Source organism: Scardinius erythrophthalmus (assembly GCF_964197995.2).
Source record: "Scardinius erythrophthalmus genome assembly, chromosome: 9".
Classification (NCBI taxonomy): Eukaryota; Metazoa; Chordata; class Actinopteri; order Cypriniformes; family Leuciscidae; genus Scardinius; species Scardinius erythrophthalmus.
Window position 1 is genome coordinate 30,253,799 of NC_138229.1, and position 118,253 is coordinate 30,372,051.

Sequence of the window (118,253 nt, forward strand, 5' to 3'; positions counted from 1 at the left end):
AAAACACGTTAAAGGTCCCGTTCTTCGTGATCCCATGTTTCAAACTTTAGTTATAGTGTGTAATGTTGTTTTTAGAGTATAAATAATATCTGTAAAATTATAAAGCTCAAAGTTCAATGCCAAGCGAGATATTTTATTTAACAGAAGTCGCCTACATCGAACGGCCCGTTTGGACTACATCCCTCTACTTCCTTCTTTAATGACGTCATTAAAACCGTTTTTTTGATGCTCCCTCAACTCTACCGAAATTCGTTTATGTACTTGCGCACTTCTTATAACTTACTGTGTTCACTCAGCTCTTACGGTGATTTTCTGAAGTAAAACTGACACTTCATCTTTTGTGTGATGTACAATAAACTTTATTAAACTCATCAGTATATGTTTGATCATCATTCAGACAGCAGACTTGTAGGCTATTAATAAATAATGGATACATACAAGCAGATGACAAATATGTTATAATAACCGTAATTAAACTACTAAACTATACCTGTTTCATCTCTATACAGCACTCTGACTCTGTAGGTATTATTGTCCGACCCGAAATGAACACCGTTACTGAGAGTTTCTGATATTATCATCATTCGGTGAGATGAAATTGTCTTGAGAGACTGTGCGCGAGCTCATGAAGTTCCGCCCCCCTGGGTCATCCAGCAGCAGCTCATTTGCATTTAAAGGGCACACACTAAAACAGCGCGTTTTTCTGAGCCCCAAAAAATGACAATTTAAACATGCTGTAAAAAATGATCTTACTGGGTATTTTGAGCTGAAACTTCACATACACACTCTGGGGACATCAGAGACTTATTTTACATCTTGTGAAAAGGGGCATAATACTGGACCTTTAAATTGAAAATCGCACACACACGCACACACACACACTTGAATATGTGGTCTACAGGGAAACAAGGACCATCATTGTACATATATTACTTTTTTTTCTTCATAATGTATTCATAAAGGTCCGTTTTATATTAGCCTATTGTTATTTTATATTTAATATAAATAAGCACACACGCACACACACACACATTTCCATTTAACACCTGGCCTAATTTAACTGAGAACCCTGTACAAAGCTTTTTTTCCCTCTTCATCTGAGAGATGATGACACAACTTTGTAACATCTTAAACCATCTTTGCTTGCTGGAAAGATGTTAAAGGATAGGACTGAGGAGGACGAGGTTAACTCTCAACCTGTGAGATAAACCACCAGCACACGTGCTCTCCAAGTGAATTATAACCTGACAGATCATAATCCACATATCATTGGTTGTGGTTGCTCTAAAATTTGTTCTCATGCAGCTATAATGAGAGCAGTGTATGAGCATTATGGAAGGAACACATTTCTGGACAGGACACTACTAAAATTTAGTTTGGGTATAAGCCTAAACTGTATAAACTTGTCCCTCAAATCTGATGGTTAATTGGAATGTTCAACAAAGATGATGATCCAGGAACATGTTGCACTTGGTGAAGTCACGTTCACTTATAAAATTATTTATACAAAAAATGCATGCAATAACCTGATAGTGTGATATTGGACATCTTTGGTCCATGTAGGCATCTTAATCTTGAAAAGCATCTTAAATGCTGAATGTCACAGTGCCAAGCAAGCAATGATTGGATTATTGGATTTTATACAGATATTAATTTGTTCTGTGCAGTGCAATGATTTGAAGATGCAATTCTCCCTCTTTCTTTAATATGACAGACCTAAAAGTAAAGGTCAGTCCTTTGTGTATATCTCATTAGAAGTATGCAAAGCAGTCATTTGTTGTGAATATAAAAAAAAATGGCTTCAAAATGGACAAAAAAAAAATCATGTTTGCCCCTTTTTCTTGCTCAGAATGGCTAAATGTGCCAATAATTCTGTCATTGATGATTGCCATGAATTTATGTCCCCAGCAATTGTCTCATATGTTTGTAGTTTTCCACCGTTTCAATGCCAGCTTTATACAAAGATTGGATACAAACAGACAAATAAAAATGTTTGCTGTATCCTTGGCAACAGCACTGGCGCTGGCTGTAAATGAGGCAATCAAATTAATGCTGGAACATAAAGCAGGGAGAAAGAGTAAAAACTGGAACACTCAGAGCCAGACACGATTATCCATTTTATACCAAATTTAGCATGCATGGAGTGAAACATTACACTTTTGGATGAGATTCTTCGTAACTGGTCTATCAAAACACATATTGACAGTTTAATTAGAATTGGAAGCAAAGCATGTTGGCTGTCTTGCACAGTTGTCCCTAATTACTAAGACCTTTGTGATTCAGTTGGGGAACTGTTTTGGCCAACAAAGAGTGAGCAGGAGGAATGTTTTTGGGAAAATATTCTGTAAAAAGAATTTAATTTAGAACAAAAGTATTTACATTTACATTCATGCATTTGGCGGATGCTTTTATCCAAAGCCACTTACAAGAGAGGAACAAAAGCAATTCATTAAGGAGGCAACAATATTCATAACATACAACGGCAAGTTTATTTGACGACAATATTGGGAAGCAAGCCAGAGAGGAGGGGAAGAATTACAGAAAAGGAAAGTGTGTGTGTGTGTGTGTGTGTGTGTGTGTGTGTGTGTGTGTGTGTGTGTGTGTGTTGGATTAAAGGGGGTGGTTAAGGACTTGTGGAAGAGGTGTGTCTTCATGCTTCTTGAAAGATGTGATGGTCTCAGCAGGTCGGATGGAGGTTGGCAGCTCATTTCAGAGGAACAGAGAGGGTGAAACTTTTGGAGAGTGACTTTTTGCCTCATTGTGAAGGAACGACAAGGCATCACTCACTCAGTGACTTGCTGGTGGGCGGGAGTGTACATTTGTAGGAGTGTATTGAGGTTGGGAGGTGCTTTTCCAGAGAAAGTTCTGAAAGCCAATGTCAAAACTTTACATTTGATTCTGGATGCATGGGAGCTAGAAGAGTGAGATCAGGGCTGACATATTTTTGGTTGATTGAAGACATGCTGTCGCATTCTGTATCATCTGCAGATGCTCAGGCCCTGTTTACACCTGGTGTTTAGATGCATTTTGATCGATCGGATCACAAGTGGATGACGCTAAATACAGGTGTAAACGGGGTCTAAAACGTTTTCAGTTTGCCCACTTTCTACCATGTCCAGAGGTAGTCGAAAACGCATTTGACCGGATTGCTTTCTTAGTGTAAACGCTCATGTGGTCGTATGTGTTCGAACAGCCACAAAAGACCATCTACTCTCCGCCTACTGACCTAATGCGTAAATATTATGGGAAGAGTGCTAGCCAGACGGGATTTAAACGTCGTCGGCTGAAGACCCAAGTTTGTTTTAAAGATGAAAAACGTACCAAGCTCAATGTTCACACACACACTCACCGTGTTCAGCTTTGAACTGTTTTTCAGTTTTTCCCTTCCCCCGGTTGTTCATATGTATCAGTTGCGTGAGCTTATTTGATCCATTTAATTGAAAGATCTGAAAAAGTCAACTTACCTGCACTCAGACCCTTCCCTCGAAGAAATCAGGACTGAAATGTTTGAAAGTGGACAAAAAAGACAGATTTAATCACCAGGTGTAAATGGGAATGTGTCTCCCTCGTCTACCTGTAATCCGATTGACCAAAATCTTAATACCAGGTGTAAACAGGGCCTTAGTTGTTCTGGCTGGAAGGCCTGCCAGTAGAGTGGTGCAGTAGTCCAGCCTTGAAATGACAAGAGCTTGGACAAGAATTTGCACCGCATCTGACTTGGACGGTCTGATTTTCCTGATGTTGTAAAATGTGAACCTGAATGACCAGGCTGGTGTTGAAATATGGGTGGAAAAGTTCAGTTGGTCATCAAACACAACCCCCATTTTCCTTTCTGTCCTGGTTGCCATAGACTCAAGCTGAACAGTGATGCTGTGGTCAACTGACAGGTTTGCAGAATTTCAATGTGAAGTGTGTAGATGACGCTCCTTCATTCAAACAGAGATCTGAAAGGCAGCCAGAGATACGAACTGAGTGAGTGGGATAATCAGGTTGAAATGACAGATAAAGCTACGTATAATCTGCATTTTAATATAGGAAAAGCCATATGGCTTTACGATCATGCCCAGTGAGGTTGTGTAGATGGAGAAAAGAAGAGGAACCAACACTGAACCTTGAGGCACCCCGGTGATTAGCTGATGCGACTCAGAAATCCCTCCTCTCCTGCCATGTGATTCCCAAGTCAGAAAGGGTGGACAGGAAGATCTGGTGGTTTACAATGTCAAAGGCAGCAGACTGGTCTAGAATAAGGAAAGAGGATTTGGAGTTTGCACTTGCCAGCTGCAGAGTTTCAGCAATGGTCACAGGGGAGGTGTCTGGAGTTTACACTTTTGAAGCCAGACTGGTTGTTGTCAAGTAGGTTGTTCTAAGAGCAAAAAGGCAAAGAGCTTATTGAACACAACTCTTTCAAGAGTTTTTGACAGAAAAGGAGTGGCTTACCAATGCTGCAAAATGAATGGCCTACCTTTCACACTTTCCCGTCAAATGATCGTGAGCATCATCTTCTCAGTTCTCGCACATGCGTCGTGGCGCTCTCGTGAACTCACGTCAGAGGCCCACACAGAAGAAAATTAATAGTTGAATAAAGTCTTTATTTTTGTTTTATTTTTGCAGACAAAAAGTATTCTCGTCCCTTGATAAACTTAAAGGGTTACTTCAGGATTTAGCATTAAGCTTTGTATTAGTAGAAAACCTGTAGTATTTTCGACTTTCCACCCTCATATCCCCCTGAGACAAGAGATTTATGTATTTTTTGTCTGGAAAAAAATCCTCCGATGATGCAAAAATCGTCATTTTGCGTCATCGGAGGATTTTCTGGCCAGAGACTAAAGACTACAGCCAGTAGATGGCGTTGTTCCGCATGTTTTCAGCCCGCCCATAGAGGGTGGGATCTCACTCACAGAATGTACACACAGTCAGCCGTCTTTCTTTGGAAGCTAAGCTAGCATGCTCTTGTTCTGTGGAGAAAGCTGAATAGTAGGAGAAAGCTGAGTAAGTAGGGGTTACCATCCTCCTTTTCCCGGACTTGTCCGGCGGGCGAGATCGTTCAAAATGTCCGGGATTCAGCTTTTGCGTTCTGCGGTCGCCATTCATTGTTTACATGCACACCTCTTGTTTCAATCTAACTGAATTCATTCCGATCGGTGAATCTGAATGTAGTGTTTACATGAACGCTAAACAAGTGATCGGTTGATGTGCGTTTTTTTTACCATTGCTAAGAAAATTCCCGCTCCTCCGTGAGCGATGCGAGACCCGGCGCGTCTCAGTAATGACGCCACCGGCCTCGCGCTGTTCTCCCGCGGCCGTCAGCCTCGTCCTGCTCGCCACAGTAAACATGATGAATGGCGACTGTAGAACGCAAAAGCCGAATCCCGGACATTTTGGGCGATCTCTAAATCCCTGGCAAACTCATCACGTAGGCTAACCTTGTTGTTTGTTTTCAACTGCGCTCCCTTACCGGTAGGCGTGGCCTCCTAAGGCAGCGAAGCAAGTGCATTCTGGGAGTTGTTGTCTTTCATCCACATAAGCCAAAAGTACATTTTCTGAGTTTTCTCAGTCTAGAAAGCTCCAAATTCAAAAATTTCTTCACATTTCTTCTACTTAAATGGCCTATTTTAAATACACATTCATCTTCCCAGAGGTGAAGTGTCTGTAGTTGAGCCACTGTAGTCACTTGGACTATTTTAACGATGTCTTTACTAACTTTTCTGGGCTGGCAGATATCGATTACCTAGCAGCCTATGAAGGAGTGAGACAGCTCTCAGATTTCATCAAAAATATATTAATTTGTGTTCCGAAGATGAACGAAAGTCTTACGGGGTTGGAACAACATGAGGGTGAGTAATTACTGACAGAATGTTTATTTTTGGGTGAACTAACCATTTAATTTACTTACTTTTCATGTTTTATTTAACAATACAAATGATATGTATGTTACACGCAGTAATATAACTCTGTTAACCCTGCAATAAAAATATATTCCTTGCATTGATCTGGCAGGCAGCCAAGGTATGAAGGAAGTGTGGAATGTGTGCGGATGGAGGTTAGTTGTGGGTAAGTGACTCTGAGAACTGGTTGCCACCTTATTAGTGGAATAGCTGGCAAAGTCACCAGCATCCAGTCAGGGAAGAGGTGGGAGGAGGAGGTGGTTGGGGACAGGATAGAGGGAAGATTGTTGTGAATAGTTTCCAGGTGCATGAGGTGTTACTGATTTTGTTTGGTAGTAAAAGACCTTAGCAAAAGAAACACGAAAGGAGAGAGAAGATAGGAGAAAATAATACTTGCTCAGGTTAGCTCTGAAAAATTCATGAGAAGCACGATCATTTGGAGTGTTATAATCCAAGCACGTCTCTGTCAGGCCCATGTGGCATTATGCTTTATTGCATAAACCCCAGATTTAATGCATCACCAAGCTGTGAAACTGCTCAATCCATCTAAATGTGACTTCAGTTTTGATCATGGAAAGGTCATCGGTCTTAGCGATGTCTGAGTCTGGCATTACAATAGCTTCTAGATGAATGGTTTCCTGAGCTGTGTGTTCCCAAGATTACAGTGTTGTGAAAGTTTAGCATATGCACCATTAACCTAAAATATTATTTCTGAGTAACGAATGGTATGAGGAGATGGCACACTTAAATAGCAGTATATTCATAACTCGCTGCGCTCCAGAAAAACCCTGTAGATACAGATTGCATTCCCAGCATGTCTCTATATATAAAAACAAAAGTCTGTAATTGCTGCAGCTGGGAGGCTTTTAGTACTAGGCCAACAGCAACAACAACTTATACTGGGATTTGATTTCCTCCAGAGGCTCAGATTGGACTCAAAACCACATTTCAGCACATTAGAACCAATTTTGTCAGTTTTTCAAATAATGTTTTGACCTAAGAATTCAATTGAGGTTTAAGATAATAATGATGACTTTAGGGATGGTGAGTTGGAAAAAAGCTCCACCCAAATATAGAATGACCACACAGAGGTAACACACACTTATTAGTCACAGATATGAACTCCAACAGGGACACCCAGTGGTACAAACGGGCATCATGCCTATTTAACCACTCCATCTCTCTCTGACTCATAAATTGAAACTACCATGTCCAAGAATATGTATTCTATAACTGATAATAATATAATCAAAAATGTAAAAAAAAGAAGAAATTAATAATTTTATTCCACAAGGATGCATTAAATGGATCAAAGTGATTTCTATTTCAAATAATTTTTTTTTTTTGAGAAATCAAAGAATACCAAAAAATGTACCAAGGTTTCCACAAAATATTAAAATAAGCACTACAACTGTTTTCATCAGATTATTAACTATTAACAATTGAGTTCCAATCCAGCATTTAAGACTGTTTTTTGAAGGATCATGTGACACTGAAGACTGGAGTATGATGCTGAAAATTCAGCTTTGCCATCACAGGAATAAATTACATTGTAAAATATATTAGAAAACAATATTTTAAACTGTAATGATATTTCACAATATTGCTGTTTTACTGTATTTTTGATCAAATAAATGCAGCCTTGGTGACACTTCTTTCAAAAACATTAAAGAATCTTTCTGTATTATGTACTGTACCAAGTGATATTTAATTGATTTAGTACTTATTGTCAAATGTTCTGAAGTTTTACAATTGCATTTTTTTGTAGCTGACCGAAATGCATGAACGTATTCCCTGAAAATATTTCCATTTGCCATTATAGTCATATGACTTTTGAAGGCAGCCACGCCTTCATTTTCAAAAGTCTCTGGCTTAATCTGAAATCGCCCCTAAACCCTCAATCCCTATTCCCTAGTCCACTAATACAGTTCACTTGAAGGAGTGAATGAAAACGAGTAAGCGAATTCGGACAGCCGAACATCGGCTGTACACCTGATATTACAGTGCAATGTGGGATTGAATGAGTGCACTCGGTAACGTCCACTATGGTTTCGGACACCACTACAAATGGCTGTCCCCTCAAATAATGCCCTATTTGAAGGTATGGGGGTGATTTCGGATTCAGCACCGGTTTGGTCCATTTACACTGAAACGCAACCGCGGAGTTTTCAAACTAAAACGGGGTCTGCAGCGTTTCCAAAAGTCTCCGTTTTCGAGGGCCGAAAACTCCGGAGTAGCGTGAACGCCAGGCGTAACCGTAGCAAGAGTTATGCGTTTTAAATCGAAAACATAATAGTGTAAACACGGCCTTAGAATTATCAGATGCCACTTGATTTTAATATTTTATTCACCAATGAAATGTAATTAATACATTTTTAAGTGTGATGTTTTGGGGCCACAGTAAATGTGCTAAATCAATTGACATGTCCGTGTTTTGAAATGTATAGTATGTTGTGATGATGAGATAGGCCGTTCTAAAGACCTTTCAACCCTTCTGAACACTTGTCCATGGTGCTATAATAATCCAACACATGGGAGAAAATACTACCTGGAACATTCTTGGGAAAGGGCAGGGAGATTTCTCAGAGGGCTAAATAGACACATGAACAGAGGAAAATGAAACAAACACTTTGTCGGCAACGGGTGTAAATGTCCACCATGAAGGATCTGCTCAACACTCTGTAAAACACCCAAGGGTGCGTGACTGGTCTGATTGTCAAATAAAAGATTGGGGATTTCTAAGTTTGATGTAATCTAGAATATAATGTGGATGTAGTACTTTCCCCCAAAAAGAACTAGTCAGCCTCAGCAGAGAATACAGAGATGAAGTTGAGTCAAAGATAGCATCATTTTGAGAAATGGGCTCTTTGCATAAAAAAGGGGGGAAAAAATTACTATGAAAAGATTTTACTCCATTCCATTTGTGACAAAGTGTGAAAAGTGTTAAATGGATTTCAGAATTTAAAAGAGACCATCAAAAAGTCCAATTATCGTCTCTATGCGCATTCACATGGACAAACTGCACAGAGATAAAAGTGTGTGTCTTGCACTTACAGCAGTTCTGGCTTCATCTCATCAGTTTACCCTTGGGACAAAATGATCTATCTGTTATCTTTCAGATATGTAGAGAATTTTACTCAGCAAAGAAACCCCGCTGTCTCTCAGAGGTTAAAATAAAACTAAGTTTGACATGTGTGATCCTTTGCGTCTAATATTTCTTAGTTTCATCTTAATCTTCAGCATAATGTGTGTTTGACGCATAAAAAAGTTGTACATAAGAGAAGCCTCAAACTAGAGTTTGTTCAATTGTCACTGTGGTTGGTTATATTTAATGCATTGTTATATGGTTGCTAGGGTGTTCTGAAGAGTTGTTGCATTGCTTTTATTATCCGTCAGGTAAAATTTGGATGTCTGTCAGAAAAGGAATACTGCATGATTTCATATTCATGTCGCACAAATGGTGAAGGACGAGTTACACAGTGAAGTTTAATAATAATGGAAACATACTAAACATAGCAGTGCGTGAACACAGATGCATCTGGTTGCCTTCTGAAATGTCATGTGCAATTCAAGTGCAAGTACGCATTGCATTCTAACCTGATTTTGAGGGAAAACGTAACTGTTACAAGGTGGTGATTTTGTTTGAATTTGTATGATGTGAATTCTTACAAAGACTTTTTTTAATAAAAAAAAAAGAAGCATACATTTTTTGAAGTACCCCTTACCCCACCCATCGCTGGGGTGTAAGCAGATCCTATGAAAACATACAAATAAGATCGTACAAATTCATACCAATTCGCCTAAACATAAAATAGTTACAAATTGCCATGATATTGTATTGGAATTGGCGCAAAGGCCCGTTCGCAATAAGAATGATTAGTATAGCGTCCGCACCATCAGATGATAATATTCCATTTGTAATAAGCGATTTTTGAAAGTGATTCCAACGTTTGTCTGTGTCGTTATCGTTAAAGTGGCGGTGTGGACTACCCTATCTCATAGAATTGGAATGATTATCAAAACTTTATAGTTATAGTATAGTTATAGTTCAGTTGCTAAACGCCTCTTGAGATCAGGGGAGTGAGGTTTGCACTATTTTTTTACAGTCTATGGTTTGCACGCACAACTCCTACTGGCCTACGACAGTTACACTTGCACGAAATAGCTGCTGAGCTTGATGGTCAGAACTGCATTGCCGTGAGAGGGACCCTGTTCAAATGAAAATGCAACAGGAACAGCTCCTCAGCGTGCACAGAATCATTGGGTTTTATGGTGTAAAAATGCTTTGTTTCTGCCCTCAGATTTAGGGGAAGAAATCACTAATCTCTATGAGTAATCGTATTAGTGATGCTTGATTTAGTAAACACCATAAATCATGCAAGCTCAATGACAGTGGTTTAACGAAAAGTGGCACATGGTTATTTCTGTTCAGTTCTTCACCTCCATGCTGGAAAGGGGCAAGGTCAGGGTGTCGGGCCGGCTAGGAAGGACTCATTCCACACATCATTTGGCAGGAAATTGCTGCCCTACACAGTTTCACACTGGCACACAGCCCACAAAGCCACAAATCTGCCAGCAGCATTATCGGGTATTTTAAAAACCCTTACAGGTCTCGAGAGGAGCAAGAGAAGGCTGACGGTTATTGACTCAACATGCTTTCTTGAAATTTCATTGCTCTACTTTGGATCTATCAATACAGGTATGTAGAGACCTTGGCCTTGCAAGATATATAAACGGAAAGCTTTAAATATATTGATTGATTAGTAAGATAGAGCATGCTGGGTTTGAATGCTTCTCTGCCTTCTGATAAGTGCTCAGAGGATAGCAGAGCAAATGGAGGGAAAATGTTTCAGGAATACAATCACTCATGTGCCTTCCTTGATTCAAGATGTCTTGGAGTTAAAATCAACTGCTCTACAAAGCCATGTCAAGTGAGACATGAAATAATACAATAGAAAGCCAATAAGTTGCTGTCCGTTGACGTGAATGAAAAGCATATTTTATTTGTGAATTCCCAAGAATAAAGGTCTTTGTGTGCATTGATTTTGAAATCCATTTATCAAATGGAGACAACAATTTAGACGGTTTTAATCAACCAAAAACCTTTATCGATTAGATGTGAAAGAAAAGGCATATTTATCCTCAACAGGAACTTGTAAAACTATTTGTACGTCCCTCATTGCTGAGTGCATTCAATCATCTCATTACTTAAAAATCATGTGACATTGGACAAAAGGATAGAGACTTGTTCCAGGAATAAAGATTTGGGCTATTTTCCAAACCCAGGGTCAGTGAATCAATAATGTATTTACTCTGCTTTATGTTTGGCATCGTTCTGCATTTAGCAAAAGCATGGTGTGCTTAAGAAACAGTTGGCATTGTCGAAACAGCATATGTGAGTGTGTACTTGTAATAATAATGCAATTCTCTTCATGCCCTGATGCTCTTAGTAATGGCAAGGCAATTTTGAAAGTGGGGCTCTATCAACCGTCAACACCATTTCTGACCCCTTAATGACCCACTCCTCATAGCTGTATATTACAGCACTCAAGCTTTGTTTGAATAGGCTACCTCCAAATATGTTTCGGGAGCATTATCGAGCATTCTAATCATGTGCACTTATCTTGTGATAGCGTTATTATTTTGAGCTGAGTTCTTTAGAAAATTAACAATTTTCTATTGTCCGATTTTGGTGAGCCTGTGTGAATTGCAGCCTCAGTTTCGTGTTCTCTGCTGACAGGAGTGTCACCGGGGTGTCTTCTGCTGCTGTAGCTCGTCTGATTCAAGGTTTGACGTGTTTATACATTCAGAGACGCTCTTGTACAAGTGTTTATTTGAGTTTCTGTTGCCTTTCTATCAGCTGAACCAGTCTGGTCATTCACCTCTGACCTCTGGCATCAACAAGGCATTTTCTCCCACAGAACTGCCGCTCACTGGATATTTTCTCTCTTTCACACCATTCTCTGTAAACCCTATGGTTGTGTGTGAAAATTCCAGTAGATCAGCAGTTTCTGAAATACTCAGTTCGACACAAACAACCCTACCACGTTCAAAGTCACTGAAATCACCTTTCTACCCATATTCTGATGCTCAGTTTAAACTTTGAACAGCAGGTTCTTGTCCAAGGCTGTGTTCAAAATCACTGTTCCCTAGATTACTTCACTAATATAGTTCACTTGAGGGAGTGAATGAAAACGAACACTGAGTTGGCCGAAGGGCTGCCGCTTTTTGCTTGCTGTTTAATAATTATTTTAAACTTAGCAACTTGGCAGCTCCAGTAGTAATATGAAAATATTTATCTTGAACTCTGTCATAGAAACTAGCATGTATAAACCTTAATTAAACAATTTAATAATCAATTAAAAAGTCATTTATACCTGTATGATATTACGCTGTAGCCACATTGGACCAGCGGTTTGGAAAATGGATGGATGGATGATTCAGCTGCGGGCGTCATCTTCTGGTCAAATATGGGAATTCATTCAGCGTGTGACTCTCACAGTGCATTATGGGTATTATCTAGCTGTTGAGCATACATAGGTTGTACACTCATTATTGCAGTGCTCCCGCTATGATTTCTGACACCACTACAAATGGCTGTCCCCTCAAATAGTGCCCTATTTAAGGGGGCTATTTCAGACACAGCCAATGTCTAGCGCATTGAGTTGCTGCCATGTGATTGGCTGATGAGATATTTGCTTTAATGAGCAGTTGAACACGTGTACCTAATAAAGTGGCCAGTGAGTGTATATGCTGTATGAATTATGTTTTTTTTTTTAAACAGTATTCAACTTAGCCTACTTTACAAACTTTATATATACAAGTACGGTCTCTGAATATTAATCTACATAACATTTCAATTTAAGTTAATGAATTTCATTAATATTTGATGCAATGTTTCTGATTACAATTTGATAAAAATGTTTATAGGCAATTCATTCAATAAGTAAATGTGTTATTTAAAAACACTTACTGCAGTTTTATGAATTTCTTTGAATTTCAGTCCATACTCCAATATAAATTTGCATCCTGTCAATTCACTTCCATTCTTGAATTTAAAAGGCAGGATGACATACTAGATGCTCAGCCTCTGGGTAGGTTTCAGTTTTCTGAAAAAGTCAGTGTTGAAGGGGATCAGAAAAATATCTATATACAAAGCCTTTTGTTTTCAAACTAGATTTTAATGGATGTAGACTAACTGAAACAAACCAAACACCAGATATTGCAAACTGGCATTGCTCTTACCATCCTCAAGATTCCTTAGCCATCAGATTTGTTCATAAACTGCACTTACAGTTATGGAGTTATGGACCATCATTCCTTGCTCATTTATGTATCACTGAAGTGCTCTGTCAGTGAATAGTTAATATATTCTTTACATAGTAAAAGCTGTGTAAAATCAATACTTCTGGCTTCTGTACACAAAATATGTCAAACTATGGTCAGATAGTTTTATAAGAGAACTGAAATGGAAATTTTATAATCTCAAACCATTTTCAAGATGGATATTTTTTAGGCTTTGTGACATAAGAGCATGTGGCAGGTGTTCAGTGTGACAGAATGTAAAATGTTGTGTAAAATGATCCAAGGATTTCTTTGGGACTTTGCATAACTCAGATCTTCCAGATCTCACTGACAGGCATCAGACAAGATGTTCTTTGTGAAGGGGGTCAAAACAACACAAGCCACTCAACAAAGGTGTACATCTGTTTACCACTTGCTCTACCTGATAGGCTACAATTAATGTAATTTTGGTAATTGTTATTCGTGTCATCATGTGTGGCCAATCAGCACCCAGGACTGGAACTATATGTTTGATCAATTATAATATTTCACTGTTTGGACGTCTTTTCCCAGTGTAATTCATAAGAGATTGTGGGGATATGAGCTAAAGGATAAAAAAAGGACAGAAACAGCGCTGAAGGCCGGGGAGGATAAGGCCATTCTGCTGGGTTTAGTGTTCAGCTCAGTCATGATGTACTTTGTGATCTGTATCACCATGGTGCGCACGCATGCAGACAGGTTGTGTTACATAACGACTGCTTCAATAATATTTAGCCCTGAACTATGTGTGACCCTGGATCACAAAACCAGTCACAAGTCACACGGTATATTTGTGGCAATAGCCAACAATACATTGTGTGGGTCAAAATGATTGATTTTTCTTTTATGCCAAAAATCATTAGGATATTAAGTAAACATCATGTTCCATGAAGATATTTTGTAAATTTCCTACCGTAAATATATAAAACATTTATTTTTGTGAGTGAATGCAGCACAATTGCGAACATAAATGGGTAACTTTAAAGGCGATTTTCTCAGTGTTTCGATTTTTTTTGCACCCTCAGATTCCAGATTGTCAAATAGTTGTATCTCGGCCAAATATGTTACTATCCTAACAAACCATACATCAATGGAAAGCTTATTTATTCAGCTTTCAGATGGTGTATAAATCTCAATTAAAAAAAAAAAATTGTGGTCCAGGGTCACATATTTCAATTATGTTTTTGGAAACTTTAAGTGTGACTTAGAAGAGTTATCTTTCTTTTAAAAGTTTTCTTTCTGTTGTAAAATGCAGTGTATTGACAGATGAGACCACCTGTATTGTGCTTAACTCCAGTCTTACGTAGGATGTCAATTGTTCATACAACTGTGGCTCTGACTGCTGGAGAAGCTCTGAGTTCCCCTGTCTACATGTCTACGTCAGCCTGAACGCCACCGGACATATCGGGCTGCTCTTTTAGCTACAATGAGGAGATGCTGGACGTCAGTTCTGAGGTGAATCTTTCAACTGTGGTTTCTCCTAAACAGCAATGGTGAAAGAATTCATTCAAAGGTGAAAGAATTTTGCATGTTAGGTGTGCTGACATTGGATTGGCTGCATCCCAAATCACATACGCACTTGAGTAGGTACTTATGTTGAATAAATAATTACTTCACAACCGCTAAAAAAGCACATTATATTTAGTATGAATGCGTGTAGTATGAATGTAATCTGGACGCACTACATTAACCATGTTATCATTATCATGTGACCTACCCAGTGCCGCTGCTAGCCATTTTGGTGCCCTAAGCATAATTCCTTTATGTCACAGCTACCGAGCATTTCAGGGTGTTCCATCCTGCAGTAACGTTATTCGATTTTTTTTTCCGGTGTGATAAAGTGAACTGGAAAAAATGCCCCACACCGAATGGACCAAATGGACAGCTGTCCACAGAGTAAATCAAGTTTTCAAGTCAAGTTTATTTATATAGCGCTTTTCACAACACAGGTTGTATCAAAGCAGCTTCACAGTAATAAATTAGAACAATACATCAATGTTTGTTTCTAGTGGAACGTCTACGTTCGGTAATGCTGATCAATAGTATCGTTGATTGATTAATTCAATTAAATATCCCCAAATATCCCCAACTGAGCAAGCCAAAGGCAACAGTGGCAAGGAACCGAAAAACTCCATCAGGTGACCTAAATGATTATTTTAAACATGACGCGTGTATAGATCTACCCATATTATACCACATATTCACATTTCATGTGTTGCGTGATATCTCTGCACCCAAGTAGCAGTGCTTCGCCTGTGCTTCCCCCTAATATAGTCCCAAGTCAATATCTGCCTAGGACATCGCCTAGTGTTAATCTGCATCGCTATTTGTACTCGTTTAGAATAAGCAGGCCACAAGAAGTAATTAGGTGGTTTTTTAGTTTTTTTTATCACTTTTACTCAGGACATGCTAGCTGGCAACAAAGGATTCCATTCATTAAGCTAAGCTAAGCTAGCGTCGACCCTGTCAAACTAAAACAATGCATGCACTGAGACAAAAATGCATTTGCCCACCTATCTAAATGTAAGAAAGAAGGTGAATAAGCCCTATTTCAAAAAACGGTGGAGTGTTCCTTTAAGTTCCTGTTGTCCTTTGTTTAGTTTCCCGCCACTTATTAGTTACTATGGAGATTCATTAATCATCAGGTGTTTGACAGTTCCCATTTGCTTTCTATTTAAGTTGCAGTCTTTTCAGTGTTCATTTGTCTGTTCACTTCACGTTAATGCATTGGTTGAGTTTATTTGCCTGTATTATTTGGATTTACCTTCTGAGTGTGTGATTAAATACTTTTAGCCTGATCTTCCTATTCATTGTCTGTTTGCTGCAACCCACCTTGACAGGCTTATGCTGAATTTTTCAGCAGGAAATGTCTTACTGACCAGAAACATTTAAATGGTATTAAAATATATCCAAAATTGCACATTTAAAGTAAATAATTTTCTTTATATACAAAACTGAAAAATAACATTAATAAATAATTCGTGGCTTTGTTTTCACTGTTTAAAGTAGATTTTTATTTTATTTTTCCACAGTGTTTTTATGTGCCAAAATGCCAGAAGGACCTCAGCGTCCTGCGTGTTATGGTCCAGAATATTTCAGAACATCTGAAGACTCACCAGCAGGTAACATGTTACCACGACTCCAGCGAGCATCAGGCCAGTATCCTTCTGAACCATCCGCATGGCAGAAGTGCAGTTTTCCACTCTCTCTTCTGGCCCTCCTGCATGTGTTCTGGAGGAACCCTCATCATACTCATGGTCAAGCTCACTCAATACCTTTCCATACTGTGTGAACAAATTGGCAAAGCACCAAAGTGGAAGGGGCACAGTCATTGACAGACTTGTGAAGTGCATGGATGAGCTTTAATTTCTCTTTCAAATGCTTTTTGGTCTCCTGCTGTTGACTGGATTGACTGGAAATTGATATGTTAGTCTTCCATGGCTAAGCTATATTGTAACCATCTGAAGCGCAATTCCAGATGGAGCTAGTGCTGTTCACATTTACATTTACATTTACATTTAGTCATTTAGCAGACGGATTTATCCAAAGCGACTTACAAATTAGGACTAAATTAAGCGAGTCATCATGAGGAGGCAAAAACAACGCAAGAAGTGCTCGAGATACAAAGTTCAGGCATTATTCAGAGTAGCATAAGCCCGATAAGTGAGATTTTAAAGGGAAAGTTTTTTATTTTATTATTTTTTTTTTTTATATGAGGTTAAGTGCTCACGGAAGAGATGGGTTTTGAATCTTTTGAGTCTTTGAGTCTTTTGAATGTTGTCAGGGATTCTGAATTCCGGATGAGGGTGGGGAGCGCGTTCCACCAGCATGGAACTGCGAATGAGAATGTTCTGGAAAGTGATTTTGTGGCTCTCTGTAATGCAACCACGAGACGTCGTTCAGATAAGGACTTTTTAAAATGTATATTTATATAAATATTATTCAGTGTTTTCATAAAAGCCAAATTTGTATGCATTTTTTTTCGTTACTAAAAATATAGCCTACAGTTACTAGGCTATTATTTAACATATTTAAATACACAATAATCTGTACCACAATAAATAAACCACAGCAAATAAATAAAGGCAAAAGTCTTAACATTAGCATTTAAATCCGGCTCACCCGCCTCTCTTTGTCGCTCTAGGCTACCTTGCCTGTAGCCTACCACAACACCATAGACTGTAAAATGGCACTACACTCGCTATCTTTGGAGCGTGTGTCCCCCTTCCTTTCACATAATAGTATTATCCCAGTCGTGAGCCAGCAACACCATGCATCGCTGTGGGACTGCTCGTGGAGTATATGAGGGCATGGAGGAAAGCCCCGCCCAAATTCCCGCAGCTGAGAGTGAACTGCAGCTGGCCTCTGCATTGTTTAAGGAAATGGAAGAGGATGTTTCCCTGGTTTTCAATCATCCTGCTTGTCCCACCCAGCTCTAAGTGTCCTGTGTCTCCGCTGGCTCCTCCCAGCTTGAAGTCTCTTGTGTCTCCATAATTCCCACCCAGCCTCCCTCTCCCGCCTCCTCTTCCAAAGGCAGCAAGTTCGTCGCCCCCTCCTCCGCTGGTTCCCGTCTGCTCCTCAGTTCCTCCATTGTTAACTCCAATATGCTGTGTGGATGACCCTTGAATCTTCCGGTCCCTGGCTCCACCTAGGCTCTTCCCTCCCTTGGCTCCACCTTGGACCATCGTCCTTACGGCTCCACTGTACTCTCTCGTCCCTCCGGCTTAGCCTTGGTCAGATGTCGCTCTGCCTTTGCCACGGACTTACGGGCCTTCAGCTACATCAGCTTTGTCCCTCCACCCCTTCAGTTCCATCGGACTCTGCCTTTCCTCCGGCTATGACGACTCCTGCTCCTGGCTCCTCCCTCTCGTTTGTCTGTTCATAGTTTATTTCCTTCTTTCTGTTCAGTGTTTAGTCTCGTTTGCGTTTCATGTGGTTGTTATACAATTTTCATGCATTTTCCTAGTGGCATCTTGATTAAATACTATTTGATTGTACTCCATTTGTTGTGCGTTCATTACTACAGTCACATACTGTGACAAGGACAAGGAAAATACTATTTTCTAGTTTATAAACTGGAAAGTAAATGTATATTTTCCATTATATAAAAACATACTTTACACAGAAACTGACCACCAACTGCAACTTTCAGATGCCATCTTTATTTGACTTTAATGAACAATCACAATGTATAAAATCTTTGGCCATATTTAGGGCATAAGGCACTTATATTATTTCATAAGACTGAATGATGAATTAAGTTATTATAACTACTAATTTGACCTTTACAGAAGAGGCACATTATAGTATTTTCTAGCTAACTTGGTCATGCTGCTCCACGTTGCCCCTAGGCCTGCATCTTAAGAGCCGGTAGATCCTTCCCCCTGTCAGTTTACCCTGCTTGCCGAGTAGCTCCTCTCTACTGATCTCAGTGCAGAGGAAAGCAAGATGCTGGTTGAGTTTCACCAGCCCCACCAGGAGGATTCCACCAAACAACATGAGGCTGGGCCACAGCAGGTAATAGAAGGCCATTTTAATGGAGTATTTACTCCTCAAGATGGCGTCATCTGGGTATATAGCACTGAGATAGCATGTCATGTATTTCCCTTGTGTACTTAACGCTTGTTTGATGTTACTGGCCTCAGCCTCTTGTTCTGTCTTGTTTCGTTGGCATTTCGGAGTGTAGAAGCACTGAGGGAAAAGATAATGGCAAACTGAAATAGATATTTCAGATATTTACACTACATGGTCAGTCACTCTCTGTTTTGATTGCTATGTTTTAAAACATATTTTTATCCATAAATTGGAACTGTATACATTATTTTAAAATAACTGATATTAATAATCATTTTAATTTGGAAAGTCTTACCGTTCCATTGCTTTTCTCCATCATTTCCTGTTCAAAAAAGTAATAAAAGAATAAATTTAAAAGAATAGAATATAACAATATTTGTGGTAAAATACAGTATTTTGACTCATTGAAATGTCAAAAATCACACTATTAAAATGTCTTAATTAAAATAAATTGTTGACATAAAAATCACCATACATTTTAATGTCAGTAGTGTTACCACAAAATAAAAACACAGAATTTTATGAAATACATTTGTGTATTACTTCACTAGTCACAATGAATCGAGAAAAAAAATTTTTTTTTTTGAAAGGTTATGTTATTTTAAGCTGGTTGGCATTTAAAAATAAGATGCTCAATATCAACAATAAGATGTTTTAATCAACCCTAACCCTAACTATAGAAGTTAATAAATTGTTCAAATATTATTGTTGTTGTTATTATTATTAAGTATTATTATTAAGTATTTATTGTGACCTTGAAGATATGTAGGATTGATTTTTTTAAATTGATTTAGATTTTTTTTTTAAATGCCAATGCCACCGTAATTGTATAAGAAGAGTTCAGTTTAGACAAACATTTAAAAAAAAATTTTTTTAGCTTTGTGTGAGCAACAGACTGAAATATAAGTTATTGTCAAATCTCTTTTTCAGTTGCACAAATTTGTGAAGATACCGAATCCCAATTGGTTCTTGTGTGTCATCATTTTAATATGCATACAGTAATTGCAAATGAGATTTGAGAGGTACAGTAGAGGAGAAGGGTTTTCAGCAAATAATAGTTTTAAAAAACGTATCTGCTTGTACCTTAATGGTGCTTTCTCCTTGGAGCTTGGCATTAAAATCACGGTCCATAAAACCAGAGGAATGAAAATAATATAGAATTTGGAATGACAGGATGATTAAATCCTCCACTCAGTTAAATAACACTGACTGCTGTACCTTTGGCCTGGATTTCACAGCCTCTTCATCATAGTAAAGTCGAAGTGTTTTTTCAGGGGACGAAATGTTTACCCAAACACGCAGGCATTTAAAGCTGACATTACCACGGCAGTCCATCACTTCATCCAGCAAATAAATCTGGTCTAATGAGCAGTTGGCAGAATTTTTCCAGTTGCTGTTGGAAAGATAAACGTAAATTATTAAGTGAACGCTTACAATGTAAATACTTAATAAGGTACTATATAAAAATTGTTGTAAAAACCTGTTAATTGGTTTACAGGAAGTTCCATTATTATATACAGGGAAAAGCTGTAATTGATTTAACTTTACATTTCATGTTATGTTACAGTAAAACACTGTTAAATTGGCTGTTTTTGGAAAAAACAAACAAATCTTATAATTTACAATGAAAAGCCGTAAACTGACATTCCCAGAATTCCTGTGTGATACTTCACATTTGATGTTTTTTTTTTTTTTAATAAATATGTTCATGCTTAGTGTTTTGTTATCATTTGTGTGCATTAGGGTTTTATGTTACATCGTATGTTGTGAAATTAATGTTTGTATTATTTTAGTGTTGTGTGTTACCATGGTTGTATTTTGTATTGTGTGTTTGGCGTTTTGCGCCTTCTATATATTAGTATTTACCTCAGCTTGAGGAAAAGCTGCTTGTGATGAACTTTGGTCCATAGGTTTTGTTTATTGCCCTCCCCAACTATCATTGGGTCTTGAAGTAGGGTATCGCTCTGCTTTGGATAAGTGCTCTGCTATTCGCTAACTATAGCAGGATTTGAGTAGAGTTATGCTAAATGGGGTATGAGCTGCGATCCCCCAATGACATTGAGGTTTTTAAGTAGGGCCTGAGCTCCCCTGCGACTCATTTTGGGGTTAAAGCCATTGTACTGGGCACATTGCATTATGCTCTGCTTTCTTTTCCCTCCCTTTTTATGGGAAAAAAAGGGATACAGGCTTCCCCTCGGAAGAGTGGCAGCTCTAAGGAGCCTGGTTTGCTCTTTGTGATAGGCTTTGTGATACCCCTTAGGTAGAGCAGGGCAGAATGGTACCATAATTTGTTACCTCCCTCCCCAAATATTGTTGGGTCGTAAAGAAAGGATATCGCTCCCCTTTGGATGGGTGCTCAACCAAGTTTGCTTATTGGCGGTACTCCTTGTTATCTGTCACTTGATATAGGTCGAGTGCCTTTATTTAAGGCAGGCTTCAGCCGTTTTCCCCCAGTTAAACTGGGGTCTTGAAGAAGTTCCCTTGAGGTTCCCCGGGGTTTGAGAGTTTGAGTGATAAGAGTGTCGGGCACACGTTACCATGCCCTGCTCTCATTCTCCCTCCTTTCCTGAGTAGGAGTAAGGATTAGGCTCCCCCTTGAAAGGGCAGCAATAGGGCAGGTTGTAACCTGAAGGGCTAATTTCTAAGATTTTAGCACTTTGGAGGCTCCTTTTCTTGATCTGCTCTTAAGAAAGGCTCCCTCTGTTTTGTTGACATCCCTCTCCAATGGTTGGAGTATGATGTGGGAATATCGCTCCCCTTTGGAATAGTACTCTACAAGGCCTAGTGCCAAACGAGATATACGAGGCACTAATAGTAGGGGATCTTAGGAAGAGGACCTTTACTCAAGGTAGGGTATGAGCTGCTCTCACTCAGATACATTGGGGTTTTTAAGCAAGGCCTAGCTCCCCTGTGGCTTCCTTGGGGTCTAGAGTCTGGGTACTTAAAATTATTTGGCACACTGCTTATGCCTTGCTTTAATTTCCCTCCTTCCCTGAGTAGGAATGAGGATAAGGCTCCATCTTGGAGGGGCATGCTCCCTTTCTTGAGCCGCTCTTATCATGGCCTGTAGGGAATCGTGATTTTTTTTTTTTTAAAGCCCCTCAGTTCTGTTTATCCCCCCCCCCCCCCAACAACGTTTAGGTCTTGGAGTAGGCCTTCCCTGTTGCTGGGTCTCTTGCAAAGCCTCTGGGGGGCAAACTACGACCGGCAGTGAGAGTGAGAGTGTGAGAGTGAGAGTGAGTGAAAGTTTGGCGTGGAAGTTTAGAGCCCTCGTGTTTCTGTTTTTCTTTCTTATTTATTCAGGTAAATTTCTTACGGGTCCACTCCGTTTTTTTTTTTTAGCCGTTTTTATAGGGATGTTTATGTATGCGCTTATTCACAATGGACATTATAACCTTTTCTGCCCTCTGGACGCTCTTTTATGGATTAATTATCTCCGACTAGCCATGGAAGGCTACAGGACACCAGAACCACACTGCTGCAACTGAACTGTGGGATAACGTGCGTGACAGACATCACGCCACAACTGCCTGATTTTATCCTAAAAGACCCAGAGTGGAAAACAGCGGCAACGAAGAGGAAGCGAGGTAAGCGGGGAGGCGTCAGGCAACATTTCCAAAAACAGCGGCTTTCTCGTATTCCTCTACCTTCCATGATCCTCGGGAACGTCCAGTCCCTGAGGAACAAAATGGATGAGCTCCAGGGAAACGTCAGCTTTCTGAAGGACTTCAGGGATTGTTGTGTCCTGGCTTTCACAGAGACCTGGATGTCGGAGAATGATCAGGACACCGACTTGTCAATTGATGGATTCAGGGCACCTTAACAAGTCGACCGAGAGGGAGAGGTAACGGGGAAATCTCAAGGTGCTGGGGTATGTTTATATTTCAACAAATGACACTGCATTTCTGTGACTGTAAGAGAACGTATCTGTACACCAGATGTCGAACTTTTATCAGTATCGCTACAATCTTTCTACCAACCCCGTGAATTTCCACAACTTTTTATAACAACAGTCTACATTCACCCAAGGGCGAACGCTGCGTCGGCATCTAACACCATCTTTGAAGCCGTGCAGAAAATGCAATCACTCTAGCCCAGGGCGCCAAACTTCATACTGGGTGATTTTAACCATGTATGTCTCAAGAAAACACTGACAAACTTTTACCAGTATGTCTCCTGTCCTACCAGACGGGATAAAACCCTGGACCTCTGCTATGGATCTATAAAGGACGCGTACAAATCACTGCCATTACCACCGCTGGGTTCAGCGGACCATAACTGTGTGCATATGTTGCCAACATACAAAAAACTGTCCTAAAAAGACAGAAAGCTCAAACTAGAGTAATTAAAGACTGGACTGATGAACCTGTACTATGCTTGCAAGACTGCTTTGATTGTACAGACTGGGAAATGTTTAAACAGTCTTGTGGGGATGACCTAAATGAGTGGTCTGATGTGACATGCTCATATATTGCTTTTTGTAGAGACATGATTGTTCCATGCAAACAGGTGAAAATCTATCCCAACAACAAACCATGGATAACTAAAACTGTTAAGGATAGCTTACAGAAAAAAAATCATGCTTTAAGGGGGGTGACATTGCTGACATTGCTTTTTTACTATCTAAAAGTAGGAATTCTCAAAGCAAAACGAGACTATAAATATAAACTGGAGAACAAGATGGCAACAAACAACCTTGGATCAGCCTGGGACAGTATGAAAACCATAGCAGGCCTCCAGAATCTAAAGAGCAGCAGCCCAGTCACCCTGGATGGAACGCACCTTTTGTTGAATGGTGTGAGGTAGTGATGTTACGTTCGTGAACGAATCGTTCTTTTTGAACGAATCTTTTAGGTGAACGAATCGTTCTCGTTCACATAATCCATTGACTCATATTTCTCGTTCACTGAAATTCCTCCCTCCACCGCCGCGCGGCGCTATTGCAGCGCATGCGCAGCTCAGTGAAGCGGATAGCTCTGTGTTTTCAACCTGTCAAGAATGACTAAACCTCAAGCCAATAGCGTTCGAGTATGAGATGTGACGGAGCATGTGATTTGTTGGATGTAGTGAACGAATACGCCCTTCACTGACTGTGACCGAGTTGCTTTTGTTTTGAGTCTGAACGAGAGAGAGATCTTCTCGTGAACGAACTGGTAGGCTACATGTCGTTCGTGAACGAAAAGAACCAGTTGTTTGAACGATAATGGTGGCGAACCGATAGAGCTGGGTTTGTGTAGTCAGCATATTTGCATCAAAGAAGGAAATTAACACTTTACCAATCATGAAAACGGTTTAATAACGCAAGCATGGTTAAATATAACAAAGACAAATTAACATTGTCATTTTGTACTTGACGGTTCACTTGATTTAAATTTACACTTCTCTTTACCTGCTTTTCTTTTCTTTTGTTTGTGTGTTTTAGACTTAGTTTTGTGGTATTTTGCACTTTGAAAAATTTACTTTACTACTTGTGTTCATTTTGTATGATCAAAAATGAATTAATTACGTTTTATTCATGTCATATGCACTTCTCTAAAAACTAAAACAAACCAAAAAATATGACAGTATTGGTTAGGTCTCATTTGCGTAACGTCAGCAAATAACATTTCAGTTAGGGCTGTGAAGGGGCATGTAATTGGTTGGATCTAATGAACGAATACGCCCGTCACTGACCGAGATCGCTCTGTTTCAAGTCTGAACGAGAGAGAGATCTCGTTCGTGAACGAATTGATCAAACTGGTACTTTCGTTCGTGAATGAGAGTACTGGGTAGATCGGTCATTTAGCATGTGATTCAATCTCATTCAAAGCGCAGTTATAGGAGTGCGTATAATTGTTTATCATATTTAACATACTTAACATAACTCAACGTTTAATATAATCCCAGATTTATGAATGTGTATGTCTGACCAAACAATTAAAATGTTAATTATGCAAGAAAACGTCTCGGTTACGTATGTAACCCTCGTTCCCTGAGTAGGGAACGGAGACGTTACGTCGGATGACGACGAATGGGGTTTCGCTTAGAAATCCTATCATCTTCGAGTATTGAAACACGAGCCAATGGCAATGAAATGCCATGGGTCTGCGGAATTTGCATAGCGTAACTCCGCCCCATGCAGGGGGTATATAAGGAAGTGCGCGAGCAACATGCAGACTATGTCTTCGCTGAGGAGCCGAGACTGAACTCAGGCGTTCCAGCGGTACAGCGGAAGTGGCAGGGAGACGTAACGTCTCCGTTCCCTACTCAGGGAACGAGGGTTACATACGTAACCGAGACGTTCCCTTTCGTTGTCACTCCGAGTTACGTCGGATGACGACGAATGGGGTTCCCAGTGTAATCACGCCACCTCTCGACTGTCTTCCAGTGCCCTGCGTAAGTCTGAGCTCCCTGTCGTGAGACTAGCACGGACGAAGGACTCCTACTTAACACAGGAATACCAAGGTACACTGGGAAGCATATCCAGTAGAAATATGCAATCATGCCCAGCCCGAAGGGGGGGACTTAAGAATACACATATGACCCGAAGGAACTGCATAAGGAGAATCACTGGGGTGTCCAGCCGCAGGTGGAATATTTCAACCCCAGGGGTGGCAAGGTGGCTTGCCAAGGGAAAGACACATGCTCAAGGAGGCTTACAGTGGAATACACATGTGGGGGTCGCCCGGAGGGGAACCATGCACATGGAGGCACCTAGCCAACGCGAAAGCTGCCGGTGGCATAACTCTGGCGTTGACGTCGTCAGTGCTGGAGGAGACTCAGGGCTTATTAGGCTCACCTGAGGAAATATCGCACGTATCCCGTCCGTGGAGAGGAATGGCGAGCAAGCGAAGACACCTGAGCAGAATCTAGTACCGGCTAGTTGAGGCGAGTACATGAGAAGAAACTGGCTCCACTCGGAGATTGTAGAATCTCGCGAATGTGTTAGGTGTCGCCCAGCCTGCAGCTCTGCAGATGTCTGTTAGCGAGGCGCCATGCGCTAGAGCCCAAGAGGATGCCACACTCCGGGTGGAGTGGGCCGTCACACCAAGGGGGCATGGTTGACCTTGCTGCTGGTAAGCCAAGCAATGGCGTCCACTATCCAGTGAGACAACCTTTGCTTGGAGAGAGCCTTTCCCTTCAGCTTCCCACCATAACAGACAAAGAGCTGGTCTGAGGTCCTGAAACACTGCGTTCTGTCTACGTAAGCACAGAGGGCGCGTACTGGACAGAGCAGTGCCAAGGCTGGGTCTGCCTCCTCCAAAGGCAGCGCTTGCAGGTTCACCACCTGATCTCGAAAAGGTGTGGTGGGAACCTTGGGCACACATCCAGGCCGGGGTCTCAGGATCACGTGAGAGTTAGCCGGCCCGAATTCCAGGCACGCTTCGTCAACCGAAAATGCCTGCAGGTCCCCTACCCTCTTGATGGAGGCCAATGCAACCAGGAGCGCTGTCTTCTTCATTGACAGGAACTTAAGCTCCACTGATTGCAGAGGCTCAAAGGGAGCACTCTGCAGGGCAGTTAAAACCACTGAGAGGTCCCAAGAGGGTACGAGGGGAGGACGAGGAGGATTCAATCTCCTCTCTCCCCTCAGGAACCTGACGACCAGGTCGTGCTTCCTCAAGGACTTACCATCAACTGCGTCGTGATGAGCGGCAATGGCGGCAACATACACTTTCAGGGTGGGGGGAGACAGCCTTCGCTCCACCCTTCTTGCAGGAAGGAAAGCACGACACTGATGGGGCATTTCGTGGGTTCAAGATTTTTAGAAGAACACCAGTTGACGAAGAGGTTCCACTTCAACGCATAGACATGTCTCGCGATGCTCTAGCGGAAGTGATGGTAGCCACCACCGCTGGTGGTAGGGTACTCAAACCTACCTCGTCCCGTCCAGGAGCCACACGTGGAGGTTCCACAGATCGGAACGAGGGTGCCATAAGGTGCCCCGTCCCTGAGAAAGCAGGTCCTTCCTCAGGGGAATAGGCCAGGGAGGTGCTGTCGCGAGGAGTACTAGTTCTGGGAACCAGGTGCGGTTGTGCCAGTATGGGGCAACCAAAATTACCTGCTCCTCGTCCTCCCTGATCTTGCGCAAGGTCTGCGCAAGAAGGCTCACTGGGGGAAACGCATACTTGCGGAGGCCCCGCGGCCAGCTGTGCGCCAGTGCATCCGTGCCGAGCGTGCCCTCGGTCAGGGAATAAAACAGGTCGCAGTGGGACGAGTCGTGGGAGGCAAACAGGTCTACCTGTGCGTCCCCGAACTGATCCCAAAACAGCTGAACCGTCTGGGGATGGAGTCGCCATTTTCCAGCGAGAGGCCGAAGCCGAGACAGCTCGTCGGCCGCCTGGTTCAGGTCTCCCGGGATATAAATGGCTCGAAGCGACCTCAGAGGCTTCTGACTCCATATGAGGAGGTGGCGGGCGAGTTGCGACATACAGCGGGAGCGTAGACCACCTTGACGGTTGATGTACGCTACTGTGGCGGTATTGTCTGATCGGACTAGTACGTGTTGACCCCTGAGCAACGCCCGAAAGCGGTGCAGGGCAAGGCGTACAGCCAGCAACTCGAGGCAATTGACATGCCAAAGGCGCTGGGGTCCTGTCCAGGAGCCCGCGGCAGCATGTCCATTGCACATGGCACCCCAACCCGTGGCGGAGGCATCTGTTGATACAACAACATACCTGGAAGCTCGTTCTAAGGGAACTCTGGCCCGTAGAAAATTGAGGTTCGACCACGGGGAGAAGGTCTGATGGCAGGTCGGAGTCACTGGGACTCGGAGCCTGCCGTGTTGCCATGCCCACCTCGGGACTCGATCGCGAAGCCAAAGCTGAAGCGGTCTCATATGAAGCAAACCGAGCGGCGTTACTGCGGCTGTGGATGCCATATGCCCCAGGAGCCTCTGAAAAAGTTTCAGTGGGACCGCACTCTTGCCCTCGAACTGACGAAGACAAGTCAGCAGTGACTGCGCGCGCTCGCTCGTAAGCTGCGCACACATGGCGACCGAGTCGATTTCCATACCGAGAAAAGAGATCCTCTGCACTGGCAGAGTTTGCTCTTCTCCCAGTTGACCCGAAGGCCCAGACGAGCTAGGTGCCGGAGCACAAGGTCCCTGTGTTCGCAAACCTGGTCTCGAGAGTGAGCTAGGATCAGCCAGTCGTCGAGATAGTTCAGGATGCGAACCCCGTGTTCCCGGAGGGGAACAAGGGCTGCCTCGACGACCTTCGTAAAGACGCGAGGAGACAGGGCTAGCCCGAAAGGGAGAACCGCGTACTGGTATGCCCGCCCCTCGAAAGCAAACCGAAGAAACGGTCTGTGTCGAGGTAAAATGTAGACATGGAAGTAGGCGTCCTTCAGGTCGATCGCTGCAAACCAATCCTGCGGCCGCACGCATTCGAAAATGCGTTTGGCCGTGAGCAACTTGAACGGCGTCCTCTTTTTTGAAGGGAGCGGTTCAAGACGCGCAGGTCCAGGATTGGTCGTAACCCACCGGATTCTTCGGTACAATAAAGTAGGGGCTGTAAAACCCAGACTTCATTTCGGCTGGAGGGACAGTCTCGATCGCACCCTTCGCCAGTAGGGTAGCGACCTCCGCTCTCATGACAGGGGCATTGCCACCGGCCATAGTGAGTGGATTCCCCTGAGGCGGGGAGGAGACCACGCGAACTGAATCACGTAGCCGAGCCTGATGGTTCTCCGACCCGGCGGGACAGTCCGGAAAGCTCTAGCCAGGCCTCCAGAAACTGCGCCAGCGGGGTTATTCGAACCACAGACGTACCGTCGGGGGTGCAGCGAGGCGGAATGACCGGCCAAGGCGTGGGTGGCATAGCGGCCCGGTGCGGGGGCACGGCCATAAACCGCGTCCTGCCAGAGGAGGCCAGGGGAGGACCAGCGTCCCACGGGGGCGTGCTCTGGCAGGGGTCTGGCGACAGAGGGGGATGAGAGGAGCGTGGCCCGTGGGCGGCGCGTGCTGTCATCCACAGCCTCTTGGGGCTCAGAGAAAGAGCATTAGTTCTTTTGTAGAGATCTTCACCCAGCCCTCAAGCGGTGGAAGGAGTGGTCCTGCTACCAGCTCCTGAAGAACTGAGCCCTAACTCCAAGCTGCCTGTCTCAGGTTTTGTGCTGCTCAGCCAGGTGTTAGCCGGCTAAGGGGCAGAGACAGGCGGTGCCAGCCTCCAGCGACCCCCTTGTGCTCAGGCCAGTGAAGGCTCGAGGGGAGGAGCCGCAAGGAGGCGGCGTCGGCGGGAAGCAGACTAAGCAGACCACACCGACAGATGACCGTCAGTGCAGAAGCCTCAGTCTGCTTGTGGATTGATCGAAGACTGTTGGGCGCAGTCCTCAACCACCCCGCCGACCAGGCAGCCCGCCTCAAGGTGCTGCTTAGGCTGGCGTGGCAGTCTAAGGGGCGGAGACGGGCAGCGCCGCCCTCCTGCGGCTTCCTCCTGCTCAGGTCCGTTTGCAGGCCAGAGGGGAGCAGCCGCATGGATGGGGGCTTGGCGGGAAGCAGACTGAGGAGGCCGCACGGATGGATGACCATCGGTGCCGGACCCGAGTCTGCTTCAGGTGGTCGAAGCCACACCGCCAAAGAGCTCAGCCTGGGACATGGGGGAGCTGAGAAAATGAATTCTCAGACCCTGCCACATCAACCTGGCTAAGCCCATGTCTGGACCACATAGTGGACATCACCTGACCCAGGATCACGCAGGTACCGATGTCGCCCGAGAGCGAGGTCAGTAGTGTGCGTGGCGGAACAACCAGGCCGGGCATGGGAGGCATAGCGTCCCAGCATAGGGGCGTGGTTAGAATTTCCGCGTTCTGCCAGGGTTGGCCAGGGAAGGACTAGCGTTCCACTGCGGCCGGTTCGACAGAACTCCCGGGACAGCACTGCATCGAAGGCGCAGGCGACACACAGCACTGCATGACCGTGCCACTATAGTGACAGGGAACATACAGACCATGATCGCCGTGCGATCGAAAGCAGCGAAGGCGGAGGACACCCGCGGGCCGCGAAAGTCACGTGGAGTTTCGCGCAGCGCAGGTGTCCTGATGCACGTCCGGGAGAAGCTTACAGCGCTCGGGGGAGGGCGGGGCCACTCCAGCCGATGCTTTCAGCTGCCCGGGAAAGCATGGCTGACAGCTCTGGATCGGTCCCGGCAACGATGGCACTCCCGTGGGAGGCAACGCAGTCGAAACTTAATTTCCAGAGGAATCAAGCCCGCCTTGTGATGCTGTGAGTGCATGGTCTGCGATGTGGAGGGGGGTGTGGCCCGAGGAATTGACTCGTCGGTTGTTGTGCCACACCAAACCCTCAGATCACCCTGGCCACCAGCCAAAGTATCCCTTCTCGAGGAAGAGATAAATTGGGGTGTGGCAGAGGGGACTCTACTCACATGGAGATCATTGAGTCTTGATCTATAAACATCGCGATGGTCATGTTCCCGCAATGAAAACATGACTCATCAACGAGCGCTGCCAAGCGTGATTAAGCCCAACACGCAAAACAGCGCTCGCGACCGTTAGGCAGATGACTGACGCACACACATCCAGAAAATACACGGGCGAACCGTCTTGAAAAAGACGTGCCGCGTGCAGCTCTTTTAGAGAGTGGAAAAGCTCAGCAGAGTGCTGAAGCACCCAGGGAGAAACACACTCACTGTCGGCAGATTACTGCACAAATCAGCAGCAGGAAATGCGATCTCGCTGGAAGCGCCGTCACACCAACACACTGAAGAGCCGCTCGTCTCGAAGAGATTTGAGATGACACTCAAAAGGCTTGTGGAGTGAAGTACTGAACTTGGCTCCGAAGCGAAAACATAGTCTGCATGTTGCTCGCGCACTTCCTTATATACCCCCTGCATGGGGCGGAGTTACGCTATGCAAATTCCGCAGACCCATGGCATTTCATTGCCATTGGCTCGTGTTTTAATACTCGAAGATGATAGGATTTCTAAGCGAAACCCCATTCGTCGTCATCCGACGTAACTCGGAGTGACAACGAAAGGGAACCTTGGTTTGGTCATCTGAACCTCTTATTTAGACTTATTTTATTAATTTAGTAAATAAGGCACAAATTTTAACAAAGCCAAATCAGTTTTTTTTTAACAAGTAAATACGTTCGTAAAAACATATCAGAAAATACACTCTTTTTTGCCACCTGCTGCAGTATTTATGAAGAAATTGTCACTGAACGAATCAGTGAACGAGTCTGAACGAATCATTTTGGTGAACGAACTGAAAATGAACGAGTCTCTGGAAAGAATCAAAATTTCCACCACTAGTGTGAGGCATTTCACCTTCAACTAAATGTAGCCAAAACAAAGGACATGCTCATTGATTTTAGAAAAAAAAATCCAAACACAAGAAATTACATCAATCAAAGGTCAGACTGTTCAATGTGTGCAATCATATAAATACCTATAGACGATAATAGACTCAAAACTCACATTTGAAACTAACTGTGAAGTTGTGTGTAAAAAAGGACATCAGCGCCTTTTCTGTTGGAGGAAATTGACTTGCTTTCACATTGACAAATCCATCATGACCACGCTCTTTTACCACGCTTTTATTGAATCAGTTTTATCATTTGCACTAGCAGCATGGTTTGGGAACCTCTCTTTGAAAAATACAAAACTCACTCAACCAAATAGCAAAGTGGTCTAGCAGCCACAGCTCAATGTGGAGACCTTGTACACAAAACAGTTACATCGCAAAACTGGTTTAATCTTAAATGACAGTTCCCATCCACTGCACACAGAGTTTCAGCTTCTACTCTCTGGACGTAGGTTTATAATGCCTATGTGTAGAACAAATAGACACAAAAACAGTTTTGTCCCTGCAGCCATTACACAGAGGTATAAGTCATAGCTGTACTTTGCACAGGTGTTTATTTATTTTATTATTGCTTTTATGTATGTATTAATTTATTCTGGATAATTTTTAATTTTTATTTTATTTTTTTATTTAAATTACATTTTTGTCATTTCCTAATTTTTACTGTCTTAAGTTGAATGATGTGTGATATGTGCCCCTTTGTTTTTACATTTTACATTTTAAAAAAAACACCCTACCGTGATTGGTTGTAGCGAGAACGTGCTACGATTGGTCAGCTCAATGTGGCCGTTATCTGATTGGCTTGAGTAAACGGTGGGTGGAGTCTACTTATTTGTGGATTTTTCTGCACACTGATGCTAGAAGTAATTCAAAATCCACAGATGCGAGAGGGGATTTACAAATGCACAAGTAGAGATTCACAAATGTGTGCAGCGATTTACAAATGCACAGAAAGCGGTTCACAAATATTTGCCAGGCAGTGTTGTGTTTGTGACGTAAAACACATTTGTAAATATATATTTTTTATTTGCAAATCTCATTTTATTTATTTGTGAGTCTACATTTTTGTGAATCTCTTTACATTTGTTTGTGAATCTCAATCTATTTATTTGGAATAATGCAACAATTTTAACCACAGAGTGGACTTTGAACTCTGTAACCTTGCAGATCTTTGTTATGCTCAAACAGCAACATTACACTAACTAAAGTTGAAAAAGTGAAAAAGCACAATAGGGTCCTTTAAGAAAAGAAAGAAACTGGAGGACTTTCTAGGCAGCTCATTATTTTTTGACAAATCATTGTAGTGATTATTAGCAAAAGCTGTTTTAATCGCAAAGTTCATCAACAAGAACATTACAACATGAAAAGTATCCTTTCTAATAAGGCATACAAGCAGTCTACCTGAAGACCTGCTACTAACCTATGGAGACATGGTTTCACCATCACGATTCCCACCAGAAAGTACATGAGGATTGAGAAGGTCATCATGGTGAAGCCCAAGAGGATGGCTTTGTCTTCTCCCACACTGGAGTCTGGGATTTGAGCTCTGGCTTTCTCATTGCATCTCAGCTCCCTTTCTTTCCTCCAGTTCCCTCCAGTTCCCTGAAGTTGGCCTTGCTGGTGGAAGGCATCCCTGAGAAACAATTAAAGGTAAAATTCACCCAGAAATTATTTGCCCAGTTTTATTACATAACAAACCTATAGGGTGTTATTTTTTTCTATGGAATACAAAGGGAGAATTTCTGAGGAATCTTCAGAATTTCATGACAATTCATCTACGTAAAATAACAAAGAAAATAACAGCATGTGGATTTGGAATGACATGTTCCATTTCCATTTTTGGGTGAACTATTTCTTTAAATCATTTTATGCAGATTTACTATAACATGCACAAGGCCTGAGGGCCAGATTAGCATGAGAGTGCAATTCCAAAAAATCGCAGATGGGAGTGGAAAGTTCTGCTTGTGAGCTACTGACGAGAACTGAATAGATAGGTGTAGGAATGACGTCAGAACCTGGAAGTCTAATAGGTTTTTCCAATGGGGTTTCATAATGGGGTGGGGGCGGGGGGGTTCTTATGTTTTCAAAAATGAACATAACTCCCTCGCTTCAAAATTTGCAGTTTTGCTATGGATGTGTAATTTACAAACAAAACGTCAAAGTATTATCAAGTTATGTTTACCACAGGCTTTATTTTACGAGATCTTTATTTTAAATCGAAAAAAATATTCATATCAGTCTGCATATTCAAATAAAGGAAAAGCCACCATTTACTCATTTCATTTCATTTCATTTCCAAACAATTAAGAACCCCACTGAGTTTCATTGTATGGGGTTAAAAACACAAATATCTTTGAAGAAAGTCACCCTTGTGAAAAAGTATAGGACACCATAAGCATACTTCTAAAAAGACCATCATTATGGAAATCATGTACTTTAAAAGAATATATGTAACTGAATATAGGCCTACTTAAGTTACTTACAGTGAATTTAATGTTTTAGGATACTTAATTGCATGTTATTTACAATTAAATTAACATGTATTATAATTTAAATTTATATTAAATGCAATTAGTTGAATTTAAGAGTGCTTTTGACCCACTTTAGAAGGACTTAGGCACATTTTTATATGTAATTTCATAATTCTATGTACTGAAAAGCATTTATGGTAAACTTAAATATACTTTAATAATTTAATTTCTATTGAAACTATAATTTATTTGCAATTGTTATATATTTGTAATTACACATTTGTAATGATTAATTAGCTAATTAGTATTTAAAACACATTAACTTTAAATATTATATCAAATAACACACTACAGTAAAATTATAATCAAGTCCTGTGCTTTAGTATGTTAGTCAACGCATACAAATCTGTGTACTTCTTTAAAGCACAACAAAAGATTATTAAAAAAAGATGGAAAAAAGTAAAGTGGCGTTTTTATTTCATCAATATTATCAGCAAGTACAGTTTAAAAAAATATATAAACTTTAAGATTTGAAGTACACTAAAAGTGCACATTCAATACAATTAAGCACACTTCTTTTTTACAAGGGCATAACTAATTCAAAACTGAGCAAATACGTTACAGGAACAACATGAGGGTGAGTAAATATTCTTTATATTATTAAATATAAATATAAGAATATAAATATTCTTAAGTTCATTTCGAGTGAACTATTAGATTTTAGTGACTTTCTACTTCATTTGATAATTTTCAATACAATAAGTGGTGGAGACAAAAATAGTTTTTGAGGTTTATACTATGTTACATTTCCAACTCAAGGACTTGTTGCTGCTATTTGGAATAACTTCCAAATGTAATATAATATTGATATAATAATAATAATAATAATCTCATACTAGTTTCAACTGGACAATTATCTGTAATGAAACGTGGATCTGATCTCCATACAGTACGTACCGCATGTGTCGTCGCCTCGCGCCCTGGAGAGTGATGTTAACAGGAACACTGAAAGACCCTCGGGGGGAATGATTCAGCAGCATTTCTATAATCAAGTAACCCTTAACTGGGTTACAGCACTAAATTAACACAACACCGACCCCACTTTGACAAGGTCAATGTACCACACATCTGGACACAGAACCACCGTGCTGCCTAGCCGTCAGACATGTAGTGCACAATAGAGTGCACTTAAGGGATTGTTTTCTTCTCATCCTGATGAGATCAGTGGAATATATTTCCTCTGCCTGAACAGGGATGCCACAGAGGGTTTCTATGGGAACCCCTACAGCCAGACCATAATTATGTCCTATGGGATTGTAAGCACTCATGACAGTTGTTTTTTTTCCTATTTTTATAAATGACCTGGACACAACTAGAAGTAAATGAACAAACCTAAATAAACTGCATAGAATAAAAAAATAAAAACATTATGTAAAGTGTCCAGATGCCAGGCCTGTCAGCAGAAACCCACGTAATTATGTTTACTTTACTGAAACACATGGTGTAAGTTCCAAATGATGTCTTACCTCAAAAGATGAGTTCGTCTGTTCATGATACGTAGCTATTAAACTAGACTGATTCATGACACCAAATGACAAAACTCACAACTTTTAGCTTCATGAGCACAACAGTGCATCAATAATTAATGCGTTTTTAATCCAAAATAACATTCATTTTTAATGAACGACTTATTGTATATACAAATGTATTCAATTTATCAAAACAGCATTGCGCACCTGGTCATCATCTGCTGAGTATGTAGGCTACTGTTGCTTTAATAAGATATTTTAGAGATGATGACCTGAGAAGATGACACATTTTTTTTCGTATTTACCGCTGCTTTGTAGCTGAATTGAACTCATAATTGATAAACTTTACTGAACCGAACTGAACTGAATCAACACTGAACTTGTCAGGGAGAGACACGGATTCAGTTGCAGGGAACACAAAAGTTTATTTTGGGACACCGTTTTCAACTAAACATAAAAGATTTGAAGTGCAAGTTCTTGAAAATGATACCGTCATCTTCTCTGTGTAAGCAACAAAAATGAAGAATTGTGAAAACGTTGACATTCTGTCTATAGGCGCATAGTGCTTCTTTACAAAGTGACATCGCCACCTACTGGCCTGGAATGAATAATACAGCTTTTTAGTCATTTTCGCAGAACGTTTTGACAACGTTGTCGTCTGTAAAAAAACACGAAGGAAAAACTTTTCCGTATTTCCATAACTTATCTTTTTCGAGCTGATTTACAGCGGAATTGAATTCTGTTTAGCATTAATCATTATTTTTCTGTTTATCACTATCTGTATCAAACTATTTGTATTGTATAAAGCACTATATAAAAAGGTGAATTGACTTGTTTTTAGGGGTCCTTGGCATCAAAAAGTAATCTTAAGGTGGCTGCTATGAGTTTGCTTTAGATGTTCTGATGATCTTCCAGTGTTGTTAAGCGTTTGATGGCTGTTCTGGGTTCTCCTGTGGTTGGCACATAACGAAAGTACTTTCAGAGGCCTTTGTGAAACATATTAGTGTCTATTTACACAGTAAAAAATGTTGGGTTATTTGTGTAACCCAACCGTTGGGTTACACACATTGGGTCAATATGTTCGGTTATTTTCCAAAACTATTGGGTCATTTTTAAAATCGTTGGGTAATTTCTAGAAATAACCCGACTGTTGGGTTAAATAGCCTTATGCATTGGGTTAAAATAACCCACAGTTGGGAAGGTGCTATACCAATCCACAGTTGGGTTATTAGTTGGGTTATTTTTAACCCAACATTTTTAAGTGAGTAGCATTAACAAAATACAATAAAAAATAAACCTGTAAGGGACAAACAGCCTACATGGGTCAGAAAAATACAAATAAAAATGTTATATTGGTTTAAATATTTATTAAATATATAAAACTGCAGTTGAAATACAAAAAGATACAAAGGTAACATTGTATAATGTTTCTAAGAGGTCATCACATTAGCATACATACAAAAGAGTATTTATTACAGAAATAAGATACTTCAGAATTTACACTACTGTTCAAAAGTTTGGGGTCAGTAAGATTTCTATTCATTTCTTCATGTTTCTTTCTATTCATCAAAGAATACTGAAAAAAAAAATGATCATAGCTTATGCAGCACAACAGTTTTCAACAATTTAATCCCACCGGTCACAATAGTGACAGTAAAAAAATGTTTCATTTCTAAAGCCTGTTTTATACTTCTGCGTCGAACTTCCGCCGTAGCTACGTCGTAGGCTGTGTGTAGCGCGCGTACCCTTCGGCGTACCCTGACGTGCACCTCTCCAAAAATGTAACAACGCGTCAATTCTACGCGGACACAAGCGCGGTGATTGGTCTGCCAGAACCCCTCCCTCGGGGTTTCACATGCTCCCTAGGTGCGCGTCAACGCGGACAACGACACAGAAGTATAAATTAAAACCAACACGTTGCCTACGGCGAATAGGCTCCGGCGTAGGTCCGACGCAGAAGTATAATGAGGCCTTAAGGCTATAAAAATGTTACTAAATGATCTATCAATGCATTTCCAGCAGATATTGAAATAATAAAGGGTCTCAATGAAATATGTGCAGTGTCGCATGTTTACTGTAAATTGTCACATGACCAGAGCTGTTTACTTCCTGTTTGCGCCAAGAGAAGAGAACAGGAAACAGGAACAGGAACAGGACAAGCAAGAAAGCTCCCAAAGAAATATGTTAGTAAAGTATATTAACATAAAGATAGGACATAGATTTTTGGTACACATCATGTTTAAGTATTGATATATGCATTTGCAATTACTTAACCTTTTTAATGTGGTCATAGAACTCACAAACATGTCAACGGCAACAATAGTGACCGGTGGGATAACCCATTGTATCTACATGCTAATACACATAGGCTAACTGTTCTACCTTATATTAAAAACTATAATTACCATATACCTTGAATATTTATATTTATATGTACACGGCCAAACAACCAATACCATAGTACTTTTTTGTTACTATTAAAAAAACAGTAATGTTTATTGATGCGAGCATAAATATACACTCCTGGGCAAAAAAAGAAAAGAAAGAAAAAGGGACAAGCCAAAAATGCCTAATTATTTAATGGTGTTTTAATGATCTTAACCATTTTAATCACAAATCACTAATCAGGAAATTAGCAAGAGTTGCACAAATACTGTAGATAAAGTAACGGAGTGCTGATGGAACAGCCTTCTCCAACTTGCAGACAGCTTTTTACAGGAAGAAGAGTCTTTGTTGTTCCAGTTCCACACTATGTTAATGGCTTCAAACAGTTCACGAGTAGCTGAAAAAATGTGTCCCGGTTCATTTGAGTTTAATGTGAGAACAAACATTCACTTCAGGGTTCAAATCTAGACTCTGACCAGGCTAAACATGAGCCTGATGGACTCGTTCTCAAGCCACTTCTTGGTTGTCTTTGGACTTTGGGCAGGAGCATTGTCAGTTACACTTTATTTCAAGGTGACGTAATAATATTACTTGTAATTCACCTTAAAATAAAGTGTTGCATTGTCTTTTTGAAAAATAACATCATCATTCCTCTTTAGATAAAAACATTTCATTTGTGGGAAGCAAGCCATTCTGCATTATTCTCTCGTACTCCAAAGCATTAAATGAGCTTTCCCAGTGAAGCAGCTCATCAATGCTCATCTGAAAACACTGCCCACACACTGACACTCTTCCTCCATGCTTCATTGTGGCAGAGATGCTTTTATTATAATATTTCTCAGCAGATTTCAGAAGACGCCGCTCTGGAGCATCACCGTGTTTCATTGTGATTCATCACTCAAACTTCCCATATTCTGCCAAATTCCAAATGCTAACTCTGAGACAGCAATTGCTTATTAAGTAGTGCATTAAGTTTAGCTAATTTCCTGACCAATAGTTAGTAGGGGTGTAACAATATATTGTGCATAACCTGCATACACAAAAATGCAGCAATATATATCGTGGATAGTTAACAATATATAACAATATGTATTGTGTATAGTTCACCCAAAATAAAAATTACTGTGTGAGAAAAAATCAAGTATTCAGAGTTTTAATGTCAGTACTACATTAAACTACTATATATGATGTTGTATATAATTTATAATAATGCAGTTGGGGTATTACTGTATTATTGTATGTGTGGGTCTTGATAATGCCAAATGTTAGCCTGGGAAAACCCAGACAACTTCTGGCAAATTTAGATTTGCTCTGAAAGTAGTCTGGCAAAGAGCTCATTCAAGCCCATTTCTAATCTGGCGAAATCGCGGCACCAATCAGAAACGTTGAGGTGGGCTTTACACGATGACGATCGCTCTGATTGGTTTTAGGTCTATCCAGTTGCGCCCAGAGGCATTTGAGCGACGTCTGTTGGTGAAGCGCAACTTTTATGCATTATTATTCAAATTGCAAACACATGAGGACAGTCTCCATGAAAGACCCACGGGCAGATGAACTGCTACTACATTTCTCTCCGAAACGGTAGGAAATTAAATAAGATTTAATAGAGGATTTTAAATGTGACAAGATGATTGACAGGGCAGTTTACGTGACAGGACGCACGCCACAGATCCGTCCGATAAAGATGACGAAGTAGTATATGTCCCAAAGCTAGCCTACTTTTTTGCTACACATTCAAAAGTAAAAACCTTTTCTTCACAAAAAGAGTACGTACTTTTATGATGTAGTGTAACTTAGGCGAATTGGGACGCAGCATAAGGCTTTACACGATGACGATCGCTCTGAATGGTTTTAGGTCTATCCAGTTGCGCCCAGAGGCATTTGAGCGGCGTCCGTTGGTGACACCCCTTTGGAAATGAGTTATTAATGAAGCTTTGCCAGACCATAACTCAGTTACTACTGAGAATGGTCTGGTTTTAACCAGGCTAGCCAAATGTCTGATGTTACTAGTGGCCTAAAAAGTGGCCTATTAAATATATCTAGTCAGTGACAGAGTGCAAGCATATTCGTCTAATATAATTCTGTATTTTCAGCTTCAGAATCATGAATATTTTTGTTCTGGCGTCACCATTGTCCTGTGCATTGGGTTTCCAGGACCAAGTTCAAGCCATTCATTTACACCCACAATGTAATATCAAATTTAGCATTTTAATCAACAGTGCATTTCTTGATAACCTTTATCTTGTAGTATCGCAATAATATCGTATCGTGAGTTCAGTATCGTGATATGTATCGAATCGTGACATGAGGGTATCGTTACACCCCATAGTGTTTAGCCATTTCGGGCCCCCTCTTTCTTTCTTTCTTTCTTTCTTTCTTTCTTTCTTTCTTTCTTTCTTTCTTTCTTTCTTTCTTTCTTTCTTTCTTTCTTTCTTTCTTTCTTCCCAGGAGTGTAGATAGTCAGGACTGAACTGAATTTCTGTTATAAAGAAGTGAAGATACAGCTTTAAGGGAGTAGAATTACAGTCCACTTCACCTGAACACGATAAATAATGGATACAAGCTCACAGGTAATGCTAGATCTCTGGTGCTTGTACAGAGACTGTTGGAAGAGCCTGACCCCTGTTAATCTACAATGCTGCATCAATGAAGAAATTATAGGGCATTTATCGTTACCTCGTGACGGGGACCTGATGATCATATTCAAGGAAAGGATCCTCTGAACATCAAACAGCGTGTTTGCTAAAATCATTAAAAAAAAATCCCTAGCTCTTCCTAAACTCGCCAGCAACTCATGGTTTATACTTTGTCTTTTGCTGATTGATACATTTGCTATGATCTACAAAAAAAAGAGAAATAGCCTTCAGTAAGACGAGCGGTTACATAACAGAGTCAGTAATGGAGAACACCATCCTTCTCATTACAACAATTGGACCATGAGGAAGAGGAATGATCAAGTGCTGTGAAAATAACCTACAGAAACACTATAATGGATTACAGACAAAAAAGAAAACTCTCTTTTCTCACTATTGGATTGATATTTCTTTTGAGTGGTGTAGAATATGGTAAGTGGCCAAGAATTATTTTCCTTTCCTTTCCTTTCCTTTCCTTTCCTTTCCTTTCCTTTCCTTTCCTTTCCTTTCCTTTCCTTTCCTTTCCTTTCCTTTCCTTTCCTTTCCTTTCCTTTCCTTTCCTTTCCTTTCCTTTCCTTTCCTTTCTGCAGCAAATAACTTGTTTGAATCAATAGTGCAAGAAAGCATTAAACTATTAATGTGTAATTGGTGAATGTATTGATTGTCTTTTGCACATCAACGGCATAAACTGTCTTCTCTCTCTCTTTCAGCTGTCATTCTGCCCACTATATGGCGATATCTGCAGATATTAGAGGCACCACCTTATTTTCTTGGCTTGGGTCTATCCGCGTTCAGCTTCAGTGGGCTGGTTTCAGGTCCAGTGTTTGGTCACTGGTCAGACAAGACCAGAACTACAAAGACCATCATTCTCTTCTCCAATGTGTTTGAAATTGTGGGTCAGTATACCTAAGAATGGAGATGGTTTTAAAATACATCAAATAACCCTTGTTCTTGTGCAGTTATGATCTCCTCATGATGTTGTTTGACTTGCTCATTGCAACACATTTGTCTTACAGGAAACTTCATGTATTTCATGGGATATTCAAAATGGCTCCTGCTGTCCAGCCGTCTTGTCGCAGGTGAGGATAGTTCGAAGCTGCACTGTTCTATCAGTCACACTAAACGCTGTTTGTGAGATTCTGTTCTCCTGTGGTGTAAACCATCAACAATAATGAGATTTTAAGACATCCAACAGATACTAACAGAGAGACTGTTCTTTTTGATTGATGACTCTCATTAGATTGTAATTTCTGCAATGCATAATTGAATAATCCTGACTGGAGTTTTTTATACAAGTTTATTATATATATATATAGGCAGGTGGAGCTGGGGGAGGTAGAGGGTCTATTTAAATGCTGACCAAGCCAATCTGATTGTGCCGTGTACTAAATGACGTGATGCTTATAAACGGACTTTAGTTACAGCACACAGTATTTAGAGTAACTTTTTCAGAGTATCTATTTGCAAGTGTAAAATGCCCTGTCCTGTTGGCAAAGGCTATTTACACTAACCCTGCCCACCAATGTCTGGTTGGGCCACACAAGATTAGTGTCTACAGTGAGGTATGGCACGGAGAAGTCGCTTTTGACACATTTGACACATATCAGATCGGAAAGGCATTTATTTTCAATAAAAATGAAGAAAATATTTGAAAAGTGGAAATAAAATGCATAACGAGTGTTTAATAATGAAGTATTTATTATCTTCCCAATAAGGCGGCATCCATTTAATAATTTTAACAAATACAGTAATTTACACTATTGCATCCTGTTAATGTACTGAGGTGCAAGTATCTGCCACTATTTATAAGTATAAATATCTTCTAACAACTATTTGCACTTATTGCAAAGAACTGCTACTTTTAAATAGGCTAGGGTAAATAGAATATATATCGCTATTTTCATTTAGTGTAAATAATTGCTATTTACACTTAGTCTTAATAACATTTATTGCCATTTGCACTTAGTGTAAATCCGCTGCCTAATGTTTTTTCCCATAATGGAGTCCTGGATTACACTGCATCCTTCCATCAGGTATTGGAGCAGGAGCTGGTTCCTCCATTTTTGGGTTCCTGACACGCACTACCCTCCCCGATGAGCGAGCTAGAGTCTTTGCTGCTGTCATGGCATGTCGTCAGGCTGGACTTCTGATTGGTGAGTCAGTGTTCCACCATGCAATAAGTGGCTATAATATATATACACAATGCATTTTTACTTTCAGGTCCTGCATTCAATATCTTTCTAAGGTTGTGTGATTTCAAATTGGGTCCATTCATTGTAAATAAGTACACCTCACCTGGGGTAAGTATGTTTTGGCTCATTTCCAATAAATTTACATTCTAACACACACACACACACACACACACACACACACACACACACACACACACACACACACACACACACACACACACACACACACACACACACACACACACACACACACACACACACACAATGTAATGTGAATGTAGTAACCCTGCACATTTCAGATGTCTTCTTAATGAAACACACATGATTCCACTCTTCAGGTCATCAGTAGAAGATCCAAGGCCTGAAATGGTTGCATCAGATCAAAAGAGAGAGAAAGTGTAGTGCTAGGGGGCTCAATAGGAACAAGGCTGGGAAACACACATCCTGTCAGAGGATCTCATAAAATAAGAGCATGTCCGGCGGATGTTTCACTTCACTTGGAGTAAAGAAAATGAAGCACTTTTTAAGCATGATTAATATTTTTTTCTTTTTGACATTATTTTCATGACAAGTTTCCTCCTACATTTGTATTACTGTGGTGATGCTAAAAATCTCATTCTCATTTATACGCGGCAACACTTCACAATACGATTTCATTAGTTAACGTTAGTTAACTATCTTACTTCAACATTTTTATTTGCCATTTTTAAGTTATTTTCAATAAGTTGACTTCTTTAGTTCAAGCTGCCTTGTGCTCTTTCGACCCAGCTCTTCATGTGTGGGATGTGGCTGCTTATGCAGTTTGCAGTGATGTTCCTTTACTGGGACATCCCACCACTGGACTCCTTCCCTGAGCAGCACACGCCCCTCAGAGAGGTCAGAGGTGAAGAAGATGAGCCCCTCATGAGTCTGGAAGATGAAGATTGGGCTTCAGCAGTGGACTCGAATGGCCCGGTCAATCCAGAACAGACCGAGACCCAGCTCTCATCCGAAGTCCCACCATCTCCTCCTGATTCGCCACCTCCAGATTCCTCTGACCCCTTTGAAAACTTCAGTGCCAATCGAGGTAAAGCCCAGAGTTTAATGTCAAATTAAAGTGCTTTTTTAGCAGTGCAGTTTAAGTTGGTGTGGCATTGATTCCTTCTTTGTTGCATCTGAGGTGCTAATCTGAGAGTAGCGGTCTGAAAACGGCTTATCGATCTCTTCATTCTGTCTTTGCACTATGATTGCAGTGCGTGTGTGTGCGTGGTAGATATCTCCATTTTATTCAATCTTGTCTTGGCAGCCTGAGATCTATAACTCTCTCTCTCTCTCTCTCTCTCTGTGTAGAGTTTCTGAGGGAGGAGGTGGTGGTTCTCCTCACTGCTCAGTTCATCACTCTCTTCAATCAGACAGCACTCGAGGTAAAAGTCATCATTTTCAGGGTTGGCACCAGCGTAGGTCCTGGTCCACTTGTACACTAAAATACACTACACAACTTTTTCAAATCTGAACCGATTTTAAAACACTATAGGCTTCATATACTTGCCGACGTGGTTACAATGGAAATGGTTACAGAGGAAAAACATCACACACGACTGAGGATCACACACTACCAGACTTTCAAGTCGGTCCGAACATGACAAACTCATGACTTGGTTAGGAGACAGTGGACAAATGGAATCAATATGTGTATAAAATCGGGTCAAAATATCAAACATGTTTAACATTCTCAAAATAGTGGACAGATTCATAGTCGGAATATAAAAAAATCTGAGTCTGTGCCCATAATACACTATAATTTTCTTAAATTCCGCCAACTCAAATCTGCAAACTGGCTGGCTCTTGAGAACTAGCCTCAACTCGTCCAGACTGTAAGTAAATCAAGGCAAAAGTAGTGTGTGCCAGCCTTCAGTAATTATGTTGGCTTATCAAAGCCAACCTACTGATCTGGTATTTAAGCAGCTTTTTTTTCTTAAGACCAACATTTTTAAAATTAACAGCATAAAGCTTCCAATTTATGACCAGCAAACTCAGACCAGAGCCTTTAGACTACGGAAGCATTAGCAAGGCCTATACCTAGGACGTGTTAGCAATGTACATGCTAAAACATACTAGCAACATACTAACAACATCTTAAAATGTGTTAGCGATGTGCTAGCAACATGCTAAAACATGTAAGCATGCTAAAACATGCTTGCAAGGTGTCAAAACATGCTAGCAATGTGCTAAAGTGTGTTGGGAAAATGCTAGCAACACATGAACAAAATGTTAAAACCATAGATATGTAGGTAGACGCCACATTCAACGGCTGCTAATAAGGGATCTATGTATCTATGGTTAAAACTAGCAAGCAACATACTAAAACGTGTTAGCAGCATGCAAACATCATACTAGAATACAGTTCTCGCTAAATGTAATTTTTTTTTAGATATGCTAGAAATGTGCTAGCAATGGTAAAACAATCCTATCACTGTGTTAAAATTTGCAACATGCTAAAACATGTTAGCAATGTGGTAAAATATGGTAACAGCAATGTGGTAAAATATGGTAACAGCAATGTGGTAAAATATGGTAACAGCAACGTGGTAAAAAAGTTATCAAAATGCTATCAACATAAAATGTTAAAACTTGCTTGTGCTAAAAAAGAAAACAAAAAATTAGGCTCTCGCAGTGTAACTGAATGGGGTCAATATTTGAATGGGGAGTTTTTAAAAGCTGAAATGTGAAGCTTATAACTTCATAAAAACATAGGCCCTACTGTATCATTTAACACATTATTATGGTGCTATTTTGGAAGTTGCAATCAAAATGTGTTTTAAATGGGCACTGTGCTTCTGAAAACCAGTCACCAGACCCCCCACACTGTCCTAAATTCATCTGAGCCACTAAATAATGTCAGCCCAATTATGATTGATTAAGGCTCACAGTGTAGGACCAACTAAATCTAATTTAATGCAATCTAATCTAATCTTTGATTTAATATAATCAGGTATTTGAAATTGACACAGATTTACATTCCCGGTTGCCTGACCTAGATACATGACAAACTAATAAATAGAGTTTAGGATGTTCCTTTTCATTAGATTCCCCCCCCTCAGATATATCATGCCTAGGTTTGTTTTTTCACATTAAATCAAATTTCTCTATGAAAAAGCACGTGCTGGATGCATTATAATTTTTACATTTACTTAACATTGCCTGAAGAACATGCAAGACTTGCTATTAGTTCTGAGTTGCTTTAAATGAATAGTTCACCCAAAAATTAAAATTAGCCCATGATTTAATCACCCTCAAGTCATCCTAGGTGTATATGACATTCTTCTTTCAGACAAATACAATCTGAATTATATTAAAAAATATCCTGGCTTTTCCAAGCTTTATAACGGCAGTGAATGGCTGTTTCTGTTTTGAAGAAAAGTCCATAAAAGTGCAATAGGATAGCGCTACAACCAACCAGAGCAATGAAGAAGGCTAGTTGGTATATTAAACTTTTGCAGTATCCGGTCGGCCGATTCGAAAGACCGCTGTTCGCCAGCAGCAGCCGTCATTCTTTGTTTTCAAGTAGCAGGGAACCGTCACAACTCTGCCGTCATTATGTTAAGCCCGCCCCTCCTACTCTATACACGATGTGATTGGCCTGACCTGAGTTTGGTTTTTCCAGCTCGAAAGTCAACGAAGAGTTGCTAGACCACCCTGGCTGCAAAATAAATTTTGCTGCCGCTAGGGTGCGTCTAGATTTCTAAGCTATAAAAGTTCATCTATCCATCCTAAAAATACTCCACACGGCTCCGGGGGTTAATAAAGCCCTTCTGAAGCGAAAAAAACAACAGCATTTGTGTAAGAAAAATATCCATATTTAAAACTTTATAAAGTAAAATAACTAGCTTCCGGCCAAACGAACAAATGGATTCCATTTAAGTGTAAAGCGCAACTAACGCGAGTTATGTGACGTACTGCTGATATTTACGCTACGCCATGACGCACCGCGATACTTCTGACATCACAAGTTGCATAAGTAGCGCTTTAGACGCAAGTAGACTGCGTATGTTCGTTTGGCCGGAAGTTAGAATTTAACTTTGTAACATGTTAAATATGAATATTTTTTCTTACACAAACCATTATAAACTTGGCAGAGCTAGGACATTTTTTTTCAACATAATTCTGATTGTATTCGTCTGAAAGAAGAATGTTATATACACCTAGGATGACTTGATGGTGAGTAAATCATGGGCTAATTTTCATTTTTGGGTGAACAGCCCCCCTAAGCGTGTTGCTATGTGGTTGCTAGGGTGTTGTGAGTGGTTGATGTCCTGCTCTCGTCCCCAGACCATGGTGACCCCCCTGACGCAGAAGTACTTTGGCTTGGGTGAGCTGGGGAACAGTGTGATGTACAGCCTGTGTGGGCTGGAGGTAATTGCGGGTTTCTTCCTGGTGCGCTGGCTGAGCCGTGTGCTGGAGGACCGGGTGGTGCTGGCTGTGGGGCTGCTCATCTGCAGCGGGGCTTGTGTCTGGTGCCTCATCTTCCTGGCCAATCCACAGGGTGTGTGTGTGTGTGTGTGTGCCTGGCAGACATCCAGAGAAACTGGCATGCACCTGGGCATGGACAGACACAATATGCCAGCTCAGTTTGGTGCCAGCTCGATGATATGCATTATTAGTTTCGAACTGTTTTGAATCTATCTATCTATCTATCTATCTATCTATCTATCTATCTATCTATCTATCTATCTATCTATCTATCTGTCTGTCTGTCTGTCTGTCTGTCTGTCTGTCTGTCTGTCTGTCTGTCTGTCTGTCTGTCTGTCTGTCTGTCTGTCGGTCGGTCGGTCGGTCGGTCGGTCGGTCGGTCGGTCGGTCGGTCGGTCCGTCCGTCCGTCCGTCCGTCCGTCCGTCCGTCCATCCATCCATAACAGTTTGTTTTCTCTCTATTTACCTGTGTGTCTGTTTTCCTCTATCTATCTATCCTGTCTATCATTTGTCAGTCTATCCATCCATCCATCCATCCATCCATCCATCCATCCATCCATCCATCCATCCATCCATCCATCCATCCATAACAGTTTGTTTTCTCTCTATCTATTTACCTGTGTGTCTGTCTTCCTCTGTCTATCTATCCTGTCTATCATTTGTCAGTCCATCCATCCATCCATCCATCCATCCATCCATCCATCCATCTGTCTGTCTATTTCGGTCTTCGATATTCTCTCTTTCATTCTCGATGAATATGTCTTTTGATCAGGTGGGTTTGTGTTCGAGTTGATTGAGTTTATCATCGGAGTGTTCCTGCAGTTACTGGGACTTCCTTTCGTTGCCGTGTCTCAGGTGTCCCTCTTTTCTAAGGTTACAGCTGAGAAAACACAAGGTGAGAAACAAAGAGAATACAATAAGAGACATAAGAAAAAGATAAATGAGATCTTGAGTAAACATGCAACACTCATGTTTGTAGGTGTCACATTTTGTCACTGTTAATGACTGTGTGTTGTGTGTGTGTGTGTGTGTGTGTGTGTGTGCAGGCTTTAGTCAGGGTGTGCGACGTTCAGTCGGGGGTCTTGCCACCATCCTCGGTCCCCTGTGGGCAGGGGGTCTAATAGGAAATCTCTATGTGATGCTGGGTATGATGATGCTTCTACTGACCCTCATCATGGTGCGTACACAGACTCATTATGACTGATTCTGTAACATTATCAGATATTTCTCTCAGTATGTCATAACACACATCATTTACCAGCTCAATTAAGTTTACATTTATTGCTTTGTGCAAACAGTGTCTATTACAGATCCAGTCAACTGAAAAAAATAAATAAAAAATAAATCTCTATTGAATGGAGATTGTAGGTTCATGTTGGCCTTTTCCTTTCAGAGAGGTGATTTGGAACATTTCATTAGATAGAGAATGCCTTAAAGTGAAACTGTATTTCGCAATCTCAAGTTACATTAATAAATAATAATATATGTTGGTATGTTCAGAAAAGTAACATGATTGACAGTTATTTATTCATCTTGTGCTAACACTTTATTTAATTTAATGTTGAAACTTCCATTAATGCCCATTTTTAATTAGTATTGTTTACTATAATAAAAATCATGGTAACAGGGTTGGAAATCTAGGATTGTCCCCTTCTGACAAAGCTAAACAAATATAAGAAAAAGTGATTAAAAAGGAAAAATGATATTAATTTGACTTATCCTTGTCATGAGTTTATTTGCAGATTTTTAATAGTGCATTGTTTAAAATCTGCAAATAAACTCATGACAAGGATAAGCCCAGTTAATATCATTTTTCCTTTTTTAATGAGGTTATGAGGGTAAACACAATCTGTTGTTTTTAAAAAAAATATGTAAACTAAAGAAGAACATAATTCATAAAATCAAGATATTCCCTGTTCATATATTAAGGAAATATTAAAAAAAGATGAATTATGTGAAAAATGTCTATTATAACACATAACAATGTCTGGTGTCTTTCAACAAACAAAAGTTGGTGTCTGATCTTCAATGTGAAGTCATGGTTTATTCAAATGTTAATGAGGGACAAATATTGCACCTTTTGTTTCGGCTCCAATTTTGTTAGACCTTTAACAGTGAGTCTAACGTTCGGTGTCTTATCCTGGTCAGATCATGATGGCGTTGTCCTACGAGAAGCTGGTGGAGCCGCCCAGGGTGGAGAATGCTCAGGACTCAGAGAACGGAGGATAGACACCACCTTTCGCTTTACGGGATACAGGTGAGACGGTGGACTTACCGTGTTCACTGGGGAAGTGTGTAATTTTAGTTTCAGCAACATGACAAAATGAAATTGAAAAAATAATTGGTTGAAAAAAAACACAGATAATATACAGTATATATATACACGTATATGTATATATATATACATATATATATATATATATATATATATATATATATGTATATACATATATATATACACACACACACACACACACACACACAAATATATATACATACATACATACATACATATATACTGTATATATATGTGTGTGTGTATGTAAATTGACGTTTCACATTTCATGACAATACACAAATATTGACATTACACATTTTATTTTTAAAGAGAAAAAAACTCAGTGTTCATTTGCTTTTTCACTCTGTACAATCTGGATGACATATTGTGTCAGGCTGAAATTCCACTCATAACTTTGATTTTGTCTGCACTAACTGAGTTAAACTGATACAGACTCCAGCCATGCAGCTCTAAACTGCAATATAGACACATCTCAGAACTGAAAACGAAAAGTACAAAAGTGGGCCACTGAATAACAAACATGCTATAATCCGCTTGCGACAAGCAACGTTATAACACAAAATCACACTCTCTGCTGTATGACAAAAAGCTGTCATTGGTAAATGAATCTATCTGTGTGATTTTCATATTTCAGCACAGAGCAAGAGCCCCTCTCTCTGTGGTCTGTCTGCCAAAGTTTAGCGCTCGTGTGGGCCTGTACAGAGCAGATGCTGAAACAGTGGGAGATAAGAGGCCCTGCCAGGGCTAGCAGACCGAGAACAGCAAGAAGGGCACACACACGGACACACACACACACACACACACACACACACACACACACACACACACACACACACACACACACACACACACACACACACACACACACACACGCGCGCACACACACAATTTGGTTTTATGCTGCAGATTTTTATATTCTGTATTTTATATAATTTAGTCCTCATCCATTCTGTTTCATTTTGCATAGTGTATTTAGTTACTGACTCTTTTAATGTACATGTCTTGTATGATTTGAGGATCTCCTGATTTGCTGATGTGGAGGAGTATGGACATTTGAAGTGAATGAACACATGATGGCGCTGTTGTCCCTTAAAGAGATAGACATTGGACAGACAGTACTGCAAGACTCTCGATGCATGATAATGTGTGTGTGTGTGTGTGTGTGTGTGTGTGTGTGTGTGTGTGTGTGTGTGTGTGTGTGTGTGTGTGTGTGTGTGTGTGTGTGAGAGAGAGAGCAGGATGATAAAGGGAAAAAAAACAAAACAAAAGTTTCTCAAAAACAAATGATTTATGTAGTTATTCTGCACAGATCATTGGTCATTTCTTAGGATATTTACTCATCTTAAGAGGGAAATGGAATATTTATGTGTCCTCTGGTGCATATGATCTGCTACATTGTTTTGAAATATTATTACTGTAAACTCATTAAAATCTGTGTTAATCAAGTACTGAAGCTTCCAATGAATGAATCTAACACAGCATTATTGTGCTATTCTGTCATTCAATAGTCCTGCTTTTGCTGTGGTGTCCTTATGTATCCTGTTTTTCTATACATATTATAAATATACATTATCGCTGATATTTTATTTATGTACTGTAAATATTTCATTACGATTTTGGATTGTGGCTATGACGGACTTTTTTTTACAGAGTTCAGAAATGTATTTCATCTGTAATTTAGCGGGGTGAAAAAAAGTCTCCCTTAATGGACATTATTTATTATAGCTATCATTGTACTTTGTGTTGTAATACAGAGGCATTAATCTAGTAAACAAGTCAATGCTGAGGGTGTTCTTATTATTTAAAGTGTAAATTTAAAAGGATAGTTTTCCCCCAAATGAAAATTCTGTCATCATTCAATCACCCTCATGCCGTTCCAAACCTGTACGCATTTCTTTCGTCTGCGAAACACACAAAAAATATCTATTTTTGAAGAATGTTGGTAACCAAACTGTTTCGATTCTTGTCAATATAAGTCAATGGGAACCAAAATGGTTTGGTTACCAACATTCTTCAAATAGATATTTTTTTTGCATGCAGGTTTGGAATGACACGAAGTTGAGTGAATGATGACAGAATTTTCATTTTTGGGTTTACTACTCCTGTAATAGTGCATTTTTCTGCAATAACATGTGCCATATACCAGACCCGGCAAGATGAGAAGACAGTCCATTCCAATCAATGTATTGCAGAGCATCAGAGAATTAGCATTTAACCGTTCACCCCTCAATCCAGATGATCTCATAATCCTGAAGCAGCTCTGTGGGAAAGAAGATTATAATCCCAATCCCTCATACGCGTTCACATCTGTAGCAGTGATAAGCAGGAAGACACAGAGCAATTGTGACACTGTCATCAATCTGTCAGACATCATTCTGATAGCCGCCCAGCTCTGTTGGGAAAATGAATCTCCTGATAGCTTTACCGTTTGTAAATTGTTTATTAGCGACTGTCCTTCACAATACCGGTCACGCCATCTAGAAAGCATCATATTTTTATGTTAATGAGACACATTCCTAGGACATCAGAACATAATGACATAAATGACAGAGGAAAAACAAGCGCTGTTTTTTAGTAAATTAATGCCAGCTTTTATCCTGCGGGATGTTCGGCATCAGAATAATGGGTTGCCCAGTGGGTTGGCATTTGCGTTCAAGAGGCTTACGTGCCCATCTCAGCACAGCTTCTCCCTCTTCAGTTGAAAATGTCATTCGGATCCAGCAGGTTGTGGCCATGGCAACTTCAGAGAATAACATTTCTCAAATCCTATTTGACAAAATATGTGTCAGACGTCATAAGCGGCTCGGGATTAAACATGTCGGCCAAACGTGTTTAGCGTAACGCGGAGGGTAACCCTAAAGAGTTCAGGCCAGAGCTACAACAGAATTGGAGACTGGAGAGAAGAGTTGCTGTCAAAACCTAAAAGACAAGAGAAAAGAAACATTCATAATATATTGTGAATGTTATATAGCATTGAGTGCAAACCTGTTTGTGGAGGAGGAGGAAAATCAGGTTTAAGGTAAATTATATTAAGTAATTAGTTTATGATTGGTTTATGAGGCACATTTGGAGCAATTATCAGAAATGAAATCACATTTATGCAGCGGGTGGTGGAGCAATTAGCCGTGTGCTAGCGCTGCGCTACGGTACATAAATGCAATGGCAAACACTCATAAACCCCCTTCCAATCCAAGACTAGCCTCCCCTCTCATATCAAAATAATTTATTGTTCGCTCTTACACTGTTGGACGCAACCTTCGTTTTTGCGTCTCAAAAGCACAAAAATATGAATGCTAATCATGCTAGTTGTGCATGAAAAAGTGAGAAAAAACAACAACAGACAAACATTATAGCAGTTTTAGCTTTGACCAGATTTGGCTAGCTTGAGAACCAGCATGAAATTAACACCAGTGTTTCACAGTCATGTTCTGTTTGTTTTCATTTTCCCTAGATCTCGTTCTTTGTTTGTTACCACGGCTTCTCATTGATTTTCGCACCTGTTTCTTGTTCTGTTGATTATCATCCCTGCGCTGTCCCTCAGTTCTCTTTGTTCTTTGTCATCAATGTTATGTTAAAGTGTAGTGTTCAGAGTTTTCCCTGCATTGATTACACAGTATTACACAGAGATTCATGAGGTGGCACTTTCCATTGTAAGAAGTTTTTCACTTGAAACTCTGACAAATTCTGCTAAATCATGTCCAATAAAATGAGGTGCTTACCTTAAGAAAATGTCCACTTCCATTTTATATGAAAGTTTAAAGTCCCCCTGTAGTGAAAATCAAGGTTTTAATATTGTTTATATGTGGTGCTTTAAGACAAACCATATGTAAATTCATAAGTCAACACCATTGCTGAGTATTTTCTCCTTAAAACTGCAGTGAACCAAAGACAGCCTCAAACACAGTCTCAAAAACACGGTTTGAAATCACTGTGTTTCTGACGTCACAAACTACCTTTATATATAAAATGGAATGATATATATTTTTCTTCCTGTGACCTTGTAGTATAAAGTCACTTCCTGGGTGCTTTAAACAGGACATCAAGTAATACCTTATTAAATATTATATTATCTGCAAGTACAATTTTATAAAATACATACTTTTATGATTTGAGGTATACTACAAGTGCGCATTCAATACAATGAAGGGCACTTCTTTTTCACACCTTACACCTCCAAGGCCTTAAACTTCATACTTATATTTGAAAGATGATTTTTACTGATCATTTAAAATAGAGAGCTGTCTTTGCTGTTCTAGGGTATTTTGAAAGCATCCTCAATTTACATGTCCAGCTTCCAGAAGTTATACATGTCACTGTAAAATAATAGTGATTTCCCTCCTTAACAAACACCACTAATAAATGTGTTTGCACGAGGAATATAATGTACGTCCTTATGTGCGCTCTCTTGTCCCTTCTGATGGATGAGTCAGCTGGAGCGAAAACCGAGATTTTTTTGTCTAAATTGTCATCAACATTGTTTTTCTTACAGATTAGCCATGATTGGTTTCCGTGGGAAGTCAGATGGACGTTGTGCTTTTGCTTTTCACAGTGAGCCTCTTGATTGCATTAGAAGTGCACATGGAAGTTATTACAAATTGATAAGGACTTCATGGGAGGTCAACAAGAGATCGATGACTAATTGTGTTATGGCGTCTTTTTGAAGGGCACAGAACCCGCACAAACACTCAGAGGATGGCTTGAAAAATCAAAATCTCCTTCATGAGATCCTAAACCACATTACCTGTGCTCACATGTGAGAAAAATACCTTTCATTATAGCTCACCGATAACAGTAGGGCAAAGCTATGCACCGTCAGTTGAAAAACGCTACCAAAAAAATCAACCTTGAAGTGATGCAGCCTCCTCCATTTGTCTTCATTCTGTTTGGCAGGTAATCTATTAGTTTTAATAATCCCCGCTGCCATATCTCGAGCCAAGCAGCCATGTTGCCGGGGCTTGTGCCCAGGACTTCATCCACCCTAGATAAGTCATTATGACAATATGAGCCAGTCATCCAGTAAGACGGTTCCCTTCATCGAATGTTAGCACGAAAATAAATCCAGTGGGATGATATTAAAGAGCCTTTAGACTGACCAACAGACCATCCTTGTGATGAAATGTTGCCAAGCGCACATTTTACACTATATTCAAAAGACATCAATGATATTGCAATGAAGGTGCAAAGCATTTTTTAACAGAATATGCCTTGATTTACCACAAAAAAAATATAATATTGACTCATCTCTTGTTTCATTTTAAAAAGAAGTACGGATCAAGGTTACGGCGAGGCAATAGGGCGACTGCAGCCAATTTGTGTGGAATTTAAAGGCAGAAAAGGGAGACTTCCATTCTTCTGTTAATATTGTGCTGTAAAACTGTCATAAGTCATATTTTTGATAGTAATTTATGGCATCTTGTTTTCAAAATGAATATTATTTCACAGAAAAGGTTTTTCCACAATAAAATCATGTCAACACACATTTGTTTACATCTCTTGGCTATACTATTGAAACAGTGAGTATTTTAATGTTTATTAATTGGACCATTACATTTATATATTTAGTACATGTATGTAGAATTAGTGTATGTAAAATTCACATCCATTTGAATCATACAGTTTTCACACAAATTAATAAACGCACATACATAAATGAAACAGGTAAGATACAGGTATTTCTGTTCTCAAAAAAAAACATAGTTTATTAACTATTTACATCTATTTAATTTTAAAATGCATCTATTCAAATTGTTTGGAAACATACATCTGTTTATTGCAAAAACAATTACATTAATTTTAAGTAGGCCTATTTGAAAGTATGGTTAAACATCAAGCTATGGAACAAGCAATATTCGCTATTTAAAATGCATGAGATTGAAAGAAATCTGATTTATTGATTATAAATATATAAGCCTGGTTATTGTTTAGGCCTACACATTCAGTTCATTATGCATCACATTAAGCTTATCTGTTTGTTTATGTTAAAACTGTATAGTTCAAATGGACGGAAATTTTATATGAAATTCGAATACATCTTAAAGAGATAGTTCACCCAAAAATAAAAATGTTGTCATCATTTACTCACCAAACCTGTACGAGTTTCTTTCTTCTGTTGAACGCAAAAGAAGATATTTTGAAGAATGTTGGTAACCAGACAGTTGACGCCAGCCGTTGACTTACATGCTGTTTTTTTTTTTTTTCTACTATGGAAGTCAATGGCTTCTGTAAACTAGTTATGTTCTTTAAAGCATCTTCTTTTCTAAAATATCTTCTTCCTTCTTATTTAATTTATCTTTTTTTTTAAGAAAAGGATGGTAATCAACATCAAAAATACTGTCGATTGATCTTAACTCGTACTGAACCCAGAATTTTCCTTTTAAACCAATCCTGGGCATTTGCAAGAGTCCAACTTTGCATAATTCCCCCTCTGCCTTCATCTTAATGAATACTTCACATGACAAATCCACTTGTTACTTTTAGTTAATGGCTGCGCTGACACCTTCACTAATCACCCCGGCCCCATACAGATAGCAGCACAGCATTAAATATTTCACCGCTGTGTATCAATGTATTATTAAAAAGTCATTTATATTTCATGCTGCAGGTCACAGTGAGGTGTGCAAGCAATAGCTGCACTCTCACAAATTCACACCTACCACCAGGAGACTCGGTCAAAGCAATCCTGTCGCCTCTAAATGGACATATACAGACCCTGTACGTGCAAACCGCAGACATGAAATCAAATGGATTATGCAAGTGGTTGAACGTTCAGCTCTGTGATCCTGCGGTGGGGGATTATAATGCAGTTGATATGTATATCACCCACCATGGATTAATGGATTAGTCCTGTTCTGCCCGTAACAACACCATCAACAAGTCTGACGATTCAAGGTCGTGGGATTGGATGATGACCGATGAATTTCTGTGCTGTTTTAGACTTAAACTTGTAGTTTTTTTAGCTTCATGTTTGTTTTTCTCTTTCTTTCAATATATGTCTACAAGGGGACATTGTAGACGCCCACTGACGGTTGGTTGGTGAGGTCCAGGTTCCCAACGCAGACTCTGGAGTGTGTAATCCTGTCTAACATGCATGCAAATCCTATCTTTTGCCTTACACAATAGCCAGTCTGTGTGCTACTCGGCAATAACAAAGATAGCAGTTAGCGAGCGGCTACATCTCAGCCCGATGGGGGTAAACTTAAAAAATGTACATAATCTGCTTTTGTCAGCCATCCAGAGGCTGTTTAAAACAAAGGCTCCATTCGTCCAATTCCACCCGAATAAATCAATCGAACAAATGTATCAATGATTCCTGATGATATTTCTCAATAACAACAATCGGGTTCCAGAAGTAAAAATTCCATTAATTTCCTCCACAGGGAAACCGATTTTTAACATTTAAAGATGGTCACCATGATTTTGCAAGTTAGACATGTTCCTGGATCAACATATTTTGTTGATCCTGGAACAACATTACTGTCCCCTAAACCTATCCCTACCATAGCTTATCCCTAAAATCAGAGGAAAATGATGGTGAATAACACTGATGTAGAAGCACCTAACCCCTTACACATCACATAAACTGTAAACTTGTCCATTAAATCTAAATGGTTGTTTGGAATGTTGTTCCAGGATCAACAAAGATGTTGATCCAAGAAAACATGTTGTACTTAAATCACGTTCACCTTTAAAGATAGACCTGTTGTGAACTCTGAGGTTAGTAATCGATGGTGTAGGCTTCCGTTGAAGCCTTCTGTTTGCATTATTTCAGCCTTATTTTTTATTCCCGATAGAAACCAGGGCTGATTTCAGAACCACATACTAGCATATTACTCTTATTATAATATAGGCTGCATCCGAAATCACATACCCTTGAGTAGGTACTTATTTTGAATAAGTAGTTACTTCATGACCGCTAAAAACACACGTTCTATAAAGTGTGAATGTGTGTATGAATGTAATCCGGGTGTACTACATTCGCCATGTCGTCATTATCATGTGATCTACCAGTGTCAGTTATGTCACTTCACAAATCCTGTCCCGTGGCCTCATGGGATAGTAAAGTGTCAATCGTATGCACACTTCAGAATCTCGTCGGAAGTAGTAGGTCATCCGGGGTCTTTCTGCCTACTCTTTTATGAGTACTGTGAATTCGGACATACTTCTTTTGTCACATACTGTTTTTTGCTGTCTATATAGTAAAAAGAGTTGCTGCCTCAAAATTTTAAGTACAATCAACTTGGATGTTCAAGTCATTTCAACTTAAATTACATAAACTGACTAAAAATGATTTGAGTCTTGTATAACTTAAAAGTTGAAAACTGTATACATTTTTTTTGATGAGTTAAAGCAATGTAAAAAACATACGTTGTTATAACTTATTGATCAATATAATTTTTTACATTGTATGCGATTTCGGATGCAGCCCATATCTTTCTATGGCAGAAATAATAAAAGCAGTATTTGCGAATTCAGCACAGGTTTCGCTTACGGCGCTGAGACCGGGCGGGGTTGGATTCTACATGTCTAAGCCGATGCACGTCTGGTTTTGTGTTCGACTTATTAGACGCACACCTCGCTGATCCTCTTTCCACACAAGCGTGTGTGTGTGCGTTTGCGAGCGCAGGTCATTTTCTGAGGAATCTCTCGCTCAGTGGGAGACACAATGGCTCAGCTGGGGGGCTTCAGTCCAATTTGCCATTGTGTATCACCATTTCTCCCTTAACACAAACATGGCGGCCCTCCAGCTGTCCCCTTGGCACTAACACTGAACCTGAAGAGCAGGCGGCTTATTTGTCCCAGCCACACTGCGCATCACCAATAAAGACATCTATTTGTTTCGGATCCACAAAGATTTTAAGCCTCACCATCCTTTTCTTTCTTCAGCCGAGTGTGTCTTTTTAAATATGCAAGTGTGGAAATTGCATTTCTTTGGGGTTGGCGTCTCTGAGACGCTCACACACCTTGAAAATCAGATTTGATGAAAATCTTTCATATCCGTTTTTTGAAAGCCTTTTATTTTGTTCAAAGTGGGCCTGTATTTTTTTTTTTTGCAGTAGATGTTCCAGGTATTGTTGAGAAATCTCATTTACGAATTGCCGGGATTTTGCACTCATTGCCTTAGCTGGGAAAATCTGTGTACATTTGAAGGGTCCAGGCCACATCATTTAAGAATCATTGCATTCTGATATTAATATCTGGAAAATTTCTCAGCTTATTCCAAAATGAACTCGCAATAATCCAAATCTCATGCATGCATCCAGCAAGGGTTTTTTTGGCGCAAGAACTGTAGAATGTTCTTTTGCTGGGCTGCAGATCATCTGATATCACTTACAGTATGTTAAGGATATTTCCCATTGAATTCAGCCCAACTGGAATACAGTGTTGGAGAAACCGGCCAGTGGAAGGTCACTGTTGTTCAGGGCTTTGTCCCTAATTGAATCTGCTGTCCCTGTAATGGTAACTTCATTTCCAAAGACTTGTATGATTTTTTTTTTTCATGTGAAAGGCCAGCTTTTGTGCGCCCTGCCACCACGCATAATACCGTGACAGAGACAGCGGACGAAAAATAAGCAATGAATTCAGACTCTCTGAATTGGATTAAAGTCCCCATGGTGCTGAACACTAGTCCTCAGCTGATCTGGAATATAATGTGAGACGCGCTGTTTTCTTTGGAAACCGGCAAATGCAATGTTTTCCTCACTTGAGTCTAAAGCACGTAGGTGAACTTGCCGTTAATGAGCCTCTTCATAAACAGCCTTTTTATGAAGGAGCTTGAAACTATTTGAAATACATCAGTATTTGACTAATACTGAATTGCTTAAAGGGACAGTTCACCTGCACATGAAAAATTAGTCATCACTTGCTCACCCTTAAGTTGTTCCAAACCTGTATGAGTTTCTTTCTTCTGTTGAATACAAAAGAAGATACTTTGAAGAATGCTACAGTTGACGGTAGCCATTAGTAGGAAAAAATACGATGGCTGCCGTCAACTGTTTGGTTACCAGCATTCTTTAAAAGATCTTCTTTTGCGTTCAACAGGAGAAAGAAACTCATACAGGTTTGGAACAACACAAATTCGAATTTTTGGGTGAACTATCCCTTAAAACCATAGAAAAATTCAAGTGGTAATCATGCATAAATGAATTTAGCCAATATTCTTTGTAGGAAGGAAAGTGAATAGTTGCGGACATGGTGATGGAAATATGAGATTGGTGGAATTCAATTTTGCGTTCACTCGCGAAAAGTTTTGCATTTGCTCGCAGAAAGCTCAAAAGTTTTAAAATTGTATACATTTAAATATAGTCAAATTAATGTCAGAATAATGTATTCATTTTTGGTTTCAGCAGCACTCGATCTGCATGAACTCCACAAGTTTGTAAGTGTGGTCGCATTTACCATAGTGTGGCACATTTTCACAGGCAAATCAAGTTGTTTCACTAGGAATCTGAGTAACTGTTAATTCTGCATAAGGGCAAAAGATTTCCCCATGTTGATTTTTTTTTTCCGAATTTTGCAGCATTGACCAACAGAAAGCTGCTTGGTTTGAAAGCGACTTCTGTTTGAGCTGTGCTTTATACTTCGCTACACTAGACGATAGACAATGACCTTTTTGCCCGTAAAATGTTGCTGTACCTCAAGTAATCAACAAGCTACGAATAAGCATTTTCAAAAACAACTGCCTTCCAGAGGTCTCTAGTTAAATTCTTAAGGCCATATAGCTTCTGCATTATGTTTTTAAGCAGTTCTAGATACTGCTGACATGTTCAGCGGGCGCATGAGTGACAGTTGTGCTCCTCAGCAGTCCTCCAGCAGATTCATCTGGCCCATACAAATGTTAACTTTACAATGAGATGCACCCATTCATTCTTTCCCTCCCCCCATCCAAGTCCACTCTTTTCTCCACTCCCCCCCCCATTCCCCTTGTCGAAGCTCTTCCTTTGTTGACACCCACCGCGTATCAATGGCGCCTTTGTGCGCAAGAGAGTTTTCACTTTAGCAAATCTGATTAAAGGGACCTCAGTCTTGTCTACATGCCAGCGCTTTGATGACAGTGTCACTGCAGGAGCAAAAGAAAATTCCAGCTAACCTCCGTGTCACCATTAATCATATAATCAATCCAATTTAGCCCTGCTGCAGTGTCACTTTCACAGTCTGTTTTTGCTAACTGTAAGTAAGAGGGCCTCCTATCTTGGGAAAAAAACTCTTCAAGGGCACGTTTCTATGAATTCAAGGGGCTACAACTCCACAGTTGGTCCAAGGTAGGTTGCTCTAAATGGTGTGTGATATAATGCGATAGTACTGACGTTTTTAAGGACGTCAAAGTCACCCCCGAGGGCCTGCCGACTTCACGCTGTCCCGTGTGATTTGTTTAAAGGAATATTCTGGGTTAAATACAATTCAACCTCCAGAAGCAGCATCCGTGATATGCTGCCAATTACCGTATAATATAACTTTGACTCGTCTCTTTAAAAAACAAATAAAAATCTTGTTTAAAGTAATGCACTTACAATACATATCTATGTCTGGAGGGTTTAAAAGCAGAAATGTGAAGCTAGTATTTTTACTTCAAGCACTTTACAGTAAAATTGCTTAGTATTTGATCTATAACTCATTTTCATGCGCTGAGTAATTTTCTTGGTGGATAAACATAAGATTATGATTACCAAGGAATGCACGAATTTAGCACAACAACAGGCACATTACTAAATATTAGTTTTGGTAATAAATTGTTTTATTGATTAACTTTAAGTGAGTGTTAACTGATGGCAATAGGGGAAATGAGAATGTGCATTTTATACAACATCAATCTTGAAATCTGTAGTTTGGAAACACTTGCTGACTGTGCAGTGATATTTCAATGCAAGTGCATTTCAGGAAACATGATTTATGTTTGCTTTTCAAACATTTTTTTCTTCTTTTGAAATGATCACCTGTGACATTAACCTGAAATATTCCTTTAAGTGAGCTCTAGGAGACAGACGCACAAACATTTATATCTTCCAGTGTCATAAATTTTTCCTCTGGTGGCGTCTGAGGCTTACCACAAAAACCGCTACAATAGTTGCCACTAAATCCAGCATTTCAAGCATCATGTGTCTTCCCCCATCTTATACACCCACTGATTCTTCTATTTAGACATTTCTCCTTGGCTGTGGTCAGAATAGCTTCTATTTCTGCAGTATGCAGTACGTACAGTATACTGTACACGGTGTGCAATTTTTCTGTGAGTAACCCAGTTGCCTTTGTCAAAATGTGCAGTATGCAAAGGAGCACATTGCATTCTGTATCCCACAATTCAATGCCTTTCAGCATTTGATGGTGTAACTACACGATTATGCAAGCAAAAAGCCTGTTTCTTTATTCACGGCCATTCAAAAGTAGCTCTATGGAGAAAATGAATGGGATTTTTACTATTGCGCTCTATGAGGTCATGTGAAAACATATATGGGTGATTCTATAATTGCAGGTACATTTTTTCTAATGGTTATATTTTTTATTATTTTAATAATTTGGTTCACAAGATATTACTGGTCATAACAATATAATATGTTCTCTAAAAAACTTATAAAGTCTTATATAGCTGAAAATCATGATTTCTTGTTGTCTGAATTAGTGTATTTTTTTCCATTATGTATCATTGTGTAACCAAAATATTTTATTTTACTTTTGTTTTGGTAATATTTCATTTATTTTATTTATAAAAGCCCTAAATAGTAATTTTCCTAATTCTACAACATAATTCATTAAAAAAAAATCTTGCGTCAGTTCTGTTACCGTACTTACCGTACTTACCGTACCATACTTTGCCTTTAAATTGGTAGAATTATCTCACAACTATGCAAGATACAGGAAATGATGTGACTTTCCCTCACTGATTAGATCTGAAGCACTGAAAGGTATGTGTGCTCTCTCTCTGAGAATTAATTTTAATCTAAAAAGTTATTTTGTAAAACGCCAAAATTGTTACCACAATAGCAAAAGGAAAACAGAATTTATCACTGATCACACAGTGAGTTGTTTAAAAATCTTTTAATCATGATTTCATAAGTGTCATGTGCTCTTAGCAGTTATGCTAGCAAGTGGAGTTTTTTGGCTAAAAAGTGTAAAAATTGTCAACTCTGTTACCGTCAAACTCCGTTACCAAGAGTAACAATGTTGAAAGTATGTAACAGACCGTAACAGAGTTGACAAACTGTAATAAAAAGAATATATTTTTTTCATTAAAAAAAGGAAGTAACTTGTGTTTGGCAATCACTGAGTATTAAAATTTAATATGTTTTCAATAAGATACTAGCAAGAATTTCTGTTAGTGAACAGTTTTTTACAGTTTTGAAATGCAAAATGTATCTCCAATTATAGAATCAGTTATATCTACTGATCCATAATGCACAGTATTTCACATACTATTATGGTTTCTGAAAACAGCAGCTACTAAAGAGTATATCCTGTGCTGATATTCAATTCCGATCATATCCCCCTTTTTCTTCGCTCTCTCTCCTTTGTTCTCTGCGACACACACACAGTTGAAGTAATTGGGTGTTATAGCCAGACGCAGCTTGTGGACAATAGGAATTCATTTGCAGTCAGTTTATTTGTCGCAATCACGCACCTGGTCCTCGAAAGCAAGAGTTCATGTCTGAATACGTGTACTCAACCTTGTGTGATCAGCCGCCTGAACAGACGCTCTTCGTCTGCCAAAAACTAATCTCGGGGCACATCTGTCCCATCGCTTTGAAGACGGCGTTGGCAGTTTTAGGGTAGTAGAAAGCACAGCTGCTGTTTGGGTGGTCATCCCTGATGGGATTGAAGTACACTTCCTCTTCACGCCTTAAAAGCAAACAAACAAACAGATAGACAGACAGGTACTCTAGATTAGCTGGTCCAATTAAGACAAATAAGGCCAAGTGCTAAACTGTATAGTTGCCATGATGTTCCTTAAAGGCTACAATTCACATAGGCTAGTTGGTTGTGATTAGTTTAAGAAAAAGATTAGGTAATATGTGCAATGACATATCTGGAGATTCAAGTTCCCTCGTTTTCTGTCATTTTTAAAGGTTAACTGCGTCTATAATTGTGTTTAATCTACATAATGGCGCTTGCTTCCATGTCACAGCGGTAGACACTTTAATTGACTTTAATGTACTAAGAAGCATGTCAGAGCCGTCATCATTGCATCAACTGAAATATTTTAATTTGTGACTTCCCGCATGAACGCACGTCACATCCCTGAGAGGTCGAGCGGCATTATACAGACTCGCTAAAAGCATGTAAATCCATCTCAGAGAGATCAGACGGTGTGTCCACACTCAAAACTGATGTTATGCAAAAGTTCATTTGTCTTATGAAAACCGTGACTCAGCAGTTTCTGGGACCGTTCCATGAATCCCATTTTAAATCGGGCTATTAAAAATGCAGTATTGCGCACAACGGCCTCAAATGGAAGACAAGTTGAAAGGAACAGAGGGTCAATACGCTCCAAAACTGATCTGTCATCCTCTCCCGCTCCTGAAGTCCACCTCCTTATTCCTGTTGCCATAGCAACCGTTCGGCAAGGACAGGGGCATTGTAAAACACGGCCCTTGGAGAACAATCAATCATCGCATTCCTCTTGCATGCTTCTTAATTGCTTTTTGGATCATCCTCAAAAACATTTAACCCTGGGTTAGGGTCTACTCTACTAATTTGCGCCACTGATTCATTTTAACGCCGTATTTCCTGTATAGCAGAGCCCTCTAAAATGTCCAACCTTCCTGATTATATTTTTAGTGGAATTTCACAGCAATTTTATAATGACCCGATTTACATTAAGTCTATGAATCTAGAGAGCACCATGGCATAATGCTGGAAGGGGTTTGAGCCTCATCCGAGTCGCGATGCAAGCCATGCATGTTTTCTCTCCTCAATCAGTCTTTTTTTGGGTGTGCTGGTGCTTCAAAACAAGTAATTTCCAGGAATTCCTTGAAGTATTGCTGTTGTTGCAAATACAGCACAGCCCGATATTTCTAACCATGCATACTATGTGCGTACTCACACATGCGCCTTGAATTTTTTTGACTAAGTTGTTTGTCCACAAAGTGTCAACACTAGCCTGGGCCGTTGTTTCACAGTCGAAAAAGAAACGGAACAACAAAATCCAGGAGAAATCCACATTGACAAGCATCCAATAGACATCTGCAGTGACAGGTTCCTGTGTGAGAGGATTAAGAGATGTAAATAACTAAGATATTTTTTTCCAATAACTTCTGGAGAGAAATAACGCAGACACTGGACAAGGATAAAACTGTCTAGTTTGCATGTGTTGATCACATGTGTTCACACTAGATATTTAGAGTTTGGATTTTCGAACAAGGTCTTTCAACTGTTCGAAAAACTGAATTATAGTTTTTGTATAAGGCCACAGAGAGCACTACCGACAGGAAGTCTCATGGAGTCCAATGGAGAACAAGACGTGATTAAAAAAAATAGACATTATGGTCACTAATTAAGAGATAAATCGACACTATAATTAATTGTTTCCTTATTTAATGTAGTTAGAATATGGCTACAGTGTAGTTACAAGGAGTAAAAAGTACTGATTAAAAAAAGTTATTTGACCAAATATTTATTCACATGCTTATCATTAGAATATGTCTTCAGTGAAATCAAAAAAAGACAATCCCAGAATGCATTGCAACAAACTCTGCGAAAAATCCAGTATAAATAAATGTGTGTATTTCAATAAATACTGAAAAGTATCATTTAAAAGTAATGTTATTCACCGTTTTACAATATTGTATTTTCTGCTTATGAGGGAATCACAACATTAGCTTAGCAATATGCTAATGTCAAAATCTATTAAAAATCACTAACCGAGCGCTGTTTGTGTGGCTGTCTATGTAAGGTGTTCTAAATGAGTCACTTACGAGGTTCAGTGGCATTTAGGATACTGTCTATAAGGGCAGCTCACAATGTTTTGGAACAGAGCCTATATGGCAGCATCCATAAATCAAGGTATACTGTATTATAGACCATTCTTGCAACTGCCGGAAAACAAACTAAGGCAGGAGCGGATGCTATTTATACCTCCGCTGAAGGCGAGGATAGGAGCACAAATGGAAGGTGGGGGAGGGACAAGGGTCATTGGCATGACTTCATCGAAAGGGAGTATCTGGTCCATCTCTGTCTGGATGACTCAGGTGGCAAATGTCACTTCGCAGCTTGGATGGAGAGAATAAGGCACAAGCGAAATGAGGAGGAAAAATGCAGCCGGCGGAGGAGGAAAACTCAAAGGAATGTGGCATGGATTTTCTCAGGATTTTCCACGAGGGCCACTTTACTTTCTTAAAGTCGATACAAATTGAGCAGGGTGGTCTTTTCGGCTGGTCTCTGAGACCTGGTGTGCCTATTAGGCCACCGAAAAGAACCCACTGTGCTTTCCACAGGCCTATATCCTTACTGTATGTTGACGTCAGGGATAATGTATGAGCTTCCAGCTGGTTCTTTATTCCTGCTTCTCTTTGCTTCTCTCCTCTGATTTACAATCTGGCTTTTGCTGGCAGGAACACCATTGGGGGGTCCCGAACCTCCCCAATCCTATCGGCAAACAGAGGGACTCTAATCTGTGCTTTGTGCTTTCCAAAAATTCAACTCAGCTTTAGTGCGGTAAGAAAGTCTTTATCTAGCCCCTGAAAGCCCCTCTGCTAGCACTTTAAAGTTCACACTGAGGGATGTCGCCCTTCTAAGGTGAAAGTCACTCAGTCATTCAGCCGGACAGTGAAAGGCTGCAGCGCTTCACTAGGTGTTTAAGTCAAAGTGCCCTATAAATATAAATGACAGGCATTAAATGTGCCTTTAAAGCCTGGTCTCAGGTCAGCACCCCCTGTGCCCCGAAGACTCAAACAATGCAGGTTTAGGTGCGCTTGACGTTCAAAGTAATAGTCTGAGAAGTGTTTGACGAAAGGTTGAGGCATGCACAGGCTGTGCTTCAAAGAGAAGGTTACTGTAATGCTGTGATGTGAAGGTGTAATGGAACGCTTCAAGTCAACATGAATCAAAATGGACCCTATTTACATTCTTCACACACATTCATGATCTTATTGTGTGATTCTTCAGTGCACGCAATTCTAATAAAAAAAATCTTTGTCTTTGTAATCTTTCATCAAACAACAGCTGATGTCATCAAGGCTGTGTGGGCAGGGTAATTAATGATAACCAATAGCCAAATAGAATACTGTTCCTTCATTAATGAATAACTACACAGGAACAAATGAGTAATGCACTATTAACATTCTAGTAACTACTATTAACTAACAAGTTAAAACTCTGACTAACGAATTAGTAAGTAATAGCGCTCAGTTGAATGAGGTAGTTCACTATTAGCTAATCAGTAACTACTATTTTTCATTCCTCACTGAAGACTACTAAAAACTACTATATACAGGTTCATTATTAATATTAATAATGTATGATATAAGGTAATGGTATCCATTAGTAATGAATCAAGTGTTACTACATCTTTTTAAAGGAACTGCTAATAATTTGGATCAGTATTATAAAGTGAAGATCATGGAAACACACCAGTAATGACTAAAGTGTTGCCAAATCCATTGGAAGAAATTACTATATAAAATCGTACAAAAATCTCAAAAGCTTACAATGACTTCAGTCAATATTAGGTAGGTATCATGGTTTTCACTTTAGAGTACTGATCCAAATAATTAGTAGTTCCTTTAGAAGGATGTAGTAACATTTGAGTCATTACTAGGTTACCGTTACCTTTTATTATAAATTATGCATTATTCATGTTAATTATAGTAGTTCTCAGTGAGGTATGAAAAATAGTAGTTACTGATTAGCTAATAGTGAACTACCACATTCAACTGAGTGCTATTACTTACTAATTTGTTAATTAGAGTTTATTGTTAGTTAATAGTAGTTACTAGAATGTGTTACTCATTTGTTCCTGTGTAGTTTTTCATTAATGAAGGAACAGTATTCTGAAGTGTTACCAGCTATTTTTGCCTAGTGTTATGTTACCTTAGATAGAACTGTTAAACAAAGACAGAAAACGAATGAAGACTAGGAACGGGAATGGGAATGGGAACTAGAGTCTTAGCTGCTGGCGTTTCCAGTGCTTTCAAAAATAAACAATGTCAAAATTCCAAACCTTTTTGGCTAATGCCAATCATTTAAAATTGCCAAATGTTGGCTGATATATCGGGCGACCACTTAACTTGACTTTCAGGTTCCACATCCCAAAGAAAATGCTTCTTCAAACACTCCCATTTAGTGTCTCCAATTCACCTGTCCTGCATGCCTTTGAATTGTAGGAGATACCCCACACAGAAAGGCCTACTGGCTCAACCGGGACTCTAATCAGAGACTCAGTGCCACCTAAAATTGACTATAATCTCACATTCAGGTCTGATTGTATATAAGTTTCCATTTTTACAATCCAATAAATGTCAGCATGGATATATAATCTAGTCCCTCCCTACATTGCAAATGCTATTTCATGTTGTCTTAAATATTTTCAGCTCTGTCTAGAGGCTTGTTGGGCAGCTATAAACATGCCATTCAAATTCAGTTTCATTGCCATCACTAGGTTGTCATTTTTGTTACCCACATAAATTGATGCAATACTTCCGTGTTCATTCTTAGTTTTATCAAGGGACACTGTATTCACCTTTACATGGGTGGCAGATAACAACCATGTAATTCTTGTGTGTGGTTATTAAATAAACAAGTACAAACCAACAGCGCGTTCATATCTACACCTCCGCCTGTTCCGACACCTCTTGTCATGTAGACGCTGGATAAACACTTGTGAAGGAGCATGAATGTCAGTAGATGGTGTGATGGTGTCACAGTGTTGCTCCCGCGTGTATGTGGGAGGAAATCAATGGGGCAAAACGGTCTCTAAGCAAGATCATCTAATCCATGAAAAGAGATGTGATGCTACAGAAAATTACACAGCGCCACTGAAGCAGTGCACAGAATTGTAATTTGCAGTATTTGCTAGGGTAAAAAACATCACTGTTATTATTGCACATACATTTATTTTATAGGCATATTCTAACCCCCTAACCCAAAGTATTAAACTTTGTTGTGTACTTCATTCCACACTATAAGTGGAAAATACATGAGTGATACCTCAAATCATGTAGATTATTTAGAAGAGGTGTGCTGAGAAAATACATTTTCTAAGCGATTCTAAATAATTTTCGCCTGGCAGATGATATAATGTCTGAAAAAATCTTTTAGACCTAAATTGAAGAAGAGACCCAAGCCATATTCAGAGACTAGAATATCATAGAGGCCACCTAGCAACCATCCAGACAAGCCTAGCAACCAATTCTCAATAGTATATCAACGACTCAAAACACCTTAGCAACTGCACAGCAGTGCTTTAGCATCATGGCAGCTTGTTTTGCACAGAAAGCACCACTCCCATTTTCTTCAGAAAATTGAAAAATCAAGTTGTCACCGGTGTAAAACCCACGTAAATTGAAAGAGGTCAGCACATCCTCCTACATCTGTAGTGAGACCGCACTGCGAGCTGTTTTCCGTCCGGTATACGCCGAATCTGCCATGTCCATCTAATTGGAATTTCGAGCCTGAGCCGACAGTCAAGAAGCACGTCTTGACAGCTTCCACTTACACACGCGCCAAGAGAACGTTAGTTATACGTTCGATGCAACTTCTGCAGCATGCAGTGATGTGTCTCTGACAACCCCCCGAGTCTTCAGCGCAGTTACACTCCACCATTCACTCTCTTTTGCTATCTTTCTCTCAAACAACACAGATGCTAACACACTCTCAGCCCGTCTGTCTGAATCTTCCTTTCCCCCGCACAAACTTGCACGCTTGCTCTGTTCTGAAACTATGGTGGCAGCATTCTAAGGCATCATGGATATGCCCCTAATATGAAGACTGTTCCAAACCTTAATTCCAGTCTTAATTATGCTGCATCATTAGATTTCTATTTTTGGCCAAATTCTAAAGCAGCATCACATTCTTAACAGATAAAGTATTCCCAGAATGCACTTCAGCAAGGGTAGTGATTAATAAATCCAAATTGAAATAAGAAAATGCAGATTATAAATAAACTTGTTTCAGCAAATACGAAAAGTAGCCTATTTATTAAAAGAGAATTAGTTCCCACAATTTGTTAATTTGTGGCCATGTTTTATAATTTTTTTGCACAGGTTTTAATTAAATAATGGCCACAGTTTACTAATTCGTTCTCTCGTTTAAGTTAACTGAGGCTACATCTAAAGTAATCAGGATACATTTGAAAATAACGTTTTTGTTTCAAAGCACTCTCCATCCACAATAACGTCAGAAAGCATTTAAATCATCTTACTGCACATAGGCCTACGTAAAATGTAATAAAAAACTGTGTTTTCAAATATATCCAGATTAATCTCCCAAGGGTAGCATATACAGAGTGAACAGCAAAGGTCCTAGTACTGAGCCTTGCAGTACTCCATACTGAACTTGTGATCGATATGACATCTCTTCATTTACAGCTACAAGCTGATAACGGTCAGATAAGAATAATTTGAACAATGCTAATGCAATTCCTCTAATACATACATAATTTTCGAGTCTATTAAAAAAAAATGTTGTGGTTGATAGTGTCAAAAGCAGTACAAAGATGATCGGATAGTAAGAGCAAATAATTTGTAACTCTAATGAGAGCAGTCTCAGTACTATGATACGATCTAAATCCTGACTGGAAATCCCCACAGAGACCATTTCTTTCTAAAAAAGGAACATAGTTGTGAGGATTAACAGATTAATGCAAACGTAACCTAAATGAAATGAACAAAATTTAAGCGAGGAATTAAAGTAACGAAAAAAAGAAAGCGAATTAGTACAACTGGCTACAATTTTCCTAAAACGAGGGAACAAATGAACAAGTTGTGGTAATGAATTTCTGTATTATTATGCTTATTAGCTTAGCAACATGCTAACATGAAACCATTAAAACCAATGGCAAGTCGAGTCCTGCTGCCTAGAGTGTTCTGTAACAGTCACTTATGGGGTTCCATGTCCGTGAGGATGCTTAGCTTAGCAACATGCTAACATGAACCATTGAAATAAATGGCGTGTATCCCATTCAAAATGCTGTTTGTAGAGCATACATGTAGAGTTGCTACCTACAAGCATTTTGTAAGGGTTACATGTGAGGTTATGACTTTCAGAGTGTTTAGCTTAACAACATGCTAACATGTAACCATTGAAATCAGGGGCAAATCGAGCTCTACTACTGTGTGGAATACTGTTTGTTTAAATTTTGTTGTTGTTTTCTGCAAAGATCACTCATGAGCTTCCATGACCGTCAGGAAGACGATTAAGGTAGCTGCTTATGTAGGCAGTAGACATTGAGGCGGCTCACTAGTTTTTGGAACAAAGCTACTGTATTTCCACCGCCCACACTAACACTCTCCCTTCCTCTTTCACAGATACACACAAATAAACACAAACACACAACCTCCCACACACAAAACCCTCCACCATCTTAATGAGAGTTCACGCATTGTGATTATAACTGCACTTTTGGCCCAAACAATTCCTCTCTCTTGATGAGGCAGCAGCAAAGGCAGATACGCGGATCTCAACCTTTGGGCGAATAACTCCGCCAGTAAAAGAGCCTGATGTGCAACCAATTCTGCTGCCAAGCTGTTCTCTCCGATCTGCAGGCTTGCACAGAGCGGCCGGCGTAATTGGAAAGATCAAACGTGCTTTTGTGCATCGTGGGGAATGCGGAGCTTTGCCGCGGAGGGAGATCTGACTTGGGAAATCAGGGAGATACACAAGAGATAGAGAAGCTCTGATCATGCTGACAAACTGCCTTCCAAGTCTGCTCGTAAAGAAATAAGTGCTGGCGATTCGGGGGGATTATACTTTATCAGGCGAACTTGTGGATAATTGGATGTTGGACATCAATTCGCACATGGAATGGCATTATGTTGGCAGTGTTAAGGAATCTTCAATGAAATTAGACTGTCAAAATAAAACTTACTCATAATTAAAAGTAGCTAAACTACAGTCAAGCTACTATTGAAAAAGTATCAAAAAGTAGACTATTAGAGTAGATAAAGTAGACTAAGTATGATAACATATCAATTTAAACATAATAATAAACAATATAAATTACATAGGCCTATAAGAAATCCTGCTCAAATTCTGAATACCAATTGACCCTTCGCAGGGAGCTTGATTGACAGGTGATCTGACCAATTATACTTCGCCATCCGCCATTTTGTCCGACAAAGCAGTCAGGAGAGTTAGTAGATTAACATGGGAGGATTTGAACTTGAAAAACGGAGTGTACTGACGCCTTTCCGTGGTTAAAACAACATTCCTTCTTATGTTTGTTAATGTTTATTTGAGGCTATAAATTAACTAGAAGGAAGAGATGATAGGTTCACGAGCAGCTTTAACTGATGCTCTACAGCGATCTGTCACGACACATTAAAGAGCCACAAAACGGTATTTATTGTTTAAATTTCTTTTAAAAAATGACCAAATTTTAAAGGTGAGACTTTGTTTAATATGTTTAATATCAAACGTAACCGAAAAGTAACCTGGTCTGTCCTGTCTGTCAGCGTGTTGTCTGTCTCCTCTCTGCTCTGCGATGTATTTTTCACAGCGTGAGAACATGGTGCGGCGTGAGAAGGTGTAGCTTGTCGGACATAGCGACAGTAACTAAGGGGGGCGGGTCTTTGCGAACGGTCAATTGCAATATTAATGAAACCCTACTAATAATATATTATATTAACAGTTATTAACAATATTAATAATACACAAATAAATAAATACATAAATTAAAGGTAGGGTAGACAATTTGTTTAATAAACACGCTTTATTATACTGGTTGAAACTCTCTTCACACCCTGATAGCAATCAATAATAGAAGTGGTCTAAATTTTAAAACATGTACATAGATCTTCTGTGGAAGTCTCAGGACCAAAAAATGTTCGTCCAATCATTGCATTCAGTCCGAATTCAGTTACCGTAATTACGAGATGGCAACCCACAATGTTCTTCCTGGAGCTGTTCTGTGTCAAGACTATCAATGCCGAAATGAATCTGCAGAAGTCAGGTGGTACAACTAGAGCTCTGCAATTTGTTTACGTTCGTTATTATTGTAATGGTATGTGCTTTGATACATGAGTTAATTTAACTCCTTCTTTCGCCTCGTAATGCTTTGCAGAATCATGTTTTTAAGGAGTAGCTTTGGAGAGGCTCTGAAGGGAGGGTGGGATCTTATGCTTTCGAAGCTAGCTTGCTATTGCTTGCCTGTCCAAAATTGCCTACCCTACCTTTAATTAATAATAATAAAATTGATGGATAGTAAAATAATTCATTATATTGCTAAAATCCTCTGTGCAGGGAGTCATTCAACTGGATAAATTTAAATGAACCGCCTGAACAAACTGATTCACTAAAGTGAACTTGACTTCCTATGCTTCGTATGAGAGAGGTGATATTTTAAGGGAAATTGTCATTTGATTATTGTCAATTAATGCATGTGCAATAGAGTGTGAAACAAAACCCAGCAATGTAGCATTTTGTTGCACTAAACAATGAATTTAGTAGATTGGAACATTTCATGTAGGTGTCATGGGTCTCATAAATTAGCCGTTATAATCATGTTGATGACTCTTCAGTTCTTATGAGGCATTTATTTACACAGTTATGCATATTTTAACAGACTGAATTAAAATAAATGGAATATTCATCAAACAACAGCTCTCAAGTTGACCTGTTGTCATCTCCCCTCTCAGATAGGTTTGAGTTTTGAATATGGCATGCATGTAAAGCTGTAGAGCTCGACCGGCTCACTCAAGCACACATGAGCATACTGTACACCCACCCACCCACACACACACACACACAAACACACATACATACGGATCACAATTCCCCTTCTCTCACCAGCAGAGGAAACGGGAATTCACAGTCCGAAGTTCTCCACGTAGAGCAATTTCTCAAGAGCGTGTCATGGAAGACAAAATACAACGGAGGTAAATAAAACACCTGTCTTGACAATCCACTTCTTTAAAGTCAGGACTTAAGGACTTTCCATTCTTTGAACATTTCCTCGTCTCTTTCTGAAAGTTACAGTTTGAGTCCATCCTGCCCAGTTTGAAACTTTCATGTGTTCCACTCTCTTTTCCTTTCTTCAATATGAAGAAAAGATCAGAAGAAACAAGTCTTTGAGGGAAACAGAGCGGCAAAATACCCTCAAGCCAACACTGAACAGTCCCGGCTTACATTTAATACATATTTTAAACATTATTACAGTTAGCTTATAATTCTCAAGTCTGTCTCATCGTTTGTGGCCTCGGCAAATGAGAGGAAGAATGGAAGGGATTTGAGTTAAGGAAGAGAGTGATCTTTTTTTTTTTTTTTGCCATTAGAGAAACACATGCACACATGCAAACTGAACCTGAGAAGTAGAAATGTCGCCAATTTAATCCATGTAATGAAAAGTCTGTGTAAACACGAGAAAGTCATGACAAAAGGGAGGGAAAGAACAAAGACGATTGCCTGAGGCGCCATCATACAGAATTCCAATTAACATGTGCTGTGTTTTCCCAGCACTCTCCAGGTGCTCCATACACAGGCTGATACACTTTTCCATTGGACACGCTGTAGTTTTCCACAGGCTCCTTGGGAGAGGTGCGACACTGTCCCAAATTGTATACAGGTTTTCCATTGGCTCTTCAAGCAATAGTCGGTTCCAGTAATTTTCCATGGGCTTTATGGATTGTCCCAGTCAGGTTTGCTCTTCAAATGGGATTTTGATGCTAGCCTGGAGGCTCAGCAGGTGTTTTTTTTTAATCAGTCAAACCCTTATGGGAAGAGTTTGGCTCATTTGTTGTTTCATGTCTTGTGCATCTTCTATACTCTTCCTTTGGTGGCCCGGCAGGGTCCCGCCAATTCGACAGAGATCACTATAGAGAGGGAAAAACAAAGCAAAGATCAGCTAACGCAAGAAAAATTGACAGCATTGAAGGATCTATCTATCTATCTTTGTTAAAAAAAAAGATACATATTTCATTTTAAATACTTTACAATCAAATTCAAATTTCAATTCTGTCAATTTAGGAATTGAATTGGAATTTCCATTCTCAACTTAATTCCAGATGGAGTGGAAAGAGCTACATAAAGATTCTTCAAAATGTCCAGTTCCAGCTAAAAGAATTGCTGCGGTTGCTTGATTTGAAGGTGTCCTTGTCAAAGTGTAATTACACAAATAAGTACTGGGTTATATTGTTGTAATTACTATATGGTTCATGGTCATTTCAATTGCTTGTATGTATGCCTAATTTAACGTTATTAGAATAGTAAGTATATGTAACGCACCAAGTACTATAAAATAAAGCGTTAACATGACACTATGTAGGTTTGGATGACAGTATTTTCATTTTAGGGTAAAGCATTCCTTAAACTTCCAATAAAAGAACACCAAAATGCGTATGCTCTCATTCAAACGAGGATAGTAATCACACACAGAGACACACAGCTGTCTCTGGAGATTGGATCATGACATGTCAACAGCCCGGCCAGCGCTGCTCGTGCATACAGATGCAAACATAAATGAACCATACACAGGCCATCAGCATGCGGCGTCACGTGGAGGCACACGCACACACACTCGACCGCTGGACACGAGGCTCCACTGCCGGCACATTAAAAAGCTCATTAGCCGACTAATTAAAGTCATTGCTCTCTTTTAGCATCTCCTCCATCTCCCTTATTAAGCTCTGTTCGCCACCTCCGCTAGCCTAGTCTGAACTGAACCAGCTTCCCCAGTGAGCAGACACAGCAGCCAGCGAAGAGGAAAGGGCACTGCACTGTGTGTAAGTCAGCCGTTACTCCGTTCCCAAAACAGTGCGGTTCACAGCGATTTAGGCTAAAGCAGCGCATTCACAAACGCAAGTCAAATGAGCGTGCTTATTTTGACTAAGACTCAGCAGTGTTATAGATTGCATTTATTTGCTGGATAATTTATGTGGTTGAAACTGCTTATCGTGAAGAGTTGGGTGGGGGGTGGGGGGGGGGTGGGGGGTGGGGGGGGGAGCCCTATACGGTAAATAATGATTTGCATTGTGAGGCGCGGGGAGGGGTTAGCTTATGGGGATAGCTATTGCTGCACATATTCAGTTTAAAAATTCAGCTTCTGCTTTACCCGCAGGGAAGAGAGATCTCTTTTTAATATCTCAATTATTTCTCCTAGACTGCAATGAGCTGGAATGGAAAGCAAAGTCTCCTGCTTCTCAGATGTATCTCGCTAGTAATCTCACATCTTCTCACGTAGAGATCTCAGTAATGGCACAAATGTGCTTTCATTGACTATGATCAATCAAACGCCAGAGATCGCAATATGAACGAACATTTCCCATTACCCTCACTGTATGTTACCGTTTCTATTCGGTTTCTGCAAGTAAAAAAATAAAAAGGTAATTGTGACTATATCTCACAATTGCAACTTTATTTAGACTAACTGTCATTCTATCATCATGACAACTCTCTAAAGAGTTTATCATGGTTATGGATATGACAATGTTAATGTATTTGGGTCTTGGTGGAATAGATCTTCTACATTGCTGCTGCTGCAGAGCAAGTACAGAGACTTGCTACTGCCAATACACACACAAACATGCTGCTGTGGCACAAATAGCATTTATGAAATTACCAGTAGCAGATCTATACAGGTGGAGCTGGGGGAGGTGGAGGGTTTCAGAGGAACTTTGAAAGCGCGGTTTAAACTTCTACAGCAAACACGCATCAACTATTTAAACGTTGAGCAGCAAGCTCATTGGCTGCAGATGCAACAGGAACCAATCAGCTTGTGCCATGTAGTTAATGACGTAAAATTCACAAGGCTGCGTTCCCATCAATTAGAGTTTAATTTTTAAACCTCAAAATGTGAATTTGTTATGCCATTGTTATGACTATTTCTTGAAATTTCAATTATAGATTGTGCAAAGTGACTGTCAAACAATTCCGACTTGGAATTGGCATTTTACAACTCACAATGTGACTTCGTCTCACAGATTGTCTTTTATTTCTTGTAATTTCAACTTTATATTACGCAAACTGTCTCACAACTGCAACTTGCGCATGACTCACAATGTGATTGTCTTGCAATTGGCTTAATTGTGACTTTACATCTCACAATGTGACTATATATATTACAATTGCAAAAAAAAAAAAAATCCTTTAGTGACTACACCTCATACTTTAAAAAAAAATATTTTAACCTTCATTTTTTATAGTTACATTTTTTAGTTACTTGTTTTTTAAAAATGTTTTATACCATTCAGAAACAAGCTACCGCACAAAACTTCACTATGTATCTTGAGACATGAAAAATTAGCAATGCATTCTTCTCTAATAATTTTTTTAAATAACTGAATCACAATGTGGGGTAAAATTCCGTGCTATCAATAATATTCTGACAATCTGACGAGTTATTAGCAGTAACGATGCACTCTTTCCCATACGCTCTGCCAATTGTGATTTCACAAACTACATTTCAGCAGAAAGATCCGTCTTTTTCCTGTAAGTCAAAGCCAGAATTGACCCGTGTCCAATCTGGCTGTTTTCTGCTCACCCTGAGTGTGTACTGGTAAGCACTTTGAGGCTTGCGGCGTTGCGGAGGAGCTTGTCAAGTGTGCTGACGATCTGTCCGAAGCGTGGCCTCATGTTCCGCTCCTTCACCCAGCACTCCAGCATGAGCTGGTGCAGCACTGCAGGGCAGTCCATGGGAGGAGGCAGCCTGTAGTCCTGCTCCACTGCGTTCATTACCTACAGCATCAACAGACAGAGCAGTTACAGTGTCCTTCTGCATGAGGACAAACTCCGCAGTATATATGCAGAGTTTTATTAGGCATACAGCATGCGACTGGAATGTTACAACAGTTAAACCATAATAAAGACTAATAGGGTTTAAAAAAACCTTCATAAGATCATCTCAGAATTGTGCTTGAGGGATAGACAAAACAACAAAAGCTATTGCACAGAATAGAGACAGTAAACAGTATAATAAAAAACATGTATTTTAACAATATTATTATTATGAAAGGATGGACCTCATGAAACCGGTCAGGAAAATGTCTGGGTCATATTTCACCACAAAAACAAAATGCTCATTAAAAAATGAAATACAATTAACTTTTATTATATTTATACAAACCATTCCCATTAACGTAATGCAAAAAAAATGTCGTTCTTATCTTATTCAAAATGTGAACTGTATTTAGTATAGTTATAGTATATTTTGTCCTACCTTTTATTTGTGCTGATTTACATAAAACATTACTGTTACAGTATTTATTTTACTGTATTACAGTAATAAATATTGTAACACAACTTGATTTTTACATTTAAATCAGCTTGAATATGAGAATCGCCATTGAGAATAATGGAGAATCCAAAAAAAACTTAAACGCATAAACCCCTCTTAATTACTTACCTCGGCCAAAGGTATGTGCTTTTCAATAAATAAATAAAAAATAATAAATAATAATAATAATAATAACAATAACATATACATATATATTAGTGCTGGGCAACGATTTATCACGATTAATCCCATCCAAAATAAAAGTTTGTGTTTACATAATATTTGTGTGTGTACTGTGTATAACTATTTTGTATATATAAATACACACATATGCATGTATATATTTAAGAAATATCTGCATATATATATATATATACACAGTATATATACATAATTTATATTATATATTATAAATACAAATATTTTATATATAAATAACACACTTTTCTTAAATATATACATGCATATGTGTGTATTTCTATATACAAAATAATTATACACAGTAAACACACATATTATTATGTAAACAAACAAATAAACAAACTTTTATTTTGGAAGTGATTAATCACGATTAATTGTTGCCCAGCACTAATACACACACACACACACACACATATATATATATATATATATATATATATATATATATATATATATATATATATATATATATATATATATATATATATATATATATATATATATATATATAATTTGACTTTAAACATGAGATAAATTACATTAAAAAGTTGACATACATCTTGATTGCTCATGTCCCAGTACGGCCGCTCCCCGAAGGACATGACCTCCCACATCACAATGCCGTAGCTCCACACATCACTGGCAGAGGTGAACTTCCTAAAGGCGATCGCCTCGGGAGCGGTCCAGCGGATTGGGATTTTCCCCCCCTACATGATAACACACACATGCACACAGAGAAGCCATTAAATCCAAACACAGACTTTAAAAGCAATGACATGGCTGGAGTCTTCAGCTGCCTAATTAGAGCGAAGACTCGGCCCAAACTCACAGCTTTCTCCCCACAGGGCACCATTGCTGGGTTCATTAATCTAAGATGAAAACCAGTAAAAATAAGATGGCAGCGTTCTAAATTTAAACACAACGGTTTGATCTGTCCATGAAATAGACAACGTGAACAGGGAAGCTAATCAATACACTAATCCAAGCCAATTACGAGCTAAACTAGCATGCTAGCACTAGATCTTCACTTCTACTAATACAAGCATGCCCAGAAATGACACAAATGTTTACTCAACATTTGTAGCCAAAAGATTCTAAAAATAAACTGAAAGGAATTTTAAGGGATTCTAGACATTCAATTCCCTTATCTGTCGCCTATCATGTCGGACACATTGAACAAGCCGTACTGTACTGACTACCTCCATATGTTTCAAACAGACAGAGATAGAGACAGGCTTCTTCCACATATCAAGCATGCCATCTGTACTCCCGATTCTGATGGTCAAGGCTGTTCTTATCAATTGTTAATGCACACTGTATCTGTGAAGCGCAGATATCGCTTACATTTCTGTCTGGCACCTGGATAAAATGTTCTCTGAAGTCCCTCAAAGCTAACAGACATGGACTAAAATCCACAACAATTATTTTATAGGGTCTTTTAGGTTAATATGCTAACAAAAAATACCAAATAACATGGTTTTTGGACGTTTATAAAGAGCATAAACACCACAGCATATGTAAGCAATCACAGAATCCGACAGAAACCCAAAAGTAAGCAGGTTATTAAATACGGTAATCGTTCAGTATCATGTGTACCGTGGTATTGAAAATTTATACCATGATGATAACCCAAATGCATAGCATCGTCATCTATGCTAACATAAGGTCATCGTGATTTTACAAGTACGGTAAAACATGTTCCTGGATCAACATATTTTGTTGATCCTGGAACAACATTCCTGTCTGAAAATGTAGTCCTAACCCTAACCATAAGTTTTCCCTAAAACCAGAGGGAAAAATATGTGAATAACACTTATGTACAGTATAAGCACCTAACCCTGGTTGTAAGTCTGAAATTGACTGTAAACTTAAAGTCCCTAAAATCTGATTGGTTGATTGGAATGTTGTTCCAGAATGTTGTAAAAAATCATATGATCAATAAGTCATGACAACATATGTTTTTACATTGCTTTAACTCATCAAAATAAGTTAAGCAATTGTCTACTTTATTTTATAAGTTATACAAGATTCGACAAATTTAAGTCAATTTAATGTAATTTAAGTTGAAATTACTTAATCATCCAAGCAACTTCTTTCACAGTCAGGCAAATGTTTTACTTGGTGAAATCTCGTTCACAGCTAAAAGATTTTATACTATCATCTAGCAGTTTGTACTGACATATGAAGGAAAAGGACCCTATTGATATCTCTATGTTATGAAGAATTTTTAATGTCCCCTTTTTTTCTTAATCATTTACTTATGTAAATTATAAGTACCAGTTATGTGCTCTTTGTTTAAATGAAATGAAATACAATTATATAATTACTTAATTTATTATCAATAAAGGCAAGAGCTCTTTCCTTTAGCCATGTACTGACTACTAATTTGTACAGACAATACACTTTAAGATAAGCTACAATAACGGCTTAGTGGGGATTGGAGGATTTGTTGGAACAAGGATATTTCATTATTGCATTTATATTAGTACATAAAAAGAGCAGACCTTATCTGAACTCACCAATGAGCTGGTGTAGGTGGGGTCCGATGAGTTATCATCTAAAAAGCGAGAGAGGCCAAAATCGGACACTTTGCACACCAGGTTGCTGTTGACGAGCACATTGCGAGCAGCCAGGTCACGATGGACGTAGTTCATGTCGGACAGATACTTCATGCCAGCCGCGATCCCCCTCAACATGCCAACCAGCTGCGTTACGGTAAACCTGCCGTCGTTCAGCTGAGCGGGAAACAGTGCAATAAAAGAGGGAGAGTGACATTAACAGATGTAAACATGAAACCACCCCGGTTCTACTCGTTCTAATCAGCCTGACTTTGACAGTGTCGTCGGACTAATACACTTGCGGCATCGGGATGCCAATGCTATGAAGACAGAAATCCACAATAGCTAATCCTAATGGAACAATTTCCTTAGCAAAAGTGCTGAATACTTAAAAGCATAACTCAATTACAGACTTCACATAGAATATCAAAACCACATGTTTTCATTTTCATATTCTGAATAGAGAAAAACTGAAATGCTCTGGTGGGTCGCAGTCTGTTCTAGACAGCAGAGATAAAACTGTGGGTAACACTTTCATTTAGATTCCAATTCTCACTAGTTGCTTATTAGCTTCCATATTACTAGGGTATTGGCTGTTTATTAGTACTTAAAGCACATATTAATGCCTTATTCTGCATGTTCATATTCTACATCCCTTATTCCTACCCAATAACAGGATTAACTAACTATTACTAACTATTAATAAGCAGTAATTAGGAGTTTGTTGAGGCAAAAATCATAGTTAATAGTTAATTAATAGTGAGAACACACTGCCTGGCCAAAAACAAACAAAACAAAAAATCTATGATTGGATAATTATTGCAGTTATTATGTTTCTAGCATGTTATATGTTTGGCAACAGATCTTATAAGCCTAATTGAAGTGTGTAGCTTTTCATTTTTTAAACAACCATGTAGGAAGACTAGGCCATATTCCAGGATGACAATGTCAAGATTCATCAGGATCAAATTGGAAAAGAATGGTTGGGAGGAGCATGAGGAATCATTTTCACGCAGGAATTGATATCACTGAGTCCAGACCTTAAACTCATTGAAAGTCTTTGGGATGTGCTAGAGGAGACTGGACTCTTGCATTGTCAATTCAAGATCTTGACCAAAAATGTATGCACCTCTTGATGGAAATAAAAGGTTGTGATGTTATTTCCATCAAGATGTGCATCCATTTTTGGTCAAGATCTTGGCCATGATGTGTTTTCCTATTTTGCAAGCATACACTGTATATATATATATATATATATATATATATATATATATACACAGTGCTATGCATAAGTTTAGACACCCATGCTAAAGTTGACTAAAAAGAGGAATAAAAAATCATCTTTTGGTAATTGAACTTAATGCCTTAATTTAAAAAATTAGGAAAAATCCAACCTTTAAGGACACCAATTTTCTGTGTGAATGAATAATGTATCGTAAATAAATAAATGTTCTTCCTTGAAATACAGGGTGCATAAGTCTGGACACCCCTATGTTAAATTCCCATAGAGGCAGGCAGATTTTAATTTTTAAAGGCCAGTTACTTCATGGATCCAGGATACTATGCATCCTGATAAAGTTCCCTTGGCCTTTGGAATTAAAATAGCCCTACATCATCACATAGCCTTCACCATACCTAGAGATTGGCATGGAGTATTTTCCATAAGATCATCTCTCAATGCAAATCAAACTAGCTATTAGGCTAACTGAAATAAAACCATGCCAATCTCTAGGTAAGGTGAAGGCTATGTGATGATGTAGGGCTATTTTAATTCCAAAGGCCAAGGGAACTTTATCAGGATGCATAGTATCCTGGATCCATGAAGTAACTGGCCTTTAAAAATTAAAATCTGCCTGCCTCTATGGGAATTTAACATAGGGGTGTCCAAACTTATGCACCCTGTATTTTAAGGAAGAACATTTATTTATTTACGATACATTATTCATTCACAAAGAAAATTGGTGTCCTTAAAGGTTGGATTTTTCCTAATTTTTTTAATTAAGGCATTAAGTTCAATTTCCAAAAGATGATTTTTTATTCCTCTTTTTAGTCAACTTTAGCATGGGTGTCTAAACTTATGCATAGCACTGTATATACATACATACTTTTGTACAAAAAATCATCGATCTTCGGATTTATATCAATATAAAAATGTACTTTAATTCTACAGTTCTTCTGCTGAAGAAACCTCTGATGTGAAATTCTCAAGTCTACTGTTCACAAATAGCACATGGTTCATGTTAAGCCTCGAAGCAAAAGGACATCATCCCGTCTGTAGCCAGTCTCGCTTGGTTTGGCTCCAATGACGATAAACATTCTGCTACAAGATTCTGATGTTGATGCTTTTTTATCTTCTTCTAAAGTTGAAGATGAATCATGCCAAAGCTTGTTCCTACGGATATTTTTAGAAGCGTGTTTGTGTGTATGCGTGGAAATGAGTGTGCTTGTGTCCCTGGCTGGACTTTGTGTGAGTACAGGCTGTGCCGTAGGAAGATGATATTAGTAGGTGCATGTGCTTTAAGTTCATCGGCTGGTGCTCAGACAGAGCGAGACTATCCCATCTCTGGATGTCGAAACTCAGTGTTCTGCATTGACTGCATCATGGGTTGCTTAAGGCTCTGGAGTTCAAACAGTTTATCAAGTGTTTCTGTAGAAACTCAGCTGAGGGATTACATAAAGACGTTAGATTACTTTGGTATTTTTAAAGACTTTTTTAAAAGCCAGATGTTGACACAAGTGAAGCAAGGTTCTGTCTAAAGAACCATGAATAAGTGTTTAATGCTAAGGAGTTATCAAATTCCCCTGTCAGCACGAAAAAAGTTATTACTGACAGTCTGGCCACAGATTCATGCAAGGGAAGTTTTGTAAAGCACAGAGATGTATTTCAGACTGAAGCAGAATATTCAATTGGACTTGATTTTATCCATCGGGAATTGATTGAACAAGTTATTAAATTTTGATGAAAGATTATGAAGCCAAACTTTTTTCTTACCACCAGGGGTGTGACTAGGCGAAGCCCCGAAGGTTTTCCAAAAGCTGCGTCTGTTCTTTCCAGCTTTTTTTTTTATTTTTTATTTTTTTAAACGCTGAGTCTTTTTCTTTCATTCTTTTTAATGTATGCACTGCAGCAATTTTTTTATTGCAATGGAACTTGATTTAATATGCGATTGATGTATTTTAACACCCCATCTAGACTGCAAGCTAGCAATGCAACACGACTCAACAGATTCTTTCAATTTAATGGCAGTGCTTCAGTTCGTAACATTGCGTCGCTAGCCGGATAAACAGGGGGCTTTACTATTCTCTTCAAATTTGTGTAGAACAGGGCCTCAAAGACATGGACCGTGGGGAAAACCATCAACATTCATTATATTATATCGATTTATATATAATTTCTATGTTTAGTTACAGTAAGAAAGTCTTAGCTAAGGTTGTATGTTTTATTGCACAGCACTGGCCACTTGCGTTTCAGCCAAAACTGACACAGTCATTCAAAATGCAATTTCCCATTTTGAGTACAGGTACAAGGTGTCACGGTTTGTTTTGGGTATTGTTCATGTTTCGTGTCTTTTATTTTGTAAATAGTCAGTCATATTTCCTGTTTGCCATGCTGTCATTGCTTCATTGTCTTGATTGTTCACAGGTGTTCCTTGTTAGTCATTAGTCTCTGTGTGTGTGTACATATGAAGAGTTCAGATGCAAAAGCCTCTAAGTGCCATCTGAAATTTTCTTCTAGAATGATTATTTTTATCAAGCTTGTATATTTAAGTTCAATAATTTCACTTAAATGGTAATGCAAATTACCTATTAATTGTCATTTAAGTGAAATTACTTAACTTAAATATAAAGCTTTACAAAAATGATCATTCTAGAAGAAAATTTCAGATGGCACTTAGAGGCTTTTGCATCTGAACTCTTCATATATAGACGAATCCGGCGAAACTACCGGAAGTAAGCGGGCGCCATTACTGAGCTGTTGCTGGGTAGCGTTGCGCCATTGCCTCCTATTGGTTTGGTTGCGTCCACTGGAATAAACAGCCCGCGATTTACGACTGTCACTAACGTTACATCTACAACTTTACTATTCTTCCTCTGCAGAGTTATTTGAACAGTATAAGTGTTGTTAATGGTCTGTGAAAATCGGACAGATCCTTTAAGAACTAATTTATCATCTGGTAGAGTGTGCATTATTTGACCAACCCATATAGGCTACGGAGCTTAGATAATTTTTTTGACCCTCTATCAGTGACCTGTAGTTGGCATTTTGTTGATCATCGGATGCCAGGCTAAGGAGAAAATACTCTTAAATACCTTTAAAACAACCGAAGGGGCGCGTTGGGGCAGTAGTAGCATTACTGTATTTGCTTGACTGTGACTCTGAGAACCAACAACGCTAGCAGTTAGCTGTACCTTACCCTTTCCTTTTGAAATGTGAAAATGAGATAAATAATGGTCACAAAATAAAAACATGAATTCGTTTATTTGATATCATTAATTTATTTATTGTTGCCAAATGGACAGATCTTTTAATAGTTTCCTCGTTAGCTTGCCTAGCTACCATAGTTATCTTATTGCCAAGCTATTTTCATAAATAATCTGTAAGATCGTTTGTACCTTCATCTGTGACTGAAGGCCACTGTCTAACATCATCAACCCAACAAGTCATACTGCCTGGCTGTAGCTGTCATCGAGGGTGCGTTTGCGTTATCACGGAGGTTTGTTTACATACTAGTAACAGCTCAGTAATGGCGTCGCCACAAGATGGCAGCCTACACAGAACGCTCGTCGGATTCGTCTATACACACACACACAGAGACTAATGACTAACAAGGAACACCTGTGAACAATCAAGACAATGAACCAATGACAACAATACAAGGGTTAAAATGAGCTGGGAAGGTGTATTTATTTATTTTATAATCAACATTATGTTTAGATGGCTTCTTTTATTAACTTTTATATTTCAGTTTTTTTTATTTTACTTACTATTTTTGTTACTATTACAAGTTAAAAATGAATATGTGATGTAATGGAATCATATCTTTGCATTTGTTTTAACACACTTTTACTTATTAAAGCAGTATACATTTGATTGTGGACTTTATCAGCTCCAGAAGTGAGTGTGTTATGCGTTACGATAAATAATGGTAGCAGTTTTAAAAATATATTTAATATATTTTTGTGAAATGTACCAGTGGGCAAATTTAACAGGGTTAGAAAAACGTTAACCTTGATAACTTAGCCGGGCCACGCTAATGATGTCTAAAATGCCCATGGGCTCAGTTCCCGATGCCGAGGAATCGCGCACAATAAGACCAGGAATGTCTTAAAGTAAAGTTACATAAGTAAGGCTAATGCAGTAAAAATGGTTTTGCATCAAATATGATCACAGTCTTACTCTAAGGAAGGAGTCGAGCGCTCCGTTCTCCATGAACTCTGTGACAATAAGCACGGGACAACTCCTAGTCAGAACTCCTTCCAAGTGGATGACGTTGGGATGGTCAAACTGGCCCATGATACTGGCCTCGCTAAGAAAGTCCCGTCTTTGGCGCTCCGTGTATCCTGCCTTCAGCGTCTTGATGGCCACGGTGGCTTCCTTTCTGCCAGGCTGTTTGAGTCGGCCTCGACACACCTCCCCGAACTCTCCTGAATGAATGGAGCAGAGAGGAAGAGGAGAGAGAGAGAGAGAGAGAGAGAGAGAGAGGGAGTGGGGTGAGGGGCGTGAGGGAGAGGGAGGATTATTGGTTTGAGCTCAGGATAAAAAAATCATTCGAGGGAAGAAATGATGTACTGCTGAAAGACCAAGGAGAGAGAGAGAGAGAGAGAGAGAGAGAGAGAGAGAGAGAGAGAGAGAGAGAGAGAGAGAGAGAGAGAGAGAGAGAGAGAGAGAGAGAGAGAGAGAGAGAGCAGATGGCAACAGTTAGAGTTTGAATAGACAGGGGACGGATGGAGAGAGAGGGTGAGAGAGGAGTTTAGGGACGGGCTGTGGAGAGGGAGGAGAGAGGAGTTTAAGGGTTGTGGGAGTTTTGGGCCTGGACTCTGGATGTGAACGTTTGAGACGAGGTGGAGGGAAGTGATTCAGATCATAAAACATAAAACAAGCACAGGGATGGAAAAAAAAGAAAGAAAAAGAAGAACATAGGTAAAGGCAACAAGCAGCATGCATATGGTTAGTTATAGAATAAACTCTCTGTTATCTTTCATGAATTTGATTTATTATAAAAATGGTTAAAAGAGATAGTTCACCCAAAATTTTTAATTCTGTCATCATTTACTGACCCTCAAGTTGTTCCAAACCTGTATGAGTTTCTTTCTTCTGCTAAACACAGAGAAGTTTACAGTAGCCATTGACTTCCATAGTATGAGGTTGGGAGGGAATACAATGGAAGTCAATGGGGTCCATCAACTGTTTGGTTACCCACATTCTTTTGTGTTCAGCACAAGTTTGGAACAACTTGAGGGTGAGTAAATTAATACATTTTTTGGGTGACCTATCCATTTAAGCTATTTAAATAATAGCTATTGTTATAAATGAACATTTAAAATTTTTAGTATTATTTTTCCAAGGCAGTGGTTCTCAACTGGTGTGTTGCAGATCTTTTCAAAACACTGGCTATGGATAGCAGGGAAAAACACTGCATGCAAATTATTAAATGCAACTGATCATACAGTCCTCAATATTTATGAAAACAAACAATCTCATTAAAAGGGAGGCTGTCCTGTCAAATCAGTTTTTTTCAAGCAAATTCATAAATTACATTGTAAAGTATAGCCTATTAGAATAGAAAACAGTTCTTTTAAATTGTAACAATTTCACCATATTTACTATTTTTACCTTATTTTTGGATCAAATAAATGCCGCCCTGATGAGTATAGCAGTCTTATTTCAAAAACAATATGATTTTCAATCAATACTGTTGGACCTATGCAATTCATGGTAATAATCATAAATATCAACGTTTGATTTTAAAGACTTTTTTGTTACTTTTATATGATTAACAATTTTGGTCATGTAAAATCTGGGTCCTGAAGCAAAACCAGTTTAAAACCACTGATCCAAGGCATGTTGGGAATGGTTTACCTGCTCCAATGACTTCCTCTATCTTCACACACGAGATGTCAATCTCTCGGGCAAACTCATGAACTGCCTCGTTCGGGTCCTCATATGTAAAAGGGTCAATGTAAACTTTTACACCCGGTGATACTAAAATGAAACGAAGTAAAGAAGAATGTTATATATATATATATATATATATATATATATATATATACATACATTTATACATATACATTTTAGATATGTACACGTTAAACATTGTTTAAAAAAAAAAAAACATTCCACTGTACCAATAACAAAAAAGACTTAAATAAAATATAATCAAATTCAATGTCCTTTTACGTTTTTTATTTTTTATTTTTTATCATAAATAATGGAACTATTTTTTCCTACCAAAAAACAACAACTTTTTGACACGTGCTTCACTGTATAAACATTTAATGTCATGATGAAAACAGATATACATCTCACTCTAAATTATATGGTAAAAACATACATTTTTACAGTAAAATTTATTAAACCGATTAACAGTTTTTTACTGTAGTATTTTTGTATTCTTCAACAATTAAAATGATGACACACTGTAAAAAATTATGATTTTTGTTTTACAATAGTATACTTAATACAATAGTTTTCCACCAGGTCATGGTGACTTAATAATTTAATTAAATTTAATGTATTTTTAAATATGTTACATCATTGCACCATACTCACAAGCTTTCTCTTGCCACATCAGTAAATATGTATAGCAAGAACTATATCTTTTTTGTAAACAGGGTGCAGTTATACTCACCGTACTGCTGCAGTTTTTCCGTATACTCCAGCTCAGATCCAGTACGCTGCCGTCTGTAACCAGATTATACACACACTGAGAGTCTGGCTTAAGACTGGATTTACACGGTACAGGCAAATACACAAAACATTTTTTAACTGGGGCATCTTGTGAAAGAGAACATTTGAGTGCTTTAGGTATTTCATATGCTTCAATCATCAATTATGTCCCTCAAATTGCTAGTTTTAATCAATCTAAACTTATGAGGATGATTCAACCCCCTAAAAGCTGGATCTATAGGCCTTTTCAGCCATTTCTAGTCATTTGCGCCTAATTGCGATACAGTACATGCAGGATTCAAAGGCCGGGTCACCACAACAAGCAGCGCGAAAGATCAACCGTCAAGACTGTCTTGTCGTCGCCTCTAACCAGAACTCCTCCATTACACGGTTCAGATGAGCCGAAATGTAGGTTATACTCTAAAAACAGTAAGTCAATTAACACCAAATCATAGGTTGGATCCTTAAGCGCGGAACAAATAACCAGGCCCGGAACATACATGCTAATCTGTGCTCGGTTCATGCCTGTATCAAGTGTCTGAAGACAGCGAACAGTGTATTTAAATCTCAGGATTCTCATTAAGATCTCTTTTTTTCACTAACTCTGCATAAGTAGCGCGTTTGAAAGGGAACGGGAGCAAAGGGGCCTATTGGAATTCGCCATCTGTGGGATTCCTTTTGTCTCTTGACCTGTGCTAACAATGACGCCTGCTGCTAATTAGCATCTCATCTCCAATTTAAATGTCAGGAGGAAAAGAGTGACGCTTCAGCGCGCACACACACAAAGAAAACATTGGGATACTAGCGCAGAGGGCATGAATGAGAGAGAAGAAAGAGCTTGAAGCGGAGAGGAGGAGACGCTTTGGCACAACAAGGCGGTCACAGTCAAGAAGAATGTGTCAAATAGACACAGTGGCAGTCTGCCGTCTCTGGAGTGATTGGCAACGTCCCAGTCTTCGTTCGGATCTGGGCGAAGTGGCCTCAAATGAGCATCTTGTGAGAGTCTCATAAATATCCGAAGTCAGACGCACTTTGAAGTCTGTTTTGCAGTGCCCATCTTGTGCTATTGAATTTGTTTGACACCAAGTACTGAGGCATTGAAATGATAAACAATACAAATAGCCCTTTGCTAAGTCAACATGAAATTTAAATGGACCCCGTTTACTTTCGTACTATCTCACCGCGAGTTCCTGGTCTAAAGGCGCGGTCGCATTAGCAAAATTGCGGGATGATTTCACAAGCAAAAAAGGTCTGTTGTCTATTGTCAATAGTGTAGCGATGTATTAAGCATAGCTCAGAAGTCACGTTCAAACCAAACAGCTTTCTGTTGGTCTACGTGGCGAATCAACCTGAATATGTTGTGAAATCTGTGTTTGGAAATCTTTCGTGCTCACGTGAAATTACTACTTGAATGGACTCTTTTTACATTTCAGGGGTTCTCAGAAGCAGAAGTTGTCAGATTTGAGTAAACTTCTATAGCGGTGAATGGGAGAAGACAGCATATATAATTTTTGCATTCGCATTTGCTCCAAGAGCAAAAGGAAAAAACCCACCATTGCGCTTCTCTGACTTTACAAAAGAGGAAAAAATAGCGAGAGATTGATTACGTTGGTCAGATGAGAGAAAGATGTGAAATTTGCCATCAATCCCTCAGCAGTTGAATTAGAAATGCAGTAGCGTTAACTAGTTCTCTGTAATTTAATGCGAACATAATATAACACAAAGTATAGTGTTTTAAATGTACATTAAATATTTTGTTTAAAAATTATATAAAAAACTGCTCGATTTATGATGTTAATAACTGTGGAAATACGTCATCACAGTTTGTGAAAAGGGTCCAAGCCTGGATTTCGCCCGCAAAAATTAGCCAAACAACAGTAAATGTGACCGCACTTTAATTGCGCATAAATCAATCCGTTCACGTAATTCCAAATATATATATACTGTATGTGTGTGTGTGTGTGTATATATATATATGTATATATATATATATATATATATATATATATATATATATATATATATATATATATATATATATATATATATATATATATATATGCATACTGTGTATCCCTAAGATATGATGGGTGTTCATTGATAAAACTTACCTAAGGCAAACAACAGCAATGACCACCATGGCAAGGATGACCACAAATCCAGCCGCGGCGGAGCCCACAATGAGCGGCAGCAGGTCCTGTACTGACCGCTCTGGGTCATCTGTCAGATGAATTTAATTTATTTACAATACCAATAATGGAGAAATATAGGTAAAGCTTCATGATATTTCTTCTAAAATCCACCAGAAACAATAAAAACAGACATAGCTGTAAGAGTACTGAACCACTTCCAACCACTTCTGTCCTGATTTCTTCGAGGGGAGGGTCTATGGGCGGGTAAATGTATGTGTTTTATTAGATCTTTCGATCTAATGGACAAAATAAGCTCACACAATTTACATATGAACGCGCTTGGAGACGGCGAAAAAACATGAAGAGCATCAGCTTTCGTTTCTTCTCTGACAGCTGCAAGATCACGCTAAACTCGGTGAGTGTGTGTTAGAAATCAGGAGTAGTGAGAGAACATTGTGGTTGGTATGTCTTCAAACCAAACTTGGGTCTTACCTAGCAATTTTAAATCCCGTCTGGCTAGCGCGCTAGTTTACTCAGTAGGCGTAGAAGGTGGTCTGTAGTGGCTGGTCGAACTCATTCAATCACATGAGCGTTTACACTACGAAAGCAATCCAGTCAAATGCGTTTTCAACTACCTCTGGAAGTGGCCGAAAGTGGACAAGCTCAAAACGTTTTAGGCCCTATTTACATCTGTATTTAGCATCGTCCACTTGTGATCCAATCGACCAAAATGCATCTTAATACCAGATGTAAACAGGGCCTTGGAGAAACAATTTGGATATTACAGAGATCTCATTTGTTATAATCCTTTCCTAAGCGTAAGTTTACATGGTTTGCACTTAGCCACTCAGCATCTTTGCAACAGATGCAAAAGAAATAAAAGTACGTGTCCTTACCATACAGACTCGTACTGAAGTCCACCGGGCTGCTGTAACGTCCGTACCCGGCTACCGTACGAGCCCGTATCTGCACGGCGTACACCGTGCCAGCCTTTAAACCCTCCACTTTGGCCGAGGTGTGCTGGGCGGTGACCGTGTGCGAGAACAACTCTCCCTGAGAAAAAGAAAAACACAAACACTGAACGGCCAAAACTAAACCAATAGACTCGAGTCATTCAATGTTTAAAGTGAATGTTTAGTTAACGGTTTTCACTGCAATTAGCGGATCAAAAGTATTTGAAAAGACATTCCACGGCTAAAACTGTGATCCAAACACGCGGCAGCAAGTAAATCCTATAGACGGAATTAAGCTCCACTCTTTTTAGCATTAGCCATTGAGTTTTGACCAGTGGCCATCTGTTGTTCCATTGTACTCCACTTTAAGTCGAGCCAGGGTTACTTTGAGCTCACGCCAGTTAAACCCATGCTGGGTGCCTGGTGTAATGTCATCTGGCTCAGGTTCAAGAGTTCTTCAGTACGGGGTGATTTAGATGCGCAGCAGTTCCTCACCCTCTCCTGGTACTTGATCTCATAATCCAGGATCACGCCATTGGGCCGCTCTGGGGGCAGCCAGGAGAGGCTGAGAGTGCCAGCTGTGGCCCGCATTAAGTGGACGGTGGGGACCGCGGACGGAGCTGGAGGTTTTAAGAGATGGAGAGAGAAAAAGTTTAATAACTTTATTAGAATAACAGATTTGATTGTAAATTTGAAAGGTATATTGTCTGTTCTGATTGCACGGACAGCAGGGAAATATAATGCTAAAATTAAACAAAAAAAATGAAGAGAAAACACTTTGTTTGAGAAAACACTCGGTCTCTACTGTATTTTAGCCTAATTAAATAAATACAATTCTGCAATTTTATAATAGTGTCTTTTGATACTTGTGCCACCATTTAATAAACACAATAAGCCACTTGAGGCTGTGCTTTACTGTGAGTTTACCTGTTCGGGGGGTATAATATAAGCACAGTCTCTTGTGGTTTACTGGTTTATTAGACAATTGAAAATGAATCTCTCACCTGCTTGATTGGTGGTGATATTGACAGTGGCATATTGCGGGGAGGCTGGACTCTTGGGGGACACCCCGTTGACAGCCTGGATCTCAAAGCTGTAATGGGTGTGTGCCTGTAGATTCCTCAACGCCGCCTGCCTCTCGGCCAGACCCAGTCGGCGAGGAGACACCTCCACGTTATCGTCACACCGTGCACAGGACCCGCCATCGTGCAGGCACTTTTTACACACCACGTTATACACCACGTCCCCTCGCCCGCCTAAATCCCGTGGCTCGGACCACTCCAGTAACACTGAAGTCTCGTTCACACTGGAGATCACGTTTAAAGGAGACGAGGGAACAGCTAGGAAGACAACGGTAAAGTGTTATGCTTGTGGAATATGTATAATTGAACTCTTTCCCCACCATTGACGAAAATTTCTGTCATTTATGAGACGGAATTTTCCGGCTTTCTGTGTTTTCACTGTTATGCTGTAGGGGGCGCTATTACGCATCTTCTGAAAGAGTACTGAATATCCTGTTCAAAAGACATGTAAAGAAGAAGCAGAAACGAGCAAAAGCGTATGCAAGCAGATGCATATGTAAAATAACGCGATCTTCAACATTCGATCCATCATAGTCAATCTAGGACGAGGTGTAGGACTGTGAAGCTTTGGGGGTGTTGATGGACTCGATCTACCCATCTACTGTATGTTTTGATCATAATTATGAATCTGATCCTGACACATTTTCTCAACTTTTTGCTCAAAATGTTGCTTTTTTAATGAAACTTACCCACATTCAAGTGTTAAATAAAATAATAAAACAGGTTTTTGGTGAGAATGATCAAAAATGCTGCCGGTGGCTGGAAATTTTTTTCAAAAACGCTGGTGGGTAAAGGAGTTAATACGATGTCCTGGAGCGAAACACTTTCTGCACATATCCTACAGTACATGTTCGGTCAGGAATAAAAAACACCTTAGTTTTGTAGATCATTACACAGTAATTCAACACTAATTAAAAAAATCAAGATGCTCAAAGTCAGACAGTCATTGGTTAAATTAGCTATAAATTATCCAAAAATGTCTCACTGGGATTTACAATGCACTCCATAGTTAGATTGTCAGGGTTAAATCTATAACCAATGAATCTTGCTCAGTGAATCATAATCTAAACTAATTAAATCCAGAAGCTGGATTTTCATTGCACAACTGCCTAAGGAAGCTTTGGTTACAATTATTGAAAAGGAAAAACAAAACAAAAATCCCCCTTATTTTGCATACCTCCAACACAATTCAGTTTTTTTTTTAAATACATAAATTATAAACAACATTCAGGCTTCCTGAAAATGTTTCAAAAGACCTCCACTGCAAAAATGCTCTCCAACCGGGGGGTTTTGCAACATATTGCATCAATGTGTGAACTCATGTGATATTTCCAATTAAATCCATGTGTCAAGACTCAGCAGCGCTGAAGCTAACTAGTTATAATCGCACACTAGATGCTGAGAACCAACGGGCTTACATTAGCGATCATGACCTTTTTGTCAACACGTTTTTCTGTGTCATTAGCCGCCACATCAAACGGGGCGAATGCACCGAGCAGACCTTCTCAACATACAATTAACACAATGTGAGAGCTATTTTAATTTAACAAGTGGCACTGATGGTCATCACTTACTAGTGCAGGCCGTGTCAGGGGGGTCGCTGTCAGCGCGGTAGTAGCCGTTTTGACAAGGGCACATGCTGGACGCCCTAGAGCTGGCCCGGCTGTTGGGAGGGCACGGCATACAAGAACCCTCACCTTGTTTGGATTTAAAGGTCCCTGGGGTGCACGCTAAAGGAAGGAAAAAGGTGTCAAGTCATGCCATTTTCAAAAATGAACTGCAAAAATACTATGCAAAGTGAAATTTAATTTAGTACAATGGAAAAAAAAGGTTAACCTAAAACATTTGCTTCTAAATTGAATTTTTGTTTAAAAAAAAATAACATCACTGGATCAACCTAAACACATTAAGCTCATTAACGGACCATTCAAGATTCAATACAGGCTCAATTCACCGCATTTGTGGCATAAATTACCACAACGAGTCCCTACTTTTCTTTTAAAAGAGAGAAAAAAATCTTGGTTGTAATGAGACGCAATGGAACAGAATGGAACCAATCAAAAGTCTAGCCAAAAAAACTAAAACAATCTGTGTGTTAACATGATTTTAAACCATTTTGAAACATCACTTACTAAAGAAAACATAGGAAAGCTATGTAAAGTTATATCCAGTTTGCTTCATTGCCATGATGCCTAAAACCCCAAAATGCCCGTAAAAAAAACAAGAACAACTTTACAACTCAAATAATACTCAAGCTTTACCATATTATAAGCTCTACATTTCTCCTGTTAAATCTTACAAAAATTGGCCCCATTCATTTTTAGTGCCATACCGTAACTTCATTGTTACGACAATGAAAAGACTAGAACTAAAAATGACAAGAACAACCTTACAGCTCAAATAACACTCTAGTTTTAATAGAATCATTCATGTAAGTGCTTTCATATCATATCTGCTTTTGAATCCTTAAAAAAAATTGCCTTCGTTCTCTTCCAGTGTAAGCGCCTCACCGTAACTTCATTGACCTGACGATGTATCACAACCTAACAACCATACAAAATAACAAGGACAACTTTACAAGCTCAAATAACACTCCCCCATTCACGTCCATTGTAAGTGCCGCCACATAAACTTTGATTTTTTAACATTACACCACAAATGTTGTCAGTTGATCTTAACCTGAAATATTCCTTCAAGATTACCACTTTTTACAGTGTACCATGTCGCCACTTGATATCCAAAGTAAAATCTGGGTCATGAACCAGCTGCAGTATTTTTCCATTGCAAAAATGGCACACTTCAGAATACGATTCGAAACATTCATAATAATAATAACGAATCACCCAAGCTCAGATAAAGTTAGTCTGCTAACCGCGCCGCCGAGGCCAAACTGAGCTTTATAATGATGCGCTAAACTCAGTCCGTTTCTTTTGGAAGAAAATGGCTGATGTAACAGTCTGGCTGGAATCTGCAGCTTTCACAAAGCTCTGTTTTCCCTGTAAACAAGCCGCCACGCCCGTATCTCCAGACAAAACGCTGCAGTTAATGAGGAACATGCTGAGAATCGTGTCCTGCTTGTGACACCATCAGTGAATTATAGCACATACAGAAAAACACCCATCTTCAGTATTCCTTCCCATGACACATATCGCTTCACGGCTAGTGTAATAAGACAGTGGAAAATCCGAGAGAGTGGCCCCTGCTCTCAAACCTTAACACGCGTGGCGTTCCGCATTCAGACCGAGTGCGAGAATGAGACGGGAAGAGCTTTGAGAGAAAGAAAAAAGTGAGAACATACCCAACCTGACAGATAAATGTTAACTGGGCTTGGCTGTTTCCCTTATGTGTGTGTGCAGATTAATGCTGGAAGGTGATAAAGGAAATTAGACGCACTCTCCATTGGCCACGCCGCATCTCACGGCTGTATAGCGCGGCCCTGGAGAGTCGTTTATCAGTCCTTTAAAGCAAGCTCTTAACCTTGAACAACCAGATGGAAACAAATGAGCCGCCACATACTGACAATCTCAAAGGAAGTTCCCCCTCTGTCCACCAGTTCCTTCCCAGAGAACAGTCCAGGAGGCCCGTCCAATTCACATTTTATTACTCCGAGCCCACCTCATCATTCGCTCGCGCTCCCTCTCTCCTCCCCCACTCTCTGTAGTCTATCTTTTAATTTTCCCCATTACTCTCCCAGACTCGCGTTTGAGAATTGGTCTCGCTTTCTGCAGCAGCATCCGTCTCTGGTATATCGCTCTGTTAGGGCCCTATCAGATGTGTCAATGGAAGCTGTGGGCTGCGCTGTTGGCAGCTTTGTTCTCTGACACCACTGCAGTCCTCCACCCATTACTGAGCCTCTCTCTCTTCTGTGCTGAGCCCAGATAAGGTCTGCGGAGAGACTGTGGATGAGTACGGCTCCAGACTCCAGATTCTGGACTGGCAGGCTATACTAGCCTTGTTGAGCTCCTATATTCTGGCCTTTTCATATTCACCTAGAAACCCTATTAGCAGTTTTGGCACTTTAACCCCAGAATGCAAAAAGGAATCCAATTAGCGAATAGTCTTATAACTTGTGTCAAACCCATATGACTTTCTTTCTTCTATTGAATAGAAATGGAGAATGTACTGACTACTCCTTTTCATTAACGACAAAAAAAAAGCCCCGTAAATGTTTCATAAAAGTAGTTAATGGGACTACTCACAAAGGAATTCCCATTTACTTTTATTAAATGGAAAATAGAAAATGAATTTTAATTTGTGTGTGTTATAAGTTCACTTTTGTGGTCTTACGAGACAAATTTGCAATATGACAAAACCTTCCTTTAAAGGCATGCTCAATTGAAAGTATTTGAGTAATATAATTAGGGTGTAGTTTTTATAAAATATCCGCTAATGTTCAAAAAATTTGGGGTCGGTAAGATTTTTTAAATGTTTTTGAAAGAAGTCTCATACTCATCAAGGCTGCAATTACACTGTGGCAGTAATATTGTAGAGTATTAAATAACTGTTTTCTATTTTAACATATTTTAAAATATATTAATTTGATGTCAAAGCTGAATATATTAAGCAAACATTACACCAATCTTCAGTGTCACATGATGCATATTGAGCCACATATGTAATGCAAAGCACTATGGGCCAGATTTACTAAACAGGGCAAATTAGCGTGAGAGCGCAATCGAAAAAAAACGCAGATGGGAGTGGAAAGTTCTGCGCATGATCTCCTGACGACGTGCAAATTAAAGAACAGACGCACTCTAACCAACACACTCGACCAAGAGCAGTGCAAATTAGCATCTGGTTTAAGACGTGCTTTTTGGGCAGTAAATAATGGTGCATATACCTTTAAATTGACTAGCGCAAACCTTAGTAAATCGCATTGTGTGGCTCATTTAAATACTCTCCTCCCAAAAATTTTGCGTCTAAAAGGGAAACTCCAAAGATGCATATGCAATAAGGCCAGCTGCAAAAATAACGCCTTTTCAGCAAAAATTTTTCACTGCATGTCTTAAGTAAATCCTGACAGACGTTTTTAACGCCAAAAGAGGGTTTGCGCTTGCGCAAGCTGTTAGTAAATCTGGCCCTAAATGTGAAATTAGATCAAATCATCAAAGAACTAGTACACATCATCTTCAAATGTTAAGAAAAGACCTAATGTGAAAAATGTAGCAAAAAAAATGCTATTCTGTGTGAGGTATGTTTTAATTATGTAAAAAATTAGCATAGCCAGTGACTGCTTAAAAGAGGATAATAAAACCTCTCTGACCTGCAAGTAACCTTTGCGTTGCTTCCATGCAGATTTTATAATCCGTATTGTAGCATCTGCCAGCATACACTCAAAAGCTTTAACCAGAATCCGCTTTACTCAGATTTAAAAAGCCAAACACTTACCCTGGCACTGAGTGTCTTTCTTGGCCGGCTCAAAGCCCGGCATGCAGGTGCACGCTCCCACGGGAACCATCCATTCTCCGTCTCCGTTACAGTACAGCTTTAGAGGGACCGATTCCTCTGCGGCGTTTGGCACGCAGGCTCCGGCAGCGATGACCAGAGACGTGGCCTCCGCACCAGTGGCCGTCTCAGGGAAGACAGCGAAGTTGGCAATGGTGGTGGAGCACTTTTTAAAGAAGATCCTGGCCGAGATGAGGGACATGCAGGCGCCCAGGTCCTGGAAGGCCAGGTAGAAACCAGCTTTGGAAAGAGGACCGAAGCTCCGTACTTTGGTGTTGACGATTCCCGATTCCAGCAATGAGAAGCTCTCGTCAGGGGCAATGGTGTCCACCTGGGATAAAAGACAATGGATAAGGTAAAGACATTCAATTGGACGTTTGTGTCCAATCACATCTGGAAGGGACCTATTCATTCTGTCATCATTTACTTAGTCTTTTTAACCCACTGGTGCTCTTCGGTCATATTTGACCAAAAAAGTTTACATTTCTTTTTTTTTTTTTTTTTTTTTACTTGGTGAAACTTGGTAAAGGTTTTGGCACTTGCCATGTGAACACAAAAAAATAAATAAAAAATGTATGGACATGATTCGAAAAGGTTAAATGGTCCTGTAAAAAATCTAGTCACTTGGTCTAAAATGACTGCATTGGAAATGAATGGGAGACCAATTTTATCTATAGTGAAAACTTTTATTACTGCAGCCAAACAAAATTTTACTGAAAGCTCATTTTTTGAGATATCAAGCTTAAATTTGGAACACAAGTAGTTTATATTTATGGCTTTGATTGACTTGCAGTGTTAGAGTAAAACATGATTTTGAAAATATATATATTTCATATAACATAAATTAAATAGTATTTTTGTGAATTTTTCACAACAATACACGTAAAATTCTGCTACTTTTTTAAGTTAACTTTTTTTTTTAACTTTTTTTCACTTCAGCAATAATCTTCCAAGTGTCGTCTTTGAAAAGAGATTTACGACAGTTTTAGTTGGAAATTTTATTTTTAGGTCTATGCTTTAAAAAGTGTATAAATGGATTGTTAATCTATTATAAATATAATTTAGTATATAAAACACCCTAAAAAACATTATCAAACTAAAATATAGTACAATTATTTCATTGACAAAAAAATTTATATATATTTTTATTTCTTAATACAAAATTCCCTATTGGTTGATTTTCTAATTTGAAATACTGGATTTCTCTTTTGCTGAAACAATGGTAAACGTGACTTACTTTCTTATGCAGAGCCCAAAAAATTATATTGGACCCCTCTGACATTCATTAAATGGACATTAATGTAATATATTATTTTATGTTTCACAAAAGACAGAAAATCTTAACAGGTTTGGAATGACACAAGGGTGAGTAAACAATAGAATTTTTAATATAAATGTTTTTTGCCAAACTTTCCCTTTAAATATATGTTAATAGTTAAAATGCCACTATTCACCAAAACATTGCAAAATGTATGGTTATGCAAAGTGTTAAATTAAAAATCAGACCTTCACGTAGGGATTCTCCCTCCAATGTGGGATGGTTGCTGTGGCAGTGTCTCCATCCGATTCATAGTAGAACAAATTAAAGGTCTCCTTACAGGAGCCGGGAATATTGGGAATACTGCCACAGTCCCGCACAGAGAACTTGAGCTCCACGTAGACCCGAAGTACTCCTCGACGGGGGATGAAGTCTGTGCGGAGCCAGTTGTTCTGATTGGGCTCCAGTACGTTACAGACCTGGTATGTCCTGATGGGGCTCAAGTGGTCATCATATCCACTCACTTCCTCCCACTGAGAAGAGCACAACACACCGTCACTGACTGCACAATCAACTTTCTTGAAATGTAACTGCATCCAGTGCAGTGTAATTTACCATTTAAGTCTTACTGCGTTGCTGCCTACCAAAGAAACAAGCAAAACATGGAATGGTTATAACTTGTGACCTTCCTCACTCTTTATAGTGAAATGCTTCTTGTTATATAGTTTTTGTTATAGGTTGTGTCTCATTGCAAAGGCTGCATCGCATTTGTTAGCCACATTCGTCATTTAGGCTGCTTCATTTCAGTTAACTACGTTCAAAACTCATAAAGAAATTACAACAATTTACGCTTCACTGGGAATAACGATCAATTTGATAAGGGTTACTGTTCTGAAATAAGACTTTAAGACTCTAATCCTTTTTCGGACGCAGCCTACAAAATGAGACACGACCTGAGTGTCCTGATCAAGCGCAATGTAATAAAGATACTAGGGGTGTAACGATACCCTCAAGTTACGATTCAATATATATCACGATACTGTGATAAAGGTTAACACATTTTTTACTGTTGATTAAAATGCAAAATTTGATATTACATTGGGGGTGTAAATGAATAGGCTTGGACTTGGTGCTGGTAACCCAAGGCACCGGACAATGGTGACACCAGAATTATTCGGAAAATACAGAATTATTTTAGACGAATATGCTTGCACTCTGTCACTGATTAGATCTATTTAAAATAATGAAGGCCACTTTTTACTGGTAACATAAGACATTTGGAACTCTCAGGACCCACAATTATTATTGCGTTATACATTATATTCAATAATATATACATAATCTTCAATATTGCGATTCTATTAAATATTCTATTGATTTATTCAAAAATAAATGCACTCCCCAAAAATCTATATATGAATGATTAATTCATGATATTTGTAAAAAAACATATTTGTAAAAAAACTTGCCTTAAACATGTATGTTTAAATAATGATTAAGATGTGTACGCTCACGTATTCAAAATGTTAGGAACTTTTACTTGATGGAAAATGCCAATTTTAGAGTAATTAAACTGAAACTTTTCATTGATAACTATATTAAACATCTCATATTTTGGGATTGGCTGTGAAATCGCATCACATTTTGGCGTTCAACATGGACAAACAAATTCTCATTGGAAAAAGTGTTGCATCATGTCTGATTGGGACACAATGTCACACAAAACATTTAAAATAACACATCAAATCTAGATCTATTGATTGATACTTCTAAGTTGTGCCCCACACAAAGCAGCACTAAATGGAAGCAGGAATAATGAACGACTCAAATGCTCAATTAAATTCATGTCGGTGGTTAGGGTAAATAGAAATGCTTTCTCAAAAGTGACATTTGGGTTCCCTGAACTTCTCACAACACAATTAAGAGGCATCACAGCGAGTGGTAGCATGTGTTTATCTCCAGGTGTGAAGGAACACATTACTTATGATGATGCATGCCTTTTGAGATGCCAGACATCGAGCACAAGCCTGCGGAAAGGGCTGAGCTGCTTAAGATTGTTGCCATGGCAACCCATAATTTCCATTGACTGACTTCGCATGCACATTCCAAAGACAAATCATGCAACGGGAGCGAGTGGATTTGGGTGGGGGGTGTCAGGCTTAAGGTCAGAATCGCTGTGGTTAATTTCTTCACCAGTCACATGTGTAAAATAAACTGCTGCTGTAAGTCTCCAGCATACATAAGTGCATTCTTGCAAACAGAGAGGTTGAGAGCGATTATTCTTGTTAATGGCCTCCTTTCATTTGTCTTGTTAAGACAAATGAAAGGAGGCCGTTAACAACACATTATAGAGAGGACCTTTTTGACTGTGTGTCAAGATCAATTGGCCAAAAATATTTGGTAATTTGACCTTCAATATTCAGGTTTTAAAATATCATGTGGTGCAACTCTCATTAAATGTATAGGGCACAACTGGGCAAAAAGTGCACCGGGGTAAAAGGCACCTTTGAAACAAAGGTCTTCTTAATGATTTTCAGTTTTGTTTAGGTAATTAAATCGAAAGCTTTTCAATAACGGAAGAATATTATGAGTTTTCCATTTGTTGATATTACATGGTTAGATTCAGATGGTGAATATCATAAATCAAGTTGGGTGTCTACCTTAATATAATATATTAATTACCATACTGAAACCATTCAAATATATATATATATATATATATATATATATATATATATATATATATATATATATATATATATATATATATATATATATATATATATATAAAAGATATAAATCATATCATATAATAAAATACCATGTTGTTACTCTTGTAAATCTATATTAAATTATTTTGGGATCTTCCTCAATGATTTCAGAATCTTTACTTTTTTAAATCATTTTGTTTCTGTATTTTTAAAATGTATTTTTTTTATTAACATATTTTAATGACAGCATATCCAAATAAACAGAAAATAGTACAAACTTTGCTAGAGTGAATGTTTTGTATTAACAAGTATTAACTAAGACATTATTAAAAACAAATTTATTTTTATTTGTCTAAATCCTTTGTGCCTTTTTCCCACGCTGGTGAGCCTTTTACCCCAGATATTTTAACAATATAAACAACCTTCATGATTTATTTTCACAAAAAAATCTGTTGCTCCATCACTGTTCAATACAAACATATATCATTTTTTATACACTATGGGAGTAGTGAAAAGCAAATGTTTCTGTTGTACCCTATGAACAATTCATTTGTAAAAACAAAAACGTTTACTTTTCTTGCCTTAAACTGAAATTATAATTTTTTTTTTTTTTTTATGATGATTAAGATTTGTACACTCACATGTATTCAAAATGTTAGGAATTAGGAAGTCATTAGAAAGTCATTAAATTGTACTTCATGTTAGGAAGCCATTAAATTGAAACTTTTCTTGAAAAATCTTCACAATCTTTGTCATGGATCCATATATTTCAACATCTCATATTTTGGGATTGGCTGTGAAATCGTGGCACATTTTGGCATTCAATATGGACCAACAAATTAATTTAGATAGAACAGGTGCGTCTGCAAGATCACTTCATCTGGAAAGCATCTGCTGTTTACTAACATCTGATAGACATCTTTAAGATGTCAGTTTTACATACATTCTAAATCATAAACATCTTAAAGACATTTTCTAAACGTCTATTTGACATCTGACAAGAAATGTCCTATAGACGTATTGCAGATGAGCAAACACTCTGAAAAATACGTCTTCCCGAGGTAAACGCGCATCAAATAGACGTCTCCGTGATGTAAGTGTGCTATCCGAGTTCTCAGTGTAAAAGTTTTGCTTTATGTCGGTGGTTAGGGTAATTAGAAGTGCCATTTTCTAGTCAGTGCATGTGCTGATTAATATCCACCCTTCTGGACAATCACAGACAGGAAAACGCTACAACACTCACCCCGCTTTCTGGATAGGTGGTCCACGCCAGCTCTGTAGTTGCCCACCTGCTGTCCATAAGAGTCTCTGCAAAACAGGCAATCAATGAGGCTCCGACAACAGCAGCCTCCATTCCAAACACAAACAGAGCATCATGGTGCTGAAAACTGTAATTTAACCGGCTACGAATCAAAGCACTTCACTCGTTCGAATTCCCTGCATATGTGGAAGGGCCTAATCACTGTTTTCACTCCGCACACTAATAATGCGATCCGCATTTATCTACCCACTCCAGCTCTGGCCTGTGGCTGATCTGAGAACAGATCCTGTTGCGTGCCGCAGGGATGCTCGCTGTTTCTCTAAATACACTCCGATCAGTGGGGCAAAACTGCATGAGCCAGCTTCCGCAAATTAACCGCACATTCGAATGTTTTATTCACTTTGTAAGTCGGCGTCCGATGAAGCCCAACGCTTGCTTCAAATTAATGTGACACGCACACATCTGCAAGCAAATCCATGGAATATTTAGAGCAGAACATCAACTTAGCTGATTAAGGCCCCGGTAAATACGTGTACGCGTCGCGCACTGGCAAACACACACATGGTGTTTATGTGGATTGTGGCTACACCTCGCTTATAATGGTGCTGTAAATCACAGAGAGAGTTAATTGTGTGATGAAATAGCTGTAAGGGCATCTCGCTGTGTGAAATATTCATAAATTTGGGGGGCGATCTTTTGATGCTTTGATCAATTCCTTATGATCGCATTCAGTCTTTCCTCAAGGCTCTTTGCATCTGTGCATTTGTCTGCATCGTGGAAAACAAAGTCGAGATTTTTATCAGTTTTACACAAAGGAGCTTATTGCTGTCTGTTTCGCACAAATGAGTGTACAGGATGTTCTTTGAAACTTTGTACTGTACAGTCAGCAGATTTACAAAACACCTCATTATCCTTTGAAATCGTTTGTAACTCCACTAGACTTTTAGAATGTAAAACTATAAAGAAAAGCAAACAACCTTTAAAGGCAGTTTTACAGTGTTTGCAGGAGGAAAATAATAATGGCGCTTATTTGTTTTATTACAAGAAGTATATTAACATGCAGTTTAAAAATTGGTTTTCATTCAGAAAATACTCATGTAAATGCTTTAAGGCCCGTTCACACCAAGGACGATAACCATAACAATTTAATAATTATTTAATGCTATGAGAATATGTGAAATACACATCACAGCTATAACGGTAATGACACAGAGGAATGCTATTGATAAAAATTACCAATCAGCCAATTAGCCAATTAGCCAATCAGAATTCTTACACCTTAAAGGTGCATTGCGCAACATTTCATGTTAAAAATACCTGTTTTTCTAACCCATACATGCTTAAACAATTGCCTGATGGGCTGAATGAGCCCTTCTCTGATCACTGCGATTGCCTCTATAATCCTGTACAGTAAAATAAATAAGAGGGATTCGGGTCGGAATTTGAGACTGGGCGTGACGTCATGAGCGGTTGCAGTTTCGCTTGTCGCCAGAGGGGGCATAGTTCTGCAAAAACTCAGAGACTTGCGCAATGCACCTTTAATGAACTTGAGGATTTAAACGACAGATGACATAACAGCAATAAAAACATATGATAAGACATGGTATGGAATATTATCATTATAGTTACTGTTCTTGGGATGAACGAGCCTTTAGTCTGACTGAAATCATACCAATCCAGTTTTTGCTAAATCGATATGAGATTGTAGCTTGGTATCAACCAGAATGTGTACATGTCAATCGGACTACAATTGGACTTAAAATTAGGCGTTTAAAAGAGTGATGTGCAGCGGACACAACACAAGCAAGGTATGCTACAAATCCGTATCAATTATTTGTATATGCATTATATGCAATATATTCTCTGTCAGTCAGATTAAAGGGCCATTCACATAGAGTTTTTGCATTAAAAAATATGAGATGGTATAGTGTAATGGGGGGGGGGGGCAGTTAAGTTGAAGCCTTTTAATAACCCTGTCATGCACGAGACACTGCAAAAGACGAAAGATGTGAGCGCAATAGTCAAACACATTCATTTAGCATAATGCACAAAACGGTGCTTGATTATAACTGTGTTATTATCATTATCATGTAATAACAATATAATAACAAAATCAGTAAAACAGTCACCCTACTTTAATCCACAGTAATGACAACCACTAACTGGGCTAAAACCCTTCTCATTCGTTTTATATTTATATGCCATAGTGCCTGGAAGGCTTCTGACAGATGGACTGAATTGACACAGGGGACCCTGGATGCAGCTTTACACTTTTCCTCTTGTCATGAGGTGACTGGCTCACTTGACCTCCATTGGAAGTGTAACTAATATAGTCTGTTAAGAAACCAGCTCAGAAACTAACCTATGAGTCAAACACCTCTCTCTATCTCTCTCACACATACACACACACACTATCGATTGAGATCCTGACGCTGAAACTGATGAAGAGTCGAGGTAGTCAAGGCCAAGGTGAAGGAGTATCGGGCTTCACTGTAGTTAAGAATTACTGGGACATGACCAAGGTGCATAATGATGCCAGCTATGCATGTATCAGCGCATATACAAATATGTAACAGAATCCTGCCTTGAGACTGAAATTTTGTAACATGTAACATTGCCAAGCAGCAATTTGTTTTGAATGTGAAATTAATCATTTTCAGGCATTAAATTACAAGAAAACGAGACTATATACATGTATATACACACATGTATGTATAAATATACTGTATCATTTTTAATTACATTTGGGCTTGGGAAATATGATGAGGAGACTAACCTATTCATAAGAGTCGTCGACAAGAACGTAGTGTGAAGTCAACAAACCTCAAAGGTATCAATAGCTATTCCGAAACCACACCTTGGCTCAATGTTGGCACGTTTCACCTCACCACTGTTTTCAAGATAGCAACTTGGATTTAATGTAAAAAATGCATTGTTACTTTGAAGCGACTCCTTTTTCTCACCTAGCCTATAGTCCTTTGAACAGCTGTGATCATGCAAGCCAATTAACATGTGTGGCAATTACACTGATCGTGATGCTGCTATCATCACTATCTGGGTAAAAGCCTTTGGGGTGAAATGTGTCACACCAGAGCAACAGGGGGCTTTCAGCAGTCCTAAACCATGTGTCACAAGCAACACAAAGCACATCTGAAAATATAACAACTACATGCGATTTTTTTACAGAAATGATCAAAGCAGAACACTGATCATAAGCTCATGAGACTCAACACTTGCAAGCAAATTAAATAGATGATTGGATGTGTAAATAACGTCTTCATTTAACACAACGAATACTAATAAAATTGATTTAGTCTGTGATTTTTTACGGGTTGTTATAAAAACAAAGGCAAGGAGCATGTGGACAAACAGCATCGTCTGTATCAATACATGGACATGCCATAAAACAAACATCTCACTGGTCATCTCACTGGTAAAGCTTCAGAAATAGAATTCCACACGGAATAAAACATACCTTTGAATATCAGAATTCTTCAGAATAATTGGAAAGAAATTTAATGATGATTCAGTAACTGACACATAAGCCCTGATATTGCTAGGCTATACCGAATTCCCTCTTTTCATGCAGCCTATTCACTTTAAACGCACAAATACATTGTATTTTTGCCGACTGCATATTCAACTGCATCCCTGTCCGAAGAATAATCGGCAAAATCGCACCAAGACATTTAAGTTTTGGTCGAAGCGAAGTTTTCGAGCACGAACGTCCGCGCGGTACGTAAAGCTTTAGTCCAGTAGTTTTAAATGATAGCCTATATTCTGAATTTATTTATTAATTTATTTCATAAAAGGAATAGCCAGCTGATGACCATAACACCAGGTCGGAAACCGAATAGCCCCGTAACAAAGAGCGTTACACTTACCCTCAACAGCGAGAATAACGGGAACCCAAAGGCTGTATAATAACAGCGAATAATCCATTGTCATGAAGCTTGAGGTTGCAACATGAATAGCGTTTTGTCTATATGTCACCGGGACAGAAAGTCTCGTTAAATCTCAGCATACAGACACTGGAGGGGCGAATTCACGCCTTGAGAAATTAAAGCCTGAGAGAGAGAAAAAAAAAAAGCCCAGCTCCTCTTGGTTTGGTCGTCTTCAGGTTTTTCATTCACAACTGTTCGCACCACGGAATCCACGACCTCTTTCGTGAGCGCAGTCTATCATGGTCTTCTACATGTGTGGCATCATCCTCATCCTCAGTGTGAAAGAAGCTGTTGATTCTCTGCGACTGCACGGAGGAGTGTCAGTTGCGAGGAATGATGGGGGGGCGAAAGCTCTACTGGTCCCAAGGCAAAACCCTGCGGGATTCCGCTGTTAACTTACAGACTAAGTACTCCCCCAAGTTATTTTATTTATGCAGTTCATACATTTTTTTAAAGAGAGTGTTAAATCGACATGTAGGTTATCCATTTGATTGAAAATGCCTTTATAAGGGAAAACAGAATCCCCAGTGGCAATTTGTGGCAAATCAGTAATGTATGGGTATTATTTGATGCACAGCGCCACTCACTGTTTGTTTACTGCAGGAATTGGTGTCCTGTATTTTAGAAGGGAGAGACTTGGCAAATGGCCACGACTATTTGTGTAACAGTCACCCAACACCAATAAAAAAAAAAAATCACCATCCAGCTTTCTGCTGATTAAATAATGGGCTGCATGTTGACAGGAAGGTTATGGGATACTGTAAACAATCTTCAAAGCTGTAAATGAATGATATCCTGCTGGACAGTGCTAGACATATTACTTCTGAAATGTAATCTTGTACTTATTACACAACAACATTTTTTAGCTAATCCAATCTGGTTATCTTTTGGATACATTTTGATCTAACTGTTTTTTTATTTGGTTTCACATGAAGAAATTACCTACAGTTTTGAAAGGAGAAACAGAGAGAGTGAACTAAACTCGTATCAATCCAAAGTTTGCCTTCCATAAATTATTTCATTACTTGTGTTTTCATGAAAGTCTAATTACTAATTTTAAAGTGCATTATAAAAACCAATTAACACTCACCAAGTACAAAATACATTTGATTAAACAACAGTAAGATTAGTACGGAAGAGGGCCAGGCAATAATAAAAAAATAAAACCATCTCGAGATTAAAGTCATTATAATGCGAGATTAAACTCGTTAAATTTCGAGAGAAAAAAAGTCGAAATACAATCTTGAGAATAAACTCATTACATTTCGAGAATAAAGTCGTTGTGTTTCGAGAAAAAACTCGTTAAATTTCGAGAAAAAAAACTCGAAATACAATCTTGAGAATAAACTCATTACATTTCGAGAATAAAGTCGTTGTGTTTCGAGAAAAAACTCGTTAAATTTCGAGAAAAAAAGTCGAAGTAATCGTGAGAATAAACTCATTAAATTTCGAGAATAAAGTCATTGTGTTTCGAGAAAAAAAGTCGAAATGAAATGTGGAGGATAACGCATTCGATCAGTGTTCATTGCATAGCCTACATACATTTTCTGAAAGGAAGGATTGCAACAATGTATAATTAACCATACAACAACAAAAAGTCACTTGGGGACAACAAAGAGATGCATTTTAGATGTATTTAGTATATGTTTTGTTTAGATTTTGTTGACTTGCTGGAAGATCGTTGTGATTACTTCAGTTTGAAGTCATAACAGCAAAGAACATGATATAATCTCTGGGAAAATATATGATTCACACACTGAAATAAAACCCAGCAGACGCACTACACTACACTTTAACCCAATCATTGCATCATGGTAACTGGGAAATCAGGGGAGATCATTCAAAGATTTGCGGTAAACGGAACACAATTGAGACTCTTGAGGGAAACGGCTTCGATCTTCGGGTAAGACAATCTTTGATGATGCAAATATTACCTGGTTCAGAGAACGCTTAAATCTCAGGGATTTGATAACGTCTGATCATCTGATTTAGTCCTGCTTTCACCAGCAAAGACACTGATCAAAGTATCTCACCATGTGCTACATAAATTCAACCCTTGTAACGCACGCAATACTTCAAATTCTTGGGCATCCTCACATCTGTTTCAAGAGGCGGATGTCAACAGGAGCTTGTTTTTTAGTGTTTGGACAGTTAGCCACTGGCAGAGGTTGGCTGGGGAACAGAAGACAGGAAGAAGAGAGAAAGATGAAGGGGAACAGAGGGAGGGTACCGGAGGGCCATGCGCCGAGTCAATACAGTAAGCTGACAGAGGTGGATGAAGCACTCCCCCTTTGTGGCTCGCTTTCAAGACACTGCTGAAATATAGAGCTGCTAGGGCCACACGGGTGCAATAGACAGGTGTGGCGATGAAAACAGCTTTCAGTTTGTCACTGCTGAGCCTGCGAATCACAGGAATATTGAGCTTTCTCTGAAACCAAGAGTAGAGCTGGTAAATGCTATCGCAAAGGTCACTGCTCTCTTCTCTTTAGCCCTGAACTTGGCAAACTGCGACCAGATAATGGATATTTTTTCAGTCGTTTAAGCATTTGATCATTACAGAAGCAACAGACCATAGCTGTGACCCACTTCCTCTCGCTATTTAAAACACCTCATCACACACTTTGTTTTCCTTTCTTTGTAGAGATCATCAAGGCTTCATTGAACCTCAATTATGATTTAGAGACTAGCCAATGACAAGAACCAAATGCTGACATGCGACACAGCATGGGTGTGGCAAACTACGTACACACGGAAGGTTTCATATCCACTATTTTGAATAGCTTTGTCCCTGTCAAGGACAGGCCCTGAAGGACAGGGTCACTTCAGTTATAGTTTGCATGCAAGTTTTTTTTTTTTTAAATCAGATCATGCATTTGAATGCTCTACTGTGAAAAAAAAAAAATTGTTTCGCTATTTCATCCTTTTTAAGATGCACTCAGCACAGATACGTCTGTAAGATGTCTGCTAAAGATCTGTTAATCATAAAAACATCTGATAAACGTCTTAGAAAAGGCAGTTTTACATTAATTCTAAATCTTAAACATCTTAAAGACATCTTCTAAATATCTATATGACATCTAACAAGAAACGTACTAGAGACGTATTGCAGACGAGCAAACACTCTAAAAAATACATCTTACAGATATAAATGCAGACATCAAATAGACGTCCATAAACTGATGTCCACTCACACTTGATGATTCCAGTCATATCAGTAGCCCAATAAAAGCTGTTTTATTTTACATGCAGCGGGTCACCTCATGGGGTCCACCATGCTGAGATCACATGACAAGCATCCACACCACTAGGTGTCAAGTCCAAGATAGCCACTGCAACATTAACAAAAGACAGTTGCTGAGTCCCAATTCGCCTACTTATACTACAACCTAAAAGTATGTACTTTTTTTGTGAGAAAAACTTTTGAGTGTGTAGCAAAAGAGTATGCACGTTCTGGGACATACTTCGATGACGTCATGCAACGTGAACTTGAACGTGGTTGCCTAGTTACGCACACCGTGACTGTTAACAAAACATTTTACATTTCAATCATTCCAATATAATTTTATCTACTATTCCCATTTTTTTTCATCATCGTTTTTTCCACAATACATTTACAATGTGTTCTACCAAATTGAGGAGTGAAGGGCGTCGTCGTAGATCAACCAAACGCAGGTCGTTTGTGAGGCGGCTGGTTCTGACGTTCATGTGCAACCGTGTGCAAATGTGTGTAACGAAAACTACTTATTTTCTTAGTTAAAATATTTAAAGTTTATATTAGAACTATTGTTTAACATATTTTATACTTAATTTTATCATTATGTATACCCCAATGAAAATGAACCATGCTTTTACTATAGTAAAAGTGTAGTAACCATGTGTCATTTAGTTGGACTGATAACGTTAACATTTGTACAGCCACAGTATTACAACAAACAAGTCAGTGTGGTCAAATATAACTTTAATTAGGGTTAAACATTTGAATTCTTACACTTAAAAACTGAGGGCGCATCTCCGCATCCGACTGCCATGTTTACATCATCACCACAAGCTCCTCCCTCCCGCACGCAATGGGTTGTGGGCAATATTAGCCGTTAGAGTGTGCATTGATCTGCACTTCGAATTCTAACCAGAAATAGCAGACCATCCGGGTATCTTTGGAATACTCATTTCAACATACTACGATTTGGGACATACTAATTCTAGTTTCGCATACTATTTAGGACGGATAGTATGCGAATTGGGACTCAGCAAGTGTGCCAAAAACTGCAGGAGCATCTGAAATCGCATACTGTCGTTACTACATTTTATGAGAAACGAACTTTCAAGCACATGCTAGATATGAATAATTGTAGTATTCGTGAAATCTCACAGCAATTCGTAACTATTGTATGTTTTGGCAAATTGGCTCCTAATTTGTACAATCCTATTCGTACATTTTCGTATGATCTGCTTACACCCCACTGATGGTTAGGTTTAGGGTTGGGGTAAGTGGTGGAGCTTCATGCTTATATTTTGCCTAACAATTTGTTTTCGTACGAATCAGGTCAAACAAATTCATATGAAATTGCCACATTTTAAAACATGTCATGTTAGTTGATGGTGTCTGGAAATACTATATCTCCTTGTCATGCTTGTCAGTTGAATCACTTCACTGCCATTCACAACTCCTCTCCCGGGGCCTCATGAGTGTCACGGACAGCATTTCCCATAATCCTCCCTGGCACCTAACCACACACACCTGGAACTCATCTAGCCCTCATCATCAGCACTAAGGAGCACACACACACTCCCTCAGTCATGGGCTGCGTCCAAAAGTTTAGGCAGCTGACTTGTTGCCTCGCTGCTTTATTAGGCAATGACTTTGCAGGCAGTGTTTGTGCACAAAAGTACCTCACCAAATTTTTTTTTTTTGTGACAGGTTCTAAGGCAGCGTAACAGTTTAATTATCTACAGCAAAATAGAGAGAGCTTTGGTGATAATTAAGTGGATATTTAAAGGGCAGCGGCCATTGATACAAATAGTGTTCGAACCAATCACCGACAGGGGGGGTGTTGTGAGGTTTTGTGCTCGTGCACGGCTGCACGCGAAGTCGGAGCTGAAGAAGAAGCTGGCTCAAAACCTCACAACACCCCCCCCTGTCGGTGATTGGTTGGAACACTATTTGTTTTGGTTTTGAGTGGTTGGTGAAACCAATTGTTTTTGTGTGCAGATCTCAGAGCCTAGGCTGCCTACAGAGACGCGTTTTTTTGACGGCATGCTTATGGGGCGGGCAGCTAGCGGATCGTTAGGAAAGATTAGATGAATGTGATCTTTTTTTTTTGGGCCTGAAATCACTGATACAACCTTTAAGTGCAAATAGCAATAGATGTTATTTAAATTAAGCGCAAATAACAATAGATCCTATTTACACAGTGCAAAAAGCGATTGCTGCTATTTACACAATGTAAAAATAGCAGTATTTTCTTTGCAATGAGTGTAAATGGTAGTTAGATGCTATTTATACTTATAAATAGTGGCAGATACTATTTGCATCTCAGTGTTGTTGTTGTACATTAAATGGTATGCAATAATAACAGAGAGTAAATGGATGCTGCCTTATTGGGACAATAAAGCCCTCCCTACACCGATAAACAATTGATTATTAAACACACGTTAGACACTTTATTACCACTTTTTAAAATATATTCCTCATTTTTATTGAAATTAAATGCCTTTCCGATCTGATATGTAATTGGAAAAGGGAGTAGAGTGAGTTCGGCAAAAGGCGCATTCAAACTCGGGTCGATTTGCATCAAATCTTTCTGCCACGTGCCTTACTCATATACTATTGCTTCTGTAGACAACCCATACACAAAATAAATATATTTGAAATATATTTTCAGAATATATGCAAATATTTGAAATTGGCCCAATAAATATATTTCACACTTAACATCATATATTTTTGTTATATTTCAGAATATATTTCAATGTATTTGGAATATATGCCACATATATTTTGACACTTTTGGGGACCCATACAGAAAAAAATACATTGAAATATATTCTGAAATATAACAAAAATATATGATGTTAAGTGTGAAATATATTTATTGGGCCAATTTCAAATATTTGCATATATACCAAAATATATTCTGAAAATATATTTCAAATATATTTCTTTTGTGTATGGGAATCCAGCGTCCTCCATAATTTTGTCTGGCCCAACAGACGTCAGTGGGCGGAGTTGGTGTAAATGGCCTCTGCCAACAAGGCAGGCTATTTGCACTTAGTGTAAAATAGACACTCCAATAGTAATTTCTCACTAGAATGACATCAAAAATGGAAAACGGTCAAAAACATACATTTACACAGAATTGACCACAAAAGCAACTTTTAGATGCCATCCTAATTTTTTTACTTAAAGGTGCAGTGTGTAATTTTTAGCGAATTGCAACCAACAGAAGTTACGGTGGCCGAAAAGAAAAGATGTCTACGTCTGAGACAGCAGAGAGTAGCCAGTTAAGCAATTAAGTTTCTTTAGATACATTAAGAAAATATGCTTACTTAATTATTCAGTAAAATAATATGTTATAGCTAATATTATTGTCACTTGTTCATCATTGTGTCAGTGTTTTATTCGTTGACTTTAGGCTAGCTTCTTTGCATGAAGAACATAGTGACGAAACACGTTTGATCGTTTAGGGCTACTGTAGAAACATTTCAATGTAAGGGGACCCGCGGTGTATGTAGATAGAAATGTCTCATTCTAAGGTAATACAAACATAATGGTACATTATGTAAGGTCTTTATACAACACTGAAAACATAGTTATGTATATGATATTGCATTTATGTTAATAGATCCTCCTAAATATTACAGAATGGAACACACAGGATTGTGGGTTATCAAAAGCAGTAAATGATACACCCATGCTGCCTTCAAAAATCGATCAGATGAAGGTGTCTCAGGAGACAGGAAGTTAAGCTAGCATTAAATTCAGACATGCCTTGATGCCTTCCTACCTTGGATGCATTCTCCGAAGGAAGCATTTATCAGCTTTTGGATGCAGCCATTGTCTGACCTCGTCAAATGCTGCGGACTACTTACCTTGATGCTTATCTGCTTTATGTTGCGGATTACCTTGCTAGCTACTGCTGTTACCTGAACCTGATCCAAGTTGATCTCCAGTAATCAAAGTCATCTTCCAGTCATCACGTTGTCCAAGTCACCTTCCAGCCATCCCTCATCTCAATGTTGTTCCCTCATGTGTGTGTGCTCTATCGATTCTGTAAGACAAATACCCAAAGTCAACAATACAAGTCAATCTCATCTGCAAACAATCTCAAGCATCATCACTTACCTGTTTATGCGTTGTGTTTCTGCCATATCTGCAAATAAGCCTACCTGTTTAAGTTTTACCTCAGTTCTGGTCATTGAGCTGGTTGTGAAAGAAAATGACTTCATGTTTCAAGTCTGTTTCTTTCATTAGACAAACATTCAGTCACGCTTCTCTGCGATTTCGAGCAGGCTCTGTCATCTGTGGTTAGAAGACTGTCATGAGAGCCGCACACCAGTAAACAATTGTCAGGTTTCAAGGCAGGGGCGGTGATTTTGGATTAGTTTTGGTCTTCTTCTGCGGAATGAGATTTGGCGGATATCCTATATCAGCGCTTTTACTTTGAGATACAAACGAGTCCAGGATAGATTATATGAATCTCTTCATCGCCCAGTCAGGAACGGATCCCTTAACTAGAAAACAAAAATGAACCGAAAACATTTCCATTAGGAGTTTTTTTCTTTTTTTCCGCTGTACTTTTTCATTGGGAGACAATCTCAATAAGGTATATTGATGACTCTGCACATTGTTTCGTGCTGTTTTTGCTTCATGGTCTTCCTCCATTATTCATTTGCAGCCCGTTTTTAATCTCCAGTGGGCTGACTCAGAATTCATTTTCCATTTGGAGAGTGTTCCCCCTGTCTGCACTTGTCCGTAGCATTGATTAAGTAGGTCCTTGTGGAGAGGAAATTATGTTTGGGTTTTAGCACTTTTTACACTGTATTTTTACTAATCTACCCAGTCTGGGAATTTGAAGTTTGATTGTGGGATTGTGGTTTGAGTTTTGTGATCCCTGTGGTTTCTCACTGCAGTCTTCACATTTAAATTAAATTTGCAGGATTTGTTTTGTGAATGAGGATTTGTGTAAAACTCAGTATATGGTTACTGAAACTAATAGTCACCAAAGTTGTTTTTATCGATAAAAAATAGTATTTTGTGAAATATTACTACAATTTTTAATATTCATTTTAATACATTTGAAAATGTATTTCTGTGATGTCACATGATCCTTCTGAAATTCTAGAGCTGCTGTAAAGCCAAAACAATCTCTGTTAATTTCCTATTGTAACTGTAAAGCTGCTTTGAAACAGTCCATATAGTTAAAATCACTATATAAATGAAGGTGACTTGACTTGAAATCATTCTAATATGCTGATTTGCGGCTCAAGAAACATTTTGCATTATTATCATTGTTTAAAACAGATTTTTTTTTTTTTTTTTTTGGAAACCATACTTCTCTGATGAATAGAAATGGAAAGAACAGCATTTTTTTTTTGTAACTGTAAAAGTCTTTACTATCACTTTTGATAAATTTAACGCGTCCTTGCTGAACAAAAGTATTAGTTTCTTTGACCCTAACTTGATAGTGTATTGAGACACTGCAGAATAAATCACAGAAAATGTACTAGACCAATTACTACAATGGAAGCAATTGAATCTCTGCTGACATTTAAAAGCAGTTTCATGCTTATTGGAATGATTGAATTTCTCATGGCACAAAACCAATTCCTTAATTTTTTATAGATTTGATTTGTTGGTTCAGCTGAATAAAAAGTTTCTCCGTATATTGTCCATTAAAAACATTTTAAATTAATCACCCCATATATTCCAGAACTAATAATTGTCCCTAAGACTCTTCAGTTGTTTTGCTATAAACGGTAAGTACTGAGACAGCATTTTTCCTAATACAGTGCTGAAAGATTTTCTTTCTTCATGGGTTCACAGATGCCTTTTTTAATTTTAATATCACCCAAAAAGTGATTTTTACAGAAGATTTCATTATAACTAAATCCCCAAGCGCCAGTAACTGGCACAAGCCCTTCTCTTTTTCTATTTTTTACTTACAGTCAGTTTATTAAACTAAATCCCAGTGCTGAACAGGTGCAACTCAATAACTGACATCAGGTTGGTGATCAACATGAGATGCGATTCAGTGCTGTTGATCAGTTTTCCTGCCTTCTGAGCCTTCCATTTGCTATTTATTCAGTGTGAGACTGCATTGTTATACTTTGGCTGAATTGATAACAGCTGGTATGAGGACCAAATAATCCAAATTCGTGTGTCTCCTTCTACCCTTGAACCTATTCTAACGTTGCGTTTGTGAGCCTCCCTCAAAGGCACCATCATAGTTTTCAATCAATTAAAGCTGTAGATCAAACACTAAGCAGGGTCTGGCATCGCTTGACTGTGTGTCTTTTGGGAGTGGGTTCAGATAACAGTGTGAATGAAAACCAGCTTACCGGGGGGGTTGGGCACGGGAATATTTTACCCAGGCTGCTCTATGTGACTGCCACACCGACAGACTCTCACAAACTATCCGGGGAAATAAAATCTGGCTTCACCATAACACAGACTCCAGCAGAAGCATGAACCGACATGCGATATTTGGGCCCTTGCATACAAAAACAAACCATGTAATGGTCTTCATGACTTCCATGTGCATATTTGAAACTCTAGTTCCCTGGACAAGGCTTCTTCAATTTGCCTGTAATTGTTTATGTGCAAATTGTTTACAGAGTTGTTTCCCATAAAGACCGACTGATATCCATTCTGAGCCTGCCAGTTGTCTTTGAAAGAACACACATCTGGTTAAAACTTCAGAAAAGCACTGAAATCTGATCTTCTTTCAAAGGTAGAGGGCATGGAGAAAGGTCCCTGCTGCCCGCTCTGATTCCTTTCAGTTTCACCATCGCTTCCCCTTTGCACGTAATACCTGTATGGAGTCATTAGATGCTAATTTACGCTTGAGTAAATATTACTAGGTCAGTGCGATCCCTTGGGCCAACAGTTTGCATTAATGAATTATAAGTCACCCACTTGGCTGTATGGCCACATCTCGTTCCATTAAGCCCGATATTAATCCACAGAATGGCTACAGCCCAAATTGAAGCCCTTGTCTGCGGTGCCAGAGGCCGATTCAAAGGCGGTGCCAGGGCTCAGAGACAAGTACAATAAATAAAGCCTTGTAAGTGCGTCGTAAAAATCACTTATCCTCATTTTGTGGTGGGCCAAGTTATGCTAGAGGGCAATCAACTAACATTTGGTCAGCAGGAAATTGCTCAAATCTGTATGTAATATTCAGAGAAAAGCATGAATTCCTCCCACATGTTGCTTTCTGTCCCTTCTGATTCAATCTGTTGAGAATTAAAAGAGCACATAAAAGAGAAAATCATAAATGACATATTTTTTATATCTTAATAGGTTCTCTTAGATGGCAAACAGATTAATCGTAAAGCAATTTCAGAAAATGATTGTCAATCACAAGTTTGGGGAGAGTGGGGTAAGATGAGCCAGTGGGTAAGCTGAACTACTGTATCTTGGCAACCTTACAATTTAATTGTCACGTGAACATATATTTTGGGACCACCAATCATTTCTGCCAGACTGTGAAAAGTGATTGGTCCCCACAGATTTGTAACGGAAGCAGGATTGAAAAATGTACAGGTTTCCAGCCTGAGCTGCAGGGCGGAATCAAATCGCTGGCAGATCGGGCTGGGTTTACCCAGTCTAGTAATAGCTGTTACATCAAAGCAAATTTGTCCAGGTCTAAAAATATGTATGATGCACATTGGTGATTTAGCAACATATAAAACCAATCATATCGTTTAGCTAAATATTAGCCTGACTTGGTAAGCTAGCTTTTTTTTTTTTTTTTTTTTTTTTTATATATAAATGGCAGCTATGGGACAAAGTGAGCCAAATGTGGTAGGGGGTAAATTGAGCCAGCATTGAAGTTAAATCTTTAAAGTATTAACTGGTAAAATTATTATTATTATTTTTTTTTTTTCAAGGAACAATATGAGATTGACACAAAATCCTTCTCTTATACAAACCAGAAGATGCTTAATATATCTTTCCACCTGTGGTCTCTAATGGCCTAACATGTTCGACATTTCAGAAAATCTACTAGGTCTAGAACCTTTTGACTAAAATGTTTATTAGTTTCAATGACATTTATTCATTCATTCATTCTAATTCAGTTTTTATTTAATTTTACCCAACAAACTCTCCGTTTAGTCTGCTTTTGGGAAGGTTACAACTTTGGTGTTCAACATATTGATTCAGAAATGCAAACAATTAAAGATATTGAAATTTCTACTTAATATGGTTG

The 118,253-nt window shown here is 39.1% G+C and overlaps 4 protein-coding genes across 4 annotated transcripts; 2 read left to right on the top strand and 2 right to left on the bottom strand.

The window, feature by feature from the left end:
- Window positions 1-13,536: 13,536 nt before the first annotated feature.
- Window positions 13,537-16,543, top strand: kcnmb2a (potassium large conductance calcium-activated channel, subfamily M, beta member 2a; the record flags this gene model as incomplete). The annotated part of the gene is given in 6 exon segments (XM_081373808.1): window positions 13,537-13,583; window positions 13,743-13,907; window positions 14,464-14,512; window positions 14,516-14,623; window positions 14,625-14,663; window positions 16,241-16,543. Coding segments are annotated over 6 exon segments (711 nt in total).
- Window positions 16,544-18,521: 1,978 nt separating this feature from the next.
- kcnmb3 (potassium calcium-activated channel subfamily M regulatory beta subunit 3) lies at window positions 18,522-34,596 on the bottom strand (the record flags this gene model as incomplete). The annotated part of the gene is made up of 4 exons (XM_081373809.1): window positions 18,522-18,899; window positions 19,989-20,175; window positions 32,506-32,718; window positions 34,514-34,596. 4 exons carry the CDS (start codon window positions 34,594-34,596, stop codon window positions 18,522-18,524), a joined length of 861 nt encoding a protein of 286 aa, XP_081229935.1.
- Window positions 34,597-40,410: 5,814 nt separating this feature from the next.
- On the top strand, window positions 40,411-49,801 carry mfsd8l2 (major facilitator superfamily domain containing 8-like 2). The gene is made up of 12 exons (XM_081374189.1): window positions 40,411-40,535; window positions 40,814-40,999; window positions 41,120-41,182; window positions 42,137-42,256; window positions 42,324-42,403; window positions 43,064-43,361; window positions 43,625-43,698; window positions 46,604-46,817; window positions 47,517-47,639; window positions 47,791-47,921; window positions 48,893-49,001; window positions 49,678-49,801. Exons 1-11 carry the CDS (start codon window positions 40,460-40,462, stop codon window positions 48,971-48,973), a joined length of 1,446 nt encoding a protein of 481 aa, XP_081230315.1. The 5' UTR covers window positions 40,411-40,459; the 3' UTR covers window positions 48,974-49,001; window positions 49,678-49,801.
- A 23,647-nt stretch (window positions 49,802-73,448) lies between these two features.
- ephb3a (eph receptor B3a) lies at window positions 73,449-107,133 on the bottom strand. Its single transcript, XM_081373514.1, has 16 exons — window positions 106,765-107,133; window positions 102,863-102,927; window positions 99,157-99,441; window positions 97,594-97,981; window positions 93,780-93,935; window positions 92,128-92,463; window positions 91,619-91,743; window positions 91,067-91,223; window positions 90,150-90,258; window positions 88,001-88,053; window positions 87,232-87,354; window positions 85,549-85,796; window positions 80,112-80,327; window positions 78,150-78,299; window positions 76,660-76,853; window positions 73,449-73,993 (listed from the first exon to the last, which is right to left on the bottom strand). The coding sequence occupies exons 1-16, from the start codon at window positions 106,826-106,828 to the stop codon at window positions 73,885-73,887; spliced, it is 2,778 nt and encodes a 925-aa protein (XP_081229640.1). The 5' UTR covers window positions 106,829-107,133; the 3' UTR covers window positions 73,449-73,884.
- Between the last annotated feature and the right edge of the window lie 11,120 nt (window positions 107,134-118,253).

Bases quoted from the DNA above. Each gene is read 5' to 3' on its own strand.
- mfsd8l2 (XM_081374189.1), top strand. From the start codon at position 40,460: ATGGATTACAGACAAAAAAGAAAACTCTCTTTTCTCACTATTGGATTG. The intron at 41,000-41,119 runs GTCAGTATACCT...TTTGTCTTACAG, and splicing joins CAATGTGTTTGAAATTGTGG to GAAACTTCATGTATTTCATG. The intron at 46,818-47,516 runs GTGTGTGTGTGT...TCTTTTGATCAG, and splicing joins CTTCCTGGCCAATCCACAGG to GTGGGTTTGTGTTCGAGTTG.
- ephb3a (XM_081373514.1), bottom strand. From the start codon at position 106,828: ATGACAATGGATTATTCGCTGTTATTATACAGCCTTTGGGTTCCCGTT. The intron at 93,936-97,593 runs GTAAGTGTTTGG...TCCTTCCTTTAG, and splicing joins GAAAGACACTCAGTGCCAGG to CGTGCACCCCAGGGACCTTT. The intron at 76,854-78,149 runs GTATGTCAACTT...TTGATGCTGTAG, and splicing joins GGGACATGAGCAATCAAGAT to GTAATGAACGCAGTGGAGCA.